The sequence below is a fragment of the Phodopus roborovskii genome, unplaced genomic scaffold, assembly GCF_943737965.1.
Source record: "Phodopus roborovskii unplaced genomic scaffold, PHOROB, whole genome shotgun sequence".
Lineage (NCBI taxonomy): Eukaryota > Metazoa > Chordata > Mammalia > Rodentia > Cricetidae > Phodopus > Phodopus roborovskii.
The window spans coordinates 8,180,716-8,324,894 of NW_026126636.1; the positions used below are offsets into that span (position 1 = coordinate 8,180,716).

Sequence of the window (144,179 nt, forward strand, 5' to 3'; positions counted from 1 at the left end):
CCTAAACCATTTTAAATGCCATATTCTGTTGATCTTTGAAAGGTTTGAAGAATGCCTATCTAATTGAAATATTTCTCTGTATATCTAGACAATCTAACTAACACCTGTAATTTTTGGCTATTATAGAGTAACTATAATTTGTACTTAATTATACATTACATTTTTAAATGCATACACTCCGTCTTTATCTCCCTATAGCTGTATTTTGTGTGTGTGTGTGTGTGTGTGTGTGTGTGTGTGTGTGTTTGTGGTAGTAGCAATGGAGGTAGTAGTGAGTGGTGGTGGTTTTCCAGTATTTATGTCTGTACATCATGTATATGTCTGGTACCCATCAGACCAGAAGACGGCATCAAGTCCCCTGACACTAGTTGCAAAAGGTTGTGAGCTGTGTGGTTGACGGGGATCTGAGTCGTCTAGAAGAGCAGCCAGTGCTTGTATCCACTGAACCACCTCCCCATCTCCTATCCCTGGCATCTCTTGAGTACGCTCTACTGTGTGAAGTCAGGTGGGACGGAGTTCTGGTCTTCTTTGTCACCTGCCTTCTTTGCTGATGCAGCCTTTCCCGTCTCTGCTCTCCTACGCACTAGTGAGGCAGAAGCGTCCAGGGAGACAGATGGCGTGAGCATAGAGGGTCACACAGACTGCTGGTGACAAGAGGGGGACCTGGAGTGCAGAGAGGACCCTGGACATTCCGCAGGAGGAGAGCACTGCTTTCGGGAGCTAGGGTGTGTGCAAGAAAGACCTGAGTGCAGCGTGGGCAAACGTCCAGGACTGCGCATGTGCGTGCGGAAGGCCGGGCCACTTAGCTTTGTGGGACTAGGGAACAAGTCACAGCCGAGAGGTGAAACAGAATCCCCGTGGACATGCATTGGAGACGGTAGCTCTCCACCATGGACCTGTGCTGTGGCCAACCGGGATTGTCCCTGTTGGCAGGACCTTGGATTTCATGCTCCCCCTCCCCGCTTGTACAGCAGAATTGCCATGACAGGAAATAGGTGCAGGGTGGCTGCCGCTCGACTCCTAGGACTGTCCACAAGTCTAGCTACGTTGTCACCCTTCTGATGGCAGAGATCACATGCAGGGACCTGGACACATGGTCACCACGCTGTCAGAGAACTTTCCACAGTGGAGGTCACCCCTACACAGCCCATGATTCTCTGCCACTGGAAGTTTTCTGGTTACTGCTCAGCCGGCTCCCCTGTTACAGTGGGCTGGAGAAACTGCTCTTGCTGTTGTGGTGTAAAGGTGCAGGCCTTCACAACAATCCCTTTCCTGCTAACCCCGGCCACCTAGTGCATTATCTCGCTGACTCTGAAGGCTGGGGCTGCAGGGTTGTGTCAGTGAGGGTATCTCCTCCCCGCCCCCTCTAGGGAGAGTCGGGGAGACTGGGAATAGATGAGCAGCACAGAACAGGACAGGTCCCATCGCTGTGTTTTTACTTGGAAGACAGTTGCTGTTGCTGCTGGAGATGGGGAGCCTGAAGTTAGAGGTTTGGGTTGTCGGGCATTGATCTTCAGGAAATAATATGAAGCTCCGCCCATCTGAAAAATATGATCATTACAGTCAGTGTCAAAGACAGAGACACAGAGAACATGGGTGCATCTCAAGGACGACATGCAGCATGCTTTGACCTCGGGATCCGAGGACTGAACTCAGTATCAGATTTGTAAACTGCCCTTTTCCCACTGAACCATCTCCTCTGCCCGGATCCAGGACTTTGTGTGTGTTTGTGTGAACCAGCTCCCATGTACCCAGGAGTCCCCATGTTCTCTGGGTACCAAGTGCTGTGACTACAGGTGTGCACCCCTGTTCCTGCGTTATGTGCTGCTGTGGATCAAACCTAGGTCAGGTTGAGCTGGCAAACACTCTGGAAACGGCAGGACATTTCCAGACTTTTAAATTCTTGAAGTAACCATCTCAATTGCTAAGAAGAATATAAAATTACTATGTGGCAGGAGATTTCTGGCAAAGAACAGAGACACAAAATAGTTCCCTCCTTTAAGAGTCAACCCACATGTTCTGTCGACGACCTGCACAGGTAAACACACCTCAGGAAAGCAGTCCGTGCCAGACACTTTGGAGGACGAACAGAGCCCATGGTCCCCTGGCCACTGTCCACTCTCGCTCCTTGAGGGCCTTCCATCTGCCATGGACCCCTTGGCCGATGACCACCTCCCCTTGAGCATGCCTTCCACCATTCTCTAAGAACCCCGCCTGTCTCCTACACCATAGGATGTGTCTTGTCTGAATCCATCTGCCAGACATCAAGGGACTAGGGTGCTGGGCTGGAGCTGATCTGAATGGAGCCCTTCCTTTGAAGGCCAGAGCAGGTTGAGATGGCCAGAGCAGGTTGAGATGAGGAAAGGCAAGGGAGAAGGGCGTGGCCCCTGCTTTGGGTGTGTGCTGGGAGCTACACAGTGGCTAGCTCATCCAGGCCTTTCACCTCTTTGTAGTGGGCAGATGCAGGTGAGCAGGCTAAGGATGAAAGAGGGAAGCCCCTCGTCTGCTGCACGGGGAACTAAGGACACAAACGTGATCTCATGGCTGTGTCTCCAAGAGTCCTCAGTCTCTCCAGACACCTCTGAGGGGAAAGGCAGGGGAGTGACAGTGCTTACCTCCCTGGGAGAGTTGTCACGGGGCTGTGACCTGGGGAGCAAGAGAAGAGTCACCAGAGCATGGAAGTGCAAAGTGATCTAAGACTTGTGCTTTGTAGCTGAAGGGGTGGCAAGAGGCGGTGGCAGATGTGGGTGGGGTCGAGCGGGTGATGCCCATGGCCAGATTTGCCTCCTACAGAGACTGCTTTGCAGACATAGGGTAAGGACCAGGGGCGAGGCAACAAGGACAGAGACCTGGACTATTCAGGAGCTCTCCCGGCTCACAACGCCTTGATGATCCTTTCCTCTGTGGTATCCATCAGTGACGTGCTCCTCTGACATGGAGGAGCACAGTGGTCCATGGCACCCAGACACACACAGCACAGAGTGTCCCAAGGGAGAGTGAAAGCCCACAACCTTCACACGCAGCAGGAAGGCATTAGGGTGAGGAACTTGCTCCTGGACACGCCATTCCCTCAGGCCAGTCTAGCCTAGGTGGACTGAGTCTCCCTTCAGCACTGGCCTGGTCTCCTGTGGCTGGGAAGTGGGTGAAGGCCCACAGCACATGAGGGCTGGGGTTGCACAATATTTAACTATGTAAAGATGTGTTGCTGTTTTAATTTGGTTGCCTAAGGCAAAAAAAAAAAAAAAAAAAAAAAAAAACAAAAAACAACCTTAAAGGCCAATAACAAGGGAGGAGGTCTAATAGCTGGTGCTTCTGGGAGGGGAGAGTAAATAGGAGGAAGATTTAGTCCAGGGAAAGTGAGAGAGAGAGAGAGAGAGAGAGAGAGAGAGAGAGAGAGAGAGAGAGGAGACACCCGGGACCAGACAGACAGGCAGAGGGGAAGCAGGAAAGTAGGACTTACGGGATGAAAGAAAGGTTAAAAGCCCTGAGGCAGAATGTAGATGAATAGAAACAGATTCAGTTAAGGTAAAGGAGTTAGAGGGACAAGCCTAAGCTAAGGCCAAGCATTCATAATTAATAGTAAGTCTCCATGTCTTTATTTGGGAGCTGGTTGGTGGCCCAAAGAAATTTCCAGCTAGAGGCTGGGTAGAGAAGATCTGCTCTGTAAGTCAGATAGGAGGCAGTGGCTGCTGTTCAGGATGCCAGTGAAGGATGGGCAGGTTGTGGAATATAACATGACTAATAAAAAACCAGAGATAGATAGCAAAGCAGCCAGCCCCTAGCTCTTACCTCTGCCTTAGACTTAAAAGGTGATCTGGCTAGCTCCATGACTGCAATCTCTCCTCAAAGTGGCTGGAGAGACTAAATCTTCACATGAGGCCCTTTGCTTTCTCCTTTTATACCTCTCAAATCCTGGGATTAAAGGTGTGTGATGCCAACTGCTGAGGTCACCTTTGTGTGAGCTGTTTTTCTTTAGGACTGAATCAATTTCATGTAGCTCAGCGTGGCTTTGAACTAACAGAGACCCATCTGCTAGTCTCTTGAGTCCTGGAATTAAAGGCATGTGCCACCACCGCCTGGCTCTATGGCTAGCTAGTGTGGCTGCTGGGATTAAAGGTGTGCATCACCATTGCCTGGCTCTATGGCTTGTGGCTAGCTCTGCTTTCTGTACACTCAGGCAAGATTTCGTAAATCATAAATAATAGATCACCACAGGGGAGCCTTCTGGCTTCCCTAGGGTCAGTGCCTTTACTTACTGTGGGTGGGCGGTGTCCGATTGTCCTCACTGAGAATGCTCTTACTTCTTGCCCTAAATAAACGGGAGACTCTGTCACTGGTGTTTGGTTCCTGACTTGGGAAGGACCCTGGGAGCCAATGACTCCTGGGAGCTGCTCGGTGTCCTTGCTGTACGGTGACACCGTGGCTGCTACTGCCTTTCTTGTTGCAGCCTCCTTTCCCATCCTAAGGAGGCCCCTCCTAGTGTTAGACCCTCTCACCCTGCCATGTCTGCTGGCTTCCTGGCTGGTGCTGGCCAGGGTACTTTGGTGGAGTGGGACGTCCCGAGTCCCGAAGATCTCTGTTTTCAGAGCTCAGCCCCTTCTATCTTCACACCCACACCCCCTGTCTCCCACAGTCTGTCATCTTCACACCCACGCCCCCCGTCTCCCACAGTCTGTCATCTTCACACCCACGCCCCCCGTCTCCCACTGTCTGTCATCTTCACACCCACGCCCCCTGTCTCCCACAGTCTGTCATCTTCACACCCACGCCCCCCATCTCCCACAGTCTGTCATCTTCACACCCACGCCCCCCATCTCCCACTGTCTGTCATCTTCACACCCACGCCCCCTGTCTCCCACTGTCTGTCATCTTCACACCCACACCACCCCCGTCTCCCACAGTCTGTCATCCTCACACCCACGCCCCCTGTCTCCCACAGTCTGTCATCTTCACACCCACGCCCCCTGTCTCCCACAGTCTGTCCCTGGTGATCCTTCTGCCCTGGCGTCTGTCCCTGTCCCCGATCCTTCCGCCGCCACTGCGCCATCTCATTCCCCCCCCCCCATCCCTGCTGCTCTGTTAACTCAATCTAGAGAACTTACTTTCTTCTTTGCCTGTTTCACTGGATCTCTTTTCTTTTCAACCTTTTCTTTTTTTCCTTTAGCTTCCTTTTGTTTTTTTTCAGCTTCCTCTCGTTTTCCTTGACCTTTCTCTACCTTTACTGGATCTTTCTTTTGTTTCTCTTCTTGGGGCCTGACTTCCCCCCTGGTGAAAGAAGATTACAATTAATTCACCTATTGTTCTAAACAGGGAATTTAGGATTCAAAAGGGGTAGGTAGGAAGCAGATCCTTAGGAAAGTCAGTAGTAAGAGTCCAGAGATAGGAGATGAAGAAAATCTTTTCCTCTGTAAGCTTGAGAATATGGAAGAGGAAGCACCATCCTACCTGGAATATTCAGGGTTCCTGGAATATAAGAAATACACCAAACCCACCAGCACAGCCAACCCAGCCAGAGCTGGGATGGAGAGAGCAACAGCACTCTTAGGTGATGACATATCAAAGGAATCTCCACCTGCCATGAAGAGGGAGAGCAAAAAGGAATCAAACAAAGCAAAGTTATTCCATAGTGGACACCATGGAAAGGTGTCTCAGCATAGTTGTGAAATGAATGTAACGATTTGAACAGACATCAGCCTACCTATCTATAAGGCAGCTTTACCCACAACAGCCCAAGACAGAAACAACCCCAAAGCCCACTGATGGTCCTTCCCATTAGTAATTACACTGGTATAATCGTAAACTAGAACATTCTCTTCTTAAGACATAAAAAATAGTTTTTGTTTATAAAATAAAGCTATCCGTCATGGTGGCTCATGACTATAAACCACCGTTAAAGATGCTGAAGCAGAGGATGAGGTCTTAAGGGAATACCAAGAGAGAAAGTCATATCAAGTACCATCTTAAAAATCTCTGTGGTAGGATGTGATACATGGCACAATATGGGTTAACTGGGAGGAGCTTATGCTAGATAATGTAAAGCAGATGTAAAGGACTGATACAAGGTGAGTGGGTGCCTTAAAGGAGTCAAGGAAGTTGCTGTTATAGGGTTTGGAGGGGGTGGCCCTGTTGTTTGTCTAGTTGTATGTACTTGTGTGTACATGTGTGTAATAAAGTGGCATGTAGGTGCATGTATACGGAGCCCAAAAGTGTCTAGTATAGTCCTCAATAATTTCTCCATTTTTTCTTTTCTTTGTATTTCTTCTCGGAGACAGGGTCTCTTTGAACCTTTACCTCACTACTGCACAGATGCTAGTGATCTGAACTCAGACCCTCATGCCTTCTCAACAAGCATTTTGCCAGTTGCGCCTTTGTCCTGGACCCATAAATGTTACTGAATGGAGGCACATAGAGTTCTATGTTAACAATGATAAAGTTTGGACATGGATAATGATGGTGGCTATTGAATACAGGTAATGTCACTGAACTGTATGCTTCAAAAAAGGTGTGTATATATATATATATATATATATGTGTGTGTGTGTGTGTGTGTGTGTGTGTGTGTGTGTGTATGCGTGCGTGCGTGCACATGCATGTGTGAGCACAAAGGAACATACAGAAAAGATCTTGTGCAAGGTCAGACTGTAAATGGCAGACACAGAGGAGGAAACAACGCCTTCTCCACTCATAGCTTTCTCCTCCCTGGATTAAATTAATCTCAGGTCAGGAGCATTCAGGGGAATCCAGATGTGGGGTGCACATCTGTAGCAGCAGCACCTGGGAGGTGGAGGCAGGACGATCAACAGTTCAAACAATCACCATCTTCATACGGTGAGGAAGCCTGGGCTGCATGGGACACCGTTCCCCCAAACAAAAACACCCCCACTAAACAAAACAACACAGACCGGCTGTCTCTGCACTGAAAACTGCAGACATTTCCTGGCGTTGTTTCTCACTAACAGTAGCGCTCTTTGCCTGGTGGGGGCGCTGTATCACATGCTGCAATCTGAGCATGACATAAGGTGTGTGGGATAGCATGCACACTCACATGCAAATACTGACATGTTTGCAAGGAACTAGAGCACCCATGCACAGGTTCTGATATCCTGGCTTCCTGGAGCCAGTTACCCATGGGCACCAAGGCCCGCATGCCTGACTCGGAGCTTAACCCCTAACCACTTGGTAAGTGGGTTTACAGTTTTGGTTTTATTTACACTCAAACTATTTAGAGACAGGGTCTTGCTCCGTAGCCCAGGCTGGCCTTACTCGCCATTCCCCTGCCTCAGCCGCCCAAGTGTGGGGTAATAGGTGGGTGCTTTACTGCCTCACTTTTGCGGTGTCTCAGGTGGAAGCCATCTCCCAGTGCCTGTCATCTATTTTGCACAGTATCTGTAAGGAATCCACCGATAAGAGGCCTTGGAGATGACAAATCAGGCATACAAGCTTAATGAACAAAACTAATAGCATAAATCCTATCGCCACTGTCCAGGTAAAGGTGGAAGAGAACTATTTCATTTTGTGTTCTTCTAATATCCATACATGTACCATGGCATTGAGACCATCTTCAAAATAAAGTATTCACAAAACACCCCAGTAAAGACTAGTGGGCAAAAAGGGATCACTCACTGATCACAGACAAGTTGACAGGGTCACTCATCCTGGCAGACAGTTGATTACTGATCATACACTGATATTTCCCTGCATCATCCAGCTTGAGATGACTTAGGATAAGCACTCTTTTGTTGGTGGCAAACTTCATCTTCCTTTTGTCGGTAAGCATCGTACCATTCAGCCACCAGGAGATGAAAATTCCGGTGCTTTGTGAGATGCAAGTCAAGTTCACAAAATCTTTTTTTCTGACTGTTTCCTTCATGATTGCAATTGTGGGTTTCAACAATGGATCTGTAACACAGGACAAGACCACTTGAGACGAATCCATTCTAACAGATTTCAACAGTTCTGGGAGCCCACAGTGTAAGGTGTAAATTTCCCCACAGCTGTCCTCAAATCCCAAAGACCACGAGTCTCAGTCCAGGACACAGCCTGTAGGGTTGGAGAGGCCCAAGTCACTTAGGGCGTGCCCTAACTTAACTCTGGAATTTGTCTGTTCTGCCCATGAGATGAGATGTGTCCCCCCCCCCCGACTCTTCAATGCTTATCAGTGTTAAATTCTCATGAAAACAATAGTATTCATCATGGCATTTTCTTGTGTATCATTGCACTGCTCACATTCCTTCCATCCTTACTCTCTTGTCCCCTACATTCTTTCCTCTCCCCTTCCTCTGGAAAAACGTGCCCCTCAGCATTTACCTCATCATGCATGCATGCACGCATGCATACATACATGCATACATGCATGCACACATACATGCATACATGCATGCATACATGCATACATGCACACATACATGCATGCATACAAGCATACATGCACACATACATACATGCATACACACATACATGCATACATACACATGCATACATGTATGCATACATACTTACGTGCATGCATACATACTTACATGCATACACACATGCATATACACATGCATACATGCATACCCATGCACAGCTGTGCATGGATGTGTCTTCTCAGTAGTGCCACAGTGGACATGGATGTGTTGTGCTGACTTAGATGCTTTTGGGTTTACTCCCAGGAGTTCACAAATTCTGGACAATGTGGTAGTTATGGATTAGTTGTTGGGGAACCTTAGTATTGACGGACGGGCTTCAGTAACGGAAATGCTCACGTGCAGTACACGCAGCTCTCTTTCACCCTGCATCCTCACCTGTGCTTATCACGTGTTTTCCTGGCAGCCAGTCTGACCGGGAAGCCCTGTGGTCTCCACAGTTTTCGTTGTTTGCTCGATGACGAGGGACTTGCCTGTTTCCCAATATGCTTTTGCGGCTATTTCTATTTCTTCAGTAGAATGCTGTCTGCTTAGTACACTGGCCCGTTTGTTGCTTGGAATATTTTTGGTCTATGTTTTTGTTACACTGTGTGTGTTCTCGTGTACTCACTTGCACGGGGAGGCATGAGGTGGATGTCAGATGCACAGGTCAGCTTTTATGTGATAGTATGAGGTCAGAGCTCTGGCCCTCAAGTTTAATAGGAAGCACCTTCTCCATTGAACCATCTCCTGTGCCCTTGAGGTCTTTATATATTCTTAGCATTAGTCTCTTGTCCTGCACAGACACACCTGTCCTCCCATTCTGGCGGCTGGCGGTTTGCTCTGATGATGGCCGTGAGGAAGCTTTTGAAATTGCATGGGATTCCTTGTCTCCTCTGGCCCTTGCTGTCTGACGATACCACTCACTCTCAGAATGCCTTGGTTGTGCCCATGCTGTGAATTCTTCTTGTGGTTTCCTCTAGGTTTATCACTTTCATGTCTTTTTGAAGCAGGGTTGGTTTCACGTAGCCCAGGCTGGCTCAGACTTGCTATGATGGTAAGGATGAACGTGAACTTCTGATCCTGACACTTCTCCCCCCTCCCAAACATTGGAACACGCGTGTGCACTGCTGTGCCTGGTTCATGTGCTGCTGGGGTCAAAGCCAGGGCTTCGTGGATGGCAGACAGGCAGTCTCCTGACTGAGGGGTGTCCCAGACCCCCGACCTGAGAGAAGGGACTCATTCCTTCTTCCCCATGTGGATGTGCAGATTCCCCCCTTGTGTTGGGAGGGTGTCATTCATTTCTCCAATGTCTGCTTTGACAGCTTCATTGCCAAGCAGGTGGCTGTAGCTGTCTGAGTTCATTCCTAGGCCCTCCCTCTAGGCCAAGACTTCTTAAATATTTTCCAGTCATGGCTCCTTTTCTCCAGAGAAGTATTTCATAGGACCAGGTGTATAAATGTGATGGCTATTCTTGCTTGTCAACTTGACTATAGCTGGAATGACCTACAATCCAGAAATGAAGGGCATACTTGTGATCTGGATCTTGGGGCAGGAGGACAACACCCCTTTGGTTGAGACTCTGAAGCTGGACCACAACTTGCCTTTGATTGACATCTTGAAGCAAGATGACACACCTTTAATCTGGGCCATACCTTCTGCTGGAAGCCCATATAAGCAGTGGATGAAAGGATTCATTTGTTCTTTGCCTGCTTGCCCTAGCCTTGTCAGTAATCTCTTCCTCCGCTGGCATTGGAGCCTACTCTCTGGGACTCGAGCATTTGGGAAGACCAGATGAGGTACTCAGGTTCCCGGGACTGAGAGGCTACTAGATTTTTGGACTTTCCATTCCCACCTGCCTTCATGAGGGAAACTGTTCGGTGGCTTCCTGTGCTTGCGTATGCTTATGTCAGGCACCGCTGTCAGATGTGGCCGGCTTCTTCCTGTGTCTCACTGCTCTTACGGCTCTGAGCAAACTCCCGACAAGACCAATGGAAGGAATGGCTCACTCTGGCTGGCTGGCCGAGGGGCACAGTCATCACTCGGGGCTGGTGTGGGTGCAGGGGAAGCAGACGGATGGCTGGCAGTGTAGATGCTCTTCACCCTTTATGTTCAGTCCAGGGCCCTGGCCCTTGAGGAGGGGCTGCGCACTTGGGGGGTGCATCTCCCATACTCTGACGTCTCTTCCTTCCTGGTGATTGAACATCCAGGCAAAATGGTTCTGAGGATGAACCGCACCCATCCCTGTTTCGTGGAATAGTGGGAGGAACACTGATGTCCGGTTCTCTCTTTTATGTTTCTGTCTTATTTTAAACATCTTTTTAGTGCGTGCGCATGCGTGTGCGCGCGTGTGTGTGTGCCATGTGAACACTATGTGTACATTCTGTGCACATGAGCAGAGGTGTGTATGGAGAAGGGAAGAGGATGTCAGATGTGCGCTGCTGCAGTTACAGTTGGCTGTGAGCTGACCAACAGGGGTGTGGGATCTAAACTTGGGTCCTCTGCCAGAGCTCCAATCCCATCTCTTAGCCACTGAGCCCTATGTCTCCAGGCCTTAGATTTTCGCTTTCTGTCTGGTAGAACTCTAGGCTTGGGCTTCTCTGTAGGGCGTTTTCAATTATAATTTCACTCTGATTATACGCATGGGTCGGCATAATTTAGTTTTACTTCTTGAGTTCATCTTGGCTGGAAATGTGTGAAGGAATTCATGCCTTCTTCCTTTCCCAGCTTCTTAGTATGTACATTTTCAGCACATTTTTATAACATATTTTTATGATTTTTATTTAAATGTTTTCATTTACATAGCAACCACAGTCCCCCTCCCTCCTCTTCTGCCCATCTCCCCCCACCCCATCCCCCTCCACTCCTCAGAGAGGGTAAAGCCTTCCATGAGAAGTCAACAACGTCTGGCATACCAAGTTGGGGCAGGACCAAGCTTCTCTTCCCTGCATCAAGGTTGACCAAGGCATCCCACCACAGGGAATGGGCTCCAAAAAGCCATTTCATGCACCAGTGATAAGTCCTGGTCTCACTGCCAGGGGCTCCACAAACAGACCAAGCTACACAACTGTCATCTACATTCAGAGGACCCAGTTCAGTCCCATGCAGATTCTCCAGCTATCAGTCCAGAGCTGGTGAGCTCCCACTAGCTTGGGTCAGCTGTCTCTGTGGTTTGCTCCATCATGATGTTGACAGCCCTCCTTGCTCATATAATCCCTGCTCCCTCTCTTCAACTGACCTCCAGGAGCTCAGCCCAGCACTTGGCTGTGGATCTCTGCATCTGTTTCCATTATTTACTGCATTAGGATCTATGTTGACAATCAGGGTCCGATTACAGGCCAGTTCAGGCATCCTCTCCACTGTTGGAGGAGTCTTAGCTGGGGTCATCCTTGTGGATTCCTGGGAGTTTCTCTGGCAACAGGTTTCTCCCTGACCCTATAATGGCCCCTCTATCAAGACACTTCCTCCATTGCTCTCCTCCTCCTTCTCTCCCCCGACTCATCACTCTTGATCCCTCATGTTCCCATCCCCCACCCCTTCCCCTCCATGCACCTCCTCCCAGTTTACCCAGGATATTTAACCATTCTCCCTTCCTGGGATGATGCATGATACTTGTGTGTCCCACTAAAGGGTCGTCCTTTTTCCCTAGCCTGCCTGCGGTTGCCGATTGTAGCCTGCTTATCCTTTGCTTTGCATCTAATATCCACTTACGAGTGAGTACATGTCATGTTTGTCTTTCTGGGCCTGGGTTACCTCACACAGGATGATTTTTTCTAGTTCCATCATTTGCCCACAAAGTTCATGATATCATTGTTTTTTATTGCTGAGTAATACTCCATTGGGTAATGTACCACATTTTCTTTATCCATCCGTCAGTTGAGGGACATCTAGGTCGTTTCCAGGTTCTAGCTATTACGAATACAGCTCCTATGAACTTCGTTGAGCAGATGTCCTTGTGGTCTGATTGAACATCATTTAGGTACGTACCCAAGAGCTGTATTCAGCACATTTCTTAACAGTCCTCTCAACCTCCTTGGTGTCTCTTGTGATACCTTTCTCACACTGGTTGTGATTATTTATGTCATCTCTTCCTTTGGCTTGGTTTCTCCAAGGACATGCTGATTTCATGTGTCTTTTCAAGAAACTTAAGTCTTCATTTCCATGATTTCTTTGTAGGGTTGCTTCGGTCTCACTCAATTCCATTAATTGACGTCTTGATTTAATGCTGCAATGCTGTTTGCTCTTTTGTGATTATTTGTTACTTTTCTGCAATCCTGTATTATATCAAAGTAATTTTTAGGCTGACCACATGTGTCCACAGTTAGGAAGCAGAACAGCTGGCTTTCTCCTGTTGACTCAGTCCTGGAATCCAGTCCACATTTAGCATGGGTCTTCCTCCACAATTACCCCCATCTTGACAATGGCTACAGATAAGGACAGGTGCTTCTCTCTTCAGGAATGTCAGGTCTGATCACATCGACACCATTGCCCTTCACAGCTACAATCAAAGTTCTTATGTATAATTTGTGAGGTTTGGTATTGTGTGTGTGTGTTGTATATGTTATAGATATGCACATGGGTGTTCATCCATGTCATATGAGGGCATGCGTGTGGAGACCGAGGGGGTTCCACATCAGTGTCTCTCTCACTCGCTCTCCACCTTAGGTCTTTAGACAGCCTTTCACCCAGCCTGCAGGGAGAAGTCAGGGGATCTGGGGAAGAGAGTGACTCCTGAATCAGGGGTCACACAGGAGGACTGGGGTTTGCTTGTGACTGTGGACACAAGCTATGGAGTTCCTTCCTCCATATTCTTTACAGAAAACCACCCACCACCACAGATACTGGCCCTGATGTTGCAAGCATCCACTTACCAAGGACTGTTACAGCCTCCACTGATATATTAGTTAAGCCAGTTGAAGGGTTATGAGCACTGCAGGTATATAATCCAGTATAGTTTGAGGAGACGTTGGTGATGTGTATCTCGTTTTGAGATCCCCAGGGTATCCCATTGATTTTCCAGGCATAATTGGGTTTGGGGTAAGACATTGCCTCACAGGATAACCTTAAGGATTTGCCTTTGTGGAAATATCTTTGTGCAGATATTTCAGGGATATCTGGGCCATCTGAAGGAAAGAGAAAAAGACATATGATGTTGCCAGGTCTTGCCCAGGTTCAGCCAAACAGGGTCACTTCACTGAGAAGGAGAAGGGGACATAGGCTTTCCACTCTAAACAGTAGGCTATCTGCAATTGCTACCTCCTTGAAAAAGGGAAAATTCTCCAGTGCAGTCTACCATTGGCATATGAATTACACTTAGATGGAGGCCCCATGCCAAGGGGTAGAGTAGACTCCCAAATGAAAACAGTCTCCATGATTTGCTTCGGGCAGTTTTTGTCTTAATGTATTTTGCTTTTATATTAAAATTTTCATTTTATGTTTTGGAGGTGTGTGTGTGTGTGTGTTTTGTTTGTTAGATTTTTATTGTTGTTTGCCTGTTGAAGAGAGAGGAACAGAGGGATGGAGTTGGGTTTGTGGGACCCTATAGGAGACGGAAGGAGGGAAACGGTCATCAGAATGGAATGCAGACATTTCTTTTTTCAATAACAAGAAGAGAAAAAAAATGCAATGTTCTATTATGAGAGGAAGATACAAGGATTTTGGTTCATGGCTTTAAAAACTATCCCAAGCATGGCTGTCAATTAGATCAGTTGTAAAACAATTGCCTCTCAAGGCCTGTGTTCCTATCTAATACTACACAAACACACAGATGCACATCCAGACACAACCATGCTAAGGACCACAACCACACACACTGAAGTAAAACCTAAAACATGTGGCCTTCCCTGCCTTCTGTCACATGGAATGACCCCGAGCCTCCCCAGAATGGAGCAGCCCCTCCTCCATGTGTCTAAGTGTTGGCCTGCCAGGATGTGCAGATGGCATTGGCAGCCTGGATGTTGAGGGGTGAGACTGGGTGTCATGGACTAAGCACTGGGTTGTATGGTCATAGGCCAAGCATCTTAGGGCAGCAAGGAAGTTACTTACAGAAAACAGTCAGAGTCATTTGGTCACTATGGTTGCCACCAGCTGGGTTCTTGGCCTCACAGGAATACCGTCCTTGAAAAAACCTTCTGACATTGTATAAGGTCAGGACAGAGTTTTCCCACAGTACGAGGCCATCGACATCTGGAAGGTTATAGCCATTTAGCAGCCACGTGTAGTTTGTTTTCTGGATGTGTGGCTCGCATTTTAACTGCACAGTGGTCTTCCCCTCCACAGCATTGGTACTGTTGCTTCTGACAGAGAGTTTGGGAATAAACGCTGTTCAGACAACAGAGAGAAGAATTATCTGTGTGGAAACAGGACACCTGGAAAGTGCTCTCTCCATAAGAAGGGCCTTGATCACCTGTCCACCCCCCTAATTCAAGCCACCTTCCACATTCCTGATTACCATGGGTAATGCTGAAGGACTTTGGAGCTTTGTCTAAGACACACTACATTCTGCACAGAAATCTCTGGAATTGGTTTCAGAAATGTGTGTCAATATGCATTATCACAACTGACAAAATGTTAACCTCTCTAATTTCTCTGAGATCATCAGGACACATGGCGTAAGAGGACCTGGGTTCACAAGTCCCTATTCTCAACTTGAATCCTTAAAAGAAAGGGAGGAGTGATCCACAGGCAGGTGCCCGGGGCCCTGGGGACTCGGCCCCTGGGGTCGCCTGCACTGGGTGAGGGAGCAGCACTGGCTTTCACACACGTGAACTGGGATGCAGTGTTTGCTTGTGGACTGACCCAGGAGCTGCAGCTGCGGCCCTGCCGGGCTCTCCCGGTCCTCATGGCCTGACCTCAGGCCATGGGCTGCTAGGCTCCCTCCAGCCACGCTGCCCTCCACCGCTCAGCCTGAGTGTGGGTCCTCGGAGGCTTTGCTTCTCAAGGCTGTCCTTCTGGTGGTCCATGGTGGTACTTCCCGGTGTTCTTTTACCCTGAGATAGCCACAGCCTGTCCCAAGGTCTGGGGCATGAGATCAGATGTCACACACAGAAGACCTGAAGCAGGCCTGGCATTTGGCTGCAATAGTCATCTTAGACTCCTGGCCAGAGCATTCATGTCTATTGTGGATATTCAGCCAGTGACCCCTAGAGAGGAGCCGTGATCCCAAGAAATTATTGGCAGAGTGGGAAGGACAGACAGGCTTTGGCGTGTGTCCTGACCCTGTCCCTGGGCCAGGGGAACAGATGGCTCTTTCCTGGACTGCAGGCTATGTTTTCACATGCAGAGGTGACCGACACAGCACACAGAACAGGGACTTGTGAACTCGGGTGCTCCTATGTCATGTGTGCGACAGATCTGGGAGAGAAATGAAGCAGACAAATGTGTCATTGACAACTGAGTGACACACAGGTCCCAAAGTGAATTCCAGAGAAGAAGAGCTCATGACAGAGTGCAGGAACCATTAGGCCAAGTCTCAGTCCTGCAGGGTCACATGATGAACGGGAGGTGTGGGTGTGGCTTCTGTGCAGAGAGCTGTTGTGGGGACAGAATGGGTCAGAGGCAAGTATGAGGTGTCTGTCACAGTAGAGGATGACTGACTGCAAGTGTAGGGAAATGTAGAGTCGTGTCAGTACATTTCAAGGAGTGGGCTCCACAGCTGCTCTGGGGACTCAAGCAGACCGCACAGGAGCCCAGAAATGTGGTGATATTTTGCTCATACAAAGCAAGCCTGTCTAAAAGCCAGAGAATGGAGCTTGCCACTAGTTAACCTTAGAGGTCTGGAGGTCTGTGAGCAAGGTGGGCAGAAACAGGATATAAGCAGGGAGAAATAAGAACTTGCTCTCTTGTTTTCTGAGATGCTAAGAAGGTAAGGTGTGGCGGTGGCTTGCCTCTTCTCTCTGATGTCTCCGCATTTTCCGTCATACTTGACTCTGGGTTTTATTATTTAGATCAATTAAGAACTCTGTTTACATTTTGGCACCCATGTGGCCAAAATATTAATTGCAAGAGTGGGGCAAATCACCCCATGAGGGCCCCAGTCTGGCCCTGAGACAGCCACCAGCTGATGTGGGTTCTCTCAGTAAAGCAGGCTGCACCTGACTCCAGGCTGCTCCCCTCCAGTGGCTTACACAATCCCTAGAACTTTTTCTGCCTTCAGTCCTTGGACTTGCTTTGCTGGTACACCTATTGACACCTGCTGGTCAGACATCCTCATTGCAACTTAAAGTTAAGAGCTTAACAGTCACAAGGACAACTTTCTGGGGATTTAATTTGATGTTTCTGCATTTTAAGCTAGTAAATTTATTAACATTTTTTTGTAATTTGTTAACATTTGCTACAAAAACGGCAGATAATATTACAATTCAGGAATATAAAAAATCTTTTTGCTTCTCCTATGGATGGAATTTTAAAAGAACTACATGACATACCTGGAGGACATGTACACTCTTAGCCATTTTTGCTATTCGCTTGGTAACCCATATCATATCCTTAAAGAAATGGGTTGATAACAGAGCTAAGAATGAGGAACTTATAGAAGTCATACAGACTTTACAGACTGGTAATGAGTGCTTAGCAAAAAGGATTCATACAATTGAAAATGACAATCATAATTTGACATACAATTCACAAATTGGAGCATGATAATGAACTCTTAACATAAAAAACTCATTCCATGTCCAAGAGTAATAACAAACTTGCAGATAGAACATTGTTTTGGAAGGCAGTCTGCATGCCATACAGATAATGTCTAAGGATGAGAATATTAAATCTCTGGAATCATATGTAAATGATGAGAAAAAGAAACTGACTAATTAAATGAAATCATTGGGAGTTTCAGATGTTCAGATTTATATAGCTCACAGACCATAGAAGACCATCTTAAAACGGATATACCAGGACTTAAGGTACAAACTAAACAGAATAAAAAAAGATTTAATATCACTAGTACCTTTCAGAGTTAGAAATGACTTACCAAATGTTGTATCATCACCGTCACCAGCTATGGTTTATCCTGTTACTATTACTCAAAAGCCAACAAATGATGAACACACATGAGGATTTACAGAGTGCAAATAAGAGCCTACGTATATGAAAGATTTAGAAGGTATTAAGGAAGCAAGAGTTTCTTATGGCACACGTTCACCAAATGTGAGGCAGTTAGTAAAGGTATGGGATACAAGAAATAGAGTAGCTCCAAATGACTGGCTTCAATTAATCTCAGCTGTTCTAGAACTTGGTCCACAGCTGCAGTGGATGTTATATTGGAAGGAGGAGGCCAAGGCCCTTGAACATTAAGGCAAAATCAAAGGTTGTGAAGCTTCCCAAGATCAGATTCTTGGTGAGGGTCGTTATGCTGATGCAGATACTCAAGATATGTGCAATGGTACCTTTTGCTCCTGTGCTGTACAGTAGCCTTAAATAGCCTTAAATGCTTGGGACAAGATTCATGATCCAGGGAAAAGAATTGATGCATATACAAGGTTATACAAGACCCAAAAGGACCCCTGCAAGATTGACTAATGCTATACAAATAGGGGTAGCGAAACCAGCAGCTAGAGGAGTACTCATTGAATCCATAGCTTTTGAAAATATTAATTTAGAATGCATAAAGGTGCTTGGGCCCTTAAAAATCAGATCAGCAACAACGGATGAATGAACCCTGCACACAACCAATGCTGAGTCTTTTGACTATAACACCGAGGCTCGGGTAAGAGAAGCGATTTCCAAAGGTATGAGGAGACATCAAAATACCAAATTCTTCAATTGTGGTAGAATAGGCAATCTGAGAAGAAATTGTAGGAAAGGCATTCCTGAGGAATAACCCAAACAGAAGGCCCCATTCTTCTGGATTATGTAGAAGATTCGGCAAAGGTTGACATTGGACCAATGAATGCAGATCAACAAGAGACAATCAACCCTTTACCATCAGAAAATTCCTTGGTGGGGTGGGGGAGGCTCTCAAAAGCCCCCATGTCAAAACTGGTCCAGTCATTCCCAGTCACTGTGGAGGACAATCCTCCCCAGAATAATTAGGAAATCTAGTGCCTATTCTAAAAAAAGAAATCATACTGCTCTGCATGGTAGAATAGCTTTGGAGGATGAATCAAGAAATTAAGGAGGAAACAGAAAATGTATATTTTGGCAGACTTCTATAAATGACCAAACACCAAAACTAAGAGTAAAATCAATATTGTTATACTCAAAGGATTACTGGACACAAGTGTGGGCATCACTGATGAGAGATGTCATTCTGTAAATGTGTTTCTCATATTGGTTAATGAATAAATCACTGTTGGCCAATAGGAAAGCAAGATAGGCAGGACTAGGAGACAAGGAGGAGTCAGGGAGAGGTAGGAGGAGAGTCAACGTGTAAGACCAAGAGAACCGAGGTACAGGCCCTCTCTCCGGTAAGATAAGACCACATGGAAATACTTAGATTGATATAAATGGGTTAATATTTAATCAGAGCTAGCTGATAAGGAATATTAGTAACAGGCCAACATCATTATATCTAATACAGTGTCTCTGCTTTATTTGGGCCTGCTGCAGCACTGGGACAAGGCCTGCAGGAAAACATGCTCGTAACACATCACCATTGTCGTTCCAGAATCTTGGCATCCAAGGAGGTAGATGTTCAATTCTTTGGCCCTATCTCAGGTAAAACAAAGCACAAGATGCCTGAAAGACAAGAAAAAGGCTGAGGCCACTCGTGGTTAGTACATGGGGTTGTGCCCTGTTGCAGCAATGGACTAACCAGATTAACATTTTTCAAGTATCAAAAAACAGGCCATAAACCAACTCATGTTTATGGGGAAAATATTATAAGACACTATATAAAACAGACATCAATCATCCAGGCTATAAACAAACAGAATAAAACAAGTGCTAAATTCATAGAGGGACCAAAAGCCCTATCCTTAAAATGGTTAACTGACAATCCTGTCTGGGTAAGGCAATGCCTATGACTTCAGAGAAGCTAGAGGTTCAGGAACAGCTGAATGCTGGACTTATTGAAGAATCTACCAGCCCTTGGAATTCTCCTTATTTGCTATTAGAAAGAAATCAGGAAAATGGAGAATGCTTACAGACCCGAGAGCCATTAATAAAGAAATTGAGCCAATTGTATTTCTACAGCCTCATATGCCATTGCCTTCTTTATTACCTAAAGTTTGGCCTATTATAGTTATTGACTTAAAAGACTGTTTCTTCACTATACCTTTACAAGGAAAAGATAGGGAAAAATTTGCCTTCACGGTGCATTCTTACAATAATTCTCAGTGGAACGTTATCCCACAGGAAATGTTAAATAACCCCACCCTGTGCCAATATTTTGTACAGCAGCCATTGTAAATAATACATAAGCAATTTCTTTAACCTATAATTTATCATTACATGGATGACATTATCTGATTCAAATGTAGATAATTTAGAATGTTTGAAGAAGTAAAGAAAATATTGCCTTGTTGGGAATTAAAATTTGCTCCTGAAAAACATATGAAGAAGAGATTCTATTAATGATTTATGCTATAAATAGGTTTACAGAATTTAGACCCCCAAATGGTGCAAATTAGGAGAGATCAATTGCAGACACTTGATGTCTTTCAGAGATGCTAGGAGACATTTCCCATCTATGGTACATTATTAGAATAAAACCTGATCAACTGATTCAAAAAAAAAACTTAGATGGAGACTATGACTTAAATAGCCTCAGGGAATTAACAGCTGAGAATGCTAGAGAATTAGTGGATGGCGAATTACAGATGGCACATGTGGATCGTGTGGACGCAAAGCTAACTACATTGTAGTCATGTCACCCTCTAAACCTTCCCCTACAGGGATTTTAATGCAGAGGGAAGATATTATCTAATAATGGATTTTTTAGCACATAAATAAAGAAATCAAAAGCTTGATGTGGAAAAGATCTCTGACTTGATTCTGAAAGGAAAATTGAGATTTCATCAATTAGCAGGAATAGATCCAGCAGAAATTATAGTCTTACTAATGACGACATTGACAAATTGTGGGTAGAAAGTGAACCCTTGAAAAGAGTTCTTAATTTTCTTAGGAGAGGTTAACAATTATCCCAAAGTCAAAAGAATTAATCTTATAAAGAGAACTAACTGGATCCTTTCTCACATAGCAAGGGAAACACCAATAACTGGAGCCTCTATATTCCTACTGATGCAAATAAACCAGGAAAGGCAGGCTACAAGTAAGAAAATATAAGTAAAGTGAATCTAAGTCCTTATAATTCTGTCCAAAAGTCAGAATTAATTATACGCTATTCTCACGGTGTTAATGGATCATAAAGAACCCCTCAACATAGTTACTGATTCACAATATGCAGAAATACTTGTTTTACATATTGAAACACTGAATTTATAAAAATTATACAAAATTGATTTCATTATTTATTCAATCACAAGACATAGTCAGGGACAGGAATCATCCCATGTATATAAAACACACATCTGATCCCATACAGGTCTGCCAGGCCCTCTAGCACAAGGAAATCATGAAATTGATCAACTATTGATAGAAAGTTGCTAAAGGTCTCCGAATTTCACTTAAAAATAACGTGTTTGTAAAAGGTTTGAAAAAAGGTTGAAAAACATAAAAAAAAAAAAAAAAAAAAAAAAAAAACCACTTTTCCATCACTTGGCAACAAGCCAAGTATATTAAAAGGAAATGTCCTACTGGTTCTTTATAGAACCAAACTCTCCTACCCAAATGGTACACACAGAAATGACAACTGGCAGATGGATGTGTTCCATTTTGTAAAATTTGGAAAATTAAAATATGTACACCACACCATTGACACCTATTCAAGTTTTCAATGGACAACTACTTTGATTTTGGAAAAGCCTGATTCAATAATTAAACATTTTCTAGAAGTCATGCCAGCATATGTCTCTAAGAAAATGCAACCGCTTTTTGCTTATTATAATATAAAGTATATTACAGGTATACCACAGAATCCTACAGGGCAGGCACTTACGGAAGGAAAGATGATATCCAACTCTAAAGGAAATGCTAAATAAACAGAAAGGGCTAATAAAGAATCCCAAAAATAGATAGCACAGTGTTTTATTATCTTTGAATTTTCTGAATACAAATGATAAAGGAACAGCTGGACAATAGGAAAAAAACTACAGAATTTACAGAATTAAACCAACCAGTATACTTCAAACATGCGTTGACATTCAAATGGAAGCCGGGACACGTATTTCTTTAGGGAAGAGGTTTTGCTTTTGCTTCCACAGATGAAGAAAACTATGAATATCATCAAAATTGATAGAGATTTGATTTGAACAAGATACCTCTTAATTAGAAGAGAAGGTAATCCATCAAGCAGCATAGACATTTAATCTGAACCTATAAAATTGACAAACATTTTTCATTTAGTCAGATATAACTTGGCAAATTGGACAAACAGGACACCAAAAAGAATGACTGCAGACCTTGCCAAGACAAGGCAGTCTGGTCCTTCAGTCTACCCTGGTTCACGGAAGTATCTGTCAGATATGCTGGGTCTATTGGCCGAAGATGGATGCCCCAACACTGGGTGACTGTCCAAGCAGCCAGCTGTTTCTGACCTTTCTCACATTTTTTGGAAGTCACTTGCTCACACTTCCTGTTTACGCAGTTAATATTATTTACTTCTTGGGAATCTGAGGGAATTGAAGACTAAATAATGTACTTTTCCTTGTTTACCAGAATCAGTAAAGAAACTCACCATGATGTGTTCTGTGTGATAGGTTTGAAAGACATTAAAAGATAACTTGATAATGCAAGTTAGAATAGAAAGTAAAGTAGGTACAAGCTTTGGACTAATCAAGAAAGAATAGAAAATGGAGTATTTTCTCTGAATTTGTCTAATGCAAATAGACTAGACATTGTTAATGTACTTAGTGCCTGTATATATTGTATGTACTTATTGTATATAGTTTTTCTTATATTAGTTATAACCTTTTAAAAATGTAGAGAAAAAAGGGGGATATGGGGTGATATCTTGCTTGTACAAATAAAGGTTGTCAGAAGGTCAGAGAATGGAGCTTGCCACAAGTTAACCATAGAGGTCTGGAGGTCTGTACAGACTGACAGGTAGTGAGATAGCTGGGCAGAAACAGTATATAAGCATGGAGACACAGGAAATAGCTCTCTTGTCTGCTAAGATGCTAAGGAGGTGAGGTGTGGTGGTTGTTTGCCTCTTCTCTCTGATCTTTCAGTGTTTTCCATTACATCTGACTCAGGTTTTTATTACTTAGACCAGGGAAGAACTCTACTTAAAATAAATGTATGGGAAAATCTTTCCCCTTTACACTAGGACCCAGAAACCACAAGTGGAGCTGTATCAAATCCCCCAAGTGGGGCATCACCTTCCGTGTGTTACCATCTGAGGGGACCACCTTGTTACACCAGTGACATCCTGAAAACCAGTTAGATGTGGGGGAGGATAAGCCCATCTCAGCAGTGGTTGGGCCAGCTCCCTATTGGAAGTGCTCGGAACCAGGGGAGGAACATGGGCCACCTCTACTGGAAAAGGATGCTGTCCCAGTGAGTAGCAAAGTCGGGAAGGAGCCTGGGGCTTTGTGGTCTGCAGGCCTGGCCTCCTGCCTCAGACCCCATGCCTCTCAATGTAGACAGAGGAAGGAATTGCTGTGTCCTGGCTCCTGGCCTGTTTCACACGTCAGCCACACACGAGCCCGAGGTCAGACATGGCGACTGCTGGACCACTGGCTCATGATAGAACCTCACAGGAGCCGCTGCTGAGGAGCCGCCGCTTCTACTGATTTCTGTACCATCTGCTATTGCTCTGGAGGGAGGACCTGGCTCGGGGGTCAGAGAATAAAGAATGGATGCTCTGCCATAGGCCGTAGGGAAGGGCAAGGTAGGCAGGGATACCTCTGCCTGGAATGAGGGAGGGGGATGGGGCAAGCAAGGACGTAGCAGAGAGGTAGGGGTCTCACATGACTTCCAAGTCCACATAGACCATGGACTCCACGGAGTCTTCAAAACTAAGCCGGCAGACCAGCAAGAGGGCTTGAGTGGTAAAGGCACTTGCACAAGGTTAATGCCCTGAGCCCAGCTGCTGGAACCATGTGGCCTACAGAGCACTGGTTCTCACCAGTTGTCCGGTGGGTGGGTCCCACACAGGCACTGCTGCCCGTGTGTCCCATCCCTTCCCTCCAATTAGTAGAGGTGACTTAATTAAAAATATAGAGCCAAACCAGAATAATCCTGAGAACCTCCCTACATCCCTCAGCCTTGGAGGCACCCTGTGGTTGGTTTCTGGGTGAGAGCAAGGGGTCAGAGGTTGGAAGAAAGTCTCAGCTTCCAGGAGGGCCAAGGTAGGTGTTGTCAGAACGTTCCAGGTTCTGTTTGATTTGCAGTTTCTGAAATGTTCCAGGACATAGTTTTATCCGTTCCCGCATCCACACATCCATGCATTCAGTGCCCATTGTCCCGATTCCTGTGATTGTGTTGCAGCATGAAAAGGGTTGTGTATGTGCTCTAACCCACACAGCAGTCTGTCTCCCCAGCTTCCTGTCTATGGAAAGCACCTGACCCAGCAGCTCCACGGGTGACTCAGAAGGAACCCAGTCATAGACGAGGACTGTCCACATGGCGTCCTCTGCCCAGCACTCAGGCCCCATGTGGCCCAGATTCACCAGCGGCATTTCCCCATGCTTGGTTTCCTATCTGCAGGGTGGTTGTTGTGGGGATTGCTATCTTGTCTATAGACGCCCCTCACGGTGCTCACAGTCACCTTACCTTGGTAAAAAAAAAAAAAAAAAAAAAAAAAAAAAAAAAAAAACAAGTTCCCTTTTGTGCGGACCCAGGGCCCTTAGCCAGCCCTTGACTGAGCCCTCAGAATCTTCCTCAGAGCTATGGATGGGGACAGGGACAGGTGTGGGGCAGACTTCCCCTTCACAGTAGCCTGCTCTCTGTGGCGTGGATGCAAGAAAAAGAAAGAGTCTGTTTCCACCGTGTGTATCCACCACTAAGTGTTCAAAGCCTAGTAAGGGACCGTGATGCAGAGAAGATGAGGCCCGGTACGGACTGAAAGCCTGTGTGTGTGTGTGTGTGTGTGTATGTGTGTGTGTGTGTGTGTGTAATGCAATGAGCCCCACTCAGCTGCTGGAGACCACAGGGAGTCACTTACGGTATACGTTGACCTTCGCAAAGCGTATTGTGTTGTACAATTCAATATTCTGGAACTCAAAGGTGTAGTTTCCAGAGATGTCCTCTCCGACATTAGTCATTATCAATGATCCATTCTTCTGTATTTGAAATGTGTCCGAGCTCTTATCTCCTTTTGTTATCTTATTTGTTAATTGCTCATACTTCGCTATGAGGTTATGTGATCCAAGTTGTCCTCTGTACCACATATAGTATGAGTAATTCTGAGGCATGTTGTGTACAATTAGGATGACATTCCCTCCTACAAAGACATTGGCTGGCACTGACTCAATGTATAGATTCCCAGTGCTGCATATGTTCCAGAAGGTTAAAAACGAAGCTAGGGAAGAGAAAAGAGAAACCCATCAATCTGAGGCTTTGAGAAAAAAAATGGGGGGATCTAAGTCATGAGATAGTGTGTGTGTGTGTGTGTGTGTGTGTGTGTGTGTGTGTGTGTGTGTGTGTGTGAAGCCTCTGGCGTTCTGCCCACTTGACCCTGGCTTTCTCTTCCTGACCTTTCCCTGCTCTGTTTCCTCCATGATTCCTGTCAACCTCTGACCTCATCTACTAGACGTGGGTGTTGGTCTCTCTGTGCTCAGTGAGATGAGGTCCCCGTGAGGACAGAGACTACCTTGTTGCAGCCCTGGTTTCTGAAAAAGGCTTACACCCCTGAGCAAGTATGAGTGTGGGTGCCCCAAAATCCTTATGTCAAGAGTTTGATCCCCCAGTTTTCCTTGCGTGTGCAGTCACCCTGATATGGTTACAGCACCAGTCTTAAGAACATGGTGGAAGTGAGACTTGTTGTGGGAACAGGGAGCACTGAGTTCTCTGACTCTTAATCCTAGTTCACTGGAGGCTTCCTATTTTGAGCACCTGTCCACCTTCTGTCCTCCCTAGACAAGCTGGAGTGCTCTCAGTTCTGTTCTCCCCGAGCCCCTCCCTGCTCCCAGGCCCAGGGTTGGCCCCCTCACCTGTGAGCAGGAAGCCCTGCCAGAGAATGTTCGCTGTGTGGGGAGAGGCTGAGAGGGGCTGCATGGTCTCTGCTGCTGGTCTGTTCCTGTCTGAGGAGAAGAGCTTCAGCCCCAGCACCGTCCTCGGGCCCACAGCTCTGGTGTGAGCTCAGTCTCCTTCCAGGTAAGAGCCCCTCCCAGGGTTACATGAGCTGTGGGGATAGGCCTCCCCCTTGTCCTCTGCCTTCCTCGTGGTAGTCCCCCATACCCCACGGTGAACTGCAAGGCCTATGGGTCCCCTGCCTTTTAAGAGGTCAGCTGCCTACTCCAGCAATTACTTAAGCTGTGTCCTGGCCGTCATCACAATCAGCTGGTTGGTTGGCTGCTTCACCCACTGTTGTCAGGGGCTCTGCCAAGTAGCATTCACTCCCATAAAAAGGTCCAGTGGTGGCTGACTACTGACTGCTTTGAGAACCCGTTTATAATGTGCTCTTTGTTACAATTCTGCTCTTTGTTCCAAGGACAGACATATAGGATTATTTGTTTAGAAGGAGCTCCATGTCCTGAGCAAGGGGAGGTGACTCACGCAGTAATTTATATGAGACAGGCCCCAGGGTGGTGGAACTGTTTAGGCTGGATTGGGGTGCATGGTGTTGTTGGAGGATAGGTGTCATTGTGGCCAGCCTCAAAGGTTTAAAAAAAGACTCTTGGGCCTGGCATGGTGGTACACACCTGTAATCCCAACTCTTGGGTGTCAGAGACAGATGGATCCCTATGAATTTGAGGTCAGCCTGGTCTGATAGTAAGTTACTGCACAGACAGGTCTGTGTAGAGAGATACATTCTCAAAATAAAGAAGACTCTTGGGACACCCAGTGTTCTCTGACTGGTAAGGTTATGGATCATGATGTGAGCTCTCAGCTGCATGTACACTCCACCAACTTGACCTTCAACACTCTGAAACTGTAAGCTAAATTAAATGCTTTATTTGGTAACGAAGGCATTGTTTGGTGGAATGGGGTTTCCCTGAGACAAAATCCCTGAGTTGATCTTGTAGAGGAATGTGGAAGACTTTGGGACTTTGGACAAGGATGGCAACTGAAGGCTACATGCAGAGCTCAGGGCCACCCTAGTAGAATATTGGAAGAAAATAGTGCTGAGAGCTATTTGGCTCTAGAGGCCAAACTCAAGACATTTCAGAGGAAATCAACTTTAGCAATTTGGCAAGAGACCACTCTTGTGATATTTTGGCCAAAAAACAAAACAAACTCTGTAGCTGCTTCTTGCCCTTGTCCTAAGACTTCAGACATGTAGCTGCAGGCTTTGTATTTGCCCTTTTGGGTCTCTGTCTTACTTTGGTCCAGGATTCCCTCACTATGATGATATTGAGTCTGTGAAAGGCTACTGTAACTTACATTGAACTAAATGTATTTGTATTATGATATGGCCACAGCCCTACGGGAGTCATGGGGTAGAATGCTGTTTTAAATGAGAATGGTCATTGAGGACTCATATTTGTATTTGTGGTCCCCAGGTAGTGGAACTATATGCAAAGAATTATATTTGGCCTTGTCGGAGAAGTATCACTGGATGCTAGCTTTGATATTTCAAATGACTCTGGCTATTCCGTGTCCCCACTCCCCTCATGGTGCTGTAGGGAGAAAACCAGACATGACCACGTAGACATAGTTTATAGTCAACTAAAAGTTGGCTGGGACTACACTCAGGTATTCAAGACCCAAGTTTAGTGCTGAGTGTTTAGAACATGGGGTTATTAAAGGCAAAAACCAGGTATATTGTTTGGTAGCTGCAGGGAGGAGGTTTTCACAGTTCAATAGAAACTAAGATGGACAGTGAGCTGGTGGGAAGGGTTTCCACAAACAGGAAGTTCTAGCAGAAGCTAAGTTAAATTAGCTGGTGAATCTTGACCTAGAATTATTTTTGAAATAAAGGTGAGTAGATTTCCACAGGATATTTACATCAAGGATGTCAAATCCCAGTTCAAACTGAAATGGTCTCAGCAAGAATTCAAGATCGAGGACCCTTGGCACTATCTTGTCCTGTCACATTTTCCCACTGGGTCTACGAGCAAGTATGAAGTAAATAAAGTAAATATTGGCAAATATGAGATGAAGTAAAATAGATCTGTGACAGGCAATGAAGAATAAGCTGCAACTAAAAATCTCCCAACTTAAAAATGCCCAGGGCCAGATGGACTCGGTGCAGAATCCTACCAGACCTTCCGAAAGGTGACACCAACACTCCTTACATTGTTTTACAGACTAGAGAAGGAAGGGACCTTGTGGATGGCCATGGCAGAGGAGCAGCGGTGGCAATTAAAGTTCACAGTGTGGGCCCACCAGGAGGCAGCTCTCCGATGGATGAACCTCATTGAGGCAAGGCCACGGGACTCCAGATCCCAGAATGCCTTTCGCATGCTTGTTACTGCAATATTCCTCTGGTATCTGGCATGGTGTGAGCAGATGTGGGGAGATCTCCACTGCCTGTAATATAGTGTGTTCATCTCATGGAAACATCCCATTCTACTGGGCATTTTTATCTGTGGATTGTCAAAAAGGTGATTCTTCCCCAAGCTATACTGCCTAGTTGATAATAATGATAGCTTTTTGCAAAAAATAAATGCAAGGAAATGTTTCACAGTAAGGGCCTCTGAGTTCTACCCTAGGAGCTGCATAGATTGTAGCTCAAATTAATGGTTAGCTATTGAGTACCAGTAGCCCAGCTAGTTAAAATTCTTTTAACCTGAATGATGGGAGATGTTCACAGGTTTTGGAGGACATCACAGCTGAAACAGAGCTTTGAAAATAACAAAGTTAGACTAAGATGTTTTTACTAAATAGCTTTGAGGCGAAAACCCAAAGAAGATAATCTAAAGTTTTAGAAGGGCACATAGTTGAATACAGAGCTTGTTACTTACGGTCAGGGAACAAGAAAAAAGCTGCCCAATTACCAATCGCTGGTGTACCTTTCTTGCTAGGATTGGTTGATGACAAAAGGTAATGGTTAATTCCTTATACCCATTTCTGCCTCCAATCTCCCATCTGTTTCTAGAAGAGGGTTCTAGCTTCTTTGGGATTGTAGATTGTAGGCTGGGTATCTGTTGCTTTATGTCTGGTATCCACTTGTGAGTACATACCATATTTGTCTTTCTGGTTCTGGGTTACTTCATTCAGGATGTTTTTTATTTTTCTAGTTCTATTTACCTGCAAATTTTAGGATATCATTATGTCTTACCACTGAGTAGTACTCCATTGTGTAAATGTACCACATTTTCTTTATCCATTTTTCAGTTGAGGGGCATCTAGGTTGTTTCCAGGATCTGGCTATTACCAATAATGAACATGGTTGAGCAAATGTCCTTGTGGTGTGAATGTGCATCCTTTGGATATATGCCCAAAAGTGGTATTGCAGGGTCTCGAGGTAGGTTGATCCCTAATTTTCTGAGAAACCACCATACTGATTTCCACAGTGACTGTACAAGTTTGCACTCCCACCAGCAATGGAGGAGTGTTCCCCTTTCTCCACATCCTCTCCAGCATAAGCTGTCATTGGTGTTTTTTTATCTCAGCCATTCTGATCAATGTAAGATGGAATCTCAGAGTTGTTTTGATTTGTATTTCCCTGATGACTAAGGATATTGAGCTAGAACAGTTCTTAATGTCAATGAATGTTATCAGTTGCTAAGGAGATATTTATGGTGTGAATTAGGTTTAGGCTGATGACCGTTACTCTCTAAAGATATCCATGTTCTCCTTAACATCCTCTGGGTTTCTGCAAGTGTACATGTGTGTATTTGTGTATGCACACATGGGTTCATGGGTTTGAATTTGTTTGTGAACCGAGGACCTCACACAGGTAAATTCTGCACAACTCAACTACATTTCCCAGCCCCTAAACAAGGTGCTCCCTGCATGGTGTGTGTGTGTGTGTGTGTGTGTGTGTGTGTGTGTGTGTGTGTGTGTGTGTGTGCGTGCGTAAAGATCTAGAGAGGGCCTTGGGTATTGGTCCTCTTGCATCATCTACCCTTGTGTGGATGCAGAGTCTCTCACTAGCTTGGAACTAATAGGCTTGGCTTGTTTGTTATCAAGCCCCAGGGATCCACTTGGCTCCACCTCTCCAGAGTAGAGCTATAAGTAAAGCACGTGCCATCATGTACATAGGTTAGGGGAATCAAACTCAGGTCTTCGTGTTTGCAAGGCAAGCCCTCTCTCAACTCAAATCTCCCCAGTCCTAAACAGGGGAAGGTTCTAAGAAAATGTTTGTCTTTCCATCCATTGTCCATTTATGCCTGTAGATGCTTTTTAAATTTAGGGGGATGTCTAACAAAGTACACATTAGATGTTCAGGGATTCTCATTTCTATATTCCTCTTGAAGTTGAGTATATTCCTATTTTGAAGTTTATGCTCTCTTCCCCTGCCCTTCTCCCTCCACCACATTCTTGAATTGGATGATTACTCTTAAGTCTTAGAACCCAGACAAATGTCTGACTGAGGTGCCCATTTAACACATTGAAGCGGTCCTGGCCTCCAGATTCTCCCAGCTTCCTTCAGTCCCTACCTGTATGGCTGGCATGGCCCACCCCATACCATGACCTCTGCAGCCCAGAGCCTGCCCTTCCCCTGCAGCTCTGCCTCATATAAACCATCCGTTTTGGCTATGTCGGCCTTTTTCGCCCGTTTTTAGGCTGTGCCCTCCTGCCTTCTTAGTCTTCAGGCCCCTGGCCCTCCTAGCTCCCTCCTTCTCTTCAGTTGGCCCAGCTTAGGAATTCCTGCCCACTCTGGAATCTCCCAGGAGACTCAGCTCTGACTGTGCTCCCCCATATCTGCATGAAACTTTCTCTACCCGACTGAGGAGCAGCCATGCACTCTTTCTTATTTGCTTTCTTGCATTCACTAACCTCATATGTTCTGCTAATACTGGTTTTTATTCTAATCCAAACATACCTGTATGGTTTGGATCAAAAGGAGCAGATAGTTACTGGAAAGTGTTTCAAAGAAAAATATATAATTGAAGCAGTTACAATTGAGTGAGGTAGCAAAGTACATGAAAAGTGGGCAAAAAGCTAAACAGGATCAAGAACAGTTACATTTTGAGCATCTTTTCATCCCATAACTTTAAAGTGTTAAAGTGAATTTAAATCCCCTTGACAATAAGAGGATGTTTGCAGAGTTTTGATGGAACGCTGCCTTCACACTCCAACAAATTTTCCTTGGCCAAGTATTATATTCTTCACTTGTATCATCTGGGAAAAGTATCAATTAGTAACTTACAAAATGCCCTTCCCTGATAATGAGGCATATAATAAGGCATATAATGCCTTATATGCCATCCTAGAGTCTTCATCTAGTAGCTGATGGAAGCAGAAGCAGACACCCAAGGCTAAACACTGAGCTGAACTCCTGGAATCCAGTTTTAGAGAGGGAGGAGTGATAATCAAAGGCGTCAAGAACAGGCTGCAGAAAACCAGAGATGGCTGATGTGAAAAGGGGGAGCTCATGGACCCCCAGACTGATAGCTGGGAAACCTGCATTGTACTGACTCAGACCCCCTGAACATGAGTCTCAGTTAGAAGGCCTGGGCAGTCTAAGGGACCTCTGACAGTGGAACCAGGATGTATCCCTGGTGTAGGAAAGGACTTTGGGAGCACATTCCCCACGAAAGGATTCTCCCTTAACCTAGAGACACAAGGGAAAGCCTAGACCCTATCCCAAATGACTTGACAGATTTTGATGATCCCCCTCCCTGGGAAGTGGGTGTGGAATGGGATGGGGGGGTGTGGGGTATCGTGGTTTAATAAAGATCAGGATAAACAAGTAGGCCGAATAGATGTTTATTCAAGGAGAAATAACTTACAACATAGACAGATGAACACCAGCAGATTCCACCGGATGCTCTCCTATCCACATCCGGCCAGCAAGCCCTCCCAGGCTCCTCCTGAGACCTAGTTCCCCAGGTCATTTCTGCCCCTGGCTCCACCCCCAATGGGCGTGGTCAGTGCCACAGAAGCAGACAAAGTGAATATCTCACTATAATTCCCCTTTTAGTCTAAAGAAAAGATTTAGGCTTGATACTAAACTATATATAAAACAGTGAATGACAAGTGTGCTCTAAGAAAAGGAAAATTGAGAACAAAATGGCCCACATATCTAGTCCTAGGGTGAAGGCATAATGGAGTTTACAATAGAGTTGTCCTAAGCTGGAAAGCTTAAGTATAGTACCTAATATATCTAACTAGGAAGAGAGAATAATAGTTGTGATAGTTTAATCTTCAACCTCATCAAGACCTGAGAAGGAAAATAACGATACTAGGGTATACAGGAAGTGCAGATGGGCAACTTCCAAAAGGTGCAGTGAGGACAGAAACAGCAAGCTACCTGGACAGTCACCCAGGTCTCACAGCAACGATGGTACAGCCACTTTTGGCTAACGCCAAGTGTACTTGACAGACCACAACAACAGCAGAGGGGTAGAAAGGCTGTCTTACTCTGACTTGGCAAGGTCCTGCCGTCTTCTATGTTTGTCTCCTGAAAGCACACAGGACTGCATGTCCAAATCAGTGGTCAAGGTGGGGGCAGTTCTTTGCCCAAGAGGCCATAACTGAAGCAAGGATGGACTCCAGAAGGAGCAACAACAGTGTCCAACATATTTTCAGGAAGGTGTATGGTGCTGTCAGGAGCAATAGTGTCTCATGTCAGCAGAGTACTAATATTAAAACATTTAAATGCCATGTTCTGTAGTCTATGAAGTGTTTGAAGATTAAGCATCTATGTCTGACTGATCTCATAGGTATAGGAAACATGGGTGAAGAATCTGTAATACTCAGGAACTTAGCTAAAAAAAAAACCTGAAACTTCTCTGAGGAAATCAGGGACAAATACCTAAGCAATATAACTATGTACTTATATATACATGTAAATACCTAAAACAGAGGTAGAGTAGAAATGTCTAGACCAGAGGTAGAACTATAAAGGGCAGCATGATAAAAATATCCTAAATTGTATCAATATACAAAATCTATTGAGCATAAGTAAAAGTATACCTACATAGAATATGGTAAGGACAATGTGCATAAAACATCATAAATGGAAATATTTTACACAATATGACAAAATATAATATACAAATCTTCCAGGAAGGAAATATAAACTTAATTTTACATAGGTTACCACAAATAATATATAACAATGTAAGTTGTATAATACTAATATCTCACTATAGTAAAATAATTCACAAGAAGATAGACTAATCTACCTATATCCCATCTAAACCATACCTTTTCTAACCATACCCCATCCCTGTCTAAAAGAGATACCTGCATCTAAGCATCACCTTCCATACCCAACCCTAAGTAAGTAACTAAAACCAACCCTATGAAGAGTAATATTATTTCTAAAAGCCAAGAGTAGGGCAAGGGGGCATCGTTATCTTAAGATTGCTTCCTGCTGAAATGGGACGATGATTGCAGTATGGGATCCTGTAGGAAGAAAATTTTTAGCAACAAAATTTCTCGACGGGACTGGCTGTGACATATGTAGCTAGTCTCTGTGTGGCAGGAAATGCTTGATTGGATTTCTATCTGAAACTCTGGCCAGGGCGTAATAAGAAGGTGCCCAATTACAGCTAGCTAGTTAGGAATTATCTCAAGCAGAACAGTCTCAAATTGGTTTTAGGGTAATGCTTGTAGTCCAGATGCATCAGATTGAGTCAAGTGGAAATGATAAAGTACGGCCCCAAATTCTTTCCAGAGAGTTCAAAGATTGCTGTTAGGAAATGTTATTATTCCTTGTGTGGAAAACTTAAACATCAATATCAATGTAAAATTTTCAACTTTTCAGGTATGCGTTAGGGAAAGGCAACAATAAGTATTATTATTAAATTAAATTAAATTAAAATATATATGAGAAAATTAGAATTTCAGAGAGAAAATTGCGTATAAGCAAATGAGTCCCCAGATTTTGTTTTCTTCTGCCTTACACCAATTGCCTTCTTGATATAAGGCAGAAACTGTGAATTTAATCTTAACAACAAGCTTTATTTTAGAGAAGGAAAGCCAAATCCAACTCCAAAGCCAGCATTGGTTTACATGAATTGGGACTACAGGAATACTGTAGATTTCTGTATAGAAATAGTTTACTAGAATTAAATATTTTTACCAAAGATCAGATTCCTCTTCATTAAGTGATTGTTTCTGGAGAGCTATCTTCTCTTCTGTAGGTACCTACATGTTCAGTGTCTTTTGGCTGCTTGAAGATAGGTGTTTTCTGTTTTCCTGTAAGAACAGAACTCTTCCCCTACATTTGAGAGGTCTCCGCATATCTATCTCATGGGACCCAATTAGTTGGATAACTTGTAATTTCTCTTCATTAAGATGTTTCTCTTGTTCAACTCGGATCTTGATTAACTTAGATGGTATCCATAGCTTTTCTTCTCCTGTAGATACAAATGCAAAACCCCTACCCCAGGAAACACATATCCTGCTTTCCATTCTGAGGTCAGTACATCCTTGAAGTACACTGGCTGATTTAGTTCAGAAGTTTTTTTCTATGGTCCAGTGTCTTTCTGCAGCTGTTTTCTCTTTTTCATTAGCATTAAGAAAGTTTAATATTAATAAAGCATTATGTAATCTGTGTTTGGGTGTCTTGGTTCCTCCTGCCTGTTTATGGAGCATTTCTTTTAAAGTACGATTGGATCTCTCAACCACTGCTTGTCCTGTAGGATTGTATGGTATACCCGTTATGTGCTTTATGTTCTAATACTCAAAAAACTGTTTCAATTTGCTGGAGACATATGCTGGAGCATTGTCAGTTTTTATTTGTGCAAGTATTCCCATAATGGCCATTACCTTTAATAGGTGTGTGATAACAGAATCAGCCTTTTCAGAGCTCAGAGCAGTGGCCCATTGAAACCCTGAAAATGTATCTGTAGTGTGATGTACATGTTTTAATTTTCCAAATTCTGCAAAAGGAAACACATCCATTTGCCATATTTCATTCCTATTTATACCTTTAGAGTTACTGCCTGGTGGTAAAGGAGTTTGGTTATAGAATGAGCAAGTAGGACAGTTCCTTACTATCCTTGGCTTGTTGCCAAGTGATAGAAAAATCCTCTTTTAAACCTTTGCTGTTCGTGTGGTGTTTCTTATGAAACTCCGAGGCTTCTAGCACACTTCCTATTAATAAACGATCAATTTCATCATTGCCTTGTGCTAGAGGACCTGGCAGACCCGTATGGGATCTGATGTGTGTTATATATATAGGATGATTCCTATTTCTGATAGTATCTTGTAACTGTATAAATAATGAAGTTAATTCTGTATTGTCAGGAATAAATTCTGCAGTCTCAATGCGTAAGACAACTCTCTGCATATTGAGAGTCAGTAACTATATTGAGGGGTTCTATAAAATCCATAAGTACCATGAGAATGGCATACAATTCTGCCTTTTTACAGAATTGTAAGGGCTTTGAACCACTTTACTTATTTTTCCTGATTTATATCCTGCCTTACCTGATTTGTTTGCATCAGTGTAGAATGTATGAACTCCAGAGATAGGTGTTTTTCTTATAATGCGTGGAAGAATCCAAATCGTTTTCTTTATGAATTTGATTCTTTCACTTGTGGGATAATTGTTGCTTATCATTCCCAGAATTACTGCATGCTCTCTGCTACTATTCATTATCTTTCTATAAGGAGGCGATTTCCTCATTAGTTAAGGGTACTATAATTTCTGCTGGGTCCCTTCCTGTTAGTTGATGAAGTCTTAATTTACCTTTTATAATCAGTCAGAGAACTTTTCTATATATTTTTACTTTTTATTCTGTTTTATTCTGGTACAAATGATGTGTCAAACTTTGATGATGCCTTGTGGGAGGCCTCATCCTCCCTGGGGTGGGGATAGGGGTAGGATGGTGTGGTGGTGAGGTTAATGGGAGGGACAGGAGGGAGAGGGAAATGGTATTGGTATGTAAAATAAGATTGTTTTTAATTTGAATGAAAACTTATTTTCAAAAAAGATTTCCCAATAAAATTACCAAATCTGCCAACAATGTCAGTGAACTGTGAGGCTTAACACATCTGAATCGTAGAACTAACTTTTGGCCGTGAGCTGACAAGGTCAGCCCAACAAGAGGGACTCTAGGAAACGCCTGAAAGCCTCCCAGGTATGGGTGGCAGCTAAAGAATGTTTAGAAAAGCTACAATGGGAAAATCCCACACTGCTCAAAGATTTGAGCAGAAAACAGAAGAAGCTTTCCATTCAATTCTTACTTTAAAGTTGGGTGCCAAAGCATAACATGAAAAATAAAAGACTGAGAGACTGATATTCAGGTTCAACCTTCAAGCAGAACAGCAGAAAAGCAAAGCAGCCATCCGCTAGCTCTCACCTCTAGAGAGGTGGGACGGAGTTCTGGTCTTCTTTGTCACCTGCCTTCTTTGCTGATGCAGCATTTCCCGTCTCTGCTCTCCCACGCACTAGTGAGGCAGAAGCGTCCAGGGAGACAGATGGCGTGAGCATAGAGGGTCACACAGACTGTGGTGACAAAGGGGCGAGGTGACAAGAGGGGGACCTGGAGTGCAGAGAGGACCCTGGACATTCCGCAGGAGGAGAGCACTGCTTTCGGGAGCTAGGGTGTGTGCAAGAAAGACCTGAGTGCAGCGTGGGCAAACGTCCGGACTGCGCATGTGCGTGCGGAAGGCCGGGCCACTTAGCTTTGTGGGACTAGGGAACAAGTCACAGCCGAGAGGTGAAACAGAATCCCCGTGGACATGCATTGGAGACCGTAGCTCTCCACCATAGACCTGCGCTGTGGCCAACCGGGATTGTCCCTGTAGGCAGGACCTTGGATTTCATGCTCCCCCTCCCCGCTTGTACAGCAGAATTGCCATGACAGGAAATAGGTGCAGGGTGGCTCCCGCTGGACTCCTAGGACTGTCCACAAGTCTAGCTACGTTGTCACCCTTCTGATGGCAGAGATCACATGCAGGGACCTGGACACATGGTCACCACGCTGTCAGAGAACTTTCCACAGTGGAGGTCACCCCTACCACAGCCCATGATTCTCTGCCACTGGAAGTTTTCTGGTTACTGCTCAGCCGGCTCCCCTGTTACAGTGGGCTGGAGAAACTGCTCTTGCTGTTGTGGTGTAAAGGTGCAGGCCTTCACAACAATCCCTTTCCTGCTAGCCCCGGCCACCTAGTGCATTATCTGCCTTTCTCTCGCTGACTCTGAAGGCTGGGGCTGCAGGTGAGGGTATCTCCTCCCCGTCCCCTCTAGGGAGAGTCGGGGAGACTGGGAATAGATGAGCAGCACAGAACAGGACAGGTCCCATCGCTGTGTTTTTACTTGGAAGACAGTTGCTGTTGCTGCTGGAGATGGGGAGCCTGAAGTTAGAGGTTTGGGTTGTCGGGCATTGATCTTCAGGAAATCATATGAAGCTCCGCCCATCTGAAAAATATGATCATTACAGTCAATGTCAAAGACAGAGACAAAGAGAACATGGGTGCATCTCAAGGACAACATGCAGCATGCTTTGACCTCGGGATCCGAGGACTGAACTCAGTATCAGATTTGTAAACTGCCCTTTTCCCACTGAACCATCTCCTCTGCCCAGATCCAGGACTTTGTGTGTGTTTGTGTGAACCATCTCCCATGTACCCAGGAGTCCCCATGTTCTCTGGGTACCAAGTGCTGTGACTACAGGTGTGCACCCCTGTTCCTGCGTTATGTGCTGTTGTGGATCAAACCTAGGTCAGGTTGAGCTGGCAAACACTCTGGAAACGGCAGGACATTTCCAGACTTTTAAATTCTTGAAGTAACCATCTCAATTGCTAAGAATATAAAATTACTATGTGGCAGGAGATTTCTGGCAAAGAACAGAGACACAAAATAGTTCCCTCCTTTAAGAGTCAACCCACATGTTCTGTCGACGTCCTGCACAGGTAAACACACCTCAGGAAAGCAGTCCGTGCCAGACACTTTGGAAGACGAACAGAGCCCATGGTCCCCTGGCCACTGTCCACTCTCGCTCCTTGAGGGCCTTCCATCTGCCATGGACCCCTTGGCCGATGACCACCTCCCCTTGAGCATGCCTTCCATCATTCTCTAGGAACCCCGCCTGTCTCCTACACCATAGGATGTGTCTTGTCTGAATCCATCTGCCAGACATCAAGGGACTAGGGTGCTGGGCTGGAGCTGATCTGAATGGAGCCCTTCCTTTGAAGGCCAGAGCAGGTTGAGATGGCCAGAGCAGGTTGAAATGAGGAAAGGCAAGGGAGAAGGGCGTGGCCCCTGCTTTGGGTGTGTGCTGGGAGCTACACAGTGGCTAGCTCATCCAGGCCTTTCACCTCTTTGTAGTGGGCAGATGCAGGTGAGCAGGCTAAGGATGAAAGAGGGAAGCCCCTCGTCTGCTGCACGGGGAACTAAGGACACAAACGTGATCTCACGGCTGTGTCTCCAAGAGTCCTCAGTCTCTCCAGACACCTCTGAGGGGAAAGGCAGGGGAGTGACAGTGCTTACCTCCCTGGGAGAGTTGTCACGGGGCTGTGACCTGGGGAGCAAGAGAAGAGTCACCAGAGCATGGAAGTGCAAAGTGATCTAAGACTTGTGCTTTGTAGCTGAAGGGGTGGCAGGAGGCGGTGGCAGATGTGGGTGGGTCGAGCGGGTGATGCCCATGGCCAGATTTGCCTCCTACAGAGACTGCTTTGCAGACATAGGGTATTAGGACCAGGGGCGAGGCAACAAGGACAGAGACCTGGACTATTCAGGAGCTCTCCCGGCTCACAACGCCTTGATGATCCTTTCCTCTGTGGTATCCATCAGTGACGTGCTCCTCTGACATGGAGGAGCACAGTGGTCCATGGCACCCAGACACACACAGCACAGAGTGTCCCAAGGGAGAGTGAAAGCCCACAACCTTCACACGCAGCAGGAAGGCATTAGGGTGAGGAACTTGCTCCTGGACACGCCATTCCCTCAGGCCAGTCTAGCCTAGGTGGACTGAGTCTCCCTTCAGCACTGGCCTGGTCTCCTGTGGCTGGGAAGTGGGTGAAGGCCCACAGCACATGAGGGCTGGGGTTGCACAATATTTAACTATTGCTGTGTTAGCCTGGCTAAGACACTCGATTGGCCTAATAAGAAGCTGAGTGACCAATAGCGAGGGGAGAGGTATAGTTGGAGCTTCTGGACAGGGGGAGTTAAGTAGGAGGGGGAATTTAGGACACCAAGGAGATGCCATGGGTAAGACAGACACCGAGGAAACCGGAAAGTAGAACACACAGAACGAAAGATAGAAACGCCCGAGGCAAAAAGATGAGTAGAAACACGTTAAATTAAGGTAAAGGGGGTAGCAGGACAAGCCTAAGGTAAGGCTGAGCATTCCTAACTAATAAGTCTCCATGTCTTTATTTGGGAGCTGGTTGGTGGCACAAAGAAAATTCCCACTATGCCATTGAAGGACAGGTTAAGTGGTGGAGCCTTCTGGCTTCCCTAGGGTCAATGCCTTTACTTACTGTGGGTGGGCGGTGTCCGATTGTCCTCACTGAGAATGCTCTTAATTCTTGCCCTAAATAAACGGGAGACTCTGTCACTGGTGTTTGGTTCCTGACTTGGGAAGGACCCTGGGAGCCTATGACTCCTGGGAGCTGCTCGGTGTCACCGTGGCTGCTACTGCCTTTCTTGTTGCAGCCTCCTTTCCCAGCCTAAGGAGGCCCCTCCTAGTGTTAGACCCTCTCACCCTGCCATGTCTGCTGGCTTCCTGGCTGGTGCCGGGTGGGGTATTTTGGTGGAGTGGGACGTCCCGAGTCCCGAAGATCTCTGTTTTCAGAGCTTAGCCCCTTCTATCTTCACACCCACGCCCCCTGTTTCCCACAGTCTGTCCCTGGCGATCCCTGGAGATCCTTCTGCCCTGGCGTCTGTCCCTGTCCCGATCCTTCCGCTGCCACTGCGCCATCTCAGCACCACCCCCATCCCTGCTGCTCTGTTAACTCAATCTAGAGAACTTACTTTCTTCTTTGACTGTTTCCCTTTGGGGGTCTCTTTCCGTTTGGGGGTCTGTTTCCCATTGGGGGTTTCTTTTGAGGTTTCATTGACTTGGGTTGGCTTATTCTCGACCTGATTCATGTCCTCCTTCATTTGCTTCATGTTTCCTTCCTCACCTGGCTTCCTGGTGAGTGAGGAAGACAATGCATTTTGAAAGTTCGCAGGGAAAGGAATGACCACGACCGACAGATAGCGGGGAACAGGACACAGGAAACCACTGAGCTGCAGACACATAGCAAAGAGAAGATGGGTCCAGAGGGCAGGTGAAGGGAGCCCTGCCCTCCCCAAGAATGGAGGACACGGCAGAGTAAGTAGCAGAGTGTAGGTCCCTGTACCTGCCACGGCCCCGGCTCGACAGGAGAACCGCTAGAATTATTAGCGCAGCCACGGCCAACAGACATTGAGCAATGATGCCGGTGGCAACCCCCGACGGAGGCTGGCGTTTCTTTCTTTGAAGTCTGGCTGCTATGGAGAGAAGAGAGAAAGAGCATAACAGTAAGTTCATCCTCCCTGGGCACCTGGAAAAGAACTATGCTGGGGGGCGTCTGTGCCTTCCTTTGGGGAATGCACTTCCTATAAGAAGTTACATTATAGGAGAGGACAGACAATCAGCAGGATGCGCTCTCTCAGTTTCCCCAGAAGCACTGCGTTTCTAGACTGTCCATGTGTCTTCCCTCGAGTCCTTGCCTATGGAGGGAGAAGGGAGTGCGCTTCAGCCTAAGTCATGTCCACCCGGGCAGTTCTTGGAAGGCTCTGAAGATGGGAGAAAGCCATGTAGCTCTTTTATGTTAATATTAGCTAATCTTTTTTTTTTCTCATTGTCTTAATTGGGGTAGCTGTGAATAGCCACCTCTCTGGTCTCTTGTGGCCAGGAGTTAATTGAAAGAATGTCAGGCTGAGTGTACTCCAAATGGCCACCTTTTCCTCACAGGGGCTCTGTCTTGGTTACCATCTCTGTTGAGGTGATAAAACGCCACAACTCAGGGCTGATACCTTCCCGGGCTTGGCAGTACCCCAGCCGGGAGGGCGAGCCACCCACATCAATCATCATTGAGGAGAACGTCCCATAGGTTTTCCCACAGGTCAGTCTGGTGGAAAGGAGGCATCTTCTCAACAGGGGTTTCATCTCCCCAAATGAGTTAGTTTCAGTCAAGTTGATATAAAACTAGACAGCACAGACCCCCAACTCCCAGAGCTCTCAGCCAGGGCTATGAAGACAAACCTTCTTTGGTGACACACAGTTGTAATACAGTGGGTGACCCCCATTCCTGAACCCAGCCTCCACCTGGAAAAGACTGTTAGGCCTCTATTTCAGCCAAAACCACACTCCCTTCTCCTACCATGGGAGTCAGAGCTGAGCGCACAACCCAGGGACTCTCAGGCTCCTCCCACCAGTAGACAACCACTAAATAGATACCTAACTTAAAACTATGAAATATGATGCCATCTGTGGGATTTCATGCCTGTAACCCCAGGAGTTGAAGGACAGAGGCAAGAGGGTTACCATGAGCTGAGGATCAGGCTAGACTACTAAGTGAGTTCCAAGGCAGACTGGGACACATAGTAACACCCCACCTCAAAAACAACCACCTGCAGCAAAACCCACCACAGCCTCGACAGGGCACCAAGTCAGAATGTCCCTCAGTCCGGCTCCCTATGGCCAAATGATCTTTGACAAGTATGCTGAGTAGAGCAGTGGCAGATGGTGAGGGAAAGGATGTCCCATGCCCAAGCCCCATTCTTCAATGCCTTATACAAACATTGGCTCTAAGAGGATCCAAGACCTGAATGTAAGAACTAAAACTACAACACGTTTAGAAGAGAATCCGTGACATTGGATTTGGCAGTGATACTCTTGACTGTGACACAAAAGCAGAGGTGGCAATAATAGCCAAGCATCACATTTGGCCTCATGAAAAGTGCAATTTTCTGTGCATCAAAGACACTGTCAGCTATGTGGCCCAGCTGCCCCACTCTGGGATGTGTAAAACACAGGGACTGATGCATATTATTACTGGAATAGACATGGAAAGTTAAGTGTCCATCAGTGGATAGGTAGATAAAGGAACCTGACATATAAACATGGTGTAACACAATTGAGTTTTAAAGAAGTAAATTCTGCATTCTGAGAACATGGATGGACCCGGAGCATAGTATGTTAAGTGAACTAAGCGTTGTACAGAAGAATAAACACTTCATGATCTCAGTCCCACATGGGATGATATTGTGTGGCTTCCTGGGAGATGTGAAGAAATGGCTTTCCAACTGTCTTAGGGTTTTCATTGCTGTGAAGAGACACCATGTCCACTGCAGCTCTTATGAAGAAAATATTTAATTGGGTGGCTTGCTTACAGCCATTATCGTTGCGATGGGAAGCATGGGTGTGCAGGCAGACATGGGGCTGGAGTCCTACATCTTGCAGACAACAGGAAGTCAACTGAGACACTCAGCAGTCATCCTGGCATCGGAAACCTGAAATCGCACCCCAAGGGGACACACTTCCTCCAACAGGGCCACACCCACTCCAACAGAGCCGCACCCTATGAGATTATAGGGCCGATTACATTCCAACTACCACAACCACACAGATGGCAACTAGGAGAGGCCAATGACAGTTAGAGCCTGGTCTAGCTTAGGGAACCTTAGTGAGAGTAACAGTGTGCGTGATCCAAAGGCAGCTGCATGGTTGTAAGGCCCATATCAGAATTGTTACAACTCATGAAAGACCAGAGGGCCCAGCAAAGTCCCTGAAGTCCTTCATCAGATCCTAGGCCCCAGTAGTCTCTTTCTTAACATTACTATGACTGTGGTCTTGTCTGGCTTGTGAACTAAAATTAACAACATTTTCTCAGTGCTGTCTGTCTGTCTTTCCCCTATTATTGTCTTGCAGGCTATAATATTAATGGGTGAATTTAGCAGTGCCCCTAATAGCTCATATCAGCCAATCAGTCCCAGACTAGTTTCTGCCATAGTCCCTCAGGTTATAGAGTCTTGACTCCGGACAGATGGGTAGCTACATTGCTCAGTGTAGCTGACAGATGAAATGGTTACCTAATTGTTCTAGTATAATAAAAGCTCAGGGGTCATAAATTGAGAGAAAGACCTGAAAGATCCAAGGAAAACGGAGTGATTTGATTGGCTGACCCTCTTTCCAATTCTCCTGAAACTCCAGCACCAGAACTCCCCAAAATTTCTCCCGAGTTGCCTCTTGTCCTCACTAGCTGCCCTGCAAAGTCCTCTGAGAACTTTAAGGCTAATCCTGGTCAGCCAATTGCTGACTGCATCCTAGATTCAAGGTGGCTTTACTGACACAGCGGATTGTCTGTATGGACATTTCCCTCTTTGTCTAAATAAAAAGGCCACATTTATAATATCCAGTTCATTGGTATCTAGCAAAGTGTTAGGAATGGTTACTATTTACTGCAGGAAACTTAACAATTTAAATGACATATGCTTCAGATATCAGAGGGGTTAAAGGACCACAATCTATTAAATACATCTGGGGTTCACAAACTTAGTTTCTAGTAACCTGCTTCAGACTCAAGCCTGAAATCACATGTAAGTAGCTAGATGAAGCCTATTTCTAGAATCAATAGTACTCTATATGATCATTAGTATCATGACAGAAGGGTTAAATATATATCAATTTTGGAAATTTTGAGGTATTATTAATATCTTAAGGAAAGTTCTAAAGAGTCTAAATAAAACCAGAGGGTTATGAGATTGGAGGTGATAAAAGGGACTCCACTTTGGTTTCCTTCTGTCTCATACCAGGTGGCTCTTCTGACATGAGACAGATTTTGGATTTTCCTTTAACAAGCACACTTGGTTTTAGAGGAGAGAGCCATGGTCTAACTCCAAAGCCAGCTCTACTTTTCAATTGAATTGGGACTGCAATAAGGACCATTTGCCTTAAATGTCTGTAGAGCACAGTAGAGACAAACATTTAGGAAGATCTTTGAGATGTTTCTTCTGTTGGAATTGTGCTGTACCATTAGGCCAAATTACTCTTTTTCTTAGGGCATTTTCTCTGGATGATTTATCCTTCTTCTGATTCATATGTCTCATTTATCCAGTGTCTTTTACTTTCCTGGAAAAAATAAAAACAAAACCCTACCCCAACCTTAGCTTTGAGGGATTTCCTTTTCGTAAGTTTAACTGCCATGCTGTTGATGAACCTTCACCTCTCCTAATCAGGAAATCTCTCAAGTTCAAATCCAATCTGTATCAATTTTGATGATATCCATAACTTTTCTTCTGTGGAAACAAGAGCAAAACAACATCTTCCCCAATGCAGCATATATCCTGGTTTTCATTCTGAAAACACGTCTTTAATGTATACAGGCTGATTTGTTTTGTTTTCCCTAATATCCAATGTCCCTCCATAGCTGTTGCTCCTTTCTCGTTAGCATTTAGAAAATTAGAGTTAATAAAGCATTGTGCAATCTATCTCTGGGTCTTTATTACTCCTTTCTGTATTTTTCCATGTTTTATCTTATTTTACACTCCAACCACAGTTCTCCCTCTCACCCCTTCTCCCACACCCCCCTGCTCCCCTCCCCTCTCCCCTTCCCCCAGCCCACCCCCAGTCCACTCCTCCTCTCAGGTAAAGGCTCTCTTGAGAAATCAACATATTCTGACTCAATCTGTTGCAGCAAGGACAGGCCCCTCTCCCGTTCTTTAAGGCTGAGCATGTCATCCTACCATGGGAAGTGGATTCCAACAAGCTAAACCGTGTGCTGGGATTATATCATGGTCCTACTGCCACTGGGCATGGCATCCCAACGTAAGGAATGGGCTCCACTAGCGAGCTCATGTACCAGGATTGTATTATGGTTCTGTGGCCAGGGACCCCTCTGATCGCCCAAGCTTCACAGCTGTCTCACATACAAAGGGCCTAGTTTGGCCCCCTGGAGTCTCCACTGTTGTATGTCTAGAGTTCATGAGTTTCCACAAGTTTGGTTCAGCCGTCTGTAGATTTCTCCATCATGCTCTTGACCTCCCGTGCTCATATATTCCCTCCTCCCTCTCTTTGACTGGATTCCAGGAGTTTGGACTGGTTCTTAGTTGTATATCTCTGTGTCTTGTCCCATCAATTACTGAATGGAGGCTCTATGATGGTAGTTGGGGTATCCATCAATCTGATTACAGGGGTAGGTCAGTTCAGGCATCTTCTCTACTATTGCTAGGGGTCCTCCTTGTGGATTCTTGGGAGTTACCCCAGCACCAGGTTTGTCCCTAACCCCACAGTGGCTCTATTAAGATGTCTCCTGCATCGCTCTTCTGCTGCATCCCTTCCTGCCTCAGACAACACATTCCCTCCTGTTCTCATCCCCTGCCCTCCCCATTACCATCCCCACCCCCAGTTTGCCCCGTGTATCTCTTCTAATTTCCCTTCTCTGTGTTCCTCTTAGGGTTCCCCTTTTACCTAGCTTCTCTGGAGCTGTCTATTGTAGTCTGGTTATCTTTTACCTTACATCTAATATCCACTTATGAGTGAATGTATACAGTGTTTGTCTTTCTGAGTCTGGGTTACCTCACTCAGGATGATTATTTTTTTCTAGTTCCATCCATTTGCCTGAAATTTCATGAGGTCACCATTTTCTACAGATGAGTAGTATTCAATGTGTAATTGTACTACATTGTCCTTATTCATTCTTTGATAGTGGGGCATCTAGGTCACTTCTAGGTTCTGGTTATTACAAATAATGCTGCTATGAACATTGCTGAGTAAATGTCCTTGTGGTATGAGTGAGCATCCTTTGGGTAAATGCTCAACAGTGATGTCGCTGGGTCTAAAAACCGACATACTGATTTCCAAAGGGCTTTACAAGTTTGCACTTCCACCAGCAGTTGAGGAGTGTTCCCCTGACTCCACATCCTCTCCAACATAAGCTGTCCTCGGTGGTTTTTATCTTAGCCATTCTGACAGGTGTAAGACATTATCTCCGAGTCATTTTGATTTGCATTTCCCTGATAATTAAAGATGTTGGGTACTTCCTCAAATGTCTTTTGGCCATTTGAGATTCCTCTGTTGAGAATTCTGTTTAGCTCTGAACCCCATTTTTCAATTGGATTATTTGTATTTTGATGTCTAGTTTCTCAAGTTCTTTATATTTTGGAGATCAGCCCTCAGTCCAATGTGTGGTTGGTAAAGATCTTTTCCCATTAGGCTGTTATATTGTGTTGTTGACCATGTCCTCTGCCTTACGGAAGCTTCTCGGTTTCAGGAGGTCCCATTTGTAGATCGTTGCACAAATGAGAGCATAGGCCAGTGGTAGGCAATCAACCTCATCAGGGAGTTGTGCCAGGGGCAGGGAGCAGCTGGAGGCTGCAACAGAAGAAACCCTGAGGTGGAAAATAAGCATGGAGGCCCACTGGGAAGAGGGGAAAAACACAGCCACTACGCAGCAGTGACAGCAGTATGGCAGTTCGCTGCCTTGGCAAGGTTTAACAACACCATGCATTGAATATGAGGTGTAGCTGCCAGATGAAGTGATGACCTCATTCGTTCTGGTATAACAAAAACTTGGGAGTCAGAAATTGAGATGCAGACCTGAGAGAACTCTAAGGAAAGTGGAGCAATTGGTTGAAACAGGAGCAATTGACTGACGCTCTCTCCATGTCGTCTGTAATCCCTTCCGGTCCTCTCTAGCTGCCCTGCAAGGTCCTCCAAGAACTCTGTGTCTAATCCCAGTCGGTCAATCACTGACTCCCTCCTGGATTCAAGGTTGCTTTATTGGCACAGTGGATTTGGTATATGGACAATTCTCCTACAAGCTCTCAGTTTCTCCTCCCCTGGTCCTCAGGCTGAGCCTTCCACACTCAGACCAGAATCCTCGAGATCCAGGCTCTGGTTGGAGCTTTCACTGTTTGTTTGGAAGCCTTTCCCAATTCAAGCAGTTCAGGGGCAGAGTGTTCAGTGATCATCATAGTGTCTTGTACTGGACCTCCATTACATCTCCTTCTCTGTGCTGAAACACGCCATGCCCTGTGTTAAAGGTTAGAACTGCAGGGTGTCTATTGCATCCACCATGTTCTCTTCCTCCTCATTGTAAGTTGCTCCCATGGGTCCTAAGTGAAGCTGTAAGCTCCAAATGAACTTTCTTCTATAGTTGCCTTGGTCACTGTGTCTTCACAGCAATAGAAAAGTAACTACAACACTACCCCATACCAAGAAGAAAAAGATGGCTACTCTGGGATCTGCCAAATGGACATGCCGTCCTCAGTGTGCTTGGTTTGGGTTTCATGTCTTACTACTTATTGCATGGAATATCATTGGCATATCAAACAGGTGTGCCATTCCATGTCCCATGAGGAAAGCCAGCCATCAGGTTAATGCTTCACAGAATTCCCCCATTGCAGTGGTCAGCCTGGGTTGCCCATCTTGATAGCCCTTTCTGGGCTTGCAATCATCTCTCCTCAACTCATCTTTGCTTCTGTCAGGCCCTGTTCAGATGCCAGCTGTGTTGTGTGACTTCTCCAGAGGAGATGTCAACAAATGCCAGACCAAACTATTTCCTCAACTCTGGTTTACTGAGACAGGGAGGCTTTTTTTTTAGGGTTACTTTTAGGAACATGGAAGACAGCCACATCCCAGACAAGCTCATCTCAGCATGGGTAACAGCTCATGAAGCTGCATGCCCAGAGCCCCCTGTGCCACTCACGGGCAGCTTGGCAGATGAGAAAGTCTGCTCTCCCAGACATGGTTACTCAGGGAGAGGTGATATATTGTTAGTTTCAGGAACTTCCTGAGCCTTGTGTGTTTGCTTTCCTTCTGACCCAATCAAATGTTTATCTCAGAGGAACCAGCTGCTCAGCTAAAGAGCTGAACTTCTATACAGATAGAAGATTGAATAGTGCTCACTAGGGACTGGGTGTGGTGAGGAAACACCAAGGAGCTGTTGTAGCAGGGTATAGATTTCACATTGGAAAGAGGAGCAGGTTGGAAGTAACCATAGAGAATGGTAGTGTATCTCTCAGAGCAGCCGAGATGAATTTCAAATGTCTCACCATAACAAATGGCAGACAACTGAGGAAGTGGGTGTCAAATAGCTTGATTTAACCATTCTGTATTGTGCAAAGGCATCAAAGATCATATTCTATTTCTTCAGACTATGTACAGTTGGGATGCCAGTTAAAGCACTATTAACCAATAATGAACCAAGTATCAGGAAAGTGGAAAGACCAATTTCAAGTGCTAAAAAAAAGATTACATATTGTACATCTGAATGTGTGCCAAAACATTAATTCACAGTTCAATGACAGTAACAATAAAAAACACAAGCAGCTCAATAAAAAAGGGAAGGATCTGAGATTTTTTAAAAACTAAAGAGAAACAGAAGACTGATAAAGACATGCTGCTTAGCTTTTGTCTGTTTGACAGACAAAATTCACATGGAAAGTGAAAACTTCACTGGAGGTATTGCCTCCATCACAATGGCCAGTATTTCTTATTTCTTATTTGGTGGAGGAGGACCCGGTGCTGCCCCCTTGCAGATGGCCCGTTTCTACGAGCTCTGTAAGAAAGACAGCGGAGCAAGTTGGGGGAGCAAGCGAGGAAGCTTTCCCCATGGTTCCTGCCTGTACGCCTCTCAGTGACACACACTGATCAGGGCATTTATACCAAATAAACCCCTAACTCCTAAGTTGTTTGGGGCGTGGTGTTTTGTCGCAGTAACTGGAAAGCTAACTAGAACGACACATAAAGAAATGCTAAAGGGCCATGCATAGTGGCGCACACCTCTAATCCCGGCTCTTGGGAGGCAGAGGCAGGTGGATCTCATTGAGTTCCAGGGCAGCAAGGGCTACGTAGAGAAACCCCGTCTCAAAAAGAAGAGAAAAGAAGAGCTTATGGCCCAGTCATGGTGGTGCACACCTTCAATCCCAGCACTCTGGGAATTACAGGCTAACCAGCCAGAAGTATATGGTGAGAAACTGTCTCACACCCCAAAAACAAAAACATGCTTAACACCAGCAGTCACTGTAAAAATGCACACCATACTACTCAAAGCAACAATGAAACCAGTGTCTCTTAGGAGGAGAGTGTTTGAGACCCGCCATTGCAGGTATGGATGGGAACTCAGCAAGACATTAAAACCTGGGTATTATAGGATTTTTTTTTATTATAGGATTTTTTAAGTTTTTTTGTGTGTTTTTTTTTAATTACGTGCAGGTGTGTGTGTGTATATATGTGTGTGTGTTTGCATGTGGGCATGGGTATGTAAATGTGGCTACACATAGAAGTGAGAGGATTTCCATCTCCACGGGTGTTTGTGAGCCACCATGTGGCTCCTGGAACTGAACCTGGGTCCTCTGAAAGAGCAGTCACTGCTCTTAACTCACTGAGCCATTTCTCTAACCCTCTTACTGTTTTAAAACAGCTGTGGGGTCAGATCCCAGGCCTATAATCTTAATACTCAGAAGGCTGAAACAGGGTTCAAGGCCAGCCTGGGCTATTATAGTTCCACAATATCCTAAGATACAGAATGAAACCACATCCTTAAAGCCAGCCAACAAAACTATTAGGTACAGTAATTGTATGTGTGGACATATGGCCAGAAGAAATAGTGCAGTGAGCTCAGCAAATATTGATTCCCTATCTACAGAGCAGTCTTGTTCACAAAAGCCAAAGTCAGAAACAGCCCAAAAGCCCATTGATGGTTCAATGAATAACGAAAATATGATTTACCCGTATACTGAAACAATCATAGAGTGTTTTCTTTTTTTAATGCTTGCAATGCCAACATTGAAGAGAGGCTGAAGCAGGAGGATAGAGACTTGGGATTTCAAGACTAGACAAAAAGTATTCTAGTCTTTAATGTTTACAAGGGTGGGATCTGACACATTACAGCTTGGAAGACCTCTGAGATGATGTGATGTAGTGTAAACTAGATTTAAGGATTGCTTTCTTCTTCCCCTTACATGAAATGATCAGAGGAGGCAAATAGCAGGAAGTGGAGTTGTCATTATGGGGGCTGGAAGGTACCAATGGGGCCGATGTTGTCTAGGTGTGTTTATGTCTGAGTGTGTGTGTTCACGTGTGCATTTGGGGGTGACACAGGGGCACATGCTTCCCCAGACACAGGGACTTACTTCCCCAGAAGATCTCTCCAAACTCACAGCTGGCTAGATTCCGGGGCCACAGACATGTGCTTCCATGTTACACGGATGCTTGGGATCTAAACTCAGGTCCTCATACCTGCTTAGTAAGGACTTTACCAGCTGAGCCACTGCCCTGGGTCCATAAATACTTCTGAATAGGGCTATCGATTAGTATGTCAAAATGATAACTTTTTGGACATGGATAGTGATTGTGGCTACACAACACTGAATATATGTAATATAATTGAACTGTATGCTTCAAAATAGCTAAAGTAGAACGTGTGTGTGTGTGCGCGCGCGCACACACACACACACATGCAGAAAGGAACATACAGAAAAGACCTTGTGCAAGGTCAGACTGTAAACGGCAGACACAGAGGAGGAAACAACGCCTTCTCCACTCATAGCTTTCTCCTCCCTGGATTAAATTAATCTCAGGTCAGGAGCATTCAGGGGAATCCAGATGTGGGGTGCACATCTGTAGCAGCAGCACCTGGGAGGTGGAGGCAGGACGATCAACAGCTCAAACAATCACCATCTTCATACGGTGAGGAAGCCTGGGCTGCATGGGACACTGTCCCCCCAAATAAAAACACCCCCACTAAACAAAACAACACAGACCGGCTGTCTCTGCACTGAAAACTGCAGACATTTCCTGGCTTTGTTTCTCACTAACAGTAGCGCTCTTTGCCTGGTGGGGGCGCTGTATCACATGCTGCAATCTGAGCATGACATAAGGTGTGTGGGATAGCATGCACACTCACATGCAAACACTGACATGTTTGCAAGGAACTAGAGCACCCATGCACAGGTTCTGATATCCTGGCTTCCTGGAGCCAGTTACCCATGGGCACCAAGGCCCGCATGCCTGACTCGGAGCTTAACCCCAACCACTTGGTAAGTGGGTTTGCATTCTTGCTTTTATTTTCATTCAAACAGTTTAGAGACAGGGTCTTGCTCTGTATCTCAGGCTGGCCTTACTCGCCATCCTCCTACCTCAGCCGCCCAAGTGTGGGGTAATAGGCGGATGGTACCATGCTTCACTATTTTGTACAGCATTGGTACAGTACAGCAGGTACAGTAGCTTAATGCACAAAACTGATGACCTGAGTTCAATCTGGAAGCCCGGGTAGAGGTGGAAGAGGAGAACTGGCTTCCTCTGACCTACACCACACACAACAGCTCTCATACCACCCTAAAATAATAATACAGCAGTTTTTAAAAATTCATCCGTGTAAAAGGTAGGAGAGGAGGGGCACTCACGTAACACACTCAATTGGAAGGGGTCACTCTTGCTGTGACTGAAGCCATTGTCGATTTCACACTGATACACCCCGGCATCCTCCATTCTGAGTCTATGTATGAGAATCACACTGTTACTTTCTAACACTGAAACCCGTAATGAGAGTTTCACTACCATTGGTTTTCCATTGTAGAACCATGTGATGTGGGTTCCATTGCCTTTTCCAATACAGGTCATGTTCATGGCATCTTCTTCTTCATAAGTCACGTTGGCAACTACGAGTTGAGGTTTGGTCAGTAACTCTGTGGACAGAGAACAGGACCAACTAAGCAGAGTCCTTTCTCAAAAATTGCAGCAATTCTTGGGGCCCACTGGGCAACAGGTAAATCTCAAGGTTGTCCCCAAACCTCAGAGACCACGAGTCTCAGTCCAGGACACAGGCTGTAGTGTTTTAGAGGCATGGGTCACTTAGGGCGTGCCCTAACTTAACTCTAGAATTTGTCTGTTCTGCCCATGAGATGAGATGTGTCCCCACTGACTCTTCAATGCTTATCAGTGTTAAATTCTCATGAAAACAATAGCATTCATCATGGCATTTTCTTGTGTATCATTGCACTGCTCACATTCCTTCCATCCTTACTCTCTTGTCCCCTACATTCTTTCCTCTCCCCTTCCTCTGGAAAAACGTGCCCCTCAGCATTTACCTCAACATGCATGCATGCACGCATGCACGCATGCATACATACATACATGCATGCACGCATACATGCATACATGCATGCATACATGCATACACGCACACATACATGCATGCATACGTGCATACATGCATACATGCACACATACATACATGCATACTCACATACATGCATACATACACGCATGCATACACACATGCATACATGCATACCCATGCACAGCTGTGCATGGATGTGTCTTCTCAGTAGTGCCACAGTGGACATGGATGTGTTGTGCTGACTTAGATGCTTTTGGGTTTACTCCCAGGAGTTCACAAATTCTGGACAATGTGGTAGTTATGGATTAGTTGTTGGGGAACCTTAGTATTGACGGACGGGCTTCAGTAACGGAAATGCTCACGTGCAGTACACGCAGCTCTCTTTCACCCTGCATCCTCACCTGTGCTTATCACGTGTTTTCCTGGCAGCCAGTCTGACCGGGAAGCCCTGTGGTCTCCACAGTTTTCGTTGTTTGCTCGATGACGAGGGACTTGCCTGTTTCCCAATATGCTTTTGCGGCTATTTCTATTTCTTCAGTAGAATGCTGTCTGCTTAGTACACTGGCCCGTTTGTTGCTTGGAATATTTTTGGTCTATGTTTTTGTTACACTGTGTGTGTTCTCGTGTACTCACTTGCACGGGGAGGCATGAGGTGGATGTCAGATGCACAGGTCAGCTTTTATGTGATAGTATGAGGTCAGAGCTCTGGCCCTCAAGTTTAATAGGAAGCACCTTCTCCATTGAACCATCTCCTGTGCCCTTGAGGTCTTTATATATTCTTAGCATTAGTCTCTTGTCCTGCACAGACACACCTGTCCTCCCATTCTGGCGGCTGGCAGTTTGCTCTGATGATTGTTCTCCACTATTGCTAGGAGTCTAAGCTGGGGTCATCCTTGTGGATTCCTGGGAGTTTCTCTGGCAACAGGTTTCTCCCTGACCCTATAATGGTCCCCTCTATCAAGATATCTCCTTCATTGCTCTTCCCATTCCTGTCTTCCCCAACTCATCCATCTTGATCCCTCATGTTCCCATCCCCCACCCCTTCCCCTCCATGCACCTCCTCCCAGTTTACCCAGGATATTTAACCATTCTCCCTTCCTGGGATGATGCATGATACTTGTGTGTCCCACTAAGGGTCGTCCTTTTTCCCTAGCCTGCCTGCGGTTGCCGATTGTAGCCTGCTTATCCTTTGCTTTGCATCTAATATCCACTTACGAGTGAGTACATGTCATGTTTGTCTTTCTGGGCCTGGGTTACCTCACACAGGATGAATTTTTCTAGTTCCATCATTTGCCCACAAAGTTCATGATTTCATTGTTTTTTATTGCTGAGTAATACTCCATTGGGTAATGTACCCCATTTTCTTTATCCATCTGTCAGTTGAGGGACATCTAGGTCGTTTCCAGGTTCTAGCTATTACGAATACAGCTCCTATGAACTTAGTTGAGCAGATGTCCTTGTGGTCTGATTGAACATCATTTAGGTATGTACCCAAGAGCTGTATTCAGCACATTTCTTAACAGTCCTCTCAACCTCCTTGGTGTCTCTTGTGATACCTTTCTCACACTGGTTGTGATTATTTATGTCATCTCTTCCTTTGGCTTGGTTTCTCCAAGGACATGCTGATTTCATGTGTCTTTTCAAGAAACTTAAGTCTTCATTTCCATGATTTCTTTGTAGGGTTGCTTCGGTCTCACTCAATTCCATTAATTGACGTCTTGATTTAATGCTGCAATGCCGTTTGCTCTTTTGTGATTATTTGTTACTTTTCTGCAATCCTGTATTATATCAAAGTAATTTTTAGGCTGACCACATGTGCCCACAGTTAGGAAGCAGAACAGCTGGCTTTCTCCTGTTGACTCAGTCCTGGAATCCAGTCCACATTTAGCATGGGTCTTCCTCCACAATTACCCCCATCTTGACAATGGCTACAGATAAGGACAGGTGCTTCTCTCTTCAGGAATGTCAGGTCTGATCACATCGACACCATTGCCCTTCACAGCTACAATCAAAGTTCTTATGTATAATTTGTGAGGTTTGGTATTGTGTGTGTGTGTTGTATATGTTATAGATATGCACATGGGTGTTCATCCATGTCATATGAGGGCATGCTTGTGGAGACCGAGGGGGTTCCACATCAGTGTCTCTCTCACTCGCTCTCCACCTTAGGTCTTTAGACAGCCTTTCACCCAGCCTGCAGGGAGAAGTCAGGGGATCTGGGGAAGAGAGTGACTCCTGAATCAGGGGTCACACAGGAGGACTGGGGTTTGCTTGTGACTGTGGACACAAGTTATGGAGTTTCTTCCTTCATATTCTTTACAGAAAACCACCCACCACCACAGAGACCTGCCCTGGTGTTGCAGGCATTCACTTACCATAGACTGTAAGTTTCTTAGCTGTGGAATTGGTGATGTTACTTGCAGCATTAAAAGCAGTGCAGACATATATTCCAGTATGGTTTACTGTGGCATTGTTGATGTTTACCTCTTTTGAAGCATTCCAGGGCTCCCCATTGAAAGTCCAGGAATAGGTTGCTCTTGGGTGAGAAGCTGACTCACAGATTATCCTTATATTTGATCCCTCCTGGAATGCACTCTCTTCCGGAAAAAATATGGGGGCATCTGGGCCATCTGGAGGTAAGAGAGATGATATGACAGAGTAAAGAAGGCTCTTGTCCTGTAGAAGGGTCAGGGCATCCCTGATCAGGTGACAGTGTGTTTTATTAAATGTCCCAAGCAGGACTGGCAATTAGAGCAGTTGTAGAGCAGCTGCCTCAAAAGGGCTCATGGGTTCCTCTCTCACGCAGCTCACACAAAGGATCCCGCCTCACCCTGTGTACTGAAACCGTAATAGATGCCCTCCCCCATCACCTGCTTCCCATTGCTTGTAATCCCAAGCCTCTCACACAAAAGCACCCCCTCCCATCTCGGGCTAAGGGCTTGGCCTACTAGGACGTGTGTGAACAGATGGCATTGCCAACCTGGGAGTTCGGGGTGGAGAGCTGGTGGCGTGGACCTGCCCACTGTGTCACTGTGTAGTAAGGTCACAGAGCATGTGTATTTGCACAGCTGGGACCATGGGGAAATGGAAGTTACTTACAGATAATGTCCAGGTTCAGTGCTTGGCTCTTACGGCTGTTTGCTGGGTTCTTGATTTCACAAAAATAGGTTCCATTGAATTTCCTTTTGACCTTTGGTAAAGTGAGAACTGTGGAATCTGCAGACAGGATGGCATCGTTGTCAGATTCAATATTCCTACCATTAAGCTTCCATATTTGGGATGTAAGTGGATATGCGGGCTCACATCTGAATTCAATGGTGCTCTGGTACTCCACAGCTGTGGTGCCATTGCTTGTGAAAGAGATGTTCCTGACCCGAGCTGTGCAGAAACAGAAAAGAGTGATTCCTGTGGTTCTGGACACGGGGAAGTCCTTTCTCTCCTCTCTCATCACAGGCAGGTGCCCGGGGCCCTGGGGACTCAGCCCCTGGGGTCGCCTGCACTGGGTGAGGGAGAAGCACTGGCTTTCACACACGTGAACTGGGATGCAGTGTTTGCTTGTGGACTGACCCAGGAGCTGCAGCCGCGGCCCTGCCGGGCTCTCCCGGTCCTCACGGCCTGACCTCAGGCCATGATGGGCTGCTAGGCTCCCTCCAGCCTCGCTGCCCTCCACCGCTCAGCCTGAGTGTGGGTCCTCGGAGGCTTTGCTTCTCAAGGCTGTCCTTCTGGTGGTCCATGGTGATGAAGGGACCAGACCCTCACCCAGCCCCCTGCTTTAGCGTCCATGACAGGCTGCAGAAAAGACCCAGCAAGATGTTGAGCTCTGACTCAGCACATGTCTGACCTCACCAGACCTGCCCTAGTCACTAGGAGGTCAGACACCCTCCACATAGCAAGGAACCAATCAGAAGTTAGCTGGCAGGCTCTGGTCATGCTTTACAGGCTCTGGATGTGCTTTATGGTAAAAGTGGTGTAACCGTGATGTGCAGGGCATAGTAACTGCCCAGGGAGGGCCTATAGGCCATAGCAACCAGCTGACCAATCACACAGGACAGGTCGCCCAAGCCCACAAGTGCACCAATCCTGAGACTGTTGCATACCACTAGACACTCCCCTTGCTCTGCCTAATGAATTCCCTGCCCCTCTGGGTCCTTCTTATGCCAATCCCTGTGTTGGACAGATGAGGGAACCAAGATAAGACAGTTAACTCATTAATTAATAAAGACCCTTTGCTTTTGCATTGAAATGGGTCTCTTGGTGAATTGGGTGTTCAGAATTTGGGCACAACAAGTGGTACTTCCCATTGTCCTTTTACCCTGAGATGGCCACAGCCTGTCCCAAGGTCTGGGGCATGAGATCAGATGTCACACACAGAAGACCTGAAGCAGGCCTGGCATTTGGCTGCAATAGTCATCTTAGACTCCTGGCCAGAGCATTCATGTCTATTGTGGATATTCAGCCAGTGACCCCTAGAGAGGAGCCGTGATCCCAAGAAATTATTGGCAGAGTGGGAAGGACAGACAGGCTTTGGCGTGTGTCCTGACCCTGTCCCTGGGCCAGGGGAACAGATGGCTCTTTCCTGGACTGCAGGCTATGTTTTCACATGCAGAGGTGACCGACACAGCACACAGAACAGGGACTTGTGAACTCGGGTGCTCCTATGTCATGTGTGCGACAGATCTGGGAGAGAAATGAAGCAGACAAATGTGTCATTGACAACTGAGTGACACACAGGTCCCAAAGTGAATTCCAGAGAAGAAGAGCTCATGACAGAGTGCAGGAACCATTAGGCCAAGTCTCAGTCCTGCAGGGTCACATGATGAACGGGAGGTGTGGGTGTGGCTTCTGTGCAGAGAGCTGTTGTGGGGACAGAACGGGTCAGAGGCAAGTATGAGGTGTCTGTCACAGTAGAGGATGACTGACTGCAAGTGTAGGGAAATGTAGAGTCGTGTCAGTACATTTCAAGGAGTGGGCTCCACAGCTGCTCTGGGGACTCAAGCAGACCGCACAGGAGCCCAGAAATGTATGGGAAAATCTTTCCCCTTTACACTAGGACCCAGAAACCACAAGTGGAGCTGTATCAAATCCCCCAAGTGGGGCATCACCTTCAGTGTGTGACCATCTGAGGGGACCACCTTGTTACACCAGTGACATCCTGAAAACCAGTTAGATGTGGGGGAGGATAAGCCCATCTCAGCAGTGGTTGGGCCAGCTCCCTATTGGAAGTGCTCGGAACCAGGGGAGGAACATGGGCCACCTCTACTGGAAAAGGATGCTGTCCCAGTGGGTAGCAAAGTCGGGAAGGAGCCTGGGGCTTTGTGGTCTGCAGGCCTGGCCTCCTGCCTCAGACCCCATGCCTCTCAATGTAGACAGAGGAAGGAATTGCTGTGTCCTGGCTCCTGGCCTGTTTCACACGTCAGCCACACACGAGCCCTAGGTCAGACATGGCGACTGCTGGACCACTGGCTCATGATAGAACCTCACAGGAGCCGCTGCTGAGGGGCCACCGCTTCTACTGATTTCTGTACCATCTGCTATTGCTCTGGAGGGAGGACCTGGCTCGGGGGTCAGAGAATAAAGAATGGATGCTCTGCCATAGGCCGTAGGGAAGGGCAAGGTAGGCAGGGATACCTCTGCCTGGAATGAGGGAGGGGGATGGGGCAAGCAAGGACGTAGCAGAGAGGTAGGGGTCTCACATGACTTCCAAGTCCACATAGACCATGGACTCCACGGAGTCTTCAAAACTAAGCCGGCAGACCAGCAAGAGGGCTTGATTGGTAAAGGCACTTGCACAAGGTTAATGCCCTGAGCCCAGCTGCTGGAACCATGTGGCCTACAGAGCACTGGTTCTCACCAGTTGTCCGGTGGGTGGGTCCCACACAGGCACTGCTGCCCGTGTGTCCCATCCCTTCCCTCCAATTAGTAGAGGTGACTTAATTAAAAATATAGAGCCAAACCAGAATAATCCTGAGAACCTCCCTACATCCCTCAGCCTTGGAGGCACCCTGTGGTTGGTTTCTGGGTGAGAGCAAGGGGTCAGAGGTTGGAAGAAAGTCTCAGCTTCCAGGAGGGCCAAGGTAGGTGTTGACAGAACGTTCCAGGTTCTGTTTGATTTGCAGTTTCTGAAATGTTCCAGGACATAGTTTTATCCGTTCCCGCATCCACACATCCATGCATTCAGTGCCCATTGTCCCGATTCCTGTGATTGTGTTGCAGCATGAAAAGGGTTGTGTATGTGCTCTAACCCACACGCAGACTGTCTCCCCAGCTTCCTGTCTATAAGAAAGCACCTGACCCAGCAGCTCCACGGGTGACTCAGAAGGAACCCAGTCATAGACGAGGACTGTCCTGTAGGCAGACATGGCGTCCTCTGCCCAGCACTCAGGCCCCACGTGGCCCAGATTCACCAGCGGCATTTCCCCATGCTTGGTTTCCTATCTGCAGGGTGGTTGTTGTGGGGATTGCTATCTTGTCTATAGACGCCCCTCACGGTGCTCACAGTCACCTGATCTTGGTAAAAAAAAAGACCCCCTTTGTGCCGACCCAGGGCCCTTAGCCAGCCCTCGACTGAGCCCTTGGGATCTTCCTCAGAGCCATGGGCGGGGACAGGGACAGGTGTGGGGCAGACTTCCCCTTCACAGTAGCTGGCTCTCTGCAGCGTGGATGCAAGGGAAAGAGTCTGTTTCCACTGTGTGTATCCTCCACTAAGTGCTCAAAGCCTAGTAAGGGACCGTGATGCAGAGAAGATGAGGCCCGGTACGGACTGAAAGCCTGTGTGTGTGTGTGAAATGCAATGAGCCCCACTCAGCTGCTGGAGACCACAGGGAGTCACTTACGGTATATGGTAAGATATGTTCTTGTGGTAAATGGTTTGTGAAGGCGGTCAACTAACTCTGCGTAGTACGGTCCTGAGTAGTTTCTGCCGATTCTTTGCATCCTCAAAGTTCCATTGCTGTATATCTTCTCTCTTCTGGTGTGTGCCCGTCCTGATATATGCTGATGAGTTCTATGTACATACATACACACTAGGCCATGATCACTAAAATTTTCTGATCTATACCAGTTGTAAGTGACAATATCCGGTGGTTTATCACGGAAGTGTAAGAAAACAGTATCATTTTCAAGAAGAGCAGGTGGCATTTGCTCAACATACAGTCCCACAGTTGGGGATGGGCTCCAGAAGGTTAAAAACGAGGCTAGGGAGGAGAGAGAAACCTATCAATCTGAGACTTTGAGAAAAAAAATGGGGGAATCTAAGTCATGAGATGGTGTGTGTGTGTGATAGTGTGTGTGTGTGTGTGTGTGTGTGTGTGAAGCCTCTGGCTTTTGCCCACTTGACCCTGGCTTTCTCTTCCTGACCTTTCCCTGCTCTGTTTCCTCCATGATTCCTGTCAACCTCTGACCTCATCTACTAGACGTGCGTGTTGGTCTCTCTGTGCTCAGTGAGATGAGGTCCCCGTGAGGACAGAGACTACCTTGTTGCAGCCCTAGTGTCTGAAAAAGGCTTACACCCCTGAGCAGGTGGGTGCCCCAAAATCCTTATGTCAAGAGTTTGATCCCCCAGTTTTCCTTGCGTGTGCAGTCACCCTGATATGGTTACAGCACCAGTCTTAAGAACATGGTGGAAGTGAGACTTGTTGTGGGAACAGGGAGCACTGAGTTCTCTGACTCTTAATCCTAGTTCACTGGAGGCTTCCTATTTTGAGCACCTGTCCACCTTCTGTCCTCCCTAGACAAGCTGGAGTGCTCTCAGTTCTGTTCTCCCCGAGCCCCTCCCTGCTCCCAGGCCCAGGGTTGGCCCCCTCACCTGTGAGCAGGAAGCCCTGCCAGAGAATGTTCGCTGTGTGGGGAGAGGCTGAGAGGGGCTGCATGGTCTCTGCTGCTGGTCTGTCCCTGTCTGAGGAGAAGAGCTTCAGCCCCAGCACCGCCCTCGGGCCCACAGCTCTGGTGTGAGCTCAGTCTCCTTCCAGGTAAGAGCCCCTCCCAGGGTCACATGAGCTGTGGGGACAGGCCTGCGGTCAGGACTCCCCCTTGTCCTCTGCCTTCTTCGTGGTAGTTTTCAGCCCCCCATGTCCTACTTTGAACAAGACTGATGGGGATCCCTGTCTCCTAGGAGGACAACCACCCACCCTAGCAATAACCTCTGCTATGTTCTGTCCTCGGAACTGTCATCACAGAGAGGCTCTGGAGTCCCCAACAAGGGCTTACTTCCCTTTGTGACACAGCTGGCTGCCTAGTTTTCCCAGTGTCTGACACTTAGTCTCTCAAGTAGGATTTACTCCAACGGGAAGCCACAGAGGTGGCTCTGCAGGATGCTAAAGGACCATTGAGTCACAACTGATTCAAGGACTGTCCTATATGCAAGTCACCATCATGGCCTCTGTCCAAGGACAGACATGTAGGATCATTTGTCTCAGAAGGAGCTTCATGCCCTGAGCATGGAAGAGGATGCAGCATGTGTGTCCTGGGAATCACAGGGTTTGGTCAGGTGAGAGCCATGAGCTTCAGTCTTCAGGAGAAGGTTCCGGAAGACACTCTGTCTCCTGTGGGCAGATCTACAGCTCAGCTCTGCTCCTGTCCCAGCTAACCCTAATGGGAAGTTTCTGTCCTCCCCCCCCCCAGGTAACTCTCTTGCAGTCTATTGCATTTATCTGTGGGAGAAGCTTGAAGTGAAGGGAGTGTACAGGGACCCCAGACAGAGCAGGGCCAGGACTGGGCAGTCGGGGTACAGCGGGCACCTGGGGGAACTGTGGACCTGTGGACACAAAGGCTGGCAAACAGGCTGTGTCTTTCGTCATTATCCAGCATCACGCTCATGTCTCCAAGACTGAACCTGGGGGGTGTTGGTGCTGTGTCCTGATGTGGCCTCTGGAAGGCAGGCGTGGAGGACCCACCTCTCCTGGGAGCACTGTGCCAATGTCTGTTGAAGTCCTATTAAGCACTTGAAATCAGTACTTATATTAATAAAAAGCTTTTACTGTTAGTTGTTATGAGTAGTTTCCCGCCAGCCTGGTCCCACAGCGGTGTCAGCCCCAAATAACACACAGAGACGCTGGATTAGATATAAAGGTGTTGGCCTGTTACTAGTGTTTTTTTATTGGCTAGCTGCATCTTAAGTATTACCTCATTTCTATTAATCTAAGTATTTCCATGTGGTCTTATCAGAGAGAGAGAGTGAGTCTAGACCTCTTATTCCTCTCCTGGCCTACATCTTGACTCCTCTTTACTACCTCTCCCAGAATCATCCTTGTCTCCTAGTCCCGCCTATCTTGCTTTCCTATTTGCTAACAGTGCTTTATTCATTAACCAATAAGAGAAACATATTACAGACTGACATCTCCCATCAGTTTGTAGTCCTTATCTTTGCTTTCCTATATATGAGTAAGAATATTGGCGGGGGACAATGGTCAGTTTGACTCACCAGTTGCCAGCTTTTAGGCCCTTCTGGTTGTCATGCTTGGCTGAATATGGGATGTCAGTCAAATCGCCCCCTGACCAGACCTCGTGGGACCACAAGCTACTTGGACTCTCACAGATGCTTTGGAAGCTACAGTACCATGAGCTGTGGCTCTGGCACACCTGTTTAAAAAACCCTGCCCCCCACACTTCCTCTGCAACATTTCCACATAGGCGGGGCTTATATTCCAGGGAGGCCCAGCAGAGGATTGTTGTGACTGATGCCACAGGGGCAGAGCTGTGACTCACTCTCCCGTGCTATGAAGGTCCTCTGTGGCTGGTACATGCATCACTTTCTGACTGTGTAAGCCATCTCTTTGGTTCAGGTGCTAAGGTGCTGGGAAACAGCCCCTACACTGTCTCCTCTGCTGCTGACCCTCCCCTGCTCCCCCCCGGCCTCCCCTACCCTCCCCTGCTCCCCCTGGCCTCCCCTCCCCTCCCCTGCTCCCCCTACCCTCCCCTGCTCCCCCTGGCCTCCCCTCCCCTCCCCTGCTCCCCCGGCCTCCCCTACCCTCCCCTGCTCCCCCTCCCCTCCCCTGCTCCCCCTGGCCTCCCCTCCCCTCCCCTGTTCCCCCGTGGCCTCCCCTCCCCTCCCCTGCTCCCCCCTGGCCTCCCCTCCCCTCCCCTGCTCCCCCCTGGCCTCCCCTCCCCTCCCCTGCTCCCCCCTGGCCTCCCCTCCCCTCCCCTGCTCCCCCCTGGCCTCCCCCTCCCCTCCCCTGCTCCCCCCTGGCCTCCCCTCCCCTCCCCTGCTCCCCCCTGGCCTCCCCTCCCCTCCCCTGCTCCCCCCTGGCCTCCCCTCCCCTCCCCTGCTCCCCCCTGGCCTCCCCTCCCCTCCCCTGCTCCCCCATGCTCCCCCCTCCCCTCCCCTCCCCTCCCCTGCTCCCCCCTGGCCTCCCCCTCCCCTCCCCTGCTCCCCCTGGCCTCCCCTCCCCTCCCCTGCTCCCCCTGGCCTCCCCCTAGCCTACCCCTCCCCTGCTCCCCCCTACCCTCCCCTGCTCCCCTCTGCTCCCCCCCTCCCCTCCCCTCCCCTGCTCCCCCCTGGCCTCCCCTCCCCCTCCCCTGCTCCCCCCTGGCCTCCCCTCCCCTCCCCTGCTCTCCCATGCTCTTCTTGCTCCGCCCAGGAGAGGCCCCCTGGGAGGATCCTCTTCCTGCTTACTGTTAGTTTGGGCTGAGTTGGAGTGGTGTTCTGAAAGAAAAGGTCCCCCCATAAAGTGGCACTATATTAGGAGGTGTGGCTCTATTGAAGCAGGTGTGGCCTTGTTGGAGGAAGTGTGTCACCATGGGGACAGGCTTTGGGGTCTCTTGCTTACGTTCCACCCAGTGTCACAGTCGACTTCCTGTTCCTGTGAGACGTAGGACTCGCAGCTCCTTCTCCGGCACCATGTCTGTCTGCACGCTGCCATGTCCCACCAGGAGGATGGTGGACTCAACCTCTGAAACTGTGCAGGTGTGCTAGGAAGAATAATGTCACCGTCCTGTGGATTGCAGGGAGTCACCGCTTCCTGTGTGCTGAGTGCTGCTGGGGCCTCCCCAAGAATGGTGAATCGGGGGAGTCACCGCTTCCTGTGTGCTGAGTGCTGCTGGGGCCTCCCCAAGAATGGTGAATCAGGGCTATCTCTGTTCTCTTTCTTGGTGTTTCCCGTGGGCACCTCATCCCTGTGGGTAATGCCAAGAAGGGTCTCCTAGCAGAGTGGGTTCCTCAAGGACATGAGAAGGAGCCAGGAAGTCAGAGCAGGCTCCTGGGAGGGAGCCCCAGATCTGCTGGCACCAGAGTGGAAGCCAGGCCACAAAGTAGCTTAAGGTTTTTAGGGGGAAGGTTTCTGGGTATCCGTTGTAGGTTGCAACGTCACCCCCTGGTGTTCACTGGGAGAACTGCAGCTCATGTCCGGGCTGCAGCAGAACCTGGCTCTAACTCCTTGGTTCTCTTCACCCCAAGGGTCTGTATATAACACGGCCCAAATATATGTGTTTTATACACTTCCCTAAAGACTGTTTTAAACTGTAAGACAGCAGAAGTGATATTTTGCCAGGTGTGGTTACACGCCTTTAATCCCAGCACTCAAGAGGCAGAGGCAGGCAGACATCTATGGGTTCGAGGACAGCCTGGTACATAACAAGGCCAGTCTGGACTACATAATGAGGCCAGCCAGGGCTATCGTAACCAGCTGCAGGGACAAATGAGTGACATCAATCACAACAGAGGCCATCGCCTGCTCTAAAGCTACCGTCACCAAGCAGTAGCTCACGTCCCTGCGGCCCCCACTGACCTCCGGTCTCCTCCCATTCTCTAGAAACTGGCCTGTTTTGGGTACCTCATAAAAATCAATTCTGTGCCGGGTGTTGGTAGTGTACACCTTTAATTCCAACACTCAGAAGGCAGAGGCAGGAGGATCTCTGTGAGTTCGAGGCCAACCTGGTCTACAGAGCAAGTGCCAGGACAGGCTCCAAAACAAGACAGAGAAACCCTGTCTTGAAAAAACAAAAACCAAAAAAAAAAAAAAATTAAATTCTGCATGCACACGCATTTTATTTCTTGCTTACTGTTTTTTTTCTGGTTTACCCAATCCATAGCCCATTCAGACTTTCATGCTACAAATTACAACTTATAAGTCTTAAGGCGATGGAAGGTGCTGTCTACACAGTATGGATCTGAAAGAATCTCCTGATGGTTGAAGTTTTCACGGGCTCCTGAAGATCAGTTGCTCTGCCCATTTCTGTTAGCCAGCTCTGTACACAGCACAAAGAGTCACATTGCCTCCAGCAACTGGGAGCATCTGTCCCTATCACTCCCCACAAACGTGGTGCTCTACCTCTGCTTCAGCCATCCAGGGACTGGGGGTGTTGCTCAGTGGTTAAGAGCACTGACTGCTCTTCCAGAGGACCTGGGTTCAATTCCCAGCACTCACACGGTAGCTCACAACTGTCTGTAACTCCAGTTCCAAGAGACCTGACACCCTCACACAGACATACAAGCAGGCAAAACACCAATGCATGTAAAAATAAATCATTTAAAAAAGAAAGAAATATGATGAGAAGGAAAGGACAATAAAGAAAATATGATAAATGCATGCAATGGAATATTCAGCTTTAAGAAGTCAGGAGACAAGGTGGTGGTGGCGGCGGCGGCGGCGGCGCACGCCTTTACTCCCAGCATTCGGGAGGCAGAGGCAAGTGGATCTCTGAGTTCACAACCACCCAGGACAGCCAGGACTGTTACACAGAGAAACCCTGCCTGGAAAAGCCAAAATGGAAAGAAAAAGCCAGGACAGCGGGTATGTAACTCACATCTGTCACCCCAGCACTCAGATGGTGAAGGAAAGAGAGAATTTCAGTCCATACTGGGGTATATAAATCCTGTCTCCAAAAAAGAAAAATTAGCTAAAAAGAAAGAAGGGCTGAGGATGACTCGGTGGGCAAAGTGCTTGCCAGTATAAGAACCTAGTTCAAATCCCCAGAACCAATGTAAACCTGGACGACTTAGTGAGCATCTTAATCCCAGCGCCTGCTCGCAGAGATGGGAGGAGGAGATAGAACCTCCAGAAACTCTGCAGCCAGGTAACATAGCAGCCATTAATATGAGAGAGCCTATCTCAGGGTAGAGTGTGGCATGGACAAACCCACACTCACACACATATAACCAGAATAAAGAACAGGAAAAACACCCAGCGTGGTGGCGCACACCTTTAACCCCAGCACTCAGGAGGCCGAGGCAGGATGTCTGTGAGTTCCAGGCCAGCCTGGAGTACATGACTATACAGAGACTTTATCTCAGAGAGAGACAGAGAGAGAGAGAATTACAAAGCATGGAGCCTAGGGGATGGCTCAGAGCACTTGCTGTGCAAACATAAAGGTCTGAATTCAAACTCCCGTCACCCAAAGGAAAAGGCCAGGCTCAACTACATGTGCCTGTATCCCCAAGACTGGGGACCAGACAGCCAGGCAGGTCCTGGGAGCTTGAGGGCCAGTCTAGCCACAGTGGCATGATTCAGTGAGAGACCCACAGAGGGAGACAGCCCACACACACCTGCACACATATGTATGCATGCATATCACGTACCACACATGAAAAATGGCTGAAATGGTTTTATGTTACAGACAACCACAATAAAAGCATATGAAATTAGTATTTTATTCTGTGTATTCAAAACATCATTTCAACATGTAATCAATTTTTTAAATTACTGGGAGGTCGTTGACCTTTGCGGCATTCACGTCTCAGTCTGAACTTGCCATGTCTCAATTGCTTAATCGCCGTGACAGCTGCCACACTAGGCTGAATTGGTCTCCATTCTGTCTGCCAACACCTGCATCACTTTTGCCAAGCATACTGCAAACACTTCTGCAGACAGGCCTATGGCGTCTGTGCCCCTCCTGAACCTACAGTCAAACCTGCCCACATCACCTGGGGCCATTGCCAGGATCTCCCTTCACTCCAGCTGAGAGAGACCTCTGAAGGAGCGCCATTGATTCTCAATGTGATTGGACCTGAATCTCCTCTTGCCTTTGCATACATTTGCATCTCATTTGTGTGTCAAACTCTATTACCTCAGATGGTCATCTCAAAGTCAGGGAGGCTCAGGGCTGGATAGGAGGCCTCTGGATGCCCCTCCTCCTGCTTCCCCTGAGGCTCGCCATCCTCTTCCCCAACACAGCCCTCCTCCTCCTCTTCCAGGATGGTGGCCAGCTCCTCCCGGAAGGCCCCCATCTCCAGTCCCAGGTGACACAGCTGTCCCAACAGCTGGACGTCCACTCTGCGCAGGTTCCCCTACAGGAATAAAGGAGCATCGTGGGTATGCCACATGGAACAAGGAAGCCTGCTAGGAGCTTCATGGGAGCAGGTGCCAGCTCAAGTCCTAGCCTGCCTGGCCAGAGACCTCACTGACTTTGGGTTCTGTGTGCCATCTGCCCATCCTCCTGCTGCTTGATCTGTCTCTCTGCCGGCCACTGTCCCTTCATGGCTGTGGCCCCTTCTTTTAGTCTCTGACTCCGCATCTCCAACTCTGTTTTCTCATCCCTTGGGCACTGCCAGGGGCCATCCCACCTGAGGTCCTCCTGTCTGTCCCTGAGCTCATCTCTAATGTCTACCTTCATTTCTCCCCTGCACTGGCGCCATTCCCGAAACGCAGGCTCTGTCCCCGTGCTACCTGCCTCTGCCCTTGTTTTATTTTACTTTCACACATGACCTTAGGCTTGAAATTCTCCTGCCTCAGGCGGGATTATAGGCAGGAGCCACCAGGCCTAGCTGATCGTCGGCTGTGTCTATTCTTATTAACACTCACTCACAGTCTCCCCACCATATCTATCTCCTGACTTTCTGGTGCCTTTTCACTCACCAACTCCTCCCAGATCCACAGCAGCCTCTCCCTGGTGCCCCCAAGTTCTGTCCCTGAGGACATAAGGGTCTGGCCAGGGTTCCCCTCCGGCGGGGGCATCCTTAGGGCCTGTGGGGGTGGACCCAATCCAAGGCCCTCCAGTCCAGCCTGCCTCAGCTGCACCCACAGCTCCATAGTCTGAACAGGAAGAGCAGGAATCAGGAAGTGGCAAAGTCCTAGTGACCCAGTCCCCGGGGCGGCTGAGGGAGTGGGTGAGGGTGGGGGAGAAAGGTCGGGAGGGGCTGGCAGAGACATCCCAAAGTCCACCCTTTACTCGGAATCAGCTGACCACATTTTTTCCCTTCTTCTGGAGTCCAACCTCCATGATCCCACAAGGTCCAAAGATAGCCTCGAGCAGAGGTCCAACTTCACACTGCTGTCTCTCAGGCTGACCCGGTCAGGGAACATGGTGCTTAAGGCTCAGCACCTGAAGGAGCGAGGCTGTCTTCCTTCCTAGTCCTCATGCCTCTCCAGCCCCAACTCCTCAGCTTCTTTAGCTGATCAACCTTGGCCGGCCCCTTAAGTCGATCCTTGTCTGTCCACCGGTGTGCCTGAAGAGTCTCTGTATGCAGCCAGTTCTGCTAGCCTTAGACATGCCTGTATTGGGTCACTGCCAGAGGCTCAGGACTGGGATTGCTCCAGGTCATGCTCTGCCTTGACCCCTACAAGCCCATGAGTATGCCTGGGTCCCTGGCTTAGACCTCAGCTGCCCCCCATGAGCCCAGACTCTAACTTCAAGTCTCACATCTCAAGGTCAGTGTTCCACTTAGGATCAAACCCACCCACTGGATCCATTTCCTTTGGATATTGCGATAAATCACCACAATCTTGGTAGCTAGAACAATGCGAGGGCCACTCAGAGATGGCTCAGAGGGCAAAGGAGCTCATCACCAAACCTGATGATCTGAGTTCAATCCCCAGGCCCCACATGATGGAAGGAGAGAGCTGACTTGCAAGTTGTCCTCTGACCTACACACACACACACACACACACAGAGAGAGAGAGAGAGAGAGAGAGAGAGAGAGAGAGAGAGAGAGAGAGAGTCTGTTTGGATTTCTATAGCTATGAAGAGACACTTTTTTGTTTTGTTTTAGTTTGTTGAGACAGGGTTTCTCTATGTATTCCTGGATGTTATGGAACTCACTCTGCAGACCAGGCTGGCTTCGAACTCACAGAGATCTGCCTGCCTCTGCCTCCCAGTGCTGGGATTAAAGGCATGCACCACCAACGCCCGGCGCTTAGGAACTCTTATAAGGAAAACATTGCACTGGGGCTAGCATGCAGTATCAGAGGTTCAGTTCATTATCGTGTCGGGAAGCATGGCAATAGCCAGACATGATGTTGGAGGAACAGGGGAACATCCTATCAACAGGAAGTTGACTGAGAAATATTGGAGCAAAAGAGACCTCAAAGCCCATCCCCATAGTGACACACTTCCTCCAACAAGGCCACACCTCCTAATAGTGCCACTCCTTTGTGGGGGGCATTTTCTTTCCAACCACCACATGCATCAAAAAAGAGCTTTGGGTTTTTTTTTCCACAGAAAAGCGAGGGAACCTTAGTTGACCTGTAGAGACAAGAGGGTCACAGCAAATTTGAGGGCAACAGGATCTATATATTACGTTTCAAGGAAATAATATGAAATCCTGTCTCAAAACCCAAATGTAAGGGGGAAAGGGTCAGTGGATGTGCCTCAGTTGGTGGAGGGCTGGCCTAGCATGCAGGAAGTCCTGGGTTCGGTGTCAATGTCATGTCACACTGACTGGGTATGGTGGCACATGCCTATAACCCCAACACTTGGGAAACAGAAAGAGGAGAGTTTCAAGTTCAATGCCATTCATAGCCACTAGCCTGTGCTCCTTGAGACCCTGCCTCAAAATCAAAACCAAGTCAAAGCCCACAAGAGACTGGAGGTGTAGTTCAGTGACAGAGTGAGTGCCTAACTAAGGTCAGCAAGGCTCTAGGTTCAGGCTAAGAATGCAACTCCACGGTTCCATGCTTACCTGGCATGCAAGAAGCCCTTGGTCCAATCACCAGCACCAACACACAAGCACACACACACACACACACAGAGAGAGACAGACACACACACACACACACACACACACACACACACACACTTCAGTCCCGATCACTGAACAGGGAAAAGACCATGACTTAAACTCTTGCCATTCTAAAGATGAAGTAGATACACTAGACTTGCTTGCTTCTAGGACAGAACCCACACTCTACTCTCAGAGCTTCTAGGCTACCTGTGGATGGAAGTTGCTGTCCCATCTGGTCCCGCAGCTGTGCAGTCCAAATAAACACACAGAGGCTTATATTAATTATAAACTGCTTGTTCTATTGCCTCGGGCTTCTTATTGGCTAGCTCTCTCTTAATCATTGACCCATGTCTATTAATCTGGGTATCTCCACTTGGCGTGCTGATGATGCCCAGACCTCTGGCTTCCTCAGCAGCTACAAGGTGTCTCCCTGACACTGTCTATTACCTTTCTCTATCTGTGTTTGGACTTCCTGCCTGGCTACATGCTGCCTGTCCATTGCTGAAGTAGCTTTATTCATCAACCAATAAGAGAAACATTCACAGCACACAGAAGGACATCCCCCATCACCAACCTCCGTTCCTTGCAGGACTCCGATCCTTCAACTGAGTCCTGTTGACAGTACTGCTGTCCTTCTAATAAGACCTTCAAGCTCCCCCAGCCCCACCCAATCCCCACGATAAGGTCCTTAAACTGGCTGGGCACTGGTGGGCACTGGTGGCTTTGATCTCAGTACTCAGGAGGATTACAAGTTTCAGCCCAGGCTGGGCTACAAAGCAATAAGTACACTGCTAAGAAGGGGATGGGCAGTCGGATGTGGGAGGGGGTGTCTTCTGCCGCATGAAGTAACATGGAGTATGGGCTCAGGCAGTTGGGTGGTCTGTGGCGGTTTGGGGAGCTTTGGGAGGAACCACCGTGCTGGAGGAGAGCCTCACTGGAGGTGGGATTTGAGAGTTTCAGGTCTCACCATTTCCAGTTGCTTCCTCTGCTTTGCACTTGAGCTGTAGATGTGAACACTCAGCTTCCTGCTCCTGATGCCAGGCCTGCCTGCCACATGCTCCCGTTCGTCCCCACTGTGATGGGCTCAGCCCAGCTGGCAAACCCACCCACCGCTCCCACTTTATTAAGTACAGTGTTCTGCCTGCATGTGCGCCTGCAGACCAGAAGAGGGCACCAGACGTGACAGATGGGATCTGTGGGCCACCATGTGGGTGCTAGGAATTGAACTCAGGACCTCTGGAAGAGCAGCCCCTGCTCTTAACCTCTGAGCCATCTCTCCAGCCCCTGGCACCTTTTGTTTCTCAGGCTTTTCTCTCTGGCAGTCTTCACCGCTGCCCCCTCCCCCATTCGTATTCACCGGCCTGCAATCCTGCAGAGGCCTCTTTGCTGGTCTCATGCCCAGCCCTGTCCTCTGCAACGTGAAAATCAGATGCTGAGACTGCTCTCTCCCTCTGTGAGAAGAAGAAAACCCTACTGGACCTGCACCCACAGCTCCACTGCCCTCCTCTCTGCCAGCTGGTGGCTCCTCAGGGCTTCGGCCCTGGCTGTTATCTCTGCCTGAACACTGTTACTCCAAACCTTTAAGCTCCTCTTTCTTTTCCGGCATTCATTCCAATTAAATGCCCCTGCTGCAGAGGCCTTTCTGGTGGCTCCATGCCCCAGCACTCGGGAGGCAGAGGCCGGTGGATCTCTGTGAGTGCGAGCCCAGCCTGGACTTCAGAGCGAGTTCCAGGACAGGCTCCACAGCTACAAAGAATTTGGGGGGGGGGCAGTCTAGATGTCAATCCCAAACTAAAGGCAGTCTCTTACACTGGACTCTAACCTGGCTACCCAACTCACCCTTCCATTGCCTGATCCTGATAGCAAACAACAAACACACAAAATAAATGTAACACCGGCTGGGTTGAAGACTTCCTGGCAATTACGAGCACTGACTGCTCTTCCAGAAGACCTGCGTTGAATTCCCAGGACACACAGGGTAGCTGGCAACTCCAACTCCAGGGAACCAGTGTCCTTGTCTGCTCTTCAAGGTATTGGTGCAGACAACATTCGTGTAGGCAAACACACACATATTTAAATTTAAAATTTAAATTTAAAACTCTAATGCTAATGGGACCAGCCAGACAGTTCCGTGGGCGCTTGTGGTGCAAGCTAGGGGACCTAAACTCGCTTCCTGGGCCCTCGTTCTGCTCATGTCCCCAGGTGCACCATGACATGTGGGCGTGTAGACACGCAATGACAAAAGTTAAAATAAGAGAATGAAAAAATAAAAAGGAAAGGACATGGCGGCCCCTAGGTATGGCAAAGGAGAAAGTCTAGTGTACAGATGTGGAGAACATAGCCAGAGGCAGGGACAGGGCCAGACTGAGCTGGGCCACGTGGGGGGAGGAGGAGGGGAAGGGCGAGGAGACAGAGAACCAGTTGCTACAGCCAAGAGGGCAAAGGTACAAAAGGGACGGGCACAGCTGCTACCACAGTCAGGAGAAGAAGCTCCCCAAGAGAAAAGACCGCTCCTCCCTCTCTAGAGGGTGTGAAGAGTCCCTTTTAAAGAGAGGGAGCTGGGAACACACCAACAGGGTTCAAGCGCGTGTGCGCCTTTAAAAGGCGGGCTAAAAACAGAAGGGGCGTGGCCACGGAGTGGTTTATGCTCGGAAGCCCCGCCCCTCTGCTTACGTCACCGGCAACATGGCGGCGCCCAGGGCGGTAGGTGGCCGCGGCGCCTGGAGCCCCCACTGTAGTTCCCTGGGCGGCTCCGCCGTGGAGGCCTCGGTCAGCCTGCAGGGAGGCAAAGCTGCGGGGACGGCGGGACTCCCGCGGGCCTCGCGCTGGGGGCGCCGGTGGGGCTGTCAGGGGCCACTGAGGCCTCGGGCGCGCTGGGTTACGCTTGGGAGAGAAACCAATGGGTGAGGGCGGACGGGCTGATCGAGGACTAGGACGGCTCGTCCTGGGAGAGCGGGCAGAGTCTGACCTGCAAGGACGGACCGGACGAGGGCCTGGGATTGGGGGTGAAGACCAAAAAGTGAAGTTAACCTTTGTTGACACTCACTGTTCCATCCCCATCGCTGCCTCTGACAGCGAAGGTTACACGGACGGAAACGGAGGGGCGCCCAAGAAATTGGGTGTTCCGCAAGGCCCTGGGGAGAGCTGGGTAAAATAATGTGTGCCAGGGAAATGGTTTATTGTTAAAGCGAATGAGCACCAGAGGTGTTAAAGCCAGGCGTGGCTGCCCACTTGTGATCAGTCCCAGCACTCTGGAGGTAGAGACAGTTGATTCCTCGGACAAACTGGCCAGAGGAGCTGAGTTGAGGTGCGCCAGGTACAAGTGAGAGACCCCGCCTCGGTATATATAGTAGATGGCAATTAAGGAAGACCTCTAGCTTCCATGCAAGGCATATGTGTGCATGGACACCCACACATTTAAATAAACATACACAGGGATGCATATGCCACGCATCCCAAAAAGATGAATTGATGAGAAATTAAGATATAAAGGGAGCTTGGGGGAAAAAATAAGGATGTGGTGGGAAATTCAAAGATTTTGAAAAAGCCAAGACTGGCTGCATTAAGGAAATTATTTATGTTTGGTTAAGTGGGAGAATTTGGAGAAATGTCTGGAATCCCAAAGGTAAGAACCGAAGGAGTGGACAACGCTGGGATTGACCACAGCGCCTTGTGAATATTAAATAGGGGCTCTACAGCTGAGCTACCCAAAACTGGGGGGTTTGCCAGGTTTCCAGAAGACTCGGGAAGGACAGGGGTGAGATTAAAAGTCATGGTGTAAGATTTGGGGATAGACTCCTCCTCCAGGCTCACCCCCTCTCCCTTTCTCCAGTTCCTGCGCCTGGGTGCCCGTGAATGGAATGGGAGAGCCAGGGGCATCCATAGTGCAAGCAAATCGGGGACCCCAGACAGCAATCAGAAGGAAAGAACGCTGTTCCAGTTCCTGTCTGATCACTTCCATGACGTCCAGGCTCTGAGAGAGTACCTGCTCCGGAAGCAGGTTTCTAGAGTGACCTGGAACAATCGGTGAGGACCTGTGGTGGCAAGACCCCAGGGAGACCCTGCTCCGGCTCTAGTCAGTCCCACACTAGGCTGTGGCTCCCACTGCCGGCATAACCAACCCAAGGCTTCGTCTGTGGCCCATCTCTTCTCTGAGATCCACTCACATAGGCACTCACCACCAGCCCTGCTTGGGGGCGGGGTCAAACTGCTTCTCAGGCCTATGCGGCTAAAACACAAATCTCTCATGTCTCCCTTTTAAAAGAGATCTCACTCTCATCCAAAGAGTGGGTGCTACTGGCCACCCAGTTGCAAAGGGCGAATTGGAAGGCGTCTTCTGGGGCTTCTCTCTGCCCTCACATGTGGTCTTCCAGTGCAGGAGGGTTCCCAGGGCCAGTCCCTACCACGTCGCTCTGTGTGGCCTGCCCTGATACCTTTCATTCTGAGGTTAGTGTTTTGGTCACTGTTCAGTTGCTGTGACAAAACACCATGGCCAAGGCAGCGTTTAAAAGAAACCATTTAAATGGAGACTTGCTTACAGTTTCAAAGGGTGAGTCCAAGTGAAGTTGGAGCTTTCTGTCCTGCCTGGTCCCACAGCCACTTTGCCCCAAATAAACACACAAAGACTTATATCAAGTATAAAATGTTTGGCCGATGGCTCCAGCTTCTTATGGGTTAATTACTAACCCATTTCTTTATTTTTTTTCTTTTTTACTTTCTTTTTTTATTTTTTATTTGTTTTTCTTATTTTACATATCAATCCCAGTTCCCCCTCCCTCCATTAACCCATGTTGATTAATCTATGTATTGCCATGAAGCTGTGGCTTCCCTACAATCCGGCATGTCATTCCTTTGGCAGCATGGCTTCCCTCTCTCTGCCTTCCTCTCCCCAGCCTTCCCCTGGTCTGGCAGCTATGCTTTCTGTGTGACGGGCCAATCCGTGTTTCATTCATCACCCAATAAGAGAAACATGCAGAAAGACATCGATCGTCATCCATGACCATCATGAGGGAAACCTGGCGGGAGGCTGCCGTGGCTCTGGGGCAGTAGCTGAGACCCACAGATTGCAAGTCCAGAGAGAGCATGAGCCTGTGCCACCCCAGTGACACATCCCAGACAGTTCCAGCTGGGGACCAAGCATTCGGCCCTGTGCGTCTGAGGGCCAATCTCACTCAGACCAGCAGTTACCACATTCGCTCTCACACTGCTTGCTTTCCCCCGGGTCCTCTGCAGCTGGAGTTAGAGGCGGTTGTGAGCCACGGGATTTAGGTACTAGGAACCCAGCTGAATACTCTGCAGTTGCAGAGCAGCAAGTACTCTCAACGGAACTAGGCCATCTCCAGTCTCTTGGTTGTTGTTGTTTGTTTTTCAAAACGGTTTCTCTGTGCAGCCCTGGCTGTCCTGGAACTCACTCTGTAGACCAGGCTGGACTCAAACCCACAGAGGTCCGCCTGCCTCTGCCTCCCGAGTGTGGGATTAAAGTCTGTGGCACCAATGCCTGGCTACTCCTTGCTTTCTCTCCTCCACCCGGTGGGTCATCAGAGGCAGAGACAGCTGTGTACTCTGTCCACTGTGATCCCAGGACACAGCACAGTGTAGACGCTGGGTTTGCAACCAGGCTAGTCAATATTTGCCTGCCGCCCTGGAGTCTGCTCCTCGTAGAACTGGCAGGCAGTGAGAGCCCCTGGCTTCACCTTTGCCCTCGTTTTCCCCACAGGTCTTTCCCTAACATCCAGGAGAAATACGGCCCGTATGTCACAGGTGCCCTCTTCATCCTGAAGCAAGGAGGCGCAGTGAAGTATGACGGCTGTGGTGGCGGGATGTGGGAGGGGGAGCATTTCTGCTGTCTTGACATGAGTCCAGCGCCCCTGTAAACACCAGGCATGGTGGAGTACACCTGGACCCCAGTACCAAGTGGGTAAAGGCAGGTGGACCCTGGGGTGCTCGGGCTGGTTGTTCAGCCTAGCCTGACTAACAAGCTCTAAGTGAGCGATTCTGTCTCAGAACATGGTAGAAAAGCAACTGATGGTGATCCGGACATCAACCACTGGCTTACATGCATGCACACTTGTACACATGCACAAAGACATACAAACACACACAAATAAATTTTAAACTGACAGCCAGCCCTTTAATCCCAGCACATGGGAGCGGAGGCAGGCGGATCTCTGTGAGTTCTAGGCCATCTAGGCTATATCTTAAGGCTCCCTCTTTAAAAACCATAAAAAATCATGTACAGCTAGCCATGGTGGCACCACCTCTAATCCCAACACTCTGGAGGTAGAGGCAGGCAGATCTCTGGGGTCTAGGCCAGCCTGATCTACAAAGCGAGTTCCAGGGCAGCCAGGGCTACATAGTGTGACCCAGTCTCAAAAACACACCGTAAATAAAAGAATAGTGTACGGCATTGCTAATACAGGGTTTGCTTTGAAGACTGGGATTTCGGTCTACACAGATGTCATGAGGCGAAACATGTCGGTACCCAGTCATTCCAGGCATCTGGGTGATATGCAAAGCCTTGGTCCCAGCTACTCTGGATGATTTCAGGGCCAGCCTGGGCTACATGGCAAAACCCACCTTAAATAAGTGTTTATCTGCCTGGTATGGTGTCACACTCCTCTAACCCCAGCTCCGGGGAGGCAGAGGAGGGTGGATCGAGTATACCTCCTAACCGGGCATAGTGGCATGCGCTTGAGACCCCAGCTGTGGAGGCTAAAACAGAAGAGAGAAATTGTAGGCCAGCCTGGGCTACATACCGAGACTCAAGACCCTGCCTCAAACGAACAGACGAGAAGGTCTTTCTTTCTGCTCCTTTTTCCCCTGTCTTTATTTAATGATGTATTTTTTGACAGTTACTTATGTAGTGTGTGGAGGTGTGTGTGTGGAGGTCAGAGGACAACGTGAAGGAGTTAGTTCTTCCTCCATGGGGCCCCGAGAAACTAACTGGCTGTCAGCCTTGGTGTCAGGCCCTTTCTATAGGATGAGATGTGTGCCTTAGAACAGCTGTCAGCAAGGACTCACGAAGGTAGCTCTTTCCTTTCCTGTGTGTTGGGGAGGGGGAGGTGGCCGGGTCTCACTCTGTAGCCCAGGCTGGCCTTGAATTCCCAATGCTGCTGTCTCGTCTCCCCAGCGCTGGGCCCAGGCACGCAGCGTGTCCACCTCAGTTCTTGGCTCTGATGCTGAGTAGCATCTGGGGCTTCTGGTGTCCTGTGTGACGGATGGAATGAGGGGGGTGTCACCCCGCCACCACTGCCAGGGTGGCCAAGCTTGGGAAGCCAGGCAGAGCCATCACCCTGCTCTTCACTCCAGGTTTCAGGACAAGGAGTGGATCCGTCCAAATGAGCGTGGCAACTTCCCTACCGAGTTCCTGAAGCTGCAGGCGGTGCCTGTGGAGGCTGTGGATGCCAGTGGCTGTGCCATCAACTACCAGGGCATGAATAACCTCCTGTCCCTGCAGCACTGCCCCAATGTGGATGACTGGTGCCTCAGCCGCCTCTACCTGCTGGCTGACTCACTGCAGGAGCTCTCGCTGGCTGGGTGTCCCCAAGTCTCAGAACAGGGCCTGGCCTGCCTCCACCACCTCCAGTAAGACCTCTGCTGGGCTGGCCCTGTGCCACAGAGCTGGGAGGGGATTCTAGGTGCTACTAGCCTCTACCTTCAGTGTTGCGATCTAGTACCTGTGGTAGGTGAGCATTCTGCATCTTCAGAGAGAACTGAATCCTGGGTTCTTCCTCTGTATGGATGGAAACTCCGTGGTAGACACACAGTCCCAGGAGAGAAGAGGCAGAGAAACGTATTTAGAGTCAGCAGTGAATTTCACATGTTTACATAGAGTTTTACTGGAGGGCTAAGGGTGTAACTCAGTGGTGGAGGCCCTGCCTCAAATCCCCCAGTGAGGGACTGGGAACATGGCAGAGCTAGAGTGTTTGCTTAGAACGTACCAGTAAGGGGCTAGAGGTGTAGGCCAGCTGCAGAATGTGTAAAGCCCTGGGTTCCATCTTTAGCATGCATGTGCTTACACACACACACGCACACACGCACGCACAGATGCCACGCCCACATCTGTCCTTACCCTGCAGGAACCTCCGCAGGCTGGACATCTCAGACCTCCCTGCCGTGTCCCACCCAGCCCTAACTCAGATCCTGGTAGAAGAGATGTTGCCCCATTGTGAGGTCCTTGGCACTGACTGGGCCCAGGGCCTGAAGCTGGAGCCAGACCGGCAGCCTGGGGACACACCTAGCCCCGTCTCTCCCTAGCCTGTGGCCCCAGTCTTGCAGGACCTTGCGGGGCTCTGTAGAGTGTGATGTCTCCTCACCCTGGCTCCCAGTGAGGTTCATTCAACACAGAGGATTGCTGTGAAATAAGAACGCCGAGTCGGGGACTGACTGGTGTTTGCCTGCAGCTGGCTAACAGCCATGCTGTGGCAGACAGTCCTCCATGCCCAGCTGTTCCCAGCTCCTGTTTCTCCTTATCCTGTTCATCAAGAACATCCACTCCCCTAACTGTCACATACATGTCAGCAGGGACTGGGCCTGACAGGAGATGGTGCTGGCCCTTTACAGTGCCGGTTCCTCCTGGTGCAGGGCTGCTCAGCGCCACAGGTGGCCAGCATCCTTGCCCACACTCATTAAAGGCTGGCAGCACCCCAAGCCCCATGGCGACGCCTATTGATGAACTGACTTACCTTCAAGTGTAGTGTCCTGCTCTGTGAAAATGATGAACGGTTGGGGAAATGTTCTCTTAGCCGCACAACAGACTTCGTCAGCAGAGGGCACTGGAGAGACCCCCAAGGGGAAGGCCAGGGTTACTAGTGACTCTTATGGCTCCAATGCCCATGCGAGTGTATGATTCTTTATATTAAACTTTCCCTGTTTGCGTTACCCTGTGGCTTTTCCTCCCAACTGGATCCAGGTGGCAGCAGGTGTGTAGTTCTGGCGATAAAGTTTAAAATGGATTTGGGAGGGCTGGGACTTTGGGCAAGAGCATAGCAGTAAGCTCCTTGTTGGAGAATAAACAAATGGCATGCTGGAGATCCTGGCCTGCTGGGTGTCCCAGGCCACCTGGTTGATGCCAGCAAGATGCCAACTGCAGCATGTGCCGGTAGCTGCTGTGCTGACAGCTGTGGCTGCAAAGATGGTGTGGGTGCTGGGGTTTGGGGGAGCACGCTTGAGTGCTCAGAGGTGTCTATGAGAGAGAGAACAGGCTGAGAACTTCAGAGCTCACGGCAGCCCCAGGATTCATTCTTGGAATGGGGTTGATCCCTGCCCCAACCACTCCAGGTCTCTTTTGCCGATGCCCAGGAGTCAGTAGAACCATCAGGTGATGACCTCACCTGGGCTCTAATTTATTATGTGCTTGGAAATAAGTGCACCATGTGTGCAGTGCCCATAGTAGCCAGAGGTGGCCTTGGATCCCCTGGAATTGGGGTTGCAGGAAGTTGTGAGCTGCCATGTGGGTGCTGGGAATCAAACCCAGGTCCTCTGAAAGGGCAGCCAGTGCTCCTACCTTCCTCGCCATCCCTCTAGTCCCCCCAGAAAGCATTCAGGAAGCAGAAGAGTGGCAAGTCTGTGTACAAAGCAAGTTCTGGGCCTGGACTACAGTGTGAGACCCTATCTCAACATTCATTAATGAAGACAGACTCAAGAGTGTCCTCTACTGTAACAAAGCCATAAACCCTAGGATCAAATCCACTTGTTCCAGGAGGAGGCGTCTCCTGTGCCCCGACTGATAAGAACAAGACACCAGCTGATGTAGTATCGCTCAGTGGTGGCATACACAAGGCCCTAGGTTTAACACTCAGTACTCCCCCAAAACCAACATCCCTGCACTAAGGAAGCTGAATCCAGAGGACCACAAGGAATACAAAATAAGACAGAAGGGAAGGGCTGGCAGGTGGCTGCGTGGTTAAGAGCACTGACTGCTCTGGCAGGGGCCCATGTTTAACTCCTAGCAGCCCCATGGCAGTTCACAGCTATCTAACTCCAGGGCATCTGGTGGCCTCTTCTGGCCTCCGCAGCACCAGGCACAGCACGGATGCACAGACATATATGCAGGCAAAATACCCATATATGGAAGAGAAAGAATGTGGCATGTATAGGTAGAACTCTGGAGTGTGGTGAGGGTACTTGGGCCAAATCTATTGAACAGGTGTGCTCTTTGGCTCTAATGAGTTACCCTGTGCCTCACAGGTGGTCTGACAGATTGGCTGGCTGACTGGAACATGAACCCAACCACGCCCTACGGTTAACAAAGCCTAGAAACTAGAAATGGCCAGGCTTGACCTGAGAGTGTGAGGGGAAAAATTAATAACTAAAAGATATGGAACTCATGGCAAGAAGGGAAAACCAGAAAGAATAAGTGCCTCTGCCAATAGATATAGATAACTCCCTGACTGGAGAGGACATTAACCCTGCTACCCCATTATCTTAAGGACAAGGCCACTGTGCTCCCCCGGTCCTAGAGAAAGAAAACCCCTAACCTTGCAGGTGCACTAAGCAATCCTGCCTTGTAAAAATGTTGTACTCTATGAAATCTCTGTAACCTAGGAAACCTTATGGGCTGAGACTAACAGTCTCAAACCTCCCTTTCCCTTTAAAAACCCTTCGCTATTTTAAGCAGGCGCCTTACTCCTCTGACACAGTGAGGTCCCAGCCGGTTCGGTTCTTAGCAATAAAAAACCTTTTGCTTTTGCAGTCGGGAGTCACTTCCTTGGAGGTTGAGAAAACCCCTGTAGGTACAACACACACACACACACACACACACACACACACACACACACACTTGGACAGAGACAGAGGCAGGGAGTATTTACAAACACAGAGAAATGACTTCTAAGTAAATGTCCTGGAGACATCCAGTAGATATCCAGTTAAAACTTCTGAGCAATTTACAGTGTGTTTAAAAATTTACATAGGCTTGGGAGAGAATAGACAAAGGATAAAGCCCTTCAAAAGAAATAGAATGATTTAAAAACAAAGTCACATAAAGATGGAAAAATACACAGACAGTCTGGATACTGTATGTTACTGTGTTGTCTTCTAATTGGTTGCTGAGGAAGGAGTAACAGCTGCTAAGACACATTTCATTATAAATGCTACTGGATTAATCCAACATACATATTTTGAAAGTACCTTGACTTCAAAGTTTAAGTCAAAGGATGTTACTTTGGAGAGAAGTTTTGCTCCCCCCCACACACACACACAGGAAATGAGAGGCTCTGGATTCATTTTCATTGTGGGTTAAGAAAAATAAGGTTTGTTAGAGAAAGAACCCCCCCTAAAAAGTCTCCAATGGGAACAGATGGCCCAGATGATTCAGCATTTCAGAGGACCTCTGTTGCTGTTTCTTCTGAGTTCTGCATCCAGAACAAGTTCAAAGCAGCTGACTGAGATGATCCAGCCTCATAGAATACTCCAGTCAGCACTACACCATAATCCTAAATTTTCTTTGGATCCCTGTAAGATTACCAGCATCCCTAATCATTAGGAAGTAGCCTAGAAAACTATGCCCACATTCCCCAAAATGGATTATGGATGTTTGTCTTTATTGTGTTGGTTACAAGCTGTTGCAGATGATGGTCAGGAAAACAAGCTAAACAAAGATTAAATTCAGAGTTCTTGTTCTGAAAAGAAGAAAGGGGAAATGCTGTGGGATGATGCGCTTGTTCACTGTAGAGTTGTCACTGGTATGGGTTTAATAAATCACTGATTGGCCAGTGGCCAGGCAGGGAGTAGGTAGGGCACCCAGACCAGGAGAATGCTGGGAAGAGGAAAGGCAGAGACAGTCGCCAGCCAGATGCAGCAGAAGCCAGATGAGAACCCCTCACTGAGCAAAGGCACCAAGCTGTGTGGCTAAATGCAGATAAAGATTATTGGTGACTTTAAGTAGCACTAGCTAGTTAATAATAAGCCTGAGCAATAGGCCAACAGTTCATAATTGATATAAGCCTCTGTGTGTTTATGTGGGGCTGAACAGCTGTGGGACCGGGTGAGACAGAAACTTCCATGTACAGCCAGCACCGTTACCACCTCCACTATTAACACTGTGATGACAAGCACCGCCACCAATACCACTACCACTGCTAACACCACCAGTAAAATGATCACCACCACCACAGCCACCACCACCATCGTCACGACAAATACCGCCACCATCATTACCACCATCACCATGACAAATACCAACACCGTAATTACAACCATTAGTGCAACAAAGACCAACACCAATACCAGAACCAACACCACTACCATGACACCACTAATACCACCACCAAAATCACCAGCACCACCACTTTCAACACCACCACAGCCAATACCTGCACTACACCCACGGCAACCAGCACTACCACTGCCGCGCCCGCACAGCCAGAGTACTGAGCTCAGTGGAGGGTGTCGGGATTGAAACACTTAACAGACCACCATGAGAAGTTAAGAAGCTGCTGCCACCACTGTTTATTACAGAGAGTAATGGGCTTATACACCCAAGCCAGGGGATGGGATAAGCATAGGAGGAAGCCATGCACCACCCACACCTGGGTCAAGGCACCTGCACTGCGCACCAGAAAGTTTGAAAACAACCTTGTTTGCTCAACCTTGTTTGCACGGAAGTTCTACAGCTGGGTAGGGAGAAGAGAGCTGTAAGGGACAAGTACTTAAATTTCCCAACAGTTCCTCCCTCTTTAAATAAGGCAATCCCTGTCTTAGGTCACCTGGGGAACAGATACCTCACCCGTCACGGGGAAACGCTCTCATCATTCCCTGTCTTAGGCGGCATTGATCCCGCTAGGAGTTGCCTGCCGTTGGTTATCGCTTCTCCAGCATCTGCAGCCACACTTAGGCTGATTCCTGTTACACTGTCAAGGCCGTGAGCGCCTGTCAGGTGACACTTGTCTATTGTACTGGTTGTGGAATCCCGATGCAGGCACCGATACCCAGGACCCCGAGTAGGGATAATGCAATAGACCCCGACCAGTGCTGTACCCATTCCCCCACAGGGGACATGAAATTTTACCAATTTTTTTAAAACCCCTTTTTCAGTCACTTTTCTCTGTAAACAATATTTGGGGATTTGGGCATCGTTCTTTCCAAACTGCTTCCTGCTGGTAGGGGACGCTGTCATGGGGACCCTAAGAAGACACAGAAATCCTGGCTGTAGTGGTCTGCGAGGCTGCTTGTCCCAGCTGTTTTGAATGTTGGATCACCTGGGACACTGCTTCAGGGGGTCTGGCTTGATCAAACCATGTTAGTCTGGAAGGAATCCACAGCTTTTCATTTTCTGTGGAAACAAAAATAGAAATCAATTTCCCCAGTAACTTGTCCTTAGACTTAAATTTTGAAGTCAAAGCATTCCTAAAATCTATAAATTGGATTAATCCAGCAGCATTTCTTTTAACAGTTGTTGCTGTTTCCTCATCTCCCTTATCTGAAATAAGACCCTCGCGACCATGTCCCCTATGATATTTTTTATGACAATGCAGCATCTTATGGCAGAGTTCTTCAGTTTCCTTTATTAAAGTTACCTCCTCTGACTCGGACTCAGAAGATGTTAACCATTTTGTATCATTCTCTTCACTGGGGGTCTGACTAATGGTTACTTTTCGTCTAGTTTCCTCCTCTTGGAGCCCTCTAAAGGCCTGCTTGGTTATCTCTAGTTGTTTTTTCACTTTTACTTTGTTAGGAAGGCATCTTTGACTAACCTCCACAAAGAGGAGGTGGCTGTCGGAACCTGTCGACACCCTCTTTATGTAGTTTCTTCTGCAGGTCTGATTTCACTTGTTCCCAATCAGGAACATTAAGTCTTCCCCCAGTCAGAAACCAAGGACTAACTTTCCCTATGGTGTCTGCAGCTTTACTTTTAATTTCTGTTCCTTGTTGTTTTAAAATCTTTCTTTTTTTTTGAATTTTTTAAATTTAATTTATTATTTTACATGTCATTCCCACTTCCCTCTCCCTCCCTCCCTTTTACCCTCTCTGCCCCCTCACATGCACCCTGACCACCCTCCCCTCCCATCCCCCCATGTAAGGCAATGCCATCCAGGTGGGGTCATGTCGATCTGACAAGTCATTTGAAGTAGGGACTAGAACTTCTCTCCTGTCTCTAGGTTAAGGGAGTATCCCTCCATGGGGGATCTGTTTGCAAGGTCCTTTTGTGTATCAGGCATACATCCTGGTTCCACTGTCTGAGGTTTCTTAGACTGCTCAGTCCTTCTGGCTGAGACCCATTTTCAGGGGGTCTGAGTCTGTCCCGTGCTGGATTCCCAGCTATCAGTCTGGGGGCCCGTTAGGTCCTCCTTGTTCAGGTCAGCTGTCTCTATGTGTTTCTACAACCTGGTCTTGCCCTCTCCCTCTGCATCTGGATTCTAGTTCAACTCAGTATTTAGCTGTGGGTGTTTACTTCTGTTTCCAATAGGTATTAGAGGAGGGCTCCATACATAAGTTAGTTGTTGATCTCACTATTTGGGAAGGGCATTTATGGTAGCCTTTCCACGGATTCTCAAATTGTTAGTTGGCTGCAGTCCTGTAGGTCTCTAGCCCTTTCTTTAGGTTCAGTTTTCTCTTCAAACCAATAATGGCTCCCTCTTTTATGCACTCCTCCACTGCTGGTGGGAGTGCAAACTTGCACAGCCATTTTGGAGATCAGTATGGTGGTTCCTCGGGAAAATGGGAATTAGTTTACCACAGGACCTGGCAATCCCCCTCTTAGGCATATACCCAAATGATCCACATCCATGCAACAAAGACATGTGCTCAACTATGTTCACAGCAGCATTATTTGTAATAGCAAGAACCTGGAAGCAACCTAGATGCCCCTCAACTGGAGAATGGATAAAGAAGATGTGGCACATTTACACAATGGAATACTACTCTGCAGAAAAAAAATAATGGAATCTTGAAATTCGCAGGCAAGTGGATGGCACTTGAAGAAACCATCCTGAGTGAGGTAACCCAGTCACAGAAAGAGGAACAGGCTATGTACTCGCTCATATATGGATTTTAGACCTAGAGCAAAGGAAAACAAGCCTATAATTCACACCACCAGAGGAACTAGGATACAAGGTGTGTTCTAAGAGATTCATATAAAGTCCCTCACAGAAGGGGGAAGGGACAAGTCCCCCAGAGCACAGGGGAAGTGGGGGGCAGCGAAAAGAGTAGTAGGAGAAAGAGAAGGGGAGGAGAGGAAAACACGTGCAACTAGGAAGATTGAGTCAGGGTAGGAATAGAAGACAGAAGAGAGAGAGAGAGAGAGAGAGAGAGAGAGAGAGAGAGAGAGAGAGAGAACATAAAATCTTTCTTATTTGTTCCTTCGTTTCATTCTTACTTGAAGCAATTTCCATATTGTTGTATGTACCGCAATGCGCTCCTGCCGGCTACAGAGCAACCCCGTCCACGATTCCTCACTTTCCAAATCTCGGTGGGACCTCCAATTGCCGCGCCCGCACAGCCAGAGTACTGAGCTCAGTGGAGGGTGTCGGGATTGAAACACAGACCACCATGAGAAGGTAAGAAGCTGCTGCCACCACTGTTTATTACAGAGAGCAATGGGCTTATATACCCAAACCAGGGGATGGGATAAGCATAGGAGGAAGTCATGCACCACCCACACCTGGGGTCAAGGCACCTGCACTGCGCACCAGAAAGTTTTGAAAACAACCTTGTTTGCTCAACCTTGTTTGCACGGAAGTTCTACAGCTGGGTGGGGAGAAGAGAGCTGTAAATGACGAGTACTTAAATTTCCAAACAACCACCACCAGCAGTCCAACACCAACACCACTCCAACACCAACACAAGCACCACTATGACCACGACTGTAATCACTAACTAGTACCACTACCATCTACCAGCACTACCTCAATGACTGGAACTACTACCAGGAACACCAATAACACCACCACGATTGCAACCAACACACACACACACACACACACACAGAGAGAGAGAGAGAGAGAGAGAGAGAGAGAGAGAACTTACAAACACAGAGAAGTGACTGCTAAGTAAATGTCCTATACAGGGCCTTGTGGATCCTAGCTTCTACCTAGGAGCTGAGATTAAAAAACAATCCAAATGTCAGCACTTCACAGTCAAGTACCTCTGTGCTGACACAATGTGCACCCCGTGGCTTGGGTAGAGACCAGGGAAGCCCTTCCTCCGTTTCTTTATTTGCTCTTTGGGGCCTACACACCAGTACTCTTTGGGGTGCTTTCTTCTGTTATATCCATACCCATCTAACTCAGATGAATGTGTGAGGACTAAGGGGTGGCCGCCCACATTTCTAGATTCCCCGTGGACTCACATCCTGGTGAGATGTGGGCTCAGGTATCACGGAGCTAAGCTCATCACAAAGTAGAAAAGAATCCAAGGGTGTTAATCCCATGTTGGCTGGTGACTTCATTAAGATGGAGGTGACCATGTGAGTTGGCCATTATCTTGGTTAGTGACATCATCAAAATGGGACACCCGCAAATTTGTTTGCTTGAGTAGATGTTGAACCAGGTCTTCCTCTGGTTTTCACCTTTATAAATCCTCCCCTCACTCCTTTATCATGATGATCTCTAGTCTGGCTCAGAGATTGCTGTCCACCTAGCAGCTAATGAATAAATATTTTAATTGAAATTAGACTGAGTCTGTGATCTTTTCCCAGGGCCACACACTCCAGAACAGTGTGGGGCACATAACAGCCAAACTGCAAAGATCAGAGACCCACTATAGTCCATCCTAGCATGAGGAGGACTGTGCAAGGGTAACTCAAAAGGGAGACTATCTTCAGCCCAGAAGCTTTGAGTTCTCGCTACCGACATGGCCTGAGGAAGATCCTGTGGGACTCAGGCAGGGTCTGGCTGAGGAGACCAGGGTATTCCATTAGAGAGGTAGCAGTTGAAAAGGAAGGCCTACCTCTAGAACTCTCCATACTCAGCTCCAGGTGACCATGGAGAACTTGTCTCCAGGGCTAGAATTTGATTTCCTGTCAGAGCTGACAGGGAACAAGGCTTTACTGACTGTCCAAGTCCTTTAGGGTGTGTAACCAGCTTTGCACTGCCATGACAGCTGCCGTTAGGTACGTCACCCATGTAGCTCCTTCTGCTGAGGCTCAGTGGACAGGGAACAGGACATAAGCCAACTCTTCTGATGGGCTTAGGAGACTTCACAGGAATGTCAGGTCCCCACAGGGAAGGATAGAATACCCTGCACTTCTCCAGGCAGCTCCTTGTCCTCAGGGGTCCAACCTAGGGAATTCTCTCCTGCAGGTAAATAGTAACAGATGCTGCTGATGTGAGCAGCCCCCCCTCCAGCCTGTCCAGGCACACCCACTCCCACTAGGCACCTCAGCCAGCACCATGCTCAGATCCCGGGTGCAGCCCCCTTACTGAATTGATGGACTGGAACAAACACTGGGAGACTCCAGATGCTGAGCACTGGTCCCTCTCAGGATGCTGCAGGCCTGCTGAGTGCAGGTGTGCAGACCAGGACAGAGCCAGCAGAGGGTCCCTACTTGTGCCTAAATTATCTGTGTGCCAGCTGATTAGGGACGAGCTGGCAGTGTAGATTGAAAGCATCCTTGGAAGTCCGGGATCAGGGAGTCCGGTCCACAGTCCATGGATGATTCTCCTTCCTTCCTTCCTGGTCCAGCCATCCAGGGAGGATCATATGGAGAGAAGCCTTAGTACCTGCCACCAGCCAGTCATTCTGAGGAACAGGCTGAAGCCCAGGGAAGCCACCAGAGTCACAGCAACAGGGACCCCAGTCTCAATAGCTACCACAGTCTGCATAGGGCGGCCTGGGAAGTTCTGTTTGCTGCAAGGAGATAAAGGGAAAGAGGGTCCAGGTGACCTCCATGAAAACCATGAGGGGCCCAGCCAGGGTTGAAGGGGACAAAAATGAACAACTCCCAAGGACTTTGAGTGCTGCAATCTCTGAGGCTTTCTCTGCTTGTCTTATTCCAAAGGCCACCACTGCAGAAACCAAGCAAGAGCCCTGGACTCAGCGCAGTGGGAAATCCTACACAGTGGGGGACCTGGCACATTATGGATCCCGGGGGAGTAGCTGTCTCTACTGATTTCTGTGCCCTTCACTATGACTTGGCAAGGTGGACTGAATCCAGGTGTTAGTGAGAACACACCAGGACAAGCAGCTATTCCCTAGGGAAAGTTATGGGAACGACAAAGCTGGACAGGGCAGGGTCAGACCTGCCTGAAAGAGAGGTGAGGGGGTGAGGGGCAGGGAAGGGGCAGCAACAGCAGAAATGTGTATGGCGGCAGCAGTGGGGTTAATGACATCCAAGACTCCAGGGACCCAGGCACCAAGGGCTGCTTGGAACCCATCCAGTGTCACCTGACACCTCTCTCTCATGCCAGCAACCCCAACTTCTCCACACTAGGAGCTTCAGCGGGTCTCTCTGGACCAGAGAGAAGGTGGGGGGTTGGACATCAGCAGCTTGAAGGGATGTCTGGTCCAGAAAGTCAAAGTAAGTAATCAATTAATCTTGATTCTAGAATCAAATCACCGGACTCAACAGAATCCCCTAACCCACAGCCCCATCACCAGACTAGAAATCCCATGTTTCTTCTGTGCCGGTGACAGTCTTGTGGGAGGAAAAAGGAGAGGACTCTGATTCTCCCACTGGATCCTGCAACCTGCAGGGGAAACAGTGTAGACAACACTCAACACTTTTATAATGGAGGAAGAAAGGAATGAATAATAATAACAATAACAATAACAGTAATAATGGTAAATGAATGACCTAGAAACTAGAACCTGGAATTTACACACAGAGTACTGAGAGGCCTGGAAGCAGAGGCATCTGTCTTTCCCCCTACCAACTCCTAAAGTACCTGAGGAACCACAGTACATGATCCCGAGGACCAGCTAGGACAAGTCTGGATAATATATCTTGCATGGGCCACTGTCACATGCTGTCCTCAGGAGAAGGTCTGACTACAGCAGGCCCAGCCTGAGAAGTGACATGCCCTGAGTTCTATCTGACTGGCCCTGCTTTCCCTCTCAGGGACTGGACATTTCCACTCAGTCAAACCTCTGGGACTGAACTTTTCCTGGCTCCTGAGTCCCTTTCCTGGGTGAATGTTCCCCGGGGTCTGTCCATGCTGAAGGTCTGCCACACTGGCCCAAGACAGAAGAGGCTTCGTACTGCAACTCCTCAACTTCCCTTACTCAGCCCTCCAAACAGATAACTAAGAGAGAAGGGAGGTTCTCTGATTCTCTGTGGATGCAGTGTCCCTTCTTACACTGTTTGCCTAAAGGTATGACTTCTCCTGCACCACAAAAGTAATTATTCCCTTTTCCAGGGCCATTGTCCATCAGGACCTTAGGAAGACACAGCTACCCAGGTTCAAATCTGGTGAGTATCCCTTGAGGCCTGCTGTAGATGAGGCCCCAAGGAATTCCAATGTCCTCCCAAATACTCACTCTGCTAGGGACTTGAGTCTTTCCTGGAACAGCAAGGACCCCTGTCATAAACATCACTGAGGACCAACAGCATGCTACTCCATCTTCCTGTGGAAACAGAGCCTCCTCAACCTCCCCTTCTCACTCACCTCTGACACATTCAGAATGTCTCCACCCGGTACATACTCCATAACCACGAATGCTCTCAGACGCGAGCACCCTGACCTTCCTGCAAGAGGGACCACTCAGCTCACATCCTCTCTGCTTGCAGGGAGTGGGGGCTCAGACATCTTTGCCTGGTAGATCTATGCCCTCCCCCATCTCACAGGACGCTAGCTGTGCAAGCTCAGGGAAGAGTGTGTCACCTGACTGACCTCCTCAGGTCAGGAGAAGGCAAATATGGCCCAGTGCGGAACTAGGCCTTTCATAAGTGGCAGAACAGCCCCCATCCAGTCATGCATCAACTGTGTGTCCCTCATGTGTCTGAGGAACCCTTGATGCAAGGAGAATAGTGGGAGAAAAAGTGACAGCTGAGTGCTCGACCATGAACAGAACTTCCATATAACCCACTCCCTGGCTCCGGGAACATGTGGGACAGGAGAGATGAAATCATGTGAGGACTGGGGATGGGGGGGAGTGAGGTTAACGGCTGTCTCTTGCACCTGATATGACCATAAAGTCATGAAAACACACAGCACAAGACCCGTGTGAGACCCGCCCATCAACAGCACGCCATGGGCCAGACAGGGGCTCCAGAGGACACACCCCTTCCTCAGAACCCATGGGCAATTGATGGCCACCAAGGGATGGGAAGTCATTTTCTTTAGTGCCTCATCGCCTAAACTACAGTCACTAACCACCCGACCATCCACGCTCACGTAAGAAACCCTAATTAAACATAGCGTGGAACACACAGAAAAAGAGGCCAAGAGAGACGGCTCACCTAGTGATTGCGCTTGCCGCACAAGTCAGACACCTTGAGATTAATCGCCATAATCCATATAAAGATGGAAGGAGAGAACCAACTCCTGAAAGTTTCCATCTGAGCGTTGCACACTGCGGTGCACACCCACACACACATACACACATACACACACACCCCACACACACACCTCCCACACACACACACCACACACACACATACACACACACCTCCCCCACACACACACCACACACACACATACACACACACCTCCCCCACACACACACCACACACACACATGCACACACCCACACACCCACCACACACCCACACACCCACCACACACACACACCCACACCCACACACACCACACACACACACACACACCACACACATACACATGCACACACCCACACACCCACCACGCACACCACACACACACACACACACATACACATCACACACACACCTCCCCCCCCCACACACACACAGAGTAATGACTTACATATGCATTAGGCATTAGCAGGGGAGCATTTTAGGAAGAAGGGTTCAGCAGGGTGGGAGGTGATGAGAGAGTAATGGGACTGGATATGACCAAACTACATTTACTCCTGTGTGCAACCCGTATGTGTATGCAACTGTCACATAATGAATTTTAAATGTTTTGTAAAGTAAGTGGCTCCGATTCTCTTCACTCTTTGAAGAAAATGAAAACTACACACAACGCAAAATTGCCTCCACTGACACTTCCTTTAAAACACCTGAAAAGAAAAAAAAAAAAAAAAAAAAAAAAAAGAACAGAGAACTGGTCTACCTCCCAAAGGCTCTCTGAGAAGCAAAAGGACACAAAAAATATTCTAAAGATTTTCAAATGTGAAAAAAATCATTTACTTTTAAATTCTAGTAGAATTTATTATAAAAATGTAAAGTTGGTTTTGTGAATGAGTATTAACATTCATGCTTCAGTCAAATTTACTTAGTCGATGTACAGAATAATTTTTCATCCACATGACACATGAGAAAATGCCTCCATGACATCGGGCCTGAAATGCATCTTCTTAACTAGTGATAAATGGGGGAGGACCAAGGCCACTGTGGGTGGGACACCCCTGGGCTCATAGTCCTGGGTTCTATAAGAAAGCTGGTGGAGCAAGCCATAATGAGCAAGCCAGTGAGCCACACCCCCTACCCCCACCCCCCATGGCCTCTGCATCAGCCCCTGCCTCCTGGTGCCTGCCATTTGAGTTCCTGCCCTGACTTCCTTCAATGATCAATGTGATGTGGACGTGTAAGATAAATAAACACTTTCCTCCCCAAGGTCCTTTTGATTATGGTGTTTCAACACAGCAATAGTATCCCTCAGAGAGTAAGTTTATGAATTAAAACTACAAACTGAAACAACAACATAAAGAATAGAAAAAAAAAAGTGTTTGTAAGTCATATATATGATAATGGAGTTTGTGTTCAGAGTAACAGAGAAAAAAGTGATCCCTAGTTATCAGGGAAATGTAAATTAAAACTACTGTGAGATACCAGCTCATCCCAGGTAGAATGGAAGTAATCAAAATAACTGACAACAAATGATGCAGAGGATGTGGAGAAGAGTAACACTTACTCACTGCTGCTGGGCAGGCAAAGAAATACAGTCACCAAGTAAAGCTTGTGGAAGTCCCTCAAAACACTAGAAAAGTCACATGACTCAGCTGTTTCACTGGGCATATACCTAGAGGTCCTGCACCCTACCATAGAAATATTTGTACCCTCATGATCACTGCTCCTCTACTCAATATAGCAAGGAGATGGACACAATCCAAATGTCCATCAACAGATGAATGCATAACACAAGTCTAGTGCATATGCCAAATGAAATATTATTCATCTCTAGAGAAAAATGAATTCACAACATTTACTCAATGGCAGGATAGGAAAACACATGTTATTTCTTGGATGTGGATCCTAGCCTGTAATATATGCATGCACATGTGTAATTACATGTGTGGAGGTACGGTACAACATTTAGCAAGGAGAACATGAAAGGCTAATTTTAAAGGGACAAAATGCTCCCCGATGAGTTCACATGCATGCTGTACTCTGTGTGGGTCCTCTGCATGCTCGCTCAACATGTAACATGGTTTTGATGTAAAACAGGTCCTTAGCCACAGGCGCTGCTACCTCTCTGGGAGTCCCAAATGTGAAGAGATAGTTTTCATCGTTTAAAGGTCCCTGTGCATTGCAGTTCTTGTGAGTTCTACCAACATAGGGTGCATTACTATTTAAACAAGAATTCCAGCTATAAAAGTTATAGAGAGTGAAGGCTGGCAGAAGGGCGCTTAAATCACTATAACTGGGGATTTTTGAGAACTCCTGGGAGAGCTGCCTTGCTGACCCTGATCTCAGAGATGAACACATCAGAAATTACCAACACTGAGAAGCTAGCAGAGTTTGGTTTGGTTTTCATTTTACGTTATAATTCTAAAAAGTGTTATTGTTAGCAGATTAATGTACTTTGCTTTAAAATTTAAAAGCTGAAATAAAACTATTTTGGACTTGGATCCTTTTGCCCCCAAACAAGTTGTACAAAAAGCTAATAAACACGCAAGAACAGGGAACAGCATCGCCAGTCTTCGTGGAACTGTAGATCAAAGTGGCAGCTGTTGTAAAACCTCAGCTAGCAGTCTCACCTCAGCGAAACTCTTAACTAGATCCGCCAAGGCAGCTGCACACTGGGACCTCTCCTGGGAAACTTGGGGTTCAGCTCCTGACACCATTTGGAGTTTGGCTAACATCCTGGCAGCTCAGACGTGGCTGTAGATCTCCTCATGAACACCAGGGGACAGCAATAAACAACAAACCAACAGAGAAAACTCCTCTGAGATGTGTTTGCAGACTTGTCTCCATCCCAGTTCCAACAGAGCTGGAGCTCCCTCAATAATCATTTCCTGTGTCTCTGAGACGCCCACTCCTCAGGGAGACCTAGGCCGTCCCCTCCCTCCTCTCGTCATCCATGAAGAAAAAAAGAGAGATCACAAGGCAATCAAGGAAGAGAGCAAAGGCATACAGGAAAGGTCAGAGGGCATGGGCAGACCTGAATCACATTCAGCCAGCACAGGAGGATGGGGGGTGGGGTGGGGTGTCTCCCTGGTGTCCTCCATAGGAAGCAGGAGCACACAGTCCTCTTTCTAGGACACACAGGATATACAACCCCTGACATAGCTTGTATCCTGGATCAGACACCTGACTGGTGACACCAGTGACAATGGGTCAGGACTCTCCACAGCTACACCTTTTCCAGTCCCTAGAGAGAGTTGCCACCCTCCCAGAGCTTTGGGAACACAGCACAGGCTGGGATGGATGGGTTTCTGTGTCACAAGGAAATACACTCTTGCCTATGGAAGTGCAGGGACTCCCTCTGGTGCTAACAGACAAGGCCAGGACACAGCAGAGGGCAGCCCTGGGGTGAGTGCTGGTCTCTCAGGACACAGGACAAGTATCAGTCTTGTGGCTAAAAGTGTGTTCTAGAACACCGAACCAGAAAGGAATAGAAGGATGGAAGGCAGGACTGGCACACAGACTCCACCCCCAGCCCATGTGACTCCAGGAGGTGCCCTCCTCTGGGAGGAGGCTCAGGCCTGGGAAGAAAAGCAGAGCAGACACCAGAGCAGCCAGGCTTGACAGCAGCCTGAGAGGCAAACCTCCTCTCAGAGGAAGAACCTAGCAGGCAGCAGAGACCATGGAGCTCACCTCAGCCCCTCTCCACAAAGGGCAGCTTCCCTGGAGGGGACTCCTGCTTGCAGGTGAGGCGAGCAGAGGATCTCAGAGACTGGGGGGGAGGGTCTTGGGGAGAGGGAAAGAGCCTAAGAAGAACCATCTGGCTTCTGCTTGAAGCCCGAGAGCAACAGGAAGCTCCCAGTGAATGTGAACTGGTGAGTGGGGAGGGGAAACTGAGTTGCTCCCCCTTGTAAGTTTATCAGCACTGGCCACTGTGTCCTGAAGACTGACATTCACAGCTCTGTCAGGGTGACTCTCCAGGTAAAACTCAACCTGGGGTCAGTAAGCAGCAACATGACATAGGACCCTGAGAAATCTGCAAACAAACCCCAGGCTCTGGGACAATGATTTGCTCACAGGCATCTGAGCCTGTTCCAGGCAGTGGGGTTTAAACCAAAATCAAAGTAGTCCTCCTCACAAAGTCCTAGTGCTACTGGGCAGGAAGACACAGCAGCAAGGACATCTAGAAGGTGGTCTCAGGGATGACAAGCATTTCAGAAGAAACAGAGCAGGGAAAGGGCAGCAAATGAAGGCACAGAGTCTGTAGAGGAGGCGGTCAGAGAAGACATGCCTACACTCCCCAAAGATTCTGAGTGTGAGCAGGGATCTGAGGGGTGAGGGGTGAGCGGTGTAGATTCCTGAGAATGTACTGTCACTCGGGGACAGATTCAGGGGTCCTGAGGAATGGAGGTGATGCTGCTGACCTCCCCCAACAGGACACACACACACACACACACCATGGGTGAGAGTTGAGCACACTCAGGTTTCAAATTTCTGCCAAATGCAAAGGCCCTGATATTGATACATTTTTCTCTCTCCCCTCTTAGCCTCACTTCTAACCTACTGGAACTCTCCTGCCACTGCCCAAGTCACCGTTGAAGCAGTCCCGCCCCTGGTTGCTGAAGGGGCAAACGTTCTTCTACAGGTCCACAAACTGCTAGAGGACCTCCAGGTCTTTTACTGGTACAAGGGAGACTCTGGGGATGAAAGTAATGAAATTGCACGATTCATAATATCTACAAATATGAATACAACAGGGCCTGCATACAGTGGCAGAGAGAGAATATACCGGAATGGATCCCTGCTCTTGCAGAATGTCACTGAAAAAGATGCAGGAACCTACATGTTACGTATGATAAAGATAAACTATGACAGTCCAACAACATCTGTGCAGGTCCATGTACACCGTAAGTAATTCTCTGTAACCTCTGGGTGGTGGGTGGAGCTAATCCTACTTCACACATAGGATTGTCCGTCCTGGATGACGCTGTGTCATGGTCCCCACATTGTGGTTCAAGCATTTAGTAAAGGACACAGAGTGGAGAAAACAGCAATAAATCAGGATGTCTCAGTGGATTCTGCAGAGAAGAGGGGGTGAGGTTTCTGAGCCCAGGCATGACAGACTGCCCAGGGTCTTAGCTGCTCATCATGAACATGGCCTTGAGAAAACCCTTCAGGACTGACGTAGGATCTGGCTTAGGAAACCATCAGATTCTCACAGAAAGATGAGCGTCTGAAGCTTTGCCCCAGACCTCTGTCCAGACTGGACCAGGAATCCAGGGAAGCTTGTAGACTGGGCTGGAATTTGACCTCCCTTTGGAGATGACAGGGGACAATGATTGATTGTAGGCTGGTGGCCTGCTGACTGTTAGCCATGTCTGAGGTAGGTCACCCAAGCATCTCCTCCTGAGACTCAGTGTGCTCAGCATAGGTGGGGAGGTGTGACAGGCAGTCAGCAGCTGTTCTGATGGTCTTCTGAGACCTCACAGGAAGGTCAGGAGCCCTAAAGAGACAGGAGGAAATGTGTATAAAAAGCAGCTCCTTGGCCTCCTGGGGTCTAATCCAGGGATTATTTCCTGCATACATATGGGAACAGATACCGCTTGGTCAAAGTTCAGGCCACTGTTCACATTTAAGGTTAACTTGCAGGCATAACAATGGTCATTTACCATCTGTCTTATTATAGAGAATCTGAGATAGGAAACACAGTCACTGAATCAGGGTCACACAGGCCATGGGTGGCACAAGCTACCTGTCCACCACCACACCTCCTGTCTCCCACCATGGGATCATCCAGGTCATTTTGTAGACTCAGGATTCTTTTAGGGTTCCCTGATTCATGTCAATCAACATCAAACACCTGACAAGGATGACCCACCTGTGGCCCCTCCCTACCTGAATGCCAGCCAGATCCTGACTGTGTGAGATCTCTGACAGGCTGTCAGGTTTCTCAGGGAAGCTCAATGGGAAGACTAATCATGACCTATGTGTAGGACAGCCATGAACAGCAAAGGCTTGTAGGGCTCTGGTCTACACTGAGCAGAGGAGGTCAGTGCAGCTGGAGGGACTCACATTGTGTCTCAAGGCACACAATGGTCAGTGAGGACCAGGAGATAAAATGAGGTCTCTGATTCCAAGGCTTGAGTCTGTCCATCCCCAAACACTGCAGCTCAATTCACTCATGAGAAAGCCCTGGCTTCTCCCATACACAGCTAAGGAGGCCCCATGAGCACTGAGCACTCAGCTACTCCAGCTGCCTGTAATTTGCTTCCTGCCTGATTCTATAAGGATTTGGGTAGGTGGGGAGATAAGAGGCTATCTCTGGTTGGGAGAGGCCCTTGCAAGAATCACATGTACCAGACAGGGCAATCTTCTCTCTATTGCTTGCACAGAACTGCTACCCAAGCCCAACATCATAAGCAACAATTCCAATCCCATGGAAGGTGAGGACTCTGTAGCTTTAATGTGTGAGCCTAAGACTCAGAATACAACCTACCTGTGGAGGATAAATGGCCAAAGCCTCTCAGAAGATGGCAAGAGGGAGCTGTCTGACGACAACAGAACTCTCACTTTACTCACTGTTGTGAGGAATGACACAGGACCCTATGTGTGTGAAACACGGAATCCAGTGAGCACCTCCCGAAGTGACCCATTCACTTTGAACATCACCTGTGAGTATTGTCTGTTTCATCCTGGTTACAACCGCCTAAATAGAGTATTAGGGCTAAGATACTCAGTTCCCTTGGGTTCATGACACACACCCACCACACACATACCTATGCTAGCCAGGACATCCTGGCCTAGCCCAAGCATGTGGAGACAGGCCCAGCACTGAGGTAGAATGGGATGGAGGGATTTCTTCTGCCTAGAGAGGCTGGGGGTGATGGAGACAGGGGACATCTCAGACTCAGGCTCAGTGCACACGTCAGTGTACAGTGGGGCTGTTTGTGTGCTGTGCTCGGGATGGGTCAGGGCTTGTGCATGCTGCATGAATAATCTTCTACTAACCTGCACACAGCTCTGGGTGTTAGCTGTTCATCTAATATTATAGCACAGCTCAGAGAGATACCATGGCCTTCTGCAGACCAGGATTTCCCCTTCCCTCTGCTGACATCACATGTGGCTTTCTTCTGTTTGCTCCAGATGGTCCAGATGACCCCATCATATCCCCCTCAAATACTCATTTCCAATCAAGGACAAACCTCAGCCTCTCCTGTCACGCAGCCTCTAACCCACCTGCACAGTACTCTTGGTCTGTCAATGGAGTGCTCCAGGCATCCTCCCAAGAGCTCTTTATCCCCAACATCACTACTAATAATAGTGGATCCTATACCTGCCTCGTCTATAATTCTGTCACTGGCCTCAATAGGACCACAGTCAAGATCATTACAGTCCTTGGTAAGTGAATCTCTGAAATATCAGCACCATGTTTGGAGTGGAGACTTTTGGCTTTCTGGGAAGATGCAGGAGGATTTAGTTTCCATCCCCTGTCTATGGAAAGAAGCAAAACTCAATCCTCCCCAAGTGCCCTGCTCCATCCCTATGTCTAATGGTCTCCTGCTATCTGACCTCTCCTAGCTTATAGGGCTAGAGCTTTGAATGTGAGAAGGGGGTTCTCCTGGCCATGGAAAGCCTCAGGTTGTGTGAGGGACTTCCCAGGGAAGGCACAGCCTTAAAGTGAAGAAACCTGTCACTAACACAAGCCTTCCTATCCCCTCCATGTTCTTCTTATGGTCTCTGTGACCTAGAAGGACACCAGGGCTTTCAACTGTGCTCACATTCTTTTCCTCCAAATGAGAGGAGAAAACTCTGCACATTTGGGGACCAGCAGTTCAGAGCTCTGCTCCTGTCCCATGGGTGTCTGGTTCAGCTCTGACTCCATGGGAAGATGGAGAAGGTGCCTGGGAGGCTGGCTCTGAGTCAGGGTGAACCATGTCACTGAATATTTGATGATGTTCCTTCCCTTACTCTTCTCAAGGTTTAAAGATGCAAAAGTTGACGGAGTGAGGTCACGCACGCCTTTAAAGCCAGCACTAAGGAGGGAGAGGCAGGGAGATAGTGTGAGTTCAAGGCCAGCCTGGTCTACATAGCAAGTTCCAGGTCAGCCAAAGATACAAGTGAGACCCTGCCTTTAAAAAAAAAAAGCAAAATAAAATGTCAGTGACGTTCCTCGAGAGTCCTTGAGTTCAGGAATGGGAAGTGGAGGAGAACTACAGGTTAGCTGGCTCTGAACTGTGTCGGCTCTGAAGGGCTATGTGAGCACATGGGTAATGGCTGAGAACAGGGGAGGACCCTGACTTGGAGAGCAGGGACTCCTCTGTCGAGTCTCCATGTAGCGGGGTGCACAAGGAAAGTGCACAGAGATGTCTGTAGTAAGATGTAAGGATGGTGGACCTCTCGAGTGGTAGCACTCAGGAGGCTGAGGCAGGTGGTACCCTTTGAGTTTAAGGCCAGCGTGTTCTATATGGCAAGATACATTGAGACCTGTCCTCAAAAAAATAAAAAAAATCAGTATCAAGGGTTAAAGTGGCAAGCTGTTATCAACACTGTGGCCATTTACCACTTCTCCGTGTGTTTAATACATATCCATAGTGCAGAAAAGAAAATCTTTCTTCAAGGTGAAATTATTTAGTTTTGGATTTCTCCCAGTCCTGAGGTCTAGGCTTTAACACCTTTAAGATTAGCTGGGCCATCTGAACCCCATGACAAAATATTTAATGAAAAAGAAACAGAAGACTATTTTATAATGGAGGAACCTGACTGTTCACACTCACATAAAGTGTGAGACAAGAATTTGCACCAAAAAAAATCAATGGGAAAAATACCCCCCACCAAATGAGATTTCTGGACAAGAGGTTCTGAGTGTGGAATCTACACACATACTCTGATTCGGGGGTCACTGCATGATCTGGGTAGGAGGAAGATTCAGCTCTCTCCTTACAGACCTTATCTTGAACACACACATGCAGTCTCTCAGAGGCCATCATTCTGTGTCCCTGGCTGAGGTCTCTGAGGGTGAAGGACTCTCAGCTGGTCCCCTCCACTCTTTATCCACAGAGCCAGTGACTCTGCCTGTCATCCAAGTCACCAATACCACAGTGAAAGAACTGGACCCCGTGATGCTGACCTGCATCTCAAATGACACTGGGGTCTCCATCCGCTGGCTCTTCAATGGCCAGAATCTGGGGCTCACAGACAGAATGAAGCTGTCCCAGGACAACAGAACACTCAGCATAGACCCTGTCAGGAGAGAGGATTCTGGGGAGTATCTGTGTGAGGTCTCCAATCCAGTCAGTTCCAAGAAGAGTGACCCCATCCAGCTGGACATAATACGTGAGTGACGTCTCTTCCCGTATTACTCCATAGTGTTGGGGTGGGGCAATTTCTTAATCAACAAAATGAGCGAAAGCCACAAGGAGCAAAACATGGCTCAAGATACAAATCCAGCCAGTTTGGCGATGGATGCATGTTCATCTCATGATAAAACACCAAGCCAGCTGAGCATGGTACCCCATGCCCTTAACCCAGTGCAGCAGAGGCAGACACAGCTGGATCAGTACAAGGTCCCAACTACCTTGATCACTGTCATGAGCTCCAGGTTAGCCAGGGCTACATAATGAACCCTGTCTATGAGAGAGAGAGAGAGAGAGAGAGAGAGAGAGAGAGAGAGAGAGAGAGAGAGGCTGAAGCAGGAGGAATAGGAGTTCAAGGCCAGCCCAGGTTACATTGTGATACCCTGCCAATAACAACAATAGATGTCAATATAGCAAATAGAAACACAAAGTGATGCAGAGTTTAGGGTCTGAGACAAACACACAGGCAACTCTCAGAATCTAGTCAAATATTCATGCTACACCTTCCCAAACATTCAAATCTTCTTTAGATTATCTCCATCCCTAGCATGAACGGTGCATAGGCACCACTGTTATTGTGTTAAATAAGGGAGAAAACAGGAGGAAACAATACATTTTTCACTGTAAACATTTTTTCCAAGCAGACTGTCTCCAAGGTTTGTTTGACCCATAAATATAAAGCCCACACATAGAAAGGAGCTGTATTGAGTTTCTTACTGCATTTGCTTATTTGTTCACTTTCTGTGCGTGTTCCATGCCCATGTGTGGAGGTCAGAGGACCATTTGTGGGAGCCAGTTCTCTGGGACTGGGAACTGAACTCAGGTGGGTGAGCAACCCCTTAATCTGCTAAGTCATTTGCATGGCCCAAATTTGTTTGTACATTTATTTACCTGTGGCAGCTGGGGGTAGGTACTGGGCGGCAGTATGGCAGGCGCTCTTACTAAATGAGCCATCTTGTTGGCCCATATAATGAGCCACGCTGACATTTGCAACATGACCTCCTTGCACAAGTCTCTTTTTCTGATATTTTTGGTGGTGTGTAGGTGTGTGTACACACGCGCACGTGCATGCGTGTATTATGGCACTGGAGAGATGGCTCAACAGTTAAGAGCACTAGGTGCTCTTCCAATGGACAAGGAGTTCAATTCCCAGCATCCACTAGACAGCTGATTACTGAAAGGAATTCAGCACCTTCCTCTGTTCTCAGGGACCAAGCATGCATGAGGTGCAGAGACATACAAGCAGGCAAAACACCCATTATATGTATGGGTGTTTATATGTAAATTTACATGTAATTGTTAACTTTTAAAATTTGTAATTTTAGGCATTGTGAAATGTACAGTTCAGTGGCATAAGGTGTATTTATATTATTGTGTAAACACCATCATTGTCCATTTCAAAAACTTCTTGTGAATCTATTCTACCCCCTATAATCCTGGATATAGAATTACTAAGTTGAGCATAAGTTTTTATCTTTTGGGGAGGCACAATGCCATGTCTCATGGTTATATTTTACCCTCACATTCAGCAATGCCCTTGAGCACTAATTTCTTTATGTAAGGTCATACTTTACTGTGGTTTTGATTTCCCTTTTGCCAGTGACTGAGAAGGAAGTGGAGCATCTTCCCATGTGCTTATTGGCCATGCATACACTTTCTATTCAAGTCCATCCCTTCCTATTCACGTCCTCCTGTATTTCAGTTGGGTTGTTTGGTTTGTGTTTATCTCTTTGTTTGTTTTGTTTGCTATGTTGGAGTTTCTCATACACTCTGAACATTAATCTCTTGCCAGATGATTTATTTCCAAGTATTTTTTCTGCCATTCTAGAAGTAGACTTGCACTTTCCTGGTAAAGTTCTTTGTTTAGTGTTACTAATGGTTTTCAAATTGCTAACACAATTAAATACATTTAGGAAAAAGAATATCTAGATGCAATTTGGAATGGTTAAATCAAGTTAATTAACAAATCTGTTACTTCCATTATCTTTTTATGCTAAGACATGTGAAGCTTATCATTTATTTCTTTGCAATCTGTTATAGAGGGCTACAATCCACCTGTGTCACACCTCTCCAGTCTTAACCCCCTGGTCTATCTGAAACCCTGTGCCCCTTGGCCAGCAACTCCACCTTCCCCTCTGCTGCCGCTCAGTCTCTGGTAACCATCATTCTTCTCCCTACTTCCCCAGGGCCTCTGGGACTCTCATGAGTGAGAGCATGTGGTATTGTCTTTCTGTGCATGGTTTTCTCACTCAGCATCATGTCCTCTGGGTTCTTTTGCATAGTCATATTGACAGAACCACATTATTTTAAAAGGTTTAACATCACTGCACTGCAAATAGATATCACATTTTCTTTACTTATTCATCCATGGATATACATTTAGTGCCCTTGATTATGGGGGGAGGGGGAAATGCCACAGAGACCTGCTGGGTCACATGACTGATAACATCCCCCGATGCACAAACATTTTCAATTTTACTAAAATCCAAGTATCTATTTTTGTTGTTGCCTATGCATCTGGCATCATAACGAAGAAACCATGCCAAACCTAACTTCAAGATGCTTTCACCCTGTCCCTTGATCCATTTTAGGTCTTTAATCCATTTAGAGTTGATTTTTATATGATGTTAGGTGAAGGCTTAACTTCATTCTTTTTGCCCGGACATCCCATTTTCCCAACATCCCTTGTTCCAAAGATCATCCTTCCATCATTGAACAATCGTAGCAGCCTGATCAAAACTCATCTGGTCACAGAGGTGTACTTGGACATGGAGAATGCCTCCTAAGTTCTGTAACTCAATAGGACAACTCTGTGTTGCACTGATTAATTCAAGAGCCAGGAGAGATGAATGTTCTTAACAAACATTAAAAGTGACAGATAAAGTGATGGGTATGCCAACTGCTCGTGTCTGACAACACACTATAGTACAGATGCAAGAACTGTGCCCATAAACATTTATTATATTAACTAATCTTTAATGTAATCACTGGACTGTGTACATGAGCAATTCTGGGCTTTCCGATTCTACTTCACTGACCTATATGACTGCCTGCCTTTATGTCAGTAGTATACTATTTTGATTACTACAGCTTTATACTGAAATTCTGAAATCATGAAGGATGTCCACAATCTTATTCTTTTTCAAGATACTTTTAAGGCTGGGTGCGGTGGCACTCACCTCTAACCTCAGCTCTTGGAAGCAAAAACAGGAGGCTCTCCGAGAGTTTGAGACCAGCATGGTCTCAAGTGAGTTCCAGGACAGCTAGAATGGACTTTTCTATTTCTGTACAAAATGTCACTGGGGTTTTGATCTGGTGTGCATAGAACTGAAAGACTACTATCAGTAATATTGTCATCCGTTTAAAAAAAAAAAAAAAAGTTTTTCAGACAAGCTTGCTCATGTGTGTGACTCCAGCTACTCAAGAAACTGAGGCAGGGGTACCAAAATCCTAAGAGTGCCTGATGCAGCCAATTCAAGGCCAGCCTTGTTAATTTAGTGACATCCTCTTTCAAAATCAAAATTAAAAGGCAGAGCTTGGGATATAGATGGATGGTAGAGCTTCATTTACCATGGGTTCAATCCCCTGTACTGCACAACAGCAATCCTGAGATTATCTTCCAATAGCTCCCATTTCTTGTCTCCTTTCATCGTCTCTATTTGGTAGTTTTCTGGGTGTAAGTGTTTTAATTCTTTGGTGGCGTTATTTCTAAGTATTTTATTCTTTTTGGTGCTCTCATAAATAAAACACTTTCTTGGTTTCCTTTCCATTTGTTCACTGATAAATTTAGCTGAGACTATTGCTCAGTGGCTGAACACTTGCCTAGCATGTTTGAGACCCTAGGTTCAAGCTCCACTACTACCAGGAAAAAATGGAAATCTAATTGTCCACGGTCAATATTAGTATGCAGAAATACAGTTTATTTGGTCATGTTCATTTTGTGAGCTGACAATTTTGTTAGTTTTGCTCATTGAGTTCTGAGAATTTTCTGTAGAATGTTAAGGATTTTCTTCAGATAAGTTCATGTCATCTACAGACATACATTTTTTACCACCTTACAGTCAGGCACCTTTTATTTCATTGTCCAGCCTAATGGCTCTGTGTAGCACTCCTAAAAGTCTCTTGAACAGGGGTGGTCACAGCAGCATCCTGAGTTCCCTGATCCCACAGGGAATGCTCTCAGTGTCCCCATGCAATATGATGTTGGCTGTGGGTTTCCATGTGTGGCCTTTGTTACACTAAGTGGACTTCTATCCAGTTTCAGTGTTTTTATCACTAAAGTCTGTGAAATTCTATCAATTTTTACTCAGTCTTATTGGTTATGCATCTATTTGATTTTATGTTTCTTTCACAGTTCCATCTCTAAAGAATCCAGGTTTCTAGAAATTTGTCAGGTGCATCTAGGACCCCCAACAGTTAGAATATAACCATCGAGTGCTCTTGAAATTCTTAATATTCCTGAGACTTGATGGTAAGGTCTCGAATTTTAGTAATATTTATCTCCTTTTTTTTAAAGGCTGCCAAACCTTAACCATGTTTGAAGAGCCACCTTTTGGTGAATCAGCTTTCTCTATTGTTTCTCCCATCTCTGTTTTATTTACCCTCCTTCTCGTCCATATTTCCCCCCTTCCACTAGCCTGGGGAAGCTCTTAGGGAGACAAGAGTCTCAGTATATAACCCAGACTCACCTCAAACTCGATACTCCTGCCTCAGCCTCCAATATTAGGGTTCCAGATCACATCACATCCTTCACCGGCCTCAAAGTAGTTTTTAAAGACTTGATATAATACTCAAGTGGCTTTTTGGCAAAATACCACACACAGAGGAAGTAAAATAAATGTTTGTTCTAATTATTCCTACCACTAGTGTTAGCCTTGAAGTCAGGTAGCCAGGTCTATCTCTAATTAACCATACAGATTTAAGTCCTTTTTTTAAAACCACTTTAAGCCTCCGTTTTTTTATCCTTTAAGTGGAAATAATTTCTGTGACAGATTCATCATATAGAGGAAACCTCATACAAACACAGAGCCAGCCACATCATAACTACCATATCACAATGGCCAACATTTGCATTAATAATTTTGAGCAGACTGGTGAGGTTTGAGCCTCAAACGGTTCCAGCAATGAGTAAAGAGGTGTGAAAGGTATTATTACATAAGAGGTGTGGGGAGACACATGTTATCCAAAAAGTGAAACCACTATACTATGGCTACTAAATAAAAATGGGAGAGAGAAAAAAGGAGGGGCTTCTGATGCGAACTTTCAGACTTGGCTAGCTACTCGCTTTCATCCTCCAGGATGTGGCCTTGATGGGCTTAGACAGGCAAGGAGTACACTTGGGAAGGTGAGCCTGAGATAGCCCTCATGTGAAGGTGAGCCTGAGATAGCCCTCAGGCCACACGCAGATATGATCCCTGTGGAGGTGGAGGAGGAGGCACGTCTTCCATCACAGTGCCATTCCAACAGTTTCTGCAAGGTTGAGGCTGAGTTCCCCACAGTCACCAAGCAGAGGGGAACAGGGTCCTCCAGGGTCTGCCTTGCTTTCCTACCCCCACTGCAGAAACCATGGGTTCTGTGCAGAGGAGCTGGTACGTGGGGAGTCACTAGCCTGCGTCTTCAGTCACTTAGATCATGGCCACAAGGGACGGCTTATCCGTGGCTGCCACACTGAGACTCAGAAAAAGATGCAGCCATAAAAATGCTGCATCTCACATTCCCACAGCTTCACGGTTGCCTGCGTGCGATTGGTGGAATTGGGATGGGACAGGAGAGGGAGAGTCAACTTAGAAGCAGAATGAGGGTGGAGAGACCCTTGCTAAGAGCCCCACACTTCAACTCGTCCCATCAGCCTCCCCACAGAAAATGCGCTCCCCAGAAGGGCGAACACACATCATTGCACACTAAGAATCCCCAGGACACGCCACTGGAAAACACTTTCACTTCATTCCGTCTTGTCTTTTCTTTCCCTGGCAGCTGACCCAACACTAGGAAGTTCTGGCCTCTCTGCGGGTGCCATCGCCGGCATCGTGGTTGGATCTGTGGCTGGGGTGACGCTGATAGCAGCCCTGGCGTATTTCCTTTATTTCAGGAAGACTGGCCGGTAGGAAGGTCTTCGTCTTTTGTGTTCTCCGAGCCTTAGTGTCATGCTTGGGATTGGGCAAGGCATTCTCTCCCTCTGCCTCTGAGCTGAACCTCTCCCGCCCTCTCCCCTCACCCTCTGCTTCTCAGCACTGACCCTGTGGGTTCAGCCTCCCTGTCTTCAGGATCCCTGTACTCTTGTCTCCTGGAGTCCATTACCACCTGGATGGAGAACAGACTCAATTATCTCTCCATTCTCCAGTCAGGGAGCCAAGGTCCAAGATGAAAGAGAAGTGAGGGACTGGGGGAACAGCCAGGGGATGCAGGTGGCATGTCCTGCTGACTCAGCAGCATGCAGGATGCGGGGGGGGGCGGGGGGGGAGAAGACACCCCAGGATGAAGCAGCAAAAGAATTAAAGTTCTCTTGGTCGAGGAAATGAGTAGAAAGAAGCTGGGTGGTAGTGGCACACACTTTTAATCCCAGCGCTCAGGAGACAGAGGCAGGTGAATCTCTGTGAGTTCGAGGCCAGCCTGGTCCATAGAGTGAGCTCCAGAACAGCCAGAGCTACATGGAGAAACCCTGTCTTGAAAAACAAAAACAAAAAACCAACAGACCCCCCCCCAAAAAAAGAGAGAAAAAGAAAATGAGTATATATATTAAAAAAACAAAACAAAACAAAAACCAGAACCACCTGTGTAAAACTAAACAGGGCAGGTGTTAAGGACAGGCGCAACAGCATCAAAGATAAGAAGCTACAGCACCAGGCCACAGCTCAGGAGTAAAGCATCGGCCCTGGATGTGGTCCCAGAACCAGGAAACAAAGAGCAAATTCAGAGTCCAGCAAAGACAAAGGACAAACTATAGCATGATCAAACAGATTAAGAAATGAGGCCCCAGGAGGGAAGGCAGTGTAAGCCGGGTGTAAGGGAACATCAGTGACAGCAAGGGACCCAGAAATGAGCTGCCCACAGCGTCCTCCCAACTCCAGGAGTGAAGGCCCTGTGTGTGGGAACAGTGGTCACAGTGTCTGATATTTATTTAGGGGAACTGACCAGCGCGATCTCACAGAGCATAAACCCTCAGCCTCCAACCACAGTAAGTAAAGCCACTCACAGAATGAGAGCCTGTATTCTACCACATAGCCTGCCCTGTCAGGGGACCCTGGGCTCATAGACCACACCTTCCTTTCTGAGTTTTTACAGAAGGATCTCCACTTCCCAGCACTAAGGATCCCATAAATCACACCCTTCCTAGCTACAGAGGAGCTGCCTGAGAGAGCCCTGGAGAAGCTCACTCCACCTAGGCTAGGCAGGCCTGAACAAGTCATGTTTCCAGGAATCACCCTGATTCCTTCCTTCCTGCCTGGATTGTAGATGTGGACATCTCCCTTGAGGAGACTTTCTTTGTCTTATGGAATGTCTGGGTGCTGTGGCCTCTATTTCTTCCTTGCCACTGGGGCATGCTGCTGAGAATCAACTCTGGGAATGGTGTGACCTGGGAAACAGGTGGCTCTATCCTGCTCCTTCTCTGGTACTAACACAGTGGGTCTGAGGGAAGCTAATTCCTGAGCTGATTAGGGCCACCTCCCCCATGCAACCCCTGCCAGAAGTCACGTCTATGCACTGACAACTCTCTCTTGCTCCCCTAGATCTGGGCCCCTCTGACAACTCTTCTCATAAGGTAAGCAAGGCCACTTTCGCTGGCGTCTGCTCATGAAATGTCTCTGAAGAAAGCTGGGTGTCCGTATTGTTTTGATTTGTGTGCTTGTTTGCTGAAGGAGGGTCTCACCGTGCAGCCTTGGCTACCCTTGAACTGTGTAACCTAGGCTGGCCTTGAACTTGTGGCCCTCCTCCTGCCTTAGTCTCTTGTGCGCTAGGATAACAAATCTGTGCCACCACACCAGGCTGAGAATGAGGTGTTCTTGGAGACATTAACTGTGAGATTCAGTTTGGGCCTGCATTCCTCGGTGCTTCAGCAAAGAAAGATCGGGTAATGAGTCTAATACAAGAGAGTGTTTGGAATAATCCCCACCTTGTGTTTAATTCCTGGCTCTGATTCTTGAGCTCTTTGGTCCTCAGTCTATGGAATGGGCAGCCTGACTAGCTGGAAAGGGACAGAAGGATTAAAGAAGTTAACATGAGCACAGCACAGCCCACACAAAGACAACAGCCCTCCACTCTCAACCTGCTCTGACCATAAAAGCTCCATTCTAATGGGTCTGGGACCCTGTCCCTTCCTTTGCCAAAGTTCTGACATTGCAGCCTTTCAACAGGTTGAGCACACTTGTCAGCAGCAGGCGAATTAAGTTAGTTCACACCTGCACCCCCCACACACACTTTGCTGTAACTTCCCTACAAAGAGGGTGGCAGTCAGGACGGTGCATATCCTCGCCCACATCTGGCTTTTGTTCATCACTGCTCGGTGGCGCATCTGGATGTCTCTGTTGATTCAGGCTCTGTTCCCATTGCTGTCTCACACGGTTCCACGGTACCAACCATGTCCTCTAGTGCACACATCAGGATGTCAGACAGTCAGTGACAGGAGCCCTCCCCCATGGCTCACCGTGCACAGAGGCCACAGCAGTGGTGTTAGGTCACCAGCGAGGTGAGGTTCTGACCTGTGCGACTGGTGTCACTGATCAACACTCATACTTTCAGGGGGATGAAGTCACATATTCCATTCTGGACTTCAATGCGCAGCAACCCAAACCACCGACTTCAGCCTCTCCATCTCCAAGAGCCACAGAAGCAGTTTATTCAGAAGTAAAAAAGAAGTGATCACAGCCCATCCTGCTGGCTGCACCAACGATGCATTTGCAGACTCTTTCCCTCACTAGATCTCTGTACCCTGGAGATGAGGGGACACAGACGCACACACACACACGCACACACACACATGCACACACACACACACATGCACACACACGCACACACATGCACACACACAGACACACACACACATGCACACACACACGCACACACACGCACAAACATACACACATGCACACACACATGCACACACACACATACACACATGCACATACACACACAACACAACACACATGCACACACACACACACATACACACATGCACACACATATACACATACACACACGCACACACACATGCACACACACACACACACAAACACACGCACACACACAAACACACATACACAGATACGCACGCACGTGTGTTAAGGCAGCTCCAGGCTGCAGCCTCTCCTTCAGTGTCGACAGAAGGAAAAGAAGTGTGTTCTGGAGCCTTCAGGAAACCCAGGCTTTCTTGGAATTGACACTTGGCTGACAGAGAGGCATCAAAACTGTCCTCCACTTTCCTAACCATGGCTTGTTTTAAATTGACCTATTTGGAGGGTAATCATCCCTCCCCAACTCCAAGTCCTGCCCTATCATAGTCTGACTTGAATTCCCCTAACTTTGGAAGTCACATACGTGCTTATGCCAAAAAAAAAAAAAAAAACAAAGGGGAAGCAGGAAACGGCCACTCCTGCTCGATGTGAAGCAGGAAGATCCAGCCTGCACCCAACGGTTCCCTGGGAAATGGCCACACCTGACAACTGTCACACCTGCCCAGTGGAGCCATCCGGGTCTCTGTACGTTGTGGCTTTACACCTGAGCCCTTCTCTGAGCCTTTATCCAGAAAACTCACTCAAAGAAGCTAGAAAAGCATCTTGGCAGCATCTACAGGCTCTGCTAAAGCAAAGCGCAGACGCAAAGACAGCGCCTCTAAAGTCGACCGACCGGGAAGGTGTCCAGGAGAGCGGGGCTGGGGGCTTTGAGCTGACAGTCACCTGGAATTGGAACTGGAACTGTGTTAAACAGAAGCCGTGTGTGAAGACACTGGAGTGTTCCTCTGTAAGAGTCCACTGTCTGAATGTTTGTAGCTGCTGCCTTGTCCCCCTGTGTGAGCTGATGGGACTGGTCTGCTTTCGGGGGAAGAACCCACTAAGCCTCTGGCTCCCTTGGCCAGGACTGAAAGGTCTCTCAAGCCCTTTTGATCAAGGGTCCCAAACCAACATAAGTAAATGAATAACAAGGCTGTCACTTGAAGAACCACTGCCAAGTGTCAGGCTAAGCCTCCTCTCCTGAATTCGCCAGAGAAGCCTGACTTCCTTTTTCCATGTTTTCAACTTCTCTGTCAGATACTGGCCAGAGCCTAGACAATCTTTCTTTGACACTTTGGGCATCCTCACCCCCCCAAGCTCTCCCGCCCCTCCCCCTCCCCATCCCCCACCCTCTACCCCACCCCACCCCCATGCAGGCTGCCAGCTGACCTCCTGCCTGACTCAAAGGCCATTCCTCCTCTACTCTGACCAGGGTTCCAGCTTGTCTGTCTTACTGTTTTTCTTTTCAACTCTAACAAAACTGTCCTCAGTGTCAAAACAACAACAACAGGCTCTCCTCGTTCCAATCAGGAAGAGACCTAACTCAGTTTCTGGAGATCTGGGAGCAGCCTCCAAGTGCCCTTCTGTGCATCGTTTCCCTGTCTTTGTCTTTTCTTCTTGACTTTTTTTAGACAGAGATTTAGCATATACCCTGCACAGGCTTTGAGAGCTCACTGAAATGCCTTCTACAGCCTCCCAACTGCTGACAACAGCCTGTGCAGCCCTGTCTGCCCTGCACTCAGGAAACCTTGGACTCTGCTGGGTTTGGCCCGCATGAAGTGTTCCCTTAAAGGGCACAGCCACTCAGGCACAAGGCATGGTTTACAGCCTAGAGCACTCTGCGCTGGTGCTCCACTGGGAATGTGGGCTATTAGCAGGGTGCTCTACCCAGCCGCAGGCTTTCTGCAGCCTCAGGAACCTAACCTTTCCCACCTGGGATGAGTCCCAGCAACAGGGGGAGGGAAGGGAACCATGGTCTCAGGGACCTTCTGTTAAGAGGTACATCCACTCTGTGATCATTCAGCAAAGGTTTTTTACCAGATATTAAGTGTTTGTGTTCATGCCATGCCTAACAGGCCTTCTAAGATAATTAGTTTTGAATTCTCCTACTCAGGAATTTCTTTCAAGAATTTCCAGTCCAAACATAACCTGTGTATATTTTCCTTTAGCCGTGCTATTCTGGGTTATTTAATTTTGCCTGGCTAAAGCCACATCTGAGTTATTTGTAAATTTCCCCTAGGTTCATAATAAAAAAAATTGTCATATATCACTGATACGACTTTGTGGGGTTTTCTGTTTATTTCTGGTGTTGCCATGCTTAGGATGGAAGCCAGGGTCATGCATGAGATAGGCAAATTCTCTTCCACTGAGATACATCCCCACCTGATACTGCTTCAGACAATGTCTTCCTTACAGGTAGAAGATGGCAACCACTGGATGGGGTGGGGGAGGGGCGCCAGATGAGCATACTGCTTATAGTATACAGTAGTTCTCTGATGTAGTCTTCTAGGAATTAGCTAAATGCATTGCACATTTATTAAAAAGGCTACATGAAAGCAACAAACCACGCCTAGACCGACCTGGAAAAGGCTGTGTATCATCTTACAGGGGTAAAAGGCCTCTCTGGTCCTCTCCTACCCAAGTGGCTCCAGCCTCTCCAAGGCAGTAATGCACCTTCCAACTCACAAAAATCTCCCCCACGTGCTCCCCCACACCAAACTCTCTCCGTCACCTCCTGTTACTAATTCCCTGCCTGTCCTCTTAAACCTCCGACCTGAATAAGATCTGTGCATCGATTCCATCTCATTCTCCTCACTTGCAAGCAATAGCAATGCATGCGTGGCCTGACCTTCCCCTATCCTATTTCCATACACAAGACCCTGGAAGTATAAATTCACTGTCACTTCTGGGATAGATTCAAGGGTCTGTCACCCTCACAGTTCAGCTTTACATCATCTACAACTACAGGCAACTCTTCCTTCTGGGTCGGTCATGTGGCACCCCAACACCAGTCAGGCCTCAGATGCTTTGTGTCCCTTATCCCACCATTCACTCAGCTCCAAAGGCCTCTGCAGATGGCTCCTACATGTAAATCTCATGCCCTACCTCTTCCTGGAACTTAGGGCACCCGCCTCCAAATAAATACTCATATAAACAAACTCATCACCCTCAGCACACTGATTTCTTTGTTGGAGATCGTGTGTGTGTGTGTGTGTGTGTGTGTGTGTGTGTGTGTGTGTGTGTGTGTGTGTGTTTGAAATAGAATCTCCCTATGTAGCTCAGACTGTCCTGGAACTCACTATATAGACCAGGCTGGCCTTGAACTCACAGAGATCTTCCTGTCTCTGCCTCCCAAGTTCTGGGATTAATGTCATAAACACCAGACCTGGTTCCCTAATGTATTTTAAAAATCTGTTTCATCCAGGCATATGTTGTATGTTGTATGTCAAGATGTTCTCCCTTCTCCAGCACTCCCAATTCTCAATTCTCATTAGACGTATCTCCCTACTCACACAAACCTTAGTCCCAATGCTATGGACACCAAGCAGCACGATTTCTCCATTACATTCGCTATGGTCCCCCTTCATATAAGCAACTTCACATAGCTCAAACATTAGAGCATCCAAGTGAGGACATCAGCTGCGAGAAGGACGAAGTGTGTGTGGTAGACAATGTTTTCCTGGTGACTAATTAATGTATTCATGAAAGGTATAGAAATTCTGTATCTTCCTAGATGAGGCCTTTCCTCTAGGGAACATAAATCCCTGAGGCAGAAGACACACACAAGCCCCCAGGCACATATGTGAGAGCACCTATGAAGGTTAACCTATGAGAATGTCTGCATTGTCTAGGTTACAGTAATTGACATAGGAAGATCAACTACTTCTGGGGGTGGGGGTCCATTCCCTATGCAGTGTGAGCATTTATGGTAGTCTTTCCACAGTTGCTCACACTGTTAGTTGGCAGCAGTCTTGTAGGTCTCTAGACCTTTCTTTAGGTTCTTTTCTCTTCAAAACAATAATGGCTCCCTCTTCCCTCTTTTATGTTTGCTCTCTCTCTCTTTCTCTCTCTCTCTCTCTCTCTCTCTTTCCTGTCTTCTATTCCTACCTTGACTCAATCTTCCTAGTCGCACGTGCTTTCCTCTCCTCCCCTTCTCTTTCTCCTAATTCTCTCTCCATTCACTGCCCCCCACTTCCCATGAGCTCTTGGGGACTTGTCCCTTCCCCCTTCTGTGAGGAACTTTATCTGACTCTCTTAGAACACACCTTGTATCCTAGTTCCTCTGGTGATGTGAATTATAGGCTGATGATCCTTTGCTCTATGTCTAAACTCCATATATGAGCGAGTACATACCATGTTCCTCTTTTTGTGACTGGGTTACCTCATTCAGGATGGTTTCTTCAAGTGCTATTCACTTGCCTGCAAATTTCAAGATTCCATTATTTTTTCTACAGAGTAGTATTCCATTGTGTAGATGTGCCACATCTTTTTTTATCCATTCTTCAGTTGAGGGACATCTAGGTTGATTCCAGGTTCTTGCTATTACAAATAATGCTGCTATGAACATAGTTGAGCACATGTCTTGGTTGCATGGATGTGGATCATTTGGGTATATGCTTACCAAAGGGATTGCCAGGTCCTGTGGTAAACTAATTCCCATTTTCCTAAGGAACCACCGTACTGATCTCCAAAATGGCTGTATGAGTTTGCAATCCCACCAGCAGTGGAGGAGTGTTCCCCTTTCTCCACATCCTCTCCAGCATAAGTTGTCATTGGTGTTTCAAATTTTAGCCATTCTGGCAGGAGTAAAATGGTATCTCAAAGTTGTTTTGATTTGCATTTCCCTGATAGTTGAGCACTTTCTTAAGTGTCTTTCAGCCTTTTTGAACTCCTCTATTGAGAATTCTTTCTTTAGTTCTGTAACCCATTTTTAATAGGGTTATTTGGTATTTTGTTGACTAGTTTCTTGAGTCCTTTGTATATTTTGGAGATCAGCCCTTTGATGAAAATCTTTTCCCAGTCTGTGGGCTGCCATTTGGTCTTGTCCACTGTGTCCTTTGCCTTACAGAGGCTTCTAAGTTTGAGGAGGTCCCATTTATTAATTGTTGATCTCAGTGTCTGTGCTCCTGGAGTTATGTTCAGGAAGCTGTCTCCTATATCAATTTGTTCAAGGGTCCTCCTACTTTCTCTTATAAGAGGTTCAGTGTGGCTGGATTGATGTTGAGGTCTTTGATCCACTTGGACTTGAGTTTTGTGCATGGCGATACACATGGGTCTATCTGCAGTCTTCTACACTCCATCATCCAGTTTTGCCAGCACCATTTGTTGAAGATGCTTTCCTCCCCCCATTGTATTCTTCTAGCTGTTTTGTCGAAAATCAGGTGTTCATAGGTGTGTGGGTTTATATCAGGATTTTCTATTTGATTCCATTGGTCTACCTGATTTTTGTGCCAATACCAGGCTGTTTTCAGAACTATAGCTCTGTAGTAGAATTTAAAGTCAGGGATGGTGATGCATCCTGAAGTTCTTTTATTGTACAGGGTTGTTTTGGCTATTCTGGGGTCTTTTGTTTTTCCATATAAAGTTTATTATTATCCTTTCAAGGTCAGTGAAGAATTGTGCTGGGATTTTAATGGGGATTGCATTGAATCTGTAGATTGCTTTTGGCAAGACTGACATTTTTACTGTATTTATCCTACCTGTCCAAGATCATGGGAGATCTTTCCATTTTCTGGTATCTTCTTTAATTTCTGTCTTTAAAGACACAAAGTTCTTATTATATAGGTCTTTCACTTGTTTGGTAAGCGTTACCCCAAGATACTTTATGTTGTTTTTGTCTATCTATTGCAAAGGGTGATGGTTCTCTGATGTCTTTCTCAGCCTTTTTGTCATCTGAATAAAGTAGGGCTACTGATTTTTTTGAGTTTATTTCGTATCCTGCTAGTTTGCTGAAGGTGTTTATCAGCTGCAGGAGTTCCCTGGTAGAGTTTATTGGGTCGCTTATGTAAACTATCATATCATCTGCAAATAGAGACAGTTTGACTTCTCCCTTTCCAATTTGGATCCCCTTGAACTCCTTTTGTAGTCTTATAGCTTTAGCTAGAATGTCAAGTACAATATTGAAGAGATATGGAGAGAGAGGGCAGCCTTGTCTTGTTCCTGATTTTATTGGAATCACCTTAAGCTTCTCTCCATTCAGTTTGATGTTGGCTGTTGGTTTGCTGTATATTGCTCTTATTATGTTTAGATATGTTCCTGTTATCCTTGATCTCTCCAAGACCTTTATCATGAAAGGGTGTTGAATTTTGTTGAAGGCTTTTTCAGCATCTAGGGAGATGATCATATGGTTTTTCTTTTTCAGTTTGTTTATATGGTGGATCACGATGATAGATTTTCGTATGTTACACCATCCCTGCAATCCAGGGATGAAGCTTACTTGGTCATGGTGGATGATTTCTCTGATGTATTCTTGGATTCAGTTTGCCAGTATTTTATCGAGTATTTTTTGCATCGATGTTCATCAGGGATATTGGTCTGTAGTTTTCTTTCTTAGTTGTGTCTTTGTGAGGCTTGGGTACAAACATTATTGTGGCCTCATAGAAAAGAGTTTGGTAATGAACCTTCTGTTTCTATTGTGTGGAACAATTTGAGGAGTATTGGTATTAGTTCTTCCTTGAATTTCTGGTAGAATTCTGCACTGAAGCCATCTGGCCCTGGGCTTTTTTTGGTTGGAAGGCTTTCGATGACTGCTTCTATTTCATTGTGGCTTCTTGTACTTTCATGTGCATGTCCTTCTTCAGATTGGGAAAGTTTTCCTCAATGATTTTGTTGAATGTGTTTTCGGCACCTTTGAGCTGGGCTTCTTCACCTTCCTCTATGCCTATTATTCTTAGGTTTGGCCTTTTCACGGTGTCCCACATTTCCTGGATATTTTGTGTTAAGGATTTGTTGGATTTATGATTTTCTTTGGTTGATGAATCTATTTCCTCTAGTTTATCTTCTGTGCCTGAGATTCTCTCTTCCATGTCTTGAATTCTGTTGGTTATGCTTGTGTCTGTAGTTCCTGATCTTTTGCCCAGTTTTTCTATTTCCAGCATTCCTTTCGGTTTGTGTTACCTTTATTTTCTCTATTTCAGTTTTCAAGTCTTGAACCATTTCCTTCACCTGCTTAATTGTTTTTTTTCCTGGCTTTCTGTACTTTCTTTACTTTCCTTAAGAAATTTTTTCATCCACTTTTTTGTTTGTTTTTCTTCCGTTTCTTTAAGGGATTTTCTCACATTGTCTTTGAGGGCCTCTATCATTTTTATGATGATAATTTTTAAGTCGTTCTCTCCTGATTCATCTGCTTTGTTGTGTTCTGGTCTAGTTGGTGTAGATTCCCTAGATTCTGGTTGTGTCGTGCTTGTCTTTCTGTTGTAAGGTGTTTTCTTCTATTGCTGTCTTCCCATAGCTTCTTCCAGTAGGTGTTGATGGGGTCTCTCTCTCTCTCTATGGTACTTCCCTGGTGGGCTTAGGTGGGTCAGAGGTTCGATGTCTGTAGCTCTGGGTAGTCCAAGCTCTCTAGGACGTCTCTCCACAGGCAGGGGCCCGGCGATGGCGGTCAAAGATCAGGCTCCAGGAAAAGACTGGCAATGGGGGTCAAAGATCCCAAAGGCTGGGACTCAGGATGTTCCTTGTGCCTATAGGCAGATCTAGCTGGGACCTGGCACTCTCCAGCTGAGGCCTCTTTAGCAGAGGCCCTGCGATGAGGGTCAAGAATCCTGCCAGCAAGAACTCAGAGTGGTCCAGCAGAGATAGGCCAATCTCTGGGAGGGGCTCGGAACTCCTGTAGAAGACCAGCGGTGGGGGTCGGAGACCAGGCAGGTGAAAATTACGGGTGGTCCCGCGTGGATAGGCAGGTCTAGTGTCGATATCTACTGTCTTTGTATATAGTTTTGTATCAAGCCTAAATCTTTTCTTTAGACTAAAAGGGGAATTGTAGTAAGATACCCACCCCATCGCCACCTGCTATACTGGCTACACCCAATTTGGAGTGGGGACAAGTGCGGACATGACCTGGGGGAACTAGGTCTGGGGGGGGGACCCAAGCAGCTCTCTCTTGCTTCCTGGTCTGAGACAGAGAGCATCTGGGGGCATCCTTGGGACAGGAACCTGTTGGTGATCATCTGTCTCAGGTGTGATTTCTCCCTGAATAAACATCCATCAGCCTATCTGTTTTAGCAGATTCTTATTTATCCACGATATAAACGTATTTATATTCTCAAACAGTTAGCATTTCTTTAGGGCAAGAACATTCAGTTCTGAGGAAGACAGCTCCATCTGTACAGTGTGTGCTTGAGATCCAGAGTCAGATCCCATGGGCCTGTAACCCCAGCAGGGGGAGGGGAGGCAGAGACAGGCAGATCCCAGGGACCCACTGGTCAGAGAATCTGACTGGGTTCACAAAGTAAGGTGGAGGAGCTGGAGGGATGCCTGGATGGTGAAAAGTACGCATTTGCTGAGGACCCAGGATTAACTGCCAGCCCCACACGGTGGCTTAGAACCACCTGACACTCCAGTTTCAGGGATATGATGCCCTCTTCTGACTTCCGCTAACACCAGGCATGCATGTGATACACAGACACACGTGCAGGGAAAACACACATGTACATACAAATAAAAACAATCTTTAAAAAAGTTAAGGTGTAGAAAGACACCCAAGTCAATCTGTGGCCTCCACACATGCACACAGAGATGAGTTTGCCTTCTCACACACACACACACACACACACACACACACATGCACACACACACGCACGCCACACACCAAACACAGCAGAAATAGAGGAAGGAAGGCAAGAAGGGCTCCTTTCCTGTCACCCTGTAGAAATCTCTGACAAATATACCCCCTCAGGAAGGATGAAGACACTGTTAGCAGCAAGCATCCTGGGGGCGGAGTGCTCACTTAGCAAGCTCAAGGCTTAGGTTTGACCCCATCACACAACAAACACTAAAAGAGGAGCTCAGTGATAGCCCAGTGAGTGAGTACCACTTGCCAGTCAAGCATGCGGACCTGAGTTGTTCTCATGTAAGAAACTGGACATTTGTGATGTAAAGCCGCTACTGGAAGAGGCAGAGTTAGGCAAATTCCAGTGTCTCACTGACTAGTCTAGGGGAATTGGCAAGTTCCAAGTTCAAGGAGAGATACTGTCCAATAAAAAAGAAAATAAAGAGAGGAAAGCAGGGAGGGAGGGAAAGTCTCTGTGAGTTCAAATCCAGCCTGGTCTATGAAGTGAGTTACAGGCTAACTAATGAGAAAAGGTGAAGGAGTAGGGTGCTCAGCGGTTAAGAGTATGGGCTGCTCTTGCAGAGGACCTGAGTTCAGTTCCCAGCATAACACAGAGGCTCAAAATCATCTGTAACTCCAGTTCTAAGAGATCTGATGCCCTCTCCTTACTCTATAGGATGGAGTACACACATGACACACAGACGTGCACGGAAGCAAAACAGCCATGTATGTATTAATAATAGAATCTTTTTTTAAAATCCAGATTTGGTAGGGGACACAAATGAAAAATACAAATGAGGAAACACGCATGGCCCGTAACAAGGCCAGTTGAAGTGAGAGATGAGTAGACGGAATGTCATTCAGAACTCCTTGAAGTTTCCCAGACAGCTCTAAGTTCCTGGTCTTTAAAAGCTGACAAAGCAGTCAGAAGTCTCCACAAACAAAAGTACTAAGCTGTGCAAGTCTTCAGGACAGCAAGTGACCTGGGAAAGATGGAGTAGAAGAGATCACTGAAGTCCCCTTTGACCAGGGACTCTACACAGAACATTCCAGGTCAAAGTGCAGACAGGCAGGGATAGAAACAGCACCACGCCCCCCTCTGCATGACTTACTTGCTGACACACTGGTGACAGGCACAGGTCACAAAGTCTGACCATCTGTGCTGGATTCCTGCCCCTGAGTCCCAGCTGCTGGGTCTCGAGAAAGCTCTGTGCATCTCTGATCCTCAGCTTCTTTATAGGAAGCAGGAACCATAGCAGTTTATACCTCAGGTGGACGGTGTCAAAAGTCAAGAAGTTAATCATTGTGCACATGCTAAGAAGACAGTTGGTAGATGACAAATGTTACCTATCACCAATGCTACTGGCATTTCTACCCAGCAGAGCACCACATGTTTTGAAAATCTCAACTCATTTATTTGTTACATACTTCCTTTGTTAGGTGAGAAACTTGTAGAAACTACATTTTAAGGAAGACTCTGTCCCAAGGGGGACGAGTACATGCCACAGACCACATTTGGAGGTCAAAGAACAACTTTGCTTTTCTTTTCACCTTTACATGGATCCTGAGCATCACAATCAGGCCACCAGGCTTGCACAGCAAGCATCTTTGCCCATTCAGCCATCTGGTCAACCCTGGAGAGACTATATTTGGTTTGTCTCTATATTCACAGAAGCTAGCCTAAGTGCATACCCAGAACAGGGCCTGGGGGCAACTCTCTCTCCAGGTGGCAACAGAGGGACCACCAGCAACTGTCTACAACCTCTTTATTGCCAGTTAATAGCTCCGCACTGCCATTCTTGGGTTTCCTTTACCTTCCTTCCTAGTCTAGCTCCTGTGCGCTGAGGATGCTCACTGACCAGCTGTGCTCTCCGCTCCCTCCCCTGGAAGGCTTCTTGCTCTCCATAGGAGCAATGCTGTCAAATAAATGAAGGGTTTTTTAATTAAACACCTCCTGCATCTGGGCCAAAGAGATGGCTCAGCAGTAAGAGCACTGGCTGCTCTTGTAGAGGACCGAGTTCAGTTCCCAGCACCACATGGTAACTCATAATTGCCTGTAGCTACATTTCCAGGGGATCTGATGCTCTCTTCTGGACCCTGCAGGCACCTGCACACATGTGGCACACATAACCCCACACAGGTAGACACATACACACTCAAAGAAAAATCAGTCAATGGAAGATGGAGGAGAGGCTGAATTTCTAGATCACTGGCCTCACACACATTTAGGAGATGCAACCAACTCTACAAAAGACAAAAATGGGCAAGATATCAGCCAGAGTGTGGAGCTTCAGACCTAAAGAAACCCTGCAAATATATTTGGATTATCAGATGAGACCACACTTTGAAGCTCAGAAATTGAGAAATGGCCGGGCAGAAGGAAGTGCAATGAGCAGGGTCTCTCTCTCCCTACTGGTAGACATTATCATTTTCCACCAAGGCTAGAAATGGAGAAATATAACGACCCAGACCCTGAGAACTGGAAAGATACGAAACCACAAACTGTTAGACTTTAAAGATGAAGCAAAGAAGGTCAGAGGCCAGTTCTCCTGTGACAACACGCCTTCTGGCCTGAGCCATGGCCCTGGTCTCCACAAGAGTAGGGATCATTGGGAGATCATTAACTAAGTGCCCAGGAACAGAAGGAAACTAGGATTTCCAAAGAATTCCCTCTGCTCATCCCCTCCGCTGCCCTACCCCAGTCATCACTGATGCAAGAAGTCAAGGCTATACCCTCAGTTCTGAAGTGTAGAAGCTCTTTGCTGAAAAAAACAAAAAACAAAAAACAATAAAAAAAACAATGGTAGATGAGAATCCACAACACAGAAGTGGATAAGGGGATCTGGAGAGAGTACACTCAAAGGGCAGCCTGGGAATGATTTGTTTACAGGCCAAAGTCTCATGAAGCATGCCAGCCCGCCTTCACAGTCTCCGCTGTGTGGTGAAAGCTTTGTCCCACAGTTGGAGCCCAGAAGGAACACAGAGTTGTCTGGGCTTGGATCTGCAGCAAACAAGATCAAGAAGAACAATAAACACAGAACATTAGGCCCCAGTAATATGTAAGCATGATTATAATGAGTAGAATTGGCTTCATTACAGGTCTCGCACTGGTAAGCCTACATGATACATGGTCAAAATTCTTTGGGTACCAAGAAAGTAATTTTAAATAGATTTACAAGGCCCAAAAGATGGCTCAGGGAATAAAGGCACTTGCCACCAGGTCTGACCTGAGTTCCCTGGTCATGGTAGAGAGAAAGAACAACTCTGGAAGGTTGTCTGTCCTCTGATCTCTACATTACATGTGATAGATAAGTAAATAAATATAATAAAAATTTAAATAGATACATTTATTCCTAGGAAAACTATTTTTAGGGCACCCACATTTATCTGGGAATGATACATTTATAAAGAGAATCTGGTGGGAGGCTTCCTACACCTCATACTTTATTATATTAACTTCCTTATGCTAATTGGCATAGGATTGACGAAGAATACAATATTGACAGGATCATGAAGAGACCAGCACCCCCAGTGGGAGCTTTCCTAGGTAGCCCTATTTGGCTCAAAGGATAGGGTGGAAGTGGAAATAGGCAGAAACAGACATTAAATCTTCCCATACTAATAATGAAAAAGAGCACTGGGCATCCCGCACTACAGGGGCAGAGGCAGGCAGATCTCTGAGTTCAAGTCTAGCCTGGTCTCCAGAGTGAGTTCCAAGACAGCCAGGACTACACAGAGAAGCCCTGTGTCTAAAATAATAATAATAATAATAATAATAATAATAATAATAATAATAACAACATATAATAGAAAAGACCATTGTACCTTCACCATCCTACACAGAATACTTAAGCCTAGCTCCTCAGTTGACCACTTTGCTTGCCTTGTGACAAGTAAAGATGTTCTATTTTATAATAGAAATCCATCTTGGTACCTACCCATTAGCCATTGATCTCTGACTCCAGTCCCTAAAAGATAGGTTCCCAGTGACCCAAAAATGTACAGCTGTGACTATCTACTTGTCAGATGTGACTACTTGCCTACACAGATAACCAAAGATTGTCTTGAGTTGCCTCCAGCACTCAACTTGGCAGAAAAGATCAATTTTTGCTTGCTCAAGTAGATGTTGAAGGTCTTCTGGTTTTCCCTTTAAAAACCCTCCCCTCACCCCCCTCCTCATGGCAATCTCTAGTTTGGCTCAGAGACTGTTCATCCTGCTAGCAACCTATGAATAAATCTTCAATTATAATCAGACTGAGTCTATGGTCTTTTCCCAGGAATCACAAACTCCATAACATTTGGAGGCCCTGGTGAAATCCCTGAGGGATTCCAGACTCAGGGCTAGGGGTCTGGGACAGGACCTAGGGGAGCAAGTCCAAGGTGGACATAATAGGTGCAGAAGAGCCCAGACTGAAACCGCCCTAATTTTTAAAATGAACATAAGAAATGCTGACCAACATTCTTTTGAAACCTGGATCAATGAGCTGTTCTGTACTGCTTTGGTGTACTGATATTTAGAGAGACAAGAAGTGAGATCAGATGCAAGCATAGACTCAGTCTCCAGGGCAAGAGGGAAGTCCTGCTGTCCTTATAAATGACAGTCGCCACCATATGTGTGAGTTCATCTGATCTTCCCTGATTATGTTGCTGCCTATCTTTTTCAGTTGTTCTCTGCTGTCTGTGAGATTTGCGTTTTCAAGCTTTGTTGCGGAGATGGGACTTGAACTGAGCACAGCCAAATCACCCAAGCCGCACATCACATTTTCGGGATTTCCAAGAGGCACATTGCTCCTGGCTGCCTCTATGCTAGCTACCCCCTGTAGCTTGCCCCTTCTAAGTCGCTCCATCACTGTCCCTCTCAGAGGCTTGGTTAATGCATAAACAAAATATGCTACATCCAAACAATGTAGTAGAGCTAGGTGTAATAGTAACCCTAGCGCTTGAGGAATTGAGGCAGGAGCATTGGAGGTCATCCTCCTAATTAGCATTGAAGGTCATCCTTAACCTCAAAGTGACTTGCAGGCCAACCTTAGCTACATGAGTGGGAGGAGGAGCTAAAGCAAAAGGACGGAGAATTTGAAGCCAGTCTGAGGAACATGTATAATGAGTTCAAAGCCATTATGGTCCATATACTCCACTTCAAGACAGAAGAACTTTAAAACACAATAGTGTGTGAAATAATCCAATCACAAAGACCACATCTTACCTGGTCCCATTTATATGAAAAACCAGAAATAAGCACATTTTTTAATGAGGTCTGGTTATTTGGTGTGTGTATATGTGTCCATTTGTTCACAGGTACACATTTTTGTTGTTCATTTGTTTTTGAGACAATGTCTTATGTAGCCCAAACTGGATTCAGAACTCCTTATGGAGCTGAAAACAACCTTGTATGTCATATCTTCATGCCTCTGGAACAATGGGCCTGTGCCACAGCACCCAGTGTTTAAAAGAGACAGAGTCTTAGCACAGAAAGTAGGTTAGTAACTCCAGGAGCTTCTGGAGATCAGGATGGGTGAAGAACAATGAGGAGCATTGAGGTTTCTTGTAGAGGGAACACAAGTGTTCTAAAATCAATTGTGATGACAGTTGCACAGCCCTAGACATAACATCTTCAAGTCACACATTTCCAGTGAGTAAATCTATGGGAGATGAACTATATCTCAATAAAACTCATGAAAGAAAAGACGATCTGAAAGTCTATATAAGGGCTGTGCCAGCTTGTTGGAGTTTAAATTTAGCTGTTGTCTTCATTAGGGTTTCTACTGCTATGAAGAGACACCATGGCCACAAGGTGTCTTATACAGAGGAACATTTAATTGACTTTATCAGTAGTTGCGTCAATAGTATAATGGTGTGACATGATGGCATGAAGGCAGACACGCTGATGAGAACGAGAACAAGCTGAAAGTGCTGCATCTTGACCTGCAGGCCACAGGAAGTGTCACACTGAGCAAAGATTAACAATAGGAGACCTCACACTGACACGCTTCCTCCAACAAGGCAACACTCCCTAACAGCGTCATTCCCTATGAGTTTACAGGGGCCAATTACACTCAAACCACCACATTCCACTGCCTGTCCTCCCCATAAGTCCCATAAGCTTGTAACAATATCATACTGCAAAATGCGTTTAGTCTAATTTCAAGTCTATCATGGTCTCAACAATGTTAAAAAGTTCAAAGTTCAAAGTCTCTAATGAGATTCATGAAGTCTCTTAACTGTAATCATCTGTAAAAAACACGTACTTCCAACATACAATAGCACGAGATATACATTACTGTTCCAATATGTAGGGAAGGGAGCATTGTAAAGAAATACTGGACCAAAGCAAGACAAAAACCAGCTGAGCAAACTCCATATTCTGTATCTCCATATTTTGTGTTACACTGCTCGTCAGATCTCCAACTCTTTTCAGCTTTGTTGACTGCAGCACACTTCTTTCTCTTGGGCAGGCTCCACTCCCTGTTAACTCTTTGTGGCAGGTATCCAGTGACTCTGGCATCTCTAACATCTTGGGGTCTCTGAGTTAATCCAGGCTTCTCCTTCACAGCTTCACACAATGGCCTCTCTGGGCCTCCATTCATGGACAGCCCTGACACATGTTTGGCCTCAGTGATTTTCCTTAGTCGAATAGGCAAACTCCATAGCCCCTTTCTTCTATCCTTAACTTCAGAACCACGTGGCTGATGATGCCAAGTTCTTTTGCTTACCGTGGCTGGAACATGACCCTTTGTTCAATTATATTTTCACCAACTTTTTGTTTTTGATGGTTTCCATCACTGCCTAAGTTTGGTTGTTCTAAAACTTAATCTGTAGATCACGATGGCCTCAAACCCAGAGAGCAACCTGTCTCTGCCTCCCAAGTGCTGAGATTAAAGTCATGCACCAGTAAACCCTGCTCTAAGCGTTTCTTCAATTTCTTTTCACATGCTGGAAACTTAGATGGGTGGGATCCTGTCCTGAGGTCACCACTCCCTTTATTCCAATGTCTTAGTCTGTTTGTCTCCTTGGACACAGGGCTTTGCTCCACTCCACCTCCTGGTGCTCCTTTTCTCCCCAAATTGTACATTGTATATTTTTACTTTGCCAGCTAGCTCCTTTTCATTAAAAACAGTCATTAGAGTTAACACTAATAACCACACAGCAGAGTCAATACTAGGCTGGAATTTCCTCTGCCAATGGAATTAATCCAAACCTCTTCACTTTAGCCTCCAGCAGACTTTTAGAAAAGACAAGAGCAGAAAACAAAACAAAACAAGAAAACAAAAAAAAAAAAAAAAAGCTATATGCTTCACCAAAATATCACAGAGAATGATCTCTAGGCACATATTTGATGGGGGATGTCCTTCTGTATCTGTGAATATGTTTCTCTTATTGGTTGATAAATAAAGTTTTGGCCAATGGACAGGCAGGCTTTAGCCAGGCGGGAAATCCAAACAGGGATAGAGAAAGGTGATAGGCAGAGTCGGGGAGATGCCATGTAGCTGCTAAGGAAGCAGAGGCACAGGCATCACCGGTAAAGCCAAGACCATATAGAGATACACAGATTAATAGAAATGGGTTAATAATTAAGAGAGAGCTAGCCAGTATGAAACCTGAGCCATCAGCCAAACAGTTTATAATTAATATAAGCCTCTGTGTGTTTACTTGGCACTAAACAGCTTCCACAAGATAAATCTCAGGGTCGTGGATTCAGGCCCCATGTTGGGTGCCACTTGTGGACAGAAATTTCTGTCCCACTGGGTCCCCAACCCCACCTTCCGTGACTCAACCACAATTGCTGTCCTTTTCCACCTCTATGTGCCCATGCTCGCCCTACATAAACCACCACCCTGGCTTGACTTGTAGCTTCTCTGGTTCCTGTTCAGAGGTAGTCATTTTGTGTCTGGGCTTAATACTTCCCTCAAGTGAGAGATTACCGTGGAGTGTGATTCTGTGATAACTGTAGCACTCCCGAAAAGCCTGGGTACTCTTCCGTTGCTTCCGGGACTCAGATAGACGCTCCTGCTGCCGTGCTCCCTCTCAGGGTCAGAGCCGCAATGGGACCCTGACCTTTACCTCCAGTCTACCCAAGACAGGTTCACCTCCTGGCTCAGCAATCACTTGACAGCGCATCCACCACTGGCAATTGTTTAAGTCAACTTCTCACACGTATAAAGACACTCCTGAGTCCAAGGAGCGTTAGGCACTCTTCTGGTACTCTTGGAGGCAGAGGTAACCCCAGCCATGGTCTTTAAGGCTACAGCTGGCCTTCTTCACCGACCCTAATCCCAACCCTTTTCCTTGGGGGAGACCTTGTTCGTGAGCTTGGTCTTTTCACCTCTGGCTTTACTCAAAAGCCCTGGTAGCAGGCATCAAATCTCCTTGAGCTATCTGCCTCACTCCTGCTAAGTGTGGTAATAACCCCACTAAGTTGGTCTTCTATCAGCCCTCCCAGAGCCTTGGGGACACCTCAGTTATAAGCTGTACAAACTTTCTCTCTTACCTGTGGGAACATGCCCATATCTTCTGATTCCCCTTTGGGATATCTCTTAGAGAACCTCCAGCCCCTCCACCTAGAACCCAACAGAGAAGCTCCTAAATTTATTTGCTTTTGCAATCAAATTTGGCCTCAGTACTCCTTAGATAACAATTCAAATGGCCACCTCACAGCACCCTAGTACCAATGTTATTCGGGGTCTTTACAACACTGTGACAGGGGAAATGGAAAGATATTCCGTGTGCACAGGCTTTCTCTTACCTCTGCTCTAAGAACTAATTCTGCGCTGGCTGCTTGTGAAAGCCCAGACCTCCAACAGATTCTTCCTCTCCCACTTTCAACCCAGCTCTCAAACCTCCTCCCTACTGGCCTCAACCCACAGCCTCCTCCCATCACTACACCCATTGCTGTCACTTAGCCCTTCATCCTCCTCATCCTGTACCACTCCAGGCCGCTCCTCTCCACCCGCCCTACCCCCTGTCCTTCCCTTACTTGGAAGTGGCCATAGCCATTGGCCTAGTCAGGGTTCACATGCCTTTCTCTCTGAGTGAGCAACACCCCACCCCCAAAAAAAAAGACTGGAGTCCCACAATGCCAACTCCTCTGCCTTCTTCAAAGAGTTCAAATATATCACCCAATGTCACCCAGTCTTACAAACTTACCTTCCATTCATGACATCTATATGATTCTTTTCAACAACCTTTTCCCTGAGAAATTTGGGTGAGTCTGGGAATAGGCTAGAGCACATACAGATGCCATCCACCAAATTAACACTGTCCACCTGACTGGGGCTGAGGTGGCTCCCTACCAGGATCCCCAGGTAGGGGAAGTATCTAGTTAGAGATCAATTTACCAACTGCCTCCTGGCTGGTCTTGGTAAGGCTGCCCTTAAAGCAGTAAACTATGAAGAAATCTGAGAGATCATCCAAGAACATGAAAATTGTTCTCAATTCCTGGACTGTCTTACAAAGGCCCTCTTACAATATACCAGTTTGGATCCCAAGACCCCAGATGGAAAACAATTCCTCATGAGCTACTTATTTTCCCTGAGTTTCCCTGATATTAGGGCCAAACTTAAACATTTAGAGAGGAGACCATTAACTCCACAAGCAAGAAGTGCTGGCACTGGCCTTCAAAATATACCATGGGAAAGATGAAAGAGCCCAAAAAACAAAAATACCAAATGCTGGCTAAGGTCTTCCTTCTTCCTCTCAAGCCTCCCAGGGGCTAACCTTCTTGGCTTCCTCTTTTGTTATACCTTGCCCCTCAAACCAACTCCCATCTTCTATCCTTCTGGTTCGTCTTATACCTCCTGCTTCAGCACCTAACTTCAGGCCACAGACTCTTCTGCTGACTTTGAGTATCAGTTCATCCAAGACCCCCAACAGGCAGAGCATCCTTACTCTTCAGGGATGACGAGTAATGCCTGAACCACTCTGATCCCAGATGGTGGGTACCAACTTTACTCCAATGACATCCAATGTCCCTAGACAACAGGAAGCAACTTAATGTGTATGCTGTCCACTGTCCCATTCCCACCAGCCTTATTTTTTGACCTTCCTCTTCTAATTATAAACAAAAAGGGAGGAATGTTGGACAAATGGAAAGTTACTAAGACCTTGGCTTTTTCTTACCTCCAGAACTGTTTCATAGAGTTTCCCCAACCCTACCTTCCATGACAACCACAATTGCTGTACTTTTCCACCTCTATGTGCTACTGCATCCCAGCTCAACTCACTGCTGTCTCTGGTTCCCACTCAGAGGCAGCCATTTTGTGTCTTGACTTAATAATTCTAGAAAGATCTTGTAGTATGGTATGACAGTGGTAACTCTAGCACTTCTGAAAAGCCTGGGTTTCCTCTCAGGTACCAAGGCCAGTGTTGTGGGAGATTTTGATCCCAAGATTGACCAATAAAGTTATACCTTGAATCATGGGGAAGAGCCAGCAGCTACCTGACTAGAATTAGCCATAGAGAAGCCAGCAACTTGGATAAAGAAAACCCACAGGAAGGAAAGGGCAGGGACTGGAATTTGAGTTTGCTCTTGGTTCTGGTCTACACACTCAATTCAACATCATCAAAAATTTGTACAATACTCTTCATAGAATAAAACAAAAAACAAAACAAATATAGTCCTGGGGTTCACAGAGAACCCAAGAGATCCTAAATAGCTAAAGCAATCCTAAGCACACAGGAATCGCATTACTTGATCTCAAACAGTGCAATAGAGCCAGAGTAACAAAAAGCACTGGCATTGGCACAGAGACACAAACCAAATAAAAACAATAGCTACAGCTGCCTCATTCCCGAAAAAGGTGTCAAAAACAGACATCAGACAGGGCAAGGTAGCACACATCTTTAATCTTAGCACTCAGGAGGCAGAGGCAGGTGGGTTTGTTACAACCAAGTCTCAAGAACCCCCAAAGACCACCAAGGAGTATGAAGCCTTTATTCAAGCTCCAGCTTTGACCTTCCATCTGTTCAGATTGGGGTAGGGTTTTTGTCACAGCTGGGGTGAGGGAGTTTCCATCTTTTAAGACACTTGACTGGTTGACATTTGCCTAGGGGTGTCTTGGTGAAATGGGATAGGGATAGATGTCCCTAGGCTTAGGGGCATTTGGTGATCATGTATCTATAATGGTTGGAACGTTAGGTATTGTTCCTCTGAATGCTGATTGACCTGTTCCTGGGTGGGGTCAGTTTGTGGTCTTTCTTGGAACTGAATGTTGTCTTAGAGTAAACTGAAACTCGGGCCTACCTCTCTGACCAGTTTCCACTGAGCCTATCATGGCAGCAGTGTAGCTAAGCTGCCATGGGCCTTACATACCCCCATACACACACACACAGTGTACCAGTGATAGGACTCAATCATGGGTCCTATCTGTCCGGGAGTTCAAGGGGATGATATTATGATCTAAGAAACATTAGCTGAATGCTGTTGACCTCCTCTCAGACGAAGGCAATTAATCTATGGATGAGGCAAGGACCAAAGGTAAGAAAAAGAAGCAAGATTATTAGGGGTCCTGCCAGGGTTAAAAGCAAACTAGTTAACCAGGGAGGCCAGCTGAACAAGTTTTCCTATCATCCAGTTTCCATATGTTCTTTATCTCTGATCTGCTTTCTCAGCAAAGTACTGGAATCTTTAATTACCCCCAAATGATTTATGTAAAATCAGCATTCATCCCCTAGGGTGGCAAATAGGCCTCCATGTTGCATAAAGAGGAGGTTCCAGGACCCTACCATCAGTATTGTTTTAATTTCTTAACAGATAGTGAAGAGGGCTCCAGGGTCTCCATTTATCTGGGTACCCCATGTCTTACCAGTAGTCCATCACATAGCCTGTTTTCCTTTATCAGCGAATGTGATCCTAAAAGGTTTGCATGTTGCCCTTCTGTAATCCTTGAAGCCACCCACGAAGTTTGGGCTTCAAGAGATGGAGTTCAGGTCATCCTGATGGGGTCCACCAAATTCGTCTGTGGGAAAACATAGAAATGACTAATTCTAAGGAGGTGTCAGTTCCATGTGACCAGAAGGAGCTCCTGCAATCGAACTCTAGAGGGGGAAAGCATGTCCCGGAGGGGCTCTTGGATGACTGTTGCTTGAGAGTTTCTCTGGTGGGGGTGTCAGTGACAGTCCAGGTGAGCCTACAGGTCGATGTGGGTTAGAGCAAGGTGCAGGAGAGCAAAGTGTGAGCAGTAGCAGCAAAAACAGTACCTTCATTTTGACAAGGGCACATGGCAGAGCTTGAGTTTGACCGGGTTGTCCTGATGTTCAATCTTCTGGTTTGGAGAACCTCTTTCCCAGCGTGCCCAGTGCTGGGATCCTCTATCTCTGGGTCTGCTGGTCTGGCATGGGAGTGGTGGATCCAGGTGACAATGCTGTCAACATTTAGGGCTGTGGGTGTGGTCAGGATCTCAGTGTAAGCCCCTTTCCAGGTTCCAGGGTCTCTCTCCAGTGTCTTCACAAAGGCCAGTCTCCAGCCAGAACTTGTGTGGGGTGGGCATTGGGGCTGCTTCATAAGTGGTCTTCATAAGGGGCATAGCTTCCTGTAGGACAGGGCTACAGCCTCAAAGGAAGCAACCAGGTTAACATGGTCAAATTCTGCAATCAGTCCAGATCTTAAGTTGGGCAAAATTGGAGGGGGTCTACTAAACATGATTTCAAAGGGAGTTCGCCCCAAAGTATTGGGTGAGTTTCATACCATATAGAGAGCAAAGCGGAGGGGAACAACCCAGTCGCTTCCAGTTTCCATGGCTAATTTAGTAAGGATCTCTTCTAGGGTTCTGTTCATTCGTTCCACCTAACCTGAACTCTGGAGACAGCAAGCACACGGCCACTTATAATTCGCACCCAATGCTCTAACCAGGAGATGTGTTGCCTGAGAGACAAAACCTGTCTGTCTTCTGAGCTGTCAGAACTCAGGAGAGTGAGGATGCTGTAGCTCGGAATGATGTCTCCCAGCAGTTTCTTAGTCACAGTCTGAGTGGTCTCATGTGTGGTGGGGAAAGCTTCTGCACAACCAGAGAATGTATCTACAAACACTAGAAGGTATTTGTAACTGTACTTGCCAGGGTTGACCTCCATAAAGTCCCGGTGGGTTCCTGGTTTTGCCCCCTAAGTCTGGTTCCTGGATTCTTAGGTTAGCTGTTGATCGTGGTAAGGCAGCGAGTCAGACATTTTTCAGCTATCTGTTCAATCTTGTGCATGAGATCAAAGATTTTTAAATGAGCTTGCCTCATGAAGTCCTCCATTTTTCTGGCTCCCGGGTGGGCGGTGTGACGAATGTGGCACAGGAGGGCATGTGTGAATTTTTTCTCGGCAGGATAGGTCTCCCCCTGTCTGTTACCCACCAGTTCCTGAGCTTCTGGGCTATTGGTAGTAGCCTGTGCATCATGTACAGATCTTCAGGGTTGTAGGCTGGGAGCTCAGGCAGATCAGGAGCTCCCTGGGTCTAGCAGAGTGAGTGCCAGGACCTCAGCAGCCTGCTCAGCCACTCTTTGGCTGATTTATTAGCTCTCCAGTTTCTCCTGCCCATTGGTGTGTCGGCCTTTTGATGTCCCAGACAGTGGTCTGTAGCCATAAGGCTACCAGTGAGTCTGAAATCTCCTGTTTGCTTTGGTAGTCTTTCTCTCAGTGGTGAGGAGCCCGCTCCTGATAGATGATAGCTCCGTGAATGTGGGCTGTGGCGAAGGTATAACAGCTGCCCATGTAGACATCCAGCTTCCTCCCCTTTGCCATCTCTAGTGCCGTGGTTAAAGCTATGCATTCAAGCCAGGTGGTGGTGGCAAACGCCTTTAATCCCAGCACTCAGGAGGCAGAGGCAGGAGGGTCTCTGTAAATTCAAGGCCAGCCTGGTTTACAGAGTGAGTTCCTGGACTGCTCCAAAGCTACTGCTGGGAGGGCCATCACCCAGTTTCCTCAGTCACACCACAGTCCCCACATACCTTTTGCCGTCCCACATGAATCCCATCCATATGCCAGGTGATCTCTGCATCTCACAGGGGCTGATTGCATAGGTCCTTTCTCAGCCAGTGTACCTGGCTTAGGATTCCTGCACAATCATGTAGTGGAGTGTCCAGGTCTAGGCCAGGGAGCAGGGATGTGGGGTTCAAGGCACACTCGGAAGGAAATAGATATGGGGGGGGGGGTTAAGGAGGAGGCTCTGATAGTGATTCATGTGAGCCTTGCTCAACCATCAGTCAGGTGGTTGTTTGAGCACTCCTTCGATGGCTCCTTGTTAGAGGAGCTCCTGTCCCATGAGTAGCTTGTTGGCATCCTTGACCAGCAAGATAGTGTCCACAAGGGCCCTTAAGCAATGGGACCAACCAGCTGCCACTGGGTCTAGTCTTTTGGATAGATAGGCCACTGGCCTATTCCAAGGTCCTAGGGTTTGAGTTAAGACTCCTTTGGCTATGCTTTCCTTTCATCCATGTGGAGATGGAAGGGTTTGATAATGTATGGCAGCCCAAGTACGGGTGCCGAGAGGAGGGCCTTTTTGGTTTTATTGAAAGCCTTATTATCTTCAGTCTCAGTCCAGAGGAAGGACTAGCTTTTTTATGGCCTCATATAATGGCTTAGCCAGTTCAGCAAAGCTGGGGATCCAGAGGCGGCAGAAGCATGCAGACCCAAGGAATCCTCTAATTTCCTCCAGGTGGTTGGAGTGGATGTCTTGAACATGGTCTTCTTACAGGCTTCTGCGAGCCACCGCTGCCTGGCTTTGAGCATATATCCCAAATAAGTTACTTGTGTCTGGTGTCTGGCAGATTTGAGCCTTTTCAGCTGACGCCCAATGCCACAAGGTCTCCAGGGTTAGAAGACCACCAGTGCTCGCCTTGCTATCAGGAGACGGTCCACATAATGCAAGAGGGTGACCCATGGGTGTCCCCACCGGTATCCCCTAGGCCCTCATGTAGGGGTTCGTCAAGATAGCTGAGGGATTTTTGAACCCCGGGCACAGTGTGGTCCAGGTCAGCTGTCCACTGTGCCCCTTTTCATCGTCACGCCATTCAAAGGCAAACAAGGGCTGATTTGGGGAGGCCAGGAGCAGGCTAAAGAAAGCATCTTTGAGGTCTAGCACTGTGTACCAGGTGGGGTGAATGAGCTCAGAAGGGTGTGCATTGGGCACTGTGGGATAAATGTCCACTACCCCATGGTTGACTTCCCAAAGGTCCTGCACAGGCTGGTAATCGTTCAAATTGAGCTTCTTAACTGGGAGGAGGGGGTGTTCCAAGTGGACTGGCAGGGGATCAGAGTCCCTTGTTCCATGAGGCATTCTATATGAGGGGTGGTCCCCTCCTTCACTTCCCGTGACGTAGGGGATTGCCGAACCCAAGCTGGGATGGCATCAGGCTTGAGCTCAACAAGCACAAGGGCTCGGTGTATAGCTAGGCCCATTCCCCCAGTCTCTGTGAAGGTCTCAGGATACTGAGCCAGCCATGTGGCCATGTCCTTGGTGGTGGGTGTTAGCCCTTAATGCAGCCTCAAGCTGGAGGGTGAGGACCTGGATTGGCTGTCCTTTTTTAATGTGTTTTGTTCTCTATGGCCATGGCTCTCATCTGTTTATCCTCTGAGGTGTCTCTGTTGTTGTAGACCTCCTCTGCCACTGCTAGCAACTCCTGGATACTCTTATCTGTAAGTCTGTCTGTGCTCTGTAATTTATGTCTAATGTCTAATGCTGCCTGGTTGACAAATTCCATAACAACAGATGACTTATTTTCTAGGGCCCAAGATGCTTGGGAGAGAAAGCACAGAAAGCCTCCATGATCTGCTCTAAAAAGGCAGATGGAGATTCAGATTTTTCCTGCTCTACATTACTGACTTTAGCCAAATTGGAGGGCCATTGAGTGTCCAGAGGCCTCCCATTAGATCCTGGCAGTAGACCTGGGGTCTCCCCTCACCTTCTGCATGATTGAAATCCAGTTCAGTCATCTCAAGGGCAATGGCTGGTCTACCGAGGCCCCAGGACCAATTTCCAGGCCTCAGTAAGAATTCTCTCTTTCTCTTCCGTAGTGAATAAAATCTGCAGGAGCTGCTGGCATTTGTCCCCGGTTGGCTGGTGAGTGAAAAGAAGATGACAGAATCTAAACGGTTAATGAGTCCCTTTGGCTGTTCTGAGGACCCTGGGGTCTACAGCTCCCCACTGTAACGACCACTAGTGGCAAAGGCTGCTCCTGCACCTGCTCATTGCCCCTTCACCCTGTGGGCCAACTGCCCTTAGCACCGTAGGACGACCGAGTCCACCACCCAGGGCAGGTCGCGGTCGGTCTCTTTCCCTGGAGTGTGCCAGACTACCCAGGTTCCCTTGCACCCTTTGTGGCCGCCTTGGACACAGGATTGGTTGGGGGAGGGGCTGGCAAGGGGGAGGTGAAAAAGGAGCGTGCTCGGTACTCTCTTGGGAGTTTGGGGCAGAGGGTTTGCTATCTTCCTGCCTCTTGCCCTTCTGACGGATGAGTACTATCTTGTTCCTCAGCCCTGAAGAAACATAAGGCTCTAACCAAATGGGAGGGTCCTCCATGAGGTCCTGCCAGGTGGCTACATAAGTCATCTGGCAGTGTCCTAGTTTTCCAAAGATGATGTCCTTGGTCCTAAAGACCACATAAGGGTCAAAGGTCCCCTCTGGCGCCCATCCAGTTACAAAGGCTGGCCACTTACAGAAAATCATGTTTACCTTTCTTAGTCTCAAAACCTATAATCCTGGCCTTAAAGTCCTGAAAATGGAACAAGGGACTGCTCTGAGTCTCTCCCATAATGTCAGTCTTGTAAATCAGAATGAGAACAGACATCTCAACAACACACAAAACAATGAACAGCCCTTCTGGCACCCAGAGGCAACACTGAAATTGAGACCTCAGAAGCAACCCGCTTCATCTCTACAATAATACTAATGGGATCAAACCCCATTCAGAAGAGTCCTTGGACGCTTCCCTGGCCCCCTGCCTGTGGTCTTCCAGAGCGTGCTCCAAGACCCAATGCAGGCACTTACAGACTTACAGACTAGGGTCTGTTTATAACACAGAGAAAGATGGAGACGAAGAAAAAGTACAACAGACTCACTGGCTGCCCAAAGACTCTATGGTCAGTGGTCCTGGTGATCCTGGGGGATCCCGGACAAGCCCCCAAATGCTACACCCAAGTCACAAGATTCCCCCAAGACCACCAAGAAGTCAGGATCTGTATGCAAAGGCAAAGAGCCTTTACTCAAGCTCCAGTTTGAACCCTCCATCTGTTCTGACATTGCGGTTTGAATGGAGAGCCTTGAGCCTGGTTAAGGTAGGGTTTTTATCATAGCAAAGGTTTGGGGTTAGAGGGTCTCCATCTTTTAGGACACTTGGTTGGCTGAAATTTGCCTAGGGGTTTCTTGGTGAAAGGGGATAAATGTCTGCTGGGCTTAGGAACATCTGGTGATCATAATGGTTAGAACTTTACATATTTTTCCTCTGAATGGTTGGTCCATTCTTGAGTGGTGTCTAAGGTGTCCAGGACTTGAGTGTTGTCTAAGAGTAAACCAATATTCAGGCTTGTCTCTCTGACTGGTTTCCATTGAGCCTGTCATGGCAGCAGGGTAGCCAAACTGCCTTGAACCTTGCAGATTCTCTGTGAGTTCAATGTCAGCCTGATCTACACAGAAAGTTCTAGGCCAGCCAGAGCTACATTATATAGAAACCTTGCCTCAAAATCATAACAAGGACAACAAACATACATCGGGAGAAAACCCCTCCCATAAATGGTGTTCTGCATAGTCACATGGGCGAGAGGAAACTAGATCCACACCTCTCACCCTGCACAGGAGCCAATTCAAAGTGAAGCACAGACTTTGATGCAAGACCTGAAACTCTGAAACTAAGAAAATACAGGAAAACGATTCAAGACGAGGCATCTGGGGCTGGAGACTCTCAGTAGATAGAGAGCTTGCAGCCTAGGTTCAGGCATCAAAGCTGCACCTATATTAATACTATTGATTCATCTCATGTTGTAAACAAAACACATTGATCAGAACTGGATCTTTCAAAGCCATGTAAGCAACTGCAAGCCTATAAACCTCCAGTGGAGATGTGTAAGTTGTCATCCATTGCCCTTCTTTCCACTTGTATAGTTCTAATAGGGAGGGGAAACTTTTGCTCTATTTTCTGTTTGTTTCACTTGGTTGGTTTAGTTTTGGGGTTTGAAATAGTGTCTCATCTACATAGCACAGGCTAACTTGGAACTGCAGATCCTGCTGCCTCAGCCTCCTGAGTACTGGGATTGCAGCCTCTCTTCTCTCCTAGGCCCTGGGCTCTCCCAGGCTGCTGCTATGCAGTGTTCCTCTGTACTGTGCAGGGGAGGCTATGGCTTCACCGGTGGGAGCAGGAACAATGCATCATAGCAGTAAACACACAAGGTCTGGAATCAGGAAAAAGTCCACTATCATCACAGTTCAGAGGCAGACAGACAGGAGCAGCTCTCAGCCAGGGAAGAGTCAGCTGGGGTCTTCAACTGATTACATAAGACCTACTCATATGAGGAAAAGCAAGCGACATTTAAATGTTAATTTCATCCAAAACTACCCTCACAGAAACACCCAGAATAAATATGTCATCAAATATCTGGACACTCCACTCCATACCCAGTCACACAGGTACTTAAAACAATCATTACACTAAGTTAGTAGTTCAGCAAAGCAATTCTTTCAACACTTGCATGACCCTGATCAAAAAGGTACATGATGCTCATAGCCAAACTACAAACAATTCCCTCCTTCTAGTGCAGATAAGAACAATGCCCATATATAACAGAGCTAGCATTAAGTGCCATCAGGGAGTCCAGAACTTGATCTGTTTACAGCAGGAAGAGGCTTTTGTATTCCAAAGGACTTCATGAAAAGGGCAGGGTTGGGGCTGCCGAGGTGGCTTGATGGGTATGAGCACTGGCTGCTCCTGCAGAAGACCTGGGTTCAGTTCCCAGCCCCACATGAAGACTCACAACCATCCACAACTGATCTGACACCCTCATCAGGCCTCTGTGGGCACCAAGCTCTGTTCAGGGAGGACATACCTACCTGCACTCAGACAGAACACCCATACTCATCAAATAAAAAAAAAATCTCAAAGAAAGAAAAAGAACAGTATTCTAGAAGGCCCTGTAAGATTAACAATGACATTGTCATAGGGGATGCATGTTTTCTCCCCCTTTACTGAAAATAGATTTTTTTTGGCCTCACATAATATTTTGATTAAGGTTTTCCTCTCTATCTACTCCTCCCAGGTCCTCCCTTGTCCAGGCAGCGAGATACCTCTGTCAATTCTAGAGTTTATATATTATTCTTCTGACGTCTTTGATGGAGCTGAAGACAGATACTATACTTTTCCTTAGTTATGATAAAAAATAAATTACATATAAAACTTTAGACTCACAAAGATAGCCTAGATGACAGAATATTTTCTTTAAATCTTGCCAAATGTTAATGGACTAAATATTGTTAACTATAGTTCTTACTTGATAACTGTTTTATTATATATAATTTTACTATATTAAAGTTAAAACCTTTATTTTTATTTGGACACAAAAAGAGGAAATGTTGGGTGATGTTCTTCTGTATATATGTTTCCTTTATTGGTTGATGACTAAAACAGTTTGGCCAATAGAGGCAGGAAGACAGCCATGACTGGGAGACAAGGAGAATTCTGGGAAAGGTAAGCAGAGAGAGATCACAAGAAGACGCCATGTAGCCAAGAAAGGAGTCACAGGTCTGGACCCTTCTCTGGTAAGATAAGACCTTGTGGAAATGCTTAGATTAATAGAAATGGGTTAATAATTAAGAGAGAGCTAGCCAGTAAGAAGTCCTAGCCATCTGCCAACAATTTTATAATTAATATAGTGTCCGTGTGTTTATTTGGGGATGAAGAGCAGTGGAACAAGAAACTCCAGCAAAAAAAAAAAAAAAAAAAAAAAACATGGCACCAGCAAGAAACTAGTCAACAAAACACCAAATAACCCTATTAAAAAGTGGGGCACAGAACTGAAGAGAGAATTCTCAATAGAGGAAATCAAAAAGGCTGAAAGACACTTAAGAAAGTGCTCAACATCCTTAGCTATCAGGGAAATACAAATCAAACAACTTTGAGATACCATCTTACTCCTGCCAGAATGGCTAAAACACATCCATGCAAATTTCATTATTCCGTTGTTGTTTTTTTTTTTTTTTTCTACCGACTAGTATTCCATTTTGTAAATGTGCCACATCTTCTTTATCCATTCTTCAGTTGAGGGGCATGTAGGTTACTTCCAGGTTCTTGCTATTACAAATAATGCTGCTGTGAACATAGTTGAACAGATGTCTTTGTTGCATGGATGTGGATCATTTGGGTATATGCCTAAGAGGGGGATTGCTGGGTCCTCTGATAAACTGATTCCCATTTTCCTGAGGAACCACCATACTGATCTCCAAAATGGCTGTACAAGTTTGCACTCCCATCAGCATAAGTTGTCATTGGTGTTTCTAATTTTTCTTTATGGCTGAATACGGTTCCATTGTGTGTATGCAACAGTTTCTCTATCCATTCATCTGCTGAGGAGCATGTAGGCTGTTTCCATTTCCTGCCTCCTGTGAATGGTACAGCACCTGCGTCTCTGCTGACTTGAGTCTTTCAGGCAGGTGGCTAAGAGTGGGTTAGCTCTGCTGTAACATAGCTCTAATTTTAGGGTTTTGAGAAACTTTCATACTGATTTACATAGTGGATGTGTCAGTTTACACTCCCATGAGCAGTGCACATGAGGATTCCCTTTTCCACATCCTCACCAGCATCTGCTGTCCTTAGTTTTGTTGACGACGGCCATTCTGACTCTCACAGCAGTTTTATTGTGCATTCACCCCCATGGCTGATGGCTAATGGTGTTGAGCACTTTTTCAGGTATTATTTTGGCATTTTTATATTTTCTTTCTGAGAATTGTTTATTTAAGTATTCAGCTTGTTTATTGATAGGACAAAGTTTTGGTGTGTTTAGTCAATCTCTCTGTCTTTCTGTCTGATGAGTTGACATCATTTATACTTGCTCTTTAATCAACTGTAGCTCAGGCTGGCCTCAAGTTCACTACGTCAAGGATGAGCTCAAACGTCTGATCCTCTTGCCTCCATCTTTAATGTGCTGGAAGTACAGATGTGCACCAACCGTGTTCAACTTCACAGGGTCCTGGGGATCTAACTCAGAGGTTCCTTCATGCTAAGCAAGAACCGTAACAAGTGAGCTGCATTGCTGGGGCCCACAGTTCTTTAAATGTGTCAGGTCCTTGTGTGATGTTGGCAAACAATTTCCCTCTTTCTCTGAGTCATTCCTTTACTCAGCATCGCTGATGCTGTTTTATTTCATGAAGTCCCCTTTGCCAATTTGTTTTGGATTTTATAAATATATTATTTAAACTTTCTCCCAATATTATTATTATTATTATGATTACTATGTACAGGTATTTTGCCTGTATGTGTGTTTATCTATACACCATGTGTATGCAGTCTTGAAGGCCAGAAGTGAGTGCTGGATCCCCTGGAACTGGAGTTACAGATGATGTAAGTGGCCATGTGGGTGCTGGGGCCTGAAGAGAAGACAGTGTTCTTTTTTTTTTTTTTTTTTTTTTTAAGGTTTCTTTTAAAATTATTTTTTATTATTTTACATATGGATCCCAGTTCCCTCTCCCTCCCTCCCTTCCTCTCTTCCTGCCATGCCCCCAACCACCCTCCCATCCCACCACCACCCCCAAACAACAGGGGGGGGGTGCCTTTCAGGAGGGATCATCAAAATCTGTCCAGTCATTTGGAGTAGGGACTAGGCCTCCCTCCTGCCTCTAGGTTAAGGGAGTATCCCTCCATGGGGAATGTGACCCCAAAGTCCTTTCTTGCACCAGGGATACATCCTGGTTCCACTGTCAGAGGTCCCTTAGACTGCCCAGGCCTTCTGACTGAGACCCATGTTCAGGGGGTCTGAGTTGGTACAATGCTGGTTTCCCAGCTATCAGTCTGGCGTCCATTAGCTCCCCCTTGTTCAGGTCAGCTGTCTCTGTGGGTTTCTGTAGGCTGGTCTTGACCCCATTTTCTTATCACTCCTCCCTCTCTGCATCTGGATTCCAGGAGTTCGGCTCAGTGTTTAGCTGTTGGGTGTCTGCTTCTGTTTCCATCAGCTACTAGATGAGAGCTCTATGATGGCATGTAAGGTAGTCATCAATCTCATCAGGGACGGGCATTTAAGGTAGTCTTTCCACTGTTGTTCAGATTGTTTGTTGGGGTCTTCCTTGTAGGTCTCTGGACATTTCTCTAGAGTTAATTTTCTCTTCAAACCTATAATGGCTTTTTTTGGTATCTCTCTCTTTTTTTCTCTCATCTATTCTTCCTCTGACTCAATCTTCCTAGTCCCCCATGCTTTCCTCTCCTCCCCTTCCCTTTCTCCTAGCTCCCTCTCCACTCACTGCCCCCCCACTCCCCATATGCTCTGGAGATCTTGTCCCTTTCCCCTTCTGTAAGGGACCTTGTATGAATCTCTTAGAATCCTCCTTGTATCCTAGTTTCTCTGGCAGTGTGAATTATAGCCTGGTGATCCTTTGCTCTAGGTCTAAAATCTATATATGAGCAAGAACATACCATGTTCCTCTTTTTGTGACTGGGTTACATAAGTGATCTGAAAAACTCTACCAGGGAACTCCTACAGCTGATAAACACCTTCAGCAAAATGGCATCCAAGATTAACTTAAAAAAAAAAATAATCAGTAGCCCTACTATATACAGACAATAAAGGGGATGAGAAAGAAATCAGAAAAACATCACCCTTCACAATAGCCACAAACCACATAAAATATCTTGGGGTAACACTAAACAAACAAGTGAAAGATTTCTCTAAGAACTTTGAGTCTTTAAAGAAAGAAATTAAAGAAGATATCAGATAATGGAAAGACCTCCCATGCTCTTGGATAGGTAGGATCAACATAGTAAAAATGGCAATCTTGCCAAAAACAATCTACAGATTCAATGAAATCCCCCATCAAAATCCCAGCACAATTCTTCACAGACCTTAAAAGAACAATACTCAGCTTTATATGGAAAACCAAAAAACCCAGGATAGCCAAAACAACCTTGTACAATAAAAGAACTTCCGGAGGTAGTTCACCATCCCTGACTTCAAGCTCTAATATAGAGCTATAGTCTTAAAAAAACAGCTTGGTATTGGCACAAAAATAGACAGGTAGACCAATGGAATCAAATTGAAAATACTTACATTAACCCACACATCTACAGACACCTGATTTTTGACAAAACAGCTAAAAGTATACAATGGGAGGAGGAAAGCATCTTCAACAAATGGTGCTGGCACAACTGGATGATGGTGTGTAGAAGACTGCAGATAGACCCGTGTCTATAGCCATGCACAAAACTCAAGTCCAAATGGATCAAAGACCTCAACATAAATCCAGCCACACAGAACCTCTTAGAAGAGAAAGTGGGAGATACCGTTGAACAAATTGGTACAGGAGACCGTTTCCTGAACATAACTCCAGTAGCACAGACACTGAGATCAACAATTAATAAATGGGACCTCCTCAAACTTAGAAGCTTCCATAAGGCAAAGGACCTAGATGCCCCTCACTTGAAGAATGGATGGAGAAAATGTAGTACATTTACACAAGGAATACTACTCAGCTGAAAAATAACAATGGAATCTTGAAATTCGCAGGCAAATGGATGGCACTAGAAGAAATCATCCTGAGTGAGGTAACCTAGTCACAAAAAGACAAACACACTATGTACTCACTCATATATAGATTTTAGACATAGAGCAAAGGATTACCAGCCTATAATCCACACCACTAGAAAAGCTAGACAACAAGGAGGACTCTAAGAGAGACATACATGGTCCCCAGAGAAGGGGAAAGGGACAAGATGTCCCGAGCAAATTGGGAACGTTGGGGGAGTAGAGAGGGAATTAGGAGAAAGAGAAGGGGAGAAGGGGAGGGAAGAGGTGTGCATGAAGAAGCAGGAAGATTGAGTCAGGGAAAGAATAGAGGAGAGCAAGAAAAGAGATACCATAATAGTGGGAGACATTATAGGTTTAAAGAGAAATCTGGCACTAGGGAAATGTCCAGAAACCTACAAGGAAGACCCCAACTATCAATTTAAGCAATAGTGGAAAGGCTGCCTTAAATGCCCTTCCCTGATAATAATATTGGGGACTACCTTATATGCTGTCCTAGAGCCTTCATCTAGTAGCTGATGGAAGCAGAAGCAAACACCCCCAGCTAAACACTGAGCCAACTCCTGGAATCCAGTTGCAGAGAGAGAGAGAGGAGTGATAAGCAAAGGGATCGAGACCAGGGTGGAGAAACCCACAGAATCAGCTGACCTGGATGAGGGGGAGTTCATGCATCCCAGTCTGATAGCTGGGAAACCAGCAGAGGACTGACCCAGACGCCCTGAATGTGGGTGGTAGGAAGACTGGGCAGTCTATAGGTCCTCTGGTAGTGGATCAATATTTGTCCCTAGTGCACTAATGGACTTTGGGAGCCCATCCCACATAGAGGGATACTCCCTCAGCCTAGACATAAGGGGAAGGGCCTGGGCCCTGCTCCAAATAATATGACAGACTTTGAGGACTCCCCCATGGAAGCAGAAAGGGGATGGGATGGGGGTTGGGGGGGCAGGGGAGGACAGGAGAGTGAGGGAACTGGGATTGACCACGTAAAACAAGCTTGTTTCAAATCTAAATTTAAGAAAGCATTAAAAAAATAAAACAAGCAAAGCCCATGGTTTAGAGAATTCCAGAGAACATCTTCAATATGTACCACACTGTAGTCCCGCCATCTTAGAAAAGAAGCCTGAGAAATCACAAACGTAGAGGTGCAGTTTAGACTGTGTCCTTCAGGATGAACTCGTCAAATTAAGCTATAGTTTGGGGAGGGGGAATCAAGAAAGCCAAAATATGTCTGTGTCTCCAGTGGTGAGGGGAAAAAAACCAATGTTTCCTGCTTTACAACTTTCCATACTAAACAGCCTGGGAAATCTCACTGTTTCTGGGCTTCTGGGCTATAGGGCACTCTGAGCATTTGGTGTCATGCACTCAGTGAACTGATCAGGAGGAATGAGCTCCTATCCCCTCCCTGAGGGACAGAGTAAAGAGGCTCTATTGGGAGACTCAAATAGCAACCTCCCCTGCCCAGACAAGCACCTGCCAAGCCGCCTCCAAAGACTCTGGGAAGAATCAGGTAGCTCCTGGGAGATGATTTTGCAAATGGTGAAAGTATGAAAGGAATCTGTAGCCAGTGGCTTGTACCTGCGGCCACCACATGGCAGTAAAAGGCAGGAGAATTCCTTGAGCCTAGGATTAGGGGACCCAGCTCAAATAAGATCCACCTCTTACTTGAAATTTTCTTCGTTGGCATTCTCTATATTTGCATAGAAACAATAAGAGGGCATAGTTACATTTGTCCTTTTCCGATGACGGAAGCACAAGAATGATGTAAAATGAAAGTTCATGCAATTGCCATCCCTTCCTGGAATTGGAGAGGTGACAGCCATTAAGAGCACTGGTGGCTCTTGCAGAGGTCCCAGTTCAGTTCCCAGAACTCACATGGTGGCTCACAACCATCTTTAACTCCTGTTCAAGGGATCCATTATGTACTTCTGACCTCCAAGGGTACCAGGCATCACAAGGTACACAAACGTATGTGCAAGCAAAGCACTCTACACATAAAGAATAACAATAATAAAAACCATTCCTTTTCTGAAAAGTTCACCAAGGTTCCCATTGCTCCAGATACTCCAAGGTCATGTGTGGAGAGGTACATTACACAGCTCAAACTACTGAGGAGTTATCAGGTCACAAACACACCAGACACGCACGCACACACACACACACACACACACACACGGGGGGGGGGGGGTAGCCAAACAACAGGGAGGAAGAGGCTTGATGACTACTTAAATGATACCTACACCTCCACTCTGCTCTCAAACACATTCTTTGTGAATAAAATAAAAACCCCTGTTTTTTAGTAGGACATGGTGGTGCATGTCTTTCGTCCCATTACTCAAGAGGCAGAGGCAGGAGGATCTCTGTGAGTTTGGGGTCAGCCTGGTCTACAGAGGAAGTCCCAGGCTATATAGTAAAACTTTGTTCAAAATAAATCCCATATTTTACAATCAGCCTTATTGGCATAGAAACCCCTCTATCACACAGTTCAAAGTTCTTACTGTATAATCAAGTGTCAGAAGTCTCCAAATCAATTTCATTCCCCCCCCACCCCGAAAACCTTCTGAGAAACGGCAAGCCGCTTAACATGGCATAAGCCCTTTACAGACTGACCTGGCCCTGCTTATTGGCCGTGTTCCAACAAGGCCCCGAAGCGCTCGCCCACCTTTCCCTCCAGCTTCCACACATGGGCAGATCACTTGGTCAGAAAGAAGTCCCTGAGTCGCTCTGCTACTCCCAACCCCAAAGCTCTCACTGCCTGTCACATGTTGGTCAGGGTCATGCTAGGTGTGCTGTGTGTGATGGTCAGCTTGCACCCTTTCTAATCATAACCCCTTAGAGAGAATGGTATCTTACATTCCTCCACTCGTCTATAACAACCAGGCTCTAAGTGTTCACTGAGCACTGCAGTATGGAAGCTGCCGTTCTAGGGGCGTTGCGTTCCATTTCATTCGATCCTTGCAAATTTCCCAGAAGTGAGAAAACTGAGGCTTAGGGGAGGCGAGAGACTGCTAAGGTCACACAGCTGAGAAGTGGGTATGAGGGACAGGAACCCAGGTCCCTCAGACTCTGACAAGCCAGGCTTGTAGCCACAACCTGGCCCGTGCCTTGGATGGGGCGGAAGTGACAGATGGCTCACTGGACAAGCTGTCTACCAGGCACGGCGGGAGGACAGCCAAAACACACATGGCAAGGGAAGCAAGCAGCTGGGGCCACTTCCTTTGAAGCCAACACATGGGCTCCCCGTCCAGGTAGGTCCCCCTCCCCTGGGCTGAGGGGTCCCACTATTCTCCACTGACGGATTATCTTGCCCCTGAGCAGAGGCAAGACATTAGGAAATAAAAAGCCAGAAGCTCTGAAGGAAGGCTCAGAAAGTGGTTTGGAATGGGAGAGCTTCCCTAAGGCTGCTTAGTCACAGTGCCCATATTTTCTTTTCAGGGCCTGTCGGGCAACTTTGGGATCAAGGTGTTTGCCAATAAACCCCGTCTGACAGAACAAAATTAAAAGAAACCCTAACGCCTTGCAAACCCCAGCTTAGTGGAAAGATCCATCTCCTCCTACCTCACTCTGTCTCAGGGCAGCATCTTCCGCACACAACGTCAAAGCAAAGACTGTCAGGAAAGACAGACCATGAGTGACTGCTGTTTCACAAGCACTAAGCCCTGTGCTTTAAACCCTTTCCTCTGTTAATCCTCGTTCAACGCCATGGGTTATATAGTCTAACCTTTAGAGCAGTTGCAGACACAGGCCCTGGGTGGGCCAGGCCTGTTCATAATCCCAGCTATAACAATCATGGGTTACATACATGTGGCCATGCTTCTTAGAACTTCTTCATATGAAAAATGACGTCAATAACAGCTAATCTCTAGAGATGCTGAATATTTATTCACTGTCCAGTGCTTGCTACCAGTCAGCTATCAGAACTGTTTGGGGGTCTCCTCACCATGTTGGAGCTACTGGAACTGAGGCTCTGAGAGCTTATACCAACTGCCCACAGTTAATAAGGCACTAAGTGGAATTAAATCCATGCGCAGCCTGCCTGACTCCAAATGACCTCAACATCCAGTGTGTGGACTCCCTATCTCCCCAAAGCTAAGCCTGACTTAAGGAGCAATTACACTGGTCAAAGTGCTACAACAGTCTCAGCTTAGAACAAATTCCCAGGATCACCCTAGAGACACAGGAATTCAAAGGCCCTACAACCAACACAAGAATATGAGGCCCAAAGCCAAGCATGGTGGCACACACTTTTAATCCTGGCTCTCCGGAGGCAGAAGCTGGCAAAACTCTGAGTTCGAGGCCAGCCTGGTCTACAGAGTGAGTTCCAAGACAGCCAAGGCTACACAGAAAATCTTGAAAAGCCAAAAAGAAAAAGGAAAAAAAAAAGAATGTGAGGTTCAAGAAATTTTTATTTACCTGTCTTCTGTGACTTTACTTAAATGGTATCAGGCTAAAATGAATGTCTGAGGAAGTAAAAGAAGGATGAAGTCACCAAACAGCAT

General features: G+C 47.0%; 3 protein-coding genes across 4 annotated transcripts; 2 read left to right on the top strand and 1 right to left on the bottom strand.

Annotated features, from left to right (window-relative positions):
* Positions 1-65,655: 65,655 nt before the first annotated feature.
* Positions 65,656-66,889, bottom strand: LOC127238928 (glutamate-rich protein 4-like). The gene is made up of 3 exons (XM_051207703.1): positions 66,815-66,889; positions 66,443-66,619; positions 65,656-65,874 (listed from the first exon to the last, which is right to left on the bottom strand). The coding sequence occupies exons 1-3, from the start codon at positions 66,887-66,889 to the stop codon at positions 65,656-65,658; spliced, it is 471 nt and encodes a 156-aa protein (XP_051063660.1).
* A 4,308-nt stretch (positions 66,890-71,197) lies between these two features.
* Positions 71,198-77,406, top strand: LOC127238787 (distal membrane-arm assembly complex protein 2-like). Its single transcript, XM_051207519.1, has 5 exons — positions 71,198-71,229; positions 72,359-72,552; positions 74,243-74,323; positions 75,835-76,110; positions 76,605-77,406. The coding sequence occupies exons 1-5, from the start codon at positions 71,212-71,214 to the stop codon at positions 76,780-76,782; spliced, it is 747 nt and encodes a 248-aa protein (XP_051063476.1). The 5' UTR covers positions 71,198-71,211; the 3' UTR covers positions 76,783-77,406.
* A 14,966-nt stretch (positions 77,407-92,372) lies between these two features.
* On the top strand, positions 92,373-107,204 carry Ceacam1 (CEA cell adhesion molecule 1). Of its 2 annotated transcripts, XM_051207508.1 has the most exons (9): positions 92,373-92,637; positions 93,439-93,798; positions 95,284-95,562; positions 96,035-96,289; positions 97,949-98,224; positions 104,218-104,344; positions 105,366-105,418; positions 105,972-106,003; positions 106,981-107,204. In XM_051207508.1, exons 1-9 carry the CDS (start codon positions 92,574-92,576, stop codon positions 107,098-107,100), a joined length of 1,566 nt encoding a protein of 521 aa, XP_051063465.1. In that variant the 5' UTR covers positions 92,373-92,573; the 3' UTR covers positions 107,101-107,204. The 2 variants fall into 2 exon arrangements, with proteins under 2 accessions (XP_051063465.1, XP_051063466.1); XM_051207509.1 differs by lacking the exon at positions 105,366-105,418 and having other exon boundaries at positions 92,376-92,637; positions 106,981-107,037.
* The last annotated feature ends 36,975 nt before the right edge of the window (positions 107,205-144,179 follow it).

Bases quoted from the DNA above. Each gene is read 5' to 3' on its own strand.
- LOC127238787 (XM_051207519.1), top strand. The intron at 72,553-74,242 runs GTGAGGACCTGT...TTTTCCCCACAG, and splicing joins AGAGTGACCTGGAACAATCG to GTCTTTCCCTAACATCCAGG. The intron at 74,324-75,834 runs GTATGACGGCTG...TCTTCACTCCAG, and splicing joins AAGCAAGGAGGCGCAGTGAA to GTTTCAGGACAAGGAGTGGA.
- Ceacam1 (XM_051207508.1), top strand. From the start codon at position 92,574: ATGGAGCTCACCTCAGCCCCTCTCCACAAAGGGCAGCTTCCCTGGAGG. The intron at 95,563-96,034 runs GTGAGTATTGTC...TGTTTGCTCCAG, and splicing joins ATTCACTTTGAACATCACCT to ATGGTCCAGATGACCCCATC. The intron at 104,345-105,365 runs GTAGGAAGGTCT...ATATTTATTTAG, and splicing joins TATTTCAGGAAGACTGGCCG to GGGAACTGACCAGCGCGATC.
- LOC127238928 (XM_051207703.1), bottom strand. From the start codon at position 66,889: ATGTTCCCTGACCGGGTCAGCCTGAGAGACAGCAGTGTGAAGTTGGAC. The intron at 66,620-66,814 runs GTGGGATCATGG...CTTCCTGTTCAG, and splicing joins CGAGGCTATCTTTGGACCTT to ACTATGGAGCTGTGGGTGCA. The intron at 65,875-66,442 runs GTGAGTGAAAAG...TTATTCCTGTAG, and splicing joins TGTGGATCTGGGAGGAGTTG to GGGAACCTGCGCAGAGTGGA.